This window comes from Orussus abietinus, unplaced genomic scaffold (assembly GCF_000612105.2).
Source record: "Orussus abietinus isolate OABI.00-Male unplaced genomic scaffold, Oabi_2.0 scaffold43, whole genome shotgun sequence".
Taxonomy (NCBI): Eukaryota; Metazoa; Arthropoda; class Insecta; order Hymenoptera; family Orussidae; genus Orussus; species Orussus abietinus.
In genome coordinates this window covers 17,285-127,328 of record NW_019394351.1, presented here as the reverse complement: position 1 = coordinate 127,328, position 110,044 = coordinate 17,285, and the positions used below count along the sequence as shown (strand labels likewise).

The 110,044-nt window shown below is 42.0% G+C and overlaps 4 protein-coding genes across 9 annotated transcripts; 2 read left to right on the top strand and 2 right to left on the bottom strand.

Annotated features, from left to right (window-relative positions):
• The first annotated feature begins 10,911 nt into the window (after positions 1 to 10,911).
• Positions 10,912 to 49,996, top strand: LOC105703777 (protein Skeletor, isoforms B/C). Its single transcript, XM_012432427.2, has 11 exons — positions 10,912 to 11,075; positions 12,360 to 12,546; positions 28,821 to 29,046; positions 30,188 to 30,299; positions 42,050 to 42,288; positions 42,744 to 42,924; positions 44,586 to 44,955; positions 45,583 to 45,903; positions 46,655 to 46,778; positions 47,260 to 47,554; positions 48,042 to 49,996. The coding sequence occupies exons 2-11, from the start codon at positions 12,477 to 12,479 to the stop codon at positions 48,189 to 48,191; spliced, it is 2,088 nt and encodes a 695-aa protein (XP_012287850.1). The 5' UTR covers positions 10,912 to 11,075; positions 12,360 to 12,476; the 3' UTR covers positions 48,192 to 49,996.
• Positions 49,997 to 55,678: 5,682 nt separating this feature from the next.
• LOC105703748 (nuclear pore complex protein Nup107) lies at positions 55,679 to 59,637 on the bottom strand. Of its 2 annotated transcripts, none has more exons than XM_012432377.2 (8): positions 59,503 to 59,637; positions 59,095 to 59,380; positions 58,544 to 59,019; positions 58,270 to 58,477; positions 57,244 to 58,097; positions 56,777 to 57,094; positions 56,440 to 56,691; positions 55,679 to 56,005 (listed from the first exon to the last, which is right to left on the bottom strand). In XM_012432377.2, exons 1-8 carry the CDS (start codon positions 59,581 to 59,583, stop codon positions 55,904 to 55,906), a joined length of 2,577 nt encoding a protein of 858 aa, XP_012287800.1. In that variant the 5' UTR covers positions 59,584 to 59,637; the 3' UTR covers positions 55,679 to 55,903. The 2 variants fall into 2 exon arrangements, with proteins under 2 accessions (XP_012287800.1, XP_012287801.1); XM_012432378.2 differs by having other exon boundaries at positions 59,499 to 59,546.
• Positions 59,638 to 59,961: 324 nt separating this feature from the next.
• LOC105703644 (galactoside 2-alpha-L-fucosyltransferase 3) lies at positions 59,962 to 74,432 on the top strand. 5 transcript variants are annotated; one of them, XM_012432156.1, is made up of 5 exons: positions 59,962 to 60,081; positions 60,153 to 60,275; positions 60,371 to 60,470; positions 60,800 to 61,401; positions 61,480 to 63,485. In XM_012432156.1, exons 4-5 carry the CDS (start codon positions 60,938 to 60,940, stop codon positions 62,018 to 62,020), a joined length of 1,005 nt encoding a protein of 334 aa, XP_012287579.1. In that variant the 5' UTR covers positions 59,962 to 60,081; positions 60,153 to 60,275; positions 60,371 to 60,470; positions 60,800 to 60,937; the 3' UTR covers positions 62,021 to 63,485. The 5 variants fall into 5 exon arrangements, with proteins under 5 accessions (XP_012287579.1, XP_012287580.1, XP_012287583.1 ...); XM_012432157.1 differs by having other exon boundaries at positions 59,975 to 60,081; positions 60,181 to 60,275; XM_012432160.1 differs by lacking the exon at positions 59,962 to 60,081 and adding an exon at positions 74,197 to 74,432 and having other exon boundaries at positions 60,095 to 60,275; positions 61,480 to 61,813.
• A 69-nt stretch (positions 74,433 to 74,501) lies between these two features.
• Positions 74,502 to 94,620, bottom strand: LOC105703570. Its single transcript, XM_023431946.1, has 7 exons — positions 92,728 to 94,620; positions 90,458 to 90,537; positions 88,342 to 88,576; positions 79,793 to 79,910; positions 79,197 to 79,344; positions 78,328 to 78,487; positions 74,502 to 77,622 (listed from the first exon to the last, which is right to left on the bottom strand). Exons 1-7 carry the CDS (start codon positions 93,181 to 93,183, stop codon positions 75,658 to 75,660), a joined length of 3,162 nt encoding a protein of 1,053 aa, XP_023287714.1. The 5' UTR covers positions 93,184 to 94,620; the 3' UTR covers positions 74,502 to 75,657.
• Positions 94,621 to 110,044: the final 15,424 nt, after the last annotated feature.

Here is a 110,044-nt window from a genome sequence, read left to right as displayed (position 1 = left end):
GGCGAGCTGGCCGGCGCGGGCGGCGCGCATGCGCAGACCAGCTCGCCCGCAAGGCCGCTCCGGCATTCAAAATAAACCCTCGGACGGGGCTGAAGGATTCGTCGAAGTGCATCCTCTGGTCGGCGGGTACGTGCGAGATTAACCGAGCCGACTATCGACTACCTATCGGGGGGGATCCAGTGACTCGTCTCGTGCGCTGCGCACTCTGCGCATCTCGCGCATCCCTGTGCGCTCGCGGGGCCCGGGCGCACCGGGGCGAAATTCGATTAAAGTTCTCGCGCATGGCCGGACGGGAAATTCCATTTTCTCGGATTTTCCGGGAGGCGGTCGGCTGGATGGTTACACGACGCGCGACAGTAGCGCGACGGTAGCGCAACGGCGCGACGGGAGCGCAGCGGCGGCGCAACGACAGCGCAGCGGCAGCGCAGTCGCCGGCGAGACGCGGCGCGGCACGCATCGGGTCTCTCTTTCTAGGTTATACCCCCAGGAGAGGAGGTTATACCCGGATTGCCGCGTGGGACGGCGAGCCGTATTAACGCTCCGAGGGAGAGAGAGGGACTGATAGGGGGAACTGGAGAGGGGGGTGAGATAGCTGCCTAGTGTTTAGATGTTCCTACACGTAGATACGTAATACACACCGTAATTAACACACCGGCGAAATCGCCTTCGAGCTTTAAGGTTAAGTGAAATTCCCCTCAAATCAGTCGATTCTAATCAGACACGATTTTTTTAAGGGCATTGGATCGAACCGCCAGAAAATTCGACACTTTACTAGTGAGCATCTAGGAATTATCCTGACCGCTTGAAATTTGGATTTTTCAAAGATATTTTCTCAACTTAGTCCGGACCAGAACCAAAATGGCGACGAGCTCTCTCATACTTCGATCGATATAGAATTATCGAAGGCTCTGATGTGAGAAACGAAATGGTTAGGATAATTTTAAGAGAATTTAGAACACTCTGGTAATCGAGGTACTCGCATTTGTATGGGATAATTGAAAAAAAGTGACTTATGCCCTGCTTGGCTGAAAGGATGGTAATATGGCGCCTCGGAATGAAAATTTAATTTACACGGAAATCACAGATGGCGCAGGGGTCACTCTGCAGTCAATTAGGGCCTCGGAAAGCACGAATCCAGAGGATTTCTGGGGGTTTACTGCGATCTCTATAATTATTCTAGGAAAACGACAGGTGGAGTACGCCATTTAGTACAATACCCAATATAATTCGACACGGCTCTCGATGTAAATACAAACGTCGACAACGTAGGTTTTTGGAAGAATCTTTTTTACCGATGTCGATCAAATTCTTTGACGTGTTTTGTCTCAGCTTAAGGGCGATAAAAAGTCGGGAGACAAAGATCTATGCTTTCAACGGACAAATGCGAAGCAAATTTCGTCTCCTAAAAGCTCCGACAATCTTTACGAGCCATAACGCGTACCCGAGAAAGATAAAGTGCGTAACCACGCATTCGCGGTTAACAGTAGCCTACAGTATATACCATCCGTTTACTTGGCATGATTTACTTCCATTTGAAGATTGCACCGAGAAGAAGATCCACCTCTGAGAGAGCAAGAGGAGATTTAAGGCGATGTGAAAGTGGCGTCGAAGAGGTTTTGTTTATAAAACTTTACGAAATATGAGAGCTCGACGCCACTTTGGTTCTGGTCTGGGCAAGGTAGACAATTTTTCTTTTCTTGCCAAACATCCTCATTCTGAACGTGTCAGGAATAGTTCTTAGATGATCACGAGTCACGTGTCAAAGTTTCGGACGGTTAGGTCCGATACCTTGAAAAGAGGAAAAAAGAAAAAGTAAAAAGTGGCTTATTCGAATCGACTGAATTGAGGGGGCTTTCGCTTCACCTTAAGGCGGGTGGATCAATTATGTCCACGTCGATGCCTCGACGGTGTCCAAGTCGAAAACCTAGTTCTGGCGATTCCGGCCATTTTGACGACCTCGATATAGATGTGACATAATCTCCTCTCGCCTCGGCCCGAACACGTTCTTGGTGTTTGCCGACGTTCTCTCGCACTTCCCTCGGCTTCCTCGTTTATTCGCCGCCATTTTTTCCTTCTTCCTTTTTTTTTTTCCCCCGAGGAAATCGCAGTTGGATCGATCCAGCTGCCGCGGATGGCGGGGAGTCGATCGGCTCGGCTATTTCTGCACTTATCGCGTACCTCCAATTTTTAAAGGGATCACTCTTAGATGGAATATAGTACGCGTAACAAGTTGCAATTCATTCCTGCCAGACGATCTGTACAGATTTAATTGATACGTTGATGATAAGGTGATAACGATAAATCGTAACGATAGGGCTGCATAACGTTTTGATATACATATACATACCAAAAAGTGAAAATATTTATAAAACTTTTCTCCAAACTGGGTGCACCAAATTATCTAAAACATTATTAAAAACATTTGATGAAGGTGATAACGATAAATCCTAATGATTGGGCTGCATAAGGTTTTGATACATATATATACATANTTTTTGTTACATATATATAACACTTTTATATCACCTTAAAGAATCGAATCGGAATCCAACATCCCTAGCGCATGTTCCCACCCCCTGGCGGCGACCTGGTGAACGAGGCTCCCGGCATTCCTGGGGGATTCTTTCCCAAGTCCCTTGGGAAGAATTCTCCAAGTACTCGCGTGTACATACCTTCCCGCACCTATTCTAACCTGTCCGGATTCCGGAAGGGGGTGGACAGGCTCCTGGAGGTCCGAACGGGAGGCGCCACCTCGTCGTCGAGGAGTCGAACCATCTGGCTACACGACTGGGGCGTGCTGGGCCAATTCTGGAGCAACTGGTTGATTTATCGGCGCTTTCGCCCAGTGAAAACTACGACCCGCCGCGGCCGAATTAGATTGCGGTGCGTGCGCAAATTGGTTTATTCAAATGTCGCGGGCTTCTTTGTCGCGCCTTAAACCACTCGAGGCGTACCTCCCTTAGCGCTTTTTTTAGAGACCCTCGACTTCGTGAGGCGATTGCGAAGGTCTTTTCCACTGTCTTTTGTCTTTTATTTTATCAGCCAGGTTACCTTATTTCTTTCTCATCTCATTGCCGAGGAGATTATCTAATTACTTGCTGAAGATGTAAGGGGAGTCTTGTGTTTACTGCCCTTTAAGGTGATGTGAAATGCGTCGAGAGATTTCATCGACGTCGGTAAAAAGAATTCTTCCGAATACCTACGTCAGCGACGTTTGCATTTCTGTCGGCAGCTTTTTTTAATTATATTTGGCACTCTACTAAATATGTCGTTTCCGTAGAATAATTATTAAGAAATAGAAGGAAAACTCGGGAAATTTTATGAATTTCTGGTTTTTTGACGCCCTTATTGACTCGCAGAGGGCCACCTCGCGCCATCTGTGATTTTTTCGTCAACTAAATTCTCTCTTCGGGACCTCGTGTTAACTTTTCTATCCTGGAGTTCCTGAGGAATTTCATCCTCTTCCGAAGGTCTTCTTAAACGTCTCTCTCGAATGAGATGGACAAATTACTAATCGATTTGTGCTTTTTAGCCCTTTGGCTACTAAGAGCGCCTAAAGGCGTCCGACGTTTGGTCCAATATCGCCTGCACGGTCAGAGGAATTTCGCCCGTATGTCGAAATGGATCCGCGTTCAAAGGGTTAATAAAAAGTGTCTTATTAAAATCAACTGATTTAACGGGTCGTTTCACTTCACCTTAAGGTTATGAGAAAGTGGCATAAAAAAAATCTCGTTTACGTAATTTTTGAAAATAGCTGAAATTAACTGTAATTTTCCTAGATCATATTTTTATCTTCCCAATTATTCAACCGTAAATGTAAAAATATATCCTGGACCGCAATCGCAGATCTCTGCTCCTCCACCTGTATCACCTGTATCCAGGAAATCATTTACCCTCTTCGCTTATCTCCGCTTATCTCTCGGGGGTGCATGAATCTCTTTTCGAAGGGGTTGATCCGACACCGAGAGGGGCTATACAGCTTCCGGAAAGGCGAATTCGAATCCTTAGCTCACCAGGAACGCGTAGCTTTCGTCTGCTCCGCGTTGATAAGCACCGAGTCCTGCCCGATCGGATCGTTCGGCTTTTATTCGACGATGGAGGACCGCGATCCCCTTTCGATCCCCTTTCGATCCCCTTTTGATCCCTCCCCGAGTTTATACAGTCGAGGGGAATCGAAGAATACAAACACGTCCCTCGTCCCCCTCGGGTGGGTGGGTGGGTGGTGGGTAAGAGCGATTTTCGAAGCAGTTTTCCACCCTCTTTTCTCGGGATTTTCTGTTTCCGCGGAAAAATCCAGGAAAATTATCGACACTACTTTCTTTATATCTCTAGTATCCTCAATTAATTACTTCCATTACTTCCAAGAGCAGAGAGTAGGAAAGGGTATAGATGGATTTTAATTTATCCACCTCGATTAAATTTCTTAGCGCCTTTCATATCAGCTTAAAAATGTCCGATTTCCCGACCGATGGTTATCGATTTCCCGGCGAGTCCTGGTGGCTCGATGGGGACCATTAGACGCAAGGTTTCGGGTTCGGCCTTTAAATCGAAGCCGACTTCTTCCGGAGGTGCAGAAACGCAGCCCCGGGGGTTGAAGTTCCCCCACTGACGCATAGGGTCGAAATGAATTTGCCGTTTACCCTGGCGTTTCCCTCCTCAGACCTCGCAATAGCCGGCGGGCTGCTCGCTGGCTTTTTATCCAGGAATATACCGGCTGCCGAATAACTCCGATTTCAATCGATCCCTCGGCAAGCGTCTTACGATTATCTGGACCGCGGCGCAGATATATATATATTTTTTTTTTCTTCGATTTGTCTTGACATTTTCCATCCAAAAGTGGAGAACCCGAAAGTTATGTATACTTTTGAAAATCAAATTTGTAGGGATATGTTTGATTTTTTTTGCTTCGTTCATATTTTGATAATGTCGTAGGATGAGGTAAATGGATCGAGGGATGAGTTTGGATTCGCTGGCTTTTTATCCAGGAATTTACCGGCTGCCGAATAACTGCGATTTCAATCGATCCCTCGGCAAGCGTCTTACGATTATCCGGACCGCGACGCGATATTTTTATTATTTTTTTTTCTTCGATTTGTATTGATATTTTCCATCGAAAAGTGGAGAACCCGAAAGCTATGTATACTTTTGAAAATCAATTTTGTAGGGATATGTTTGATTTTTTTTGCTTCGTTCATATTTTGATAATGTCGTAGGATGAGGTAAATGGATCGAGGGATGAGTTTGGATTTTCCAAGTGACCTTGAATATTTTGGAATAAAAAAGGGGATCGATAATCGATCGGCGCGGCCACTTTCGCCGATCCTCCGACTTCACTTTCTCTGTCGTTCGTCAATCGAGCTTCCTCGGGTAGCACGTCGCTCTCAGGGACGAGGGAAGAATGTGAGGTTAGGTCGGCCTGTGACCTCCTTTCTGACATCTGCAACCTCCTTTGCAGCTTGCGCTGCAAATTCACTTATAACCTCTGAAACCTGCTTTGCAGCCGCCCTAGGAACTTTTTGCAGCCCTTTTCCAATTTTCCTTAAAGTCTCCTTTCTAGTCCACCTTGCAACTCCTTTGTAATCTTCTTTGTTACCTTCCTTGTTATCTCCATTGTAACGGGTCTTGGATCTTCTCTTGGGATCTTCCCTGAAACCTGATTCTCAATTTTCCTGGTAATTTCCTTTTCAAGTTTAGTCTCAACATCCGTTGTAACCTCTTTTGCAACTTTGATTGTCATCTGCTTGCAACCTTGTCGCAATTTCTCTTCTAATCTGACCTAGAGACTTTTGAACATTTTTTTGTCAACTTTCAATGTCAGCCTGTCTTACGATTCCGATTTCAAGATTACTTTCAACGTTCCTTGCAACATTTCTTCCAACTTCTGTTTCTCAAATCTGTTTTGCAACTTCACTGCACATTTGCTTCCGAACTCCCTCGTAACTTCAGCTCCAATTGGAGCTGAACCAGCATTTCAAAATGACGTTCAATTCCTTTGCAACATCTTTTCTAACCCTCCTTGCAACATCTCTTCTACCCTTCGATTCCAATCAACATTCCAACATGAAGTTTAAAATTCCCTCCGACCTACCCTGCAACTTCAGTTCCAATTGGAGCTAAACCACCTTTTCAAAATGACGTTCAATTCCTTTGCAACATCTTTTCTAACCCTCCTTGCAACATCTCTTCTACCCTTCGATTCCAATCAACATTCCAACATGAAGTTTAAAATTCCCTCCGACCTCCCCCGCAACTTCAGCTCTAATTGGAGCTGAACTACCATTTCAAAATGACGTTCAATTCCTTTGCAACATCTTTTCCAACCCTCCTAGCAACATCTCTTCTACCCTTCGATTCCAATCAACATTCCAACATGAAGTTCAAAATTCCCTCCGACCTACCCTGCAACTTCAGCACCAATTGGAGCTAAACCACCTTTTCAAAATGACATTTAATTCCCTCGCAACATTTTTTCCACCCTTCCCTGCAACTTCCCATGTAACCTTCCTCTGAACTTCGATTCCAATCAGCTCCTCAACTACAAGTGCAAAATTCCTCCCGACCTCCCCCGCGCCGCTTCAGCTCCAATCTCCCTTGCAACCACCATTTGAAATTCCCTTTCAACTTCCTCGCAGCCTCTCCTGCAACTTCCTCTCCAATCTGACGCGAAACCCCATTGCAAATTCCCTTCCAGCCTCCCTTGCAAGTTGGCTGGTAACCTCCGTTGCAACCCGGTGCCGTGAAGGTAGACCCGCGCACCTCGGGGGCTATGTCCCACTTCCGCGGCGGGCGCGACGGAGAGAGAGACTAAGAAAGACCGCGAGTTGGATAAGGACGGAAAAAACTCGCCGGCCGAGAGAGCGAGCGAGACCGGTGAGACCGAGAGAGAGAAAACCGAATCAATAAACCTACGATCTCCCGGTACACCCGCCGCTCTGCCCTGCACCTACTTACGTAACTAGGCGAGTCGCGATGCCGCTCTCGTCCGCGATACTTCTCCCGTGCTCTTATCCCTAAATCAAATTAAAATAATATCAATTGACCCTAAATTAGCCATAAGGTGATATGAAAGGATCAATCTACACGTATCTAAGCGCCATTACTGATAACAAAGGGTCGATTGATATTATTTTTATTTTATTTACAGGCAGGGAAGAAAATGGAAAAAGTAGTCAGGTCGGAAGCAACATTAAGTTGATATAAAATTATCTACACGTATCAAAGCGACGTTAGTGATAATAAATTGTCGTTACTTCTTCCTTGTATTTTAATAAAATAAAAGTAATATCAATTGACCCTTCATTAACAATACGCTGATTTTTTAAATCAATTACGTAATAAAATTGACGGTCGTTTACTCAAACGTTAAAAAAAAAAAATAATAAATAATTGTACCTGCACCCCGACAGGTGCGCGTTATCTTAATGATGGGGGGCTTCATCCCCCTCAATTTTTTCCTATGGGGGAGGGGACAATACCGTCTGCTCTGAATTTCGATCGAGGGGGAAGAATCCATTGTCCTTCCCCGGATTTTTCCTTACACCCTTCGTTATCCTTATCGCGTTCCTTCTACGCGCTCGACCGAGTGCTGCACCCGATGTTCTCTTCCTTTTCTTTTTTTTTCTCCACATTTTTCATTTTGATATACTTCACCCCTCGTGACTCTTTCTGGTCATCGATGGTTGTCACGTGGAAAAAGGAGTCACGTGTTGGTTTTCAATTGTGAAGGACGTGGGTCTTATCAGAGCCTTGATACGATATTTTCTAAGGGATTAGAAGATTAATACACTGTTGTAAAAATTAGAATATTTTTTTTCATTTGTAACAGTGTGCACGGAAAAATTGCGCTTCTGCTTTTAACCTCCTAAATGTGTCTCTAAACGGCACCGAAATTCGCGATTGCGATAAAAACTCGTCCACGAGGGAGAAAGATTCTCGACGAATCTCGAAACTCGAATCTCGACGTCGAGACGAAACGCGCAGGAACGCAAACGGTTCCGCATAGGACAAAAGTCTCTCCCGACTCGGCTTTTTAATTGCGCTTCTCTCCTTTCTCGTCCCTCCTTTTATTCCGCACTGTATTTCTATCTGCCTCTCTCTCGCTCCTCAGTAGAGTCGCAGCGAGAGCGAGAGAGAAGAAGCGAGACAGCGCCCTCTACTTTTCCCGGGCGTCTTCGAATTTCTCGAGCACCCACGATCCGACACCCTTGGAATGTTTAAGAAGCTTTCCAACGGGGCTCCGAAGGGACATCTCCCTCTCTTTTCCACCTTCTCTCTTTTTTCTACCCTGTAAAATTCTCCTCCCATCTCTCTCCGACGACCGCGCGTCCGCGCGTCTGAGTTGCTCCACCTCGGCTAAAGGAAGTCTCGTTTCTCCTCTCCTATGGTGTTCAGCTGGTATTTTCTTCTTGTCCGCTCTTTATCTTCCGTGAGTCTACCCATCTCTGCCGGCTTGACTAATTTCGTGATCAGATGGGGCCAGGAGAAAGAGAAATATATGCGAGACGGTGAAGGGGTTCGGAGGTGTCATGGCGGCCGGAGAGTTTCAAGTGAAGCGAGTTGATTCGATTTACTTTGAGGACACTGGTGAGTTTTTTCGTCGTTTGCGAGATGTCCGTTCCTTGTAGGGTCAGCTTTTCTTTTTTTTTCAAATTTACGGGAGCGCGAGCTTGAACGAGCTTCAAAGGTGTCGCTATGTCTGGGAAATTTGAAGCGGAACCAGACACATTATCGATTTTTTTTGGAATTTCATTCTATCGACGTCGATTAAATTTCTCAGCGCCTTTCATATCGTCTTCACCCCCACTAATTTCAAATAAATTCGAAAAAAGAATAGTATCGAAATAGTAGTACAGATGAATTTCATTTTATCGACGTTGATTAAGGCTCATTAATTTCAAATAAATTCGGAAAAAAGTTAGAAGCGAAATAGTAATACGAATGAGTTTTATTTTATCGACGCCGATTAAGCCTCACTAATTTCAAATAAATTCGAAAAAAAGAATAGTATCGAAATAGTAGTACAGATGAAATTCATTTTATCAACGTCGATTAAATTTCTCAGCGCCTTTCATAATCATCTTCACCCTTACTAATTTCAAATAAATTCGAAAAAAAGTATAGAATCGAAATAGTAATACAAATGAATTTTATTTTATCGACGTCGATTAAGCCTCACTAATTTCAAATAAATTCGGAAAAAAGTAAGAAGCGAAATAGTAGCGAGGTGAAAAACAATCATGGCGGGCGGGGAAGTCGAACCGAGCCTTACATTCGATTTTCTTTGGAAAAGACGAGCTTCCGACTGGAATATGGAACTCGTCGTCGTTGCCGGTCACGTAACGCCGTTACCGCAGCTCGTACTTCCGCCATCCCGGGAATTTCTCACCGAAGCGAACGTTCGAAATAATTAAATCGGTACGCAGGAAGAAGAGGGTACCGAAGTATCTATTCGAAGAGGGGAATAAGTATTGAAAATACGGGATATACCGAGGAGATGGGACGCCGCTTCGAACCGGAAAAGCAAATAACGTCGTTGGAAATAACTGCTGGGAGGAAGTCTTAAATCTTAGGAGTATTGAAGATACAGAGAGAGTTGTACTACAATCGATGGTACAATATAGCGACTATATGCGGAATAAATTGAGTGTACTACGTATCATTTAATATATGAGATAGAATATACGAGGTCGATAAATTGAAATTCATCAATACACTTTTTGGTGGATCCTAAAATAGTACCATAAGCTGACGCGTTACCGACATTTATATTTATTTCTAAGTCTTTTACAGTCCACGTTGAGAATGATACGAATTTAAGCGTTCCCATGCCATTTCGGTAAAGTAATGATGAAGAGATCGACGTAAAACTTAACGTAAAAAAAAAAAAAAACGGGGATTCAATATTCTAACGACTGTTTAGGACCGACGTCGCCATCTGTGAGGTTTAGCTGGAACTAAATTTCTGCTCTAAAAAATACGTGTTAGCCCCGACAAGCCAGCACTCTCTTGCAATACTAGTTTAAAGTATTTTTCTATATCGTTCTATATCATCATTTTCGCTTCCAAGCCTCCGAGAAGCGTAAAACATCGAAAACGTGCCCGGGCGCCGCCATGTTGGTTTTACTCCATGATAAATAACCAAAGTTTTGGTTTTATATATGTATATATATAAAGGCTGACTCTTTCGTATCCACATTGTCAAAATCACCGATATCCGTTAAGTATATAGAAAACATAAGACAATCATTAGTACGACGAGAAGTCATTTTCGAGTCGCATTTCCACAACAGTTGGTACAGAAAACGAAAAAAAAAAGAAAAACAGCCTCCCGACTTTCCCGACAACCTAATACTTTGCGCAACAAGGGTCGTCGCAATTTTCCGGAGTTACTCCATTCACGTCGACGGTGGAGGCCTCTCTAGAAGCCCTGTAGAACCTACACCCCTCTCCCCGAAAATAACGAGGTCCGTACGTAACCTAAAGCAGAGGTACCGCGGAAGAAAATCGCATTACGCGAAACGCGACTCGCGGATTTCACCTGGATCCTACCTGGTCCCGTTAATGCGGGTCGCAAGGAGGTTCGCACTCCCCCTCGCCCCCCTGCCGCCGGCCCACCCTCCCCCTGCCGAGAGCCGCTCGCAATTCGCTTACGCGACGCCGGGAGTATGCGGGTAGTCGGTTTCCCGGGAGGGGATTGGCGGGGCCGGAGGGGTGGGGTGGGGTGGGGAGCAGCCGCAAGCTCGAAAGTTCGGAAAAACCCGGGGAGGGGGTCACCTAGGCGCGGGCGCCGCGGGGCCAGGGGGGAAACGGTCTGCGCAAGCTCGTACCCTCCCTCGCGCCGATAGGGGCGGAGCTTACGACTCCGCCAATGCATGTCGCAAGCTGGAGCTTCAGTCCTTTCAGGGCCGAACCGGCGCGCCGTGGTTCGCGCCGTGGTCCGCCGCGTACTGAGGGACCCGACCCGATCCGACCCGACCCGACCTCTCCCCAGGGCCGGCTGGGAAAATGAGACTCAAGTCGGACACCCTCCGCGGATTGGACGAGGAAATTCGAAAGATCGGGTGAAGAATCTGACGGTGAGAGAATTTCGGCCCGTGGGGATGGGTCCTGCTTGCGTACTTCGGCATGGGGTGTGGGAATGGTTTTTGAGTTCATGGAATGTATGGGGGGGGATGTAATCGCCAATGTCGGTTCTGGGAGGGGGGTTGGAATTTTACACACACTCGTTTTTGTTATTTCGACAAGAGAACGGTTACTTCACCTATTCTAATTCTAGTAGTAGTTGGAATATCTCTTCGAGGAAATACGAACTGTGCATCACTCGTTCGGTTCAACAGGGACGAGAGTTTTTCTTTTGGCTGTTGCAGGGAATTTATTTGATTATTTGGCAAGCTTGTTTCTGTTGAGAAAGCTCGCTAATTGTTATGTTGACGATTTGATGTGGTTGAAGATATTTTTCCTGGTGGGATTATTCCTGCGGGAAGAATAAGACTATCGGGATTGATGTCCTTTGCTGAAGGTGCAGATGACTCTTTTCTCGGGGCACGGTCGAGATTGTAAACATCGCAGGGTCACCTTAAGGTCCCCCGATCGCTCCGGCTCAGTCGTTCGGTGACCGGCAAGCCGTGCGGGCGAGTGCTCCAGTCGTCGAGTGTCTGTGTCGAGGCAAGTTAAGTAGTGTTAACTCTGCGGTCATATTTTCTGTAAGCACCATAAGGTGATATGAAAAAGGGTCTTACTATGTACGTCGAGACGTGAAAATGTTTACAAAACATTTCTCCAAGCTGCGGGATAATATTTCCTCGAATGGGAGCATAGAGATATTTCGTTGATTCAAAGAACTCGAGGGAAATAAACTCGAATGAATTAGATGCAACATTAATTCGGAATTATAACAATTTATTTGAGTTAAATAATTATCCTCTGTATTAGGAAAATATTTCTTTGGTTCCATTACACTTTTTTCCCCCTCAGGGTAGACGTAACCATTAGAGAGCTTTCATTAGGAAAAATGCTTCCTAAAGTAGCGAAAGAATTTCTTCGTAACAGCCGAAAGCTTATTTTCGTCCCTGCTAGAACAAATGAACGAAATAGGATTTGTTGTCGTTGAAAAAGATCATTGCAACCGTGAATGGAACTTGCGTTGACCCGGTAAAATTATTGACGCTCTCCTCCCCGGTATAACAGAAGGGTCGCTGGACAATTGTTTTGCCGGCCCATATTCGGGGGTTCACGTTTGTAGAAGTAAAATTTCTCGCTGTGGCTGTGAATTCTTTTCAGCTCGATGGGTCGCAAAAAATACCGATCGGAAGTTCCTGGATCGATGAAAGGCGGCTCATGGAAGTCATTTTCGGTTCCAGGTCGAATGTAAGTGCGCGCGTTGTCGGAGTGCGTGAGTGCGTGAGGATACACCGAGCCAACCGGCCTCGAGGAGCACCGGGAACCCGCGGACAGTGTCCCCGAGAAGAAGTTAGATCATGGAGGCGTCCGGGCCGAGGATCGTCGCTTGGGGGCTGATCTTGTGCGTCTTGGTCGTCCCGCCATTCGGTGAGTTCCACTTTGAGTTCTCCTTTCGCTATCTTCTTTCGCTCTTTCACAGATGGAATACCATCCCTCACATATACCCTTAAAATGAAGTGAAACCCCCTTAAATCAGTCGATTCGAATACAACACTTTTTTATAAGGGTATTGGACCAAACTGTCTGAAACTGACACGTGACTCGTGATCCTCTAAGAAATGTCCTGACACATTGAAAATTTGTATTTTCAACGAAAATCAAACTATGCAGCTTCTTAAAAAAAATCGTTTTTTTTTTGGTAAGGAGATTTAGTTGAAATCATATAAGCAGAAAATATCAATGCTGTAATTTTGATCATAATAAGCACCTTTTATCGCGAGAAAAATGGTTACATGCGGTTGCTGCCGTTCCGCCATTTTGTTTCTCTTCCGAGGAGAGTATTAAATTGAAATCTTATTTACAGAAGGTATGAATACTCTAATTTGGATTTTTCAATGTAGCTTTTATCGCAAAAAGTGGTTATTTTCAGACCGCCGTTTCGATTGTTTTGAAATTTAAACTACAAATTTGAAATCAGCGACTCAAGGAACCTTAAATTCGTCATAGTTTGACAAATTTCTACCTTTTGTGATTTTTCGCTAGGATTTTTGGATTCTAGCCCACTGTAGTCACTTTCTCCGGGGTTTTTGCGAGAGTCTGGTGCACCGTCCGACTCCTGATGAGGGCGCCGTTATTGCTGGCGCCCTCGTCGCCGGGAATGCGAATCATTTTGGGACGTCGGACGTATTTTATCACTAGGGAGGTTTACAACGTGCGAGCTCAGGGCTTCTCGCTAAGATCGATCGTTATTGCCGCGAGTTTCCTCGGTCCGCGGCCATATTTTCCCGCCCGTCGGCGGGTGTGCCGGGCTGTTTCGAAACTTGGAACCGATTAGAATGTAAATGCCGGCCCTGGCGAGCCGCGTCGCGACCGGAATGACTTTCCGAGAGCGCGCCTCGCCTCGGGGATTGCGTAATGGCCGCGGCTCGCGTGGCCTGCTTTTTCCCTCGAACTTTCACTCGCCGACTCGCTGTCGGGCCTCGTGAGGATTCGCGCTTTCGCGATTCAAATCGGACCCCGAGGCCTGGGAACGCTTAAGGTGATGTGAAACCCCCCCTCAAATCAGTCGATTCGAATACATTTTTAGTTTTTTAAGGGCATTGGACCAAACTGTCCGAAACTTCGTGACACGTGATCATTCAAGAATTGTCCTGACATATTCGAAATTTGGATTTTTCAAAATAATTATTTAATTTAGTTCAGAATCAAAATGGCGTCGAGCTCCCATATTTCGATCGATATACAATTATTGAAGGCTCTGATATGTGCCCATAATTATGAAAGTGGTCTAAGTCAAAATAAAAAAAAAATGAGTTTATCAGTTATTTCACGCCATATTATTTCGAACGAAATTAATTCAATGTAATTTCGAAACAAAAAATATATGACTTAGACCACTTTCATAATTATGGGCACATATGAGGAACGAAAGGGTCAGGACAATTTAACGACAATTCAGAAGAATCTTGTAATCGAGAGACTCCACTCAAATTAGTCGATTCGAGTACATTTTTAGTTTTTTAAGGGCATTGGACCAAACTGTCCGAAACTTCGACTCGTGATCATCTTAGAATTGTCCTGACATATTCGAAATTTGGATTTTTCAAAATAATTATTTAATTTAACCTAGGACCAAAATGGCGTCGAGCTCTCATATTTCGATCGATATACAATTATTGAAGGCTCTGATATGAGAAACGAAGGAAAGATATGAGAAACGAACGTTTAAGGTTAAGTGAAACCCCCCTCAAATCAGTCGATTTGAATAAATTTCTTTTTTTTAAGGGCATTGGACCAAACTATCCGAAACTTTGAACACGTGACTCGTGATCATTCAAGAATTGTCCTGACACATTCGAAATTTGGATTTTTCAAAGTAATTATTTAATTTAGTTCAGAATCAAAATGGCGTCGAGCTCTCATATTTCGATCGATATACAATTATTGAAGACTCTGTTATGAGAAACAAAAGGGTCAGGACAATTTAAATACATTTATATTTTTTTAAGATGATAATGATAATTATCTTGTGAGTGAAAGTGCCAAATCGCCCCTTGACACGCCTGACTTTGGATGGTGGTTTCACTCCCTTAAAGTGTTTAATGGCAGATAAAAAAAAATACGTGTCGCTTAGTTTTTAGTCTACTATGACATATTGTAAAAGAAATGAAATCGGAGAGATCGATCTGGGATACCTTCCTTTAAGAGAAGACACGGGTGGAGATGGACGTCGGGAAGACCTTCGAGGACCGGCGGTGGGGAGCCGGGGGGATTTGAGGAATTAGTCGGCTTCGAGCGCGGAACATTGTTTCTGGAGATATCCTCCTGTTCAAATTGCGAACGTTTAGCGGCTTATCCGGATTACCGGTTCGCTCCCTCGGCGTGGCCGCCACCGGCAAGAGGGTGGAAGTTGTGCGCGAAAACGTTGGGGCGAGCCGAGCTTCCTTTTCCCGGAGGATACTGCGCGCAGGTCCTGCGGGATAATCCGCCTCGGGGACCGCGCCGAGTCGTGGAACCAGAAAGGCTCCACGACGACTGCACCGAAATAAAGAAATTCAGCGAACCAAGAAAATTGTAGATTTTCGTAGACACGTGATTTTAAGTGACAATATCATTTTTAGAATAGATGCACTTGTATTATGCCAAATAAATAGTACAATTTGGCAGCGATATCTGATTTGAGTATTAAACATATTCGCGACCGGCACATTTTTTTCCGCTTCAAATACTGAGTACCGGCGAAAATAATAAAATAATGAAATTTTGCAACTGGTTGCCGCAAATTTGTATCGTGTATCGTTATGGACGTGATTCACGTCAGCGGCAACCAGGAATAGAATTCGAGAAGACGTGAATTCACGTCGCGAATGTGTTAATAAAATGAAAGTACTAACATATTTGGCAAAAATAGTCGATTCATATTTCTTACTAAAATAAAACGAAAAACGTTCTGAATTAATTTTGCAATCCTAGAAAGAAACAAGAATGTATCTGGCGAAGTCTTTTTTATAACTTTAACGTTATTAAAAAAACCAGCTACCTCGGCAAACTGTAAACAGGGGGTCAATTTTCGGAACTTTAATTTTTTTTTTCTTCTTTTTTTTTTTTAAATCAGAGAAGCCAGATCTATTAACGACAATTATCAGGATTCGAGTGATGAGTAATCACTGCTCGTGATTTGAGGAAAATGTCTCTGTTATGATGATAGGAGGGATTCTGGACGGAATCCTTCCGAGAAGACTGAACGCGTGGATTCTCTTATTCGAAAGGTTGGCTTCGTCAAGGTTGGCCATCCTCGTTCTCAGACAGAATAAGAGAGGGGAAGAGAGAAAGAGAGAGACGCAGAGGGGAGCAGTCTTTCGGCCCAGGGACGTCGATTTAGCCTTCGGAACTTTAACCGGTCCTTTTTTAGCAGGATTCGCTATTCCACTCCATCCTTTAACAAAGGGGAACCGGAACTTAAGGTGTTATTATAGTCACATGTCACATGTATTTGACAAAAAGTCAAAGTATATAACTTTTCTCCAAACTGGGTGCACCGAATAATGTTAAACTTTAACACGCGATTGTGGAGGTCCTTATGAAGGTCCTGAGACTCGCGAAATTTCATATTTCGAACGAAAGAAAATGTAGTTACCTCGGATAAGAAAAAAGAGACATTTTTAATCATTATTTGAAATCAGTTTCAGAGTAAATTTTGTTGTTTTCCGTCGTACTCTAGATTTTTCTGGCTCCGTCTAAATCGCAGGAAATTTCTGCTCAAGTTCGCCTTCTTCTCTTTTCCTTGTCTCTTATCACTCTTTGCGATGCACGGAAACGATATCGAGAGCAACCTCAGACCGCACGTCTCCGGGTGCACTGATAACGTCAAAATTAACCTCTTCCTGCGGGATGACGCATATTCGTTTCAGACCTCAGATTTCATTCGATAAAATCTCATTTCACTGAAAAATACAACGCATGCAATACGAAACAAATACAAGAAACCTGATTTCTAGAATTTTGAAGTTTATCCCACAATTAGTATCTTTTTTCTTCACTCTCATATCATTCCTTGTATGTATCTTATATCATTCCTCTCTCGATCCCGTTCGATCTCGATCAATCCGATTCGATATGATCAAATTTCACGAACAAATACAACAGCTGCTCAAAACAAATAATTGGATGTACGATTTCTCGAATTTGGAAATCTGTCGCAGAATCAATGTCTTCTTATTGCGCTCATATGCCGTTCGCTTTCGCCGACATCATTCGATACTATTCGCTACCATTCGATACCATTCGATACCATTCGATACCATTCGATACCATTCGATACCATTCGAGCGAGCGCCCGGTAATCCGAGGCTCGAAACGATCGACGCGGACGCGCTCGTCGAACCGGAAGTAATCCCCGATCGAAGGGAGATATTGGGGAAAAAAAGGAAAAAAAAGAAAAATGCGAAACTACCGGCATACAAGTACATCGATATCCGTACGTGCATTAACCGACAAGGACAGACGTATCGATGTGCACAGACCTACGCGCCTCTATATTTCCGCTCGCAATCCGCGCACTTGACGTTAGCCCGCCGTTTCGAAAAGCCGTTTCGAAAGGCCGTTTCGAGGAAAAGTTTCGCCAACTCCCGCTTGTTCGCCGGGAAAAGAGGAAATGCCTGGAAAAATGTCCCGTCGACTCGAGGAAAATGTCTGACCAAAGCGGGCACTAATCTACTGCGACTAAGGTGATATGCAAATGTGATATACACATAAGGAAAACGTCAAAGTAGTGATAACAACTTATCTCCAAACTGAGTGCACCGAAGAAAGCGATGCTCGCGAATGTTCAATTTTTTATTAAAAAAAAATGTGATCTTGGCTCTAGTCTAGGGTAAATCGAAGAAGTGTTTTTTTTTTTAAATGACATTTTACGAGGATCGCGTTCTTAAAACGTTTTTAAGGCCGTTGGGGTTTTGCGGCTGTTTCGAGAGCCATCCGCACCCCCCCTGTCCGATTCCCCTCCTTCGAATCCCCTGATGGGGGTGTCCTTGCCGGAAGGAGCCCCTCTCCTGGCCTTCCTTTCCTTGGCTCGTCGTTAAACGATGCTCCTTGACCTCCTCCTCCTCCTCCCTTTTTCCTCCCATCTTGAAGCTGCATCGGCTCGATTGCACCTGACCGGCCTTGGCAGGTGCATCGAGACCTCGAATGCACCAAATTGCTCCCTTTTCTCCTCCTCAATTTCCTCAGGTTTTCCCCCGCTTCTACCCGCGGTCGTGTATGGTTGCTGATAACAAGGGGATGGTCTATCTCTCATGCGCACCTTATCACTGGTCATACCATATGCAGATACGTTAAGGATACTCATTCTTTGATCGCTGATAATCGCTGATAATCGCTTTGATGCTGATAACAAGGGGATGATCTATCTCTCGTGCGCACCTTATCACTGAAGTCATATCATATGCAGATACATTAAGGATACTCATTCTTTGATCGCTGATAATCGCTTTGATGCTGATAACAAGGGGATGGTCTATCTCTCGTGCGCACCTTATCACTGAAGTCATACGATATGTAGATACGTTAAGGATACTCATTCTTTAATCGCTGATAATCGCTGATAATCGCTTTGATGCTGATAACAAGGGGATGATCTATCTCTCGTGCGTACCTTATAAGTCATACGATATGCAGATACATTAAGGATACTCATTCTTTGATCGCTGATAATCGCTTTGATGCTGATAACAAGGGGATGATCTATCTCTCGTACGCACCTTATCACTGAAGTCATACCATATACAAATACGTTAAGGATACTCATTCTTTGATCGAACACCACCTAACGTTCCGTAAATAATTATGAATGTCTTTTCTCTCTCGTTTCTTCTTCACTATAAATGCGCTCGTTATCGGTACAATCCCCCATACATCTATATCTCTGGAGAAATAATAAGATTAATTGTTAAATGATAAACGGAATTAAAATCCAGATACTTGAGATGACCCGAAGTTACCAATTATGCAAAAATGAACGACCGTTTAAAATTCTGTAATGGGAAACGTAACTTGGGACGACTCGAATTCGAGAAAAAAAAAAAAAATATATGGATTGATTAGCGGTTATCACAGGAGGGGTGGCACCTGCGCCCCCCTGGGCCAACCGGGATAATCGAAAGAGACGTCGCGATAATGACGGGTCCCGGCCCATACTTCATATCCGGTGCGTACGTTCGTACACGTTCGTACACCCTCTCGGTACCATGTGCCGGGGTACTCCGAATAATTGGCGGCGCGCATTTAATGCGGCCGAGCACTTGCGTACTTGTTGCTCCGGTATCGCCAGATGCGCGATTCCCGGTGGACCTCGGACGAAATGTGCGGACCTCGCCACCTCCCTCGATGTACTTTGCGGTGCACCCTTAATCGGTCGATCCACCCTTAAGGGGGTCCTGAAACGCGGCATTGGTTTCGCGAGGGATGAAGAACTTTTCTATCAAGAGAACTTCTTTGATCCTTTTATGACGCTCCTCCACTCGTTTTTTAATTCGAGTGCCTTTGAGTAGCTTTTTCGAATTTTTAGGTTATGTCGTTTCTCTTTTTCAACTTCTCGTTAAACGTCGCTTTATATCCGTGAATGTTTATGGGGAATGTCAGAATAATTTCTTTGATCCTTTTATGGCGCTCCTCCACTCGTTTTTTAATTCGAGTGCCTTTGAATATCTTTTTCGAATTTTTAGTCAGTTTTTTAATGTCAGAATAATTTCTTTGATCCCTTTATGGCGCTCCTCCACTCGTTTTTTTTAATTCGAGTGCCTTTGAGTAGCTTTTTCGAATTTTTAGGTTATGTCGTTCTTCTTTTTCAACTTCTGGTTAAACGCCACTTTCCTCCAAACTGAATATTTCTTGAAAATATCAGTTCTTTATAGTATTAAATTTATCATACTTCTTTTCTCATCTGCCTGCTATTTCATGTACTTAATTTTGCAGTAACGTCGATTGTACAATAATTAATCACCGGAGCTTCTCTTGGCTCTACTTGAATATTCTGATTCAGCCTTTTCCTCGTTCACGCGGTTTCTTTTCGCTTCTTTTCACTTCTGTCGGGTGCTTTGACTTTTCGGGCTTTTCCGACAGGAGCTTTTAGATTTCGGATTTTTCGTTTTTTTCCGTCCTTCTGGCTCTTTCAATCCTCTTGGACCCTCCTGTCCTTTGACTTTTCCTTCCGCTTCTTTCTATTTTCTTGGTTTTCGACACCTTTTTCGGCGTTCACGAGTGATTTTCTATGGGTACGAGTTTAAGGGCTCGGATAAAGATCGGAAGGGGCTCCTCCTTTCCCGGATGCTCGGAAAGAAAGGGAGACCGGATTGTCGGATAAAGGACTGGGGGCTCAAAGGGAAGCTCTGTATCAGGGAAACAATTTAACTAATGGAAGGGTATTGGCGCTAGACTCTGCAGTTGAAGTCGGCCGATTGTACAATCTAAGCCCTGTCTTACCTCCTCTTCGGCATATCTTGCGTCTCCAATTCGTACGATAGGAAAAAAGTCATTGATCTAAAGGAAGATTTCCGTGAATAGTACCAGAGAAAGATCCCGTTCATTTCACTCGAATAAACTGAAATAAGTTATCGCAATGCCGAAGAAACGTTGCTTCCAATTGTGCCCATAATTATGAAAGTGGTCTAAGTCATATATTTTTTTGTTTCGTAATTACATTGAATTAATTTCGTTTGAAATAATATGGCGTGAAATAACTGATAAACTCATTTTTTTTTTAAATTTTGACTTAGACCACTTTCATAATTATGGGCACAATTTATTCCACCTTATCTAGGTCTAATAATTATTCTTTGATTTATGAAAATATTTCTTCGATGTTATTCAAAGATTATGGTTCAGTGACATTTTTTCATTTTTTTTTTTTCTTTCTTTCTCTAAACCCTGTCTTACGTCCTCTTCGACATATCTTGCCTTTCCGATTCGTACGATAAGGAAAAAGTCATCCATCCAAAAAATAATTATTTCCTGAAATTGAGATTGCTAACATTTTCCCTGTATTCATTATTATTCACCATCAAACAATCGATAAATTTCCAGTAAGAACAATTCTTTTACTCGCACTATAAGAATGACAAATGAGGAATTACTTTTCAATTAAAGATAATTATTATATACAAGATTAGCGCGAAACATATTGATGTTAAGGTAGGTCGCGGATTTTTCCGCGTGTGCGCCGCCTTCGAACGTTTTCACCGGGCCATGGAAAATAGGGGAAAATCGGGAAAAAATGGGTAAAAAAGAGGATAAAAAAAAACACGCGGTAGTTTGGCCGACTTTCCTGCGCTATCGAGCCCATCGCCCCTTATCGATCAATCGCAATCGGCGACCTAATGTATCAGGTGGACACGCGTCGTTATCGTCGGTGTTTTTTACGGCCCCTCTCCGTGTCGTACGTCACCTTCCGTCGACGCGTGCACGCACCCCCGGATCATCATCCCCCTGTTCCTCCTTTCGACGAGCATGGTTTCCCATGAAATTCGCGTTATGCAGGAGCGTGTCTATCCTATGGGGTCCCGTGGCCGTGTTCCAATCGATATGCGAGGACACCCCCTCGGGGAGACATTCATATCGCAGTGGAACTCAAACTACCCCTGGGTTATCCGGGATTCGTCGGCATTGCTTCCGCCGATGTCCTCCCCGCGGTTCCCAGGGTAAACATCCCCGGGTTATCGATACCCATCTCCCCTGGGACCGCTTCCCGGGGATATCTTCCTGCTCCTCTTCCTCTCCTACGACGCCGTCTCAACGGGACGAATTTAAAGGAGTACTCCCTGGAACGAGGAAACGTTTCTTGGTACCCACCCCCAACAGTACCGAAGAAATGCTTCGGTAAAAAGACACGAAAGGCGCTGAGAAATTAAATCCACGGGGGGAGAATGAAATTCATCGGCACCCTTTGAACACACAACTAGGAACATAAGCTGGCGCGTCACGTTACCGACATTTATATTTATCGTCCTTTACAGTCTATGTTGAGAATTTAGAAAAATTTTGAAAATTAGAACAGCATCCCCAACCCAATGCTCACCATACCACAGTTACTCAAAATGTGTACACCCACCCTATATCACCTCCCAAAAAAACAGCATCCCCCATGCAAATGCTCACCATAAGTGCCCAACCTCCTAAAAATGACCGAAAATTAGAACAGCATCCCCAATCCAATGCTTACCATACCACAGTTACTCAAAATGTGTACACCCACCCTATATCACCTCCCAACCACCCCCAAAAAAAAACAGCATCCCCCATGCAAATGTTCACCATAAGTGCCCAACCTCCTAAAAATGACCGAAAATTAGAACAGCATCCCCAACCCGATGCTCCCCGTACCACAATTACTCAAAACGTGTACACCCACCCTTCATCACCTCCCAACCACCCCCAAAAAATGGAGTCCACCCATCCGACAGAAGCGGCTCAAAAGCCTAAAAATACTCAGTGGTCACTTTCCACGTTTTTCGACGTCCCGGCGTCGTCTCCCTCCTTCGGGAGTCCATTTGGAGTCCCTGTTTAAAGCGATCCCCCCCCCCCCCGGGGGGGTGTTTCCACCCCCTGGTGACGAGTGGTCCTTCGATACGCCCGGGTTATTTCGAAAGTGCGTGTGCGAGCACCTATGCACGCGTGCGGACCGCCCGGCCTGGCGGGGGTGAGTGGGCGGTGGGTGGTGGGTGGTGGGTGGGTGGCGGCTCGGCGGGCGCCGGGGGGTGGTTTAACGGGGGAGTGAGGTCTTAATGCATTTGGCGAGGTAGCTATGGTACGCATCACCAGGCACCCTTTCCGCAAGCTCAGCATTCCCTCTCTCTCTCTCTCTCCCTGTCTCTCCCTCTCGCCACCCCCCTCCACCCTCGAGCCCTCTTGTTCTCTCAATATATCTCCCTCTCCCTCGCTCTCCCGGCCTCCCTCGAGAATATAATGGCTCTAAAACGAAGCGCCCGACCCCCTCGGCTTTAATCTCTTAACGGGCAAATGACAAAAAATATCATTCATATTCTTCCAAGGAGTCGGACCGGGCATGGCCGTCGTCTGGCCGGATCAATTAAGAGATTGCCTCGTTTCCACCCTAGATCGATCCAACTATCGGAACGATCGAGAGGGAAAACTCGATACGACCTTACGGCGATTGACGCTCTTTTGGGGAAACTAATTGTCTTGATGATCGGTTTTGTTCTACTAATGAGATGCTTATGCGAGACGCGGACAATTCACTGGTCTAGATCAAGTCGAGAGGGAAAACCCTAAACTACCTCCGGTCGTTCCTTTCTATGTCACGAGGAGGAGGAATTGAAGAATTGATCCTTGAAGAAGGGTCCTTGATCCAGTAGTCAGGGACGTTGATCTAGGGCGATTCCATCCGTAGGCGATGTTTTGCCTGAAATGGAAACGCGGAATGGTTAACGGGTTAAGGTCGACTGGTGAATTCTGGTGAATTAATCCTAGGTAGTAATTCTCGATACCTGGTTAATTGGTTACTGGGTAGGGGAGGCCTCCGAAAATCGATATCCAGGTGCGATTGTTCCACGTCGTGGGTCTTTCGAATTTCTCGTTTTGACATTTGAATTTGGCGCCCTCGTTTGAATACCAAAAAAATCGAAATCTCGATGCTGTCGATCCCGCGACAAACCAGTCATCTCCAAAAACGACGGCCGCGTAAAATGGCGACGTTTCTGTTACTTTCAAATTTGCCGTCTCCATTTTCGAATTTGGCGCCCTTGTCCTAGTATTAAAAATGTCGAAATTTCAATATTTTCACTCCCGCGATAAACCAATCATCTCCAAAAATGACGGACGCGTCAAACGGCGACATTTCCGTCACTTTCAAATTTGCCGTCTCCACTTTCGAATTTGGCGCCCTTGTCCTAGTATAAAAAATATCGAATTTCCATATTCTCACTCCCGCGACAAAGCAATCATCTCCAAAAACGACTGCCGCGTCAAAAGGCGGCGTTTCCGCCACTTTCGAATTTCGCGCCCGCGGCCGTCCTCCGCAAAATCGATGTCTCGAGACTCTCGATCTCGCGGCGAATCCTGGCGGGCCATATCTTGATTAAAATCACTGCCAGCCCATCCAGATCCCTTTCTTCACCCTTCCTGGGGTTCCTTCTTCCGGCGGCACCCCCTCTCCTCTCCGCCGAGCCGCTCGACGATGAATCCGGTTAGTCTCGTTAACGTCTAAGCCACCCCTTCGCTCTCTCTCTCTCTCTCCTGCTTCCGCCCCGCGCCCCGGCACCCCCGGCATCGTCCCTTCCAATTTGGCAAAGACAATGGAGCGAGACGGTAAACGCCAGCTCGCCCGGAGCCGTTCGCGCCCCGCGACTCGCTTTCCCGAAGGAACACCTCGGCACGGGGGAAATTAGGAGAGGGGTGGAAAATTCGCGCGGGGGCGAGATTTCACGATAATGGCGGATCGAGGAAACTTTCCGGGAAATATTTCATTTTCGTCGATGGGTGTTTTTTTTTCCGCTGTAGCCGATTGGAAAAGCCGAAAAGGCGAGTGGGAAATTTCATGGTAATGGCGGGTCGAGGAAATTTTCCGGGAAATATTTCATTTTCGTCGATGGGAAAAGCCGAAAAGGCGAGTGGGAAATTTCACACTAATGCCGGATCGAGGAAATTTACCGGGAAATATTTCCTTTTCACCGTTTCAGGTTTTCTGGAAAGTTTGGCAATATCGCGAGGGGAGCGTGAAATTTCACGATAATGGCGGGTCGAGGAAATTTTCCGGGAAATATTTCATTTTCGTCGATGGGTGTTTTTTTTTTTCCACGGTAGTCGATGGGAAAAGCCGAAAAGGCGAGTGGGAAATTTCACACTAATGCCGGATCGAGGAAATTTACCGGGAAATATTTCCTTTTCACCGTTTCAGGTTTTCTGAAAAGTTAGGCAATATCGCGAGGGGAGCATGAAATTTCATGGTAATGGCGGGTCTAGGGAACTTTCTGGGGAATATTAAATTTTTAAAAGATCTGTTCCCAGGCTGCATGTTTTTTTGCTAAGGAGTAAATTCATGTAGACGCGTAGAATTCCAGGAGGATGCTTCTGCGCCGGGATAAGATCCGGCGCGTCGATGGCGCATCCCGCGGGACTCGTGCGCATCCCCCGGAGACTTGTTTGCCAGGGTCAAATGTTGACCGAGCCTCCCCGGGCCGCTCCTGGACCATATCCCGCTTTCGAGGGACCCTCTCGAGGTCCTCTGTCGATCGCCGCCTGAATCGCTCTCCTCCTCTCAGGGGTTCCCGAAAAAGGAACTCCGTGATCCGGGATGTCGGGAACTCTCGATCGAGCGACTACTCCTTGGGCGAGAAGGGGCTCCCTAGGGTTCGAAGGAATCCCGAAGGAGGATCGAAACATTGAGGGAATAGACCGCTTCTATCCCGAGTAGAATTGATCTCGAATAGAATTGATCTCGAGTAGAGTTGATCTCGAGTAGAATTGATCTAGAGTAGAGTTGATCTCGAGTAGAGTTGATCTCGAGTAGTAGATCTTGAGTAGAAATGATTCCGAGTAGAGATGATCCTGAATAGAAATGATTCCGGGTAGGAATGTTCCTAAACAGAAATGATCCGGAGTAGAAATGGCCCTAAACAAAAATGATCCCGAGTAGAAATGTTCATAAACAGAAATGATCCGGAGTAGAAACGACTCTAAACAAAAATGATCCCGAGTAGAAACGATCATAAACAGAAATAATCCGGAATAAAAATGATCTCGAGTAGTAATTACCCAGAGTAAAAATGCTCACAAGTGGAAATGATTCCTGGTAGAAATGATCCCAAGTAGAAATAATCCCGAGTAGAAATGTTCATAAACAGAAGTTATACGGAGTAGAAACGGCCCTAAATAAAAATGACCATGAGTAGAAACGATCCTAAACAGAAATAATCCCAAGTAGAAACGATCCTAAACAGAAATGATCCCGAGTAGTAATAAACCTGAGTAGAAATGATCCGGAGTAAAAATGATCCCAAGTAGAAATGATAATAGATTAGAAACGATCCTAAACAGAAATGATGGCAGTAAAACTAATCCCAAGTAGAAACAATCCTAAACAAAAATGATTCCGAGTAGTAATAATCCCGAGTAGAAATGATCCAGAGTAAAAATGATCCCAGGTGGAAATAATAATAAATTAGAAACGGTCCTAAATAGAAATGATCCCACTAAAACTAATCCCGAGTAGAAATGATCCGGAGTAAAAATGATCCCAAGTAGAAATGATAATAGATTAGAAACGATCCTAAAATGGCAGTAAAACTAATCCCAAGTAGAAACAATCCTAAACAAAAATGATTCCACTAAAACTAATCCCGAGTAGAAATGATCCGGAGTAAAAATGATCCCAAGTAGAAATGATAATAGATTAGAAACGATCCTAAACAGAAATGATCCCAGTAAAAATGATCCCAAGTAGAAATAATAACAGGGCTCTGATGGGTCCTCTATGAAAACCCGTAGATACGTCTGGATTTGGATCCTTCAGCCTCCGAAATCGCCCCAGTGATTAGGGAAGCTTCAGCCAGGTCGTTTGATAAATACCGGGATTCGTCCTGAAATCCAATCCGCATAATAACTCTAGGAAGGTTTATCGAAAACCTCGGGGTAGGGGGTCGAACCCCATATACCCTCCTATTCTCTGTCCCCTGATTTAAGAGATAACGACCGCCTATCAATCGTAACGACACCACATCGATCTAGATACGATGACGCTTTTCGTCGGTTTTCGCCTAAGTGAAGTCTACACGCGATATATTTCGTCGTGCCCTTTTGGTCTTTCCGACTCTGGCTGGTTTTAATGGATCCTAACCTATTCTCGTTGACTATTCCTGGTGATCCTAACCTATTCTCGTTGACTATTCCTGGTTTTAATGGATTCTAACCTATTCTCGATGGCTATTCCTGGTTTTAATGGATCCTAACCTATTCTCGTTGACTATTCCTGGTTTTAACGGATCCTAACCTATTCTCGTTGACTATTCCTGGTTTTAACGGATCCTAACCTATTCTCGTTGACTATTCCTGGTTTTAATGGATCCTAACCTATTCTCGTTGACTATTCCCGGTTTTAATGGATCCTAACCTATTCTCGTTGACTATTCCTGGTTTTAACGAATTCTAACCTATTCTCGTTGACTATTCCTAGTTTTAATAGTTACTAGCGACTCCTCGCGAGGTAACCCCTTGGAGGAGGCGAAACTAGGTAAATCTAATTAGTTACTAAAATCGTAGAAAAATAGGTATAAACAAATTTTCTTAAAATTGAAATATCATGGGTACCAGGACCTTCCTAACAGCCTCCGTGTTCACATAGTCAAGTCTGAGAGAATTTGGTAGACCCATTTCGTATAAAAGTATCACAAAGCGATACCTCTTTGACGCCACGTTCACATCACCTTAACAGGGCGACTCCTCGGGAGGTAACCCCTTGGAGGAGGCGCGAGGGTGGTCGACTAATTCGTCCCGGTGATTACCGATCCATTAGCGTGGCAGCCGACAAATAGCAGGCTACAATCCAATAACCATCGTGGCCCGTAATAAAAGGGAAGACGGTTTAGGCACCAGTCGGGGGTAGTTTAGCGCGGGGCTCGCGAGGGGGCGCGACGCGTCCCCTCCCACCCTCCCCCTGATAGCGATCATTGCATTCATTGTCACATGACTATAATACCCTGCCGGCGAGTCGGGGGACACCCCGACGTGGCCGAGGCAGGGGAGGAACCGGGAACCGACTAAATGGAACGGGAGCGGAATGGAATCGCGAGGGGTGGACTAAAAGCTCGATCTATGCGCTCTAGATAAAGACCAGAGCTGGATTAATTACCGTCGCGACGCGCCCCCTCCGATCGAATTTATCCACCATCGGCGTTAAGTAGAGATAAGTTTTTCCCACCCCTTCCGCTTTCCTCCGGAAATTTCGACGGCGGTCCTTCGGCCCCTGTGTTTTACGACTCCTTCGGCCCAGCCAAATGAAATTCATGCAAATCGGGACACGTCCCGATCCCACCCCCGGCCGGCTTTTGTGTCGGCGCGGCGATGCGTTCCTCTCGGCACGTCGGAGGGTTCCTGGACCCCGGCCGAGAATCTCCCCGTCGGCTCTGTTTCCGGACCTAGTACTGTCTCGGTGGTGGGTTCTGTACGTGTATCAAGGGTTTCTGAACCTGATGCTTTTGACACCTTTGGTGACGTTGGGTTCCTTTCGCTGATGTTGGGTTTAGGGCATCTCTGTTTGGGTGGAGTTGGACAGTTTTGGGCTGATCTTTCTCTTGCGTTCAATGATATTTAGACATAGTATCTGTCGGCTCTGTTTCTGGACCTAATACTGTCTGGGTTCTTTATGTGTATCAAGGGTTTCTGAACCTGATGCTTTTGACACCTTTGGTGGCATTGGGTTCCTTTCGCTGATGTTAGGTTTAGGGCACGGAGAGAAATCTCTAGGTGGAGTTGGATAGTTTTGGTTTCAATCATATTTAGACAAAGTACCTGTCGACTCTGTTTCTGGACCTAATACTGTCTGGGTTCTTTATGTGTATCAAGGGTTTCTGAACCTGATGTTTTTGACACCTTTGGTGACGTTGGGTTCCTTTCGCTGATGTTGGGTTTAGGGCCCGGAGAGAAATCGCTGTTAGGGTGGAGTTGGACAGTTTTGGTTTCAATGATATTTAGACAAAGTACCTGTCGGCTCTGTTTCTGGACCTAGTACTGTCTGGGTGGTAGGTTCTGTATGTACATCAAGGGTTTCTAAACCTGATGCTTCTGAGACCTTTGGTGGCATTGGGTTCCTTTCGCTGATGTTGGGTTTAGGGCCCGGAGAGAAATTTCTGTTTGGGTGGAGTTGGACAGTTTTGGGCTGATCCTTCTCTTGGTTTCAATGATATTTAATTAAAGTACTGTTCAATAGTATCTACTAATCTCTATCACTGGTACTACTACTAGTACTCTATCACAGTATCGCTAATCAAAGCTCTGTTTCCGGACGTAACGCAACTTGGATGTGGGTTTTTCTACGTATATCTCACTTTCTGTACATGCATTCTGATACCTTTTGGATGAATTTCCCATCTCGAGAAACGCGTTTCTTGCGTGAATTTTTTGCTCCGTATGCCGGAAACGAACTCAACCGCCTTTTCTACCCAAGAAGCAGCTTCTTATGCTTTTTATTCTTTCAGGATATGCTAGGAACGGACCGAATTACTATGGCAAGAAGATCGGGAACCTGACAGTGTTCGGCCATGGGATCAAGGGGATGGTTTTCGCCGTAGACGACTCGACGATCTTCATCAAGGGCTTCAGCTACGACGGGACCGGACCGGACGCCTACTTCTGGGCCGGGAACTCCACGATGCCGAGTCCCGAGGGATTCATCGTTCCCTATCCTGAGGACTATCCAGGAAGGCAAGTAGTTTCCGGCACACCTGTATAGAGAAATAAATTTAAAAAGGCGCCGTATCGATTTACCCTCGTGCAGAAATCTAGATTCGCGCTCAGCCCCTAGAAGGAGGCCCAGGGGAAAGTAATAAAGTGCCACGATTCCCGAGTTCCTGTCAGAATTGGAAAGTAATTCGGTTTTTATTAACTGCACCCCCCCGGTCAAAATCCTGCCCCGAGCCCTTTGAGTTTCGTTTCATCCCCTGGATACCGACCGGCTCCCCTTTCATCCCCTGGATGCTCCCTAACCTCGCACTTCTATCTCCTGCCCTGTTGGAGAACGACGGACTGGTCGGCAATATTTACCAACGACGGGGGAAATTATTTACCCTGATACATTGATTTATTAAAAAAAATATATATATGGGAAATCTTCGTATAGATAGATATTAATGACCACCATTAAAAAGAAAAGGAAAATGTGCGTCGCGGGACAGACACGACCGAAGTAATACTTCAGCAATTAATTTGCATATTACGTAAAGATATTATTTATTGATGTTTATTGATATTATTTATTGAATGTTTACAACTTTCTGTCAGGTTATTTATGCATAAATTCGTATTTATTTATTTTTTTTATACTAAACATCCGTGGCTGGAACTTTACTCCCCAAGCCCCTTCAAGTTTCATTTCATCCCTTCAATACAGCCCAGTCTCTTTCATCCCTTCAAAGTTGGAGATCGCACTTATACTTCTACTTTACTGATGGGGAAGGACGGTCTAGTATCGGGAGAGAATTATTAAACCATAAAAATCGAGTTGCTACGGCTTAGAATATAAAATATGCATGTATCTCGATAGGACGACCTCTACTCTAAAATATCATTTCTATAATCCTTTCATCTTCCAATTTTACAATGTAGCGCCAAACTTGAAAATATGTATAAATCTTACACTGCGCGAAAATATCACTTTTTGCATTAAAAGAAATTCACCATTTAGATTGCCGCCTATAATTAATTTCCTGTAGAACGTATATTTCGTAGTTCACTATTTATCACATTTCTTTCTTATTTTACCTGGAGGGAAATTTTATTTGCGCTCGGAGAAAAAAAAATATATAGATATATAAATGAGAGGAACTAACTCGAATATTTATTTCAGGGAACCGCCGATTTTGGAGGATTACAACAACACCGATATAATCCTGAAGCTTCCTCAGGGAATCAGAATTCGAGACATCAAGTACCTCGGCGTGTGGTGTCGAAGATTCACCGTGAGTGTTTCAAAAATTTACTTATCAGTGTTTCGCGTCTATATATATATATTTGGCGCGAAACTCTACCGAGTTTGAATTGAAAGATTGTCATATTTATTTTAACACATTCGCGAGTATTCGCGCAATTTCATTATTTTATTATTTTCGCCGGTACTCAGTATTTGAAACGGAAACAAATTTGCCGGTTGCGAATGTGTTAACAGTGCACCTTAAGGGGATGTGAAAGTCGCATCCGAAAGCTCAAACGTTCATAAAACTCAAATCGTTTCATACTTTAAAACGTAAATACGAAGACCCTAAGGTAGGTCCTGAAACTCGCGAAATTTCAATTTTTTATAAACTATTTTTACAATACCTATAAAGAAATTTGAAAAGAATTGAAATTTCATAAGTTTCAGGACCTTCCTTGTAGTCTTCCAGTTCACGTTGTAAAGTTTCAAACTATTCGGTAAATCGAGTTGGGAGAAAAGTTTAATAAAGAAAACCTCTTCGACGCCCCTGTCACATCACCTTAAGGGGATGTGAAACTGGCATCCGAAAGCTCAAACGTTCATAAAACTCAAATCGTTTCATACTTTAAAACGTGAATACAGAGACCCTAAGGTAGGTCCTGAAGCTCGCGAAATTTCAATTTTTTATAAACTATTTTTACAATACCTATACAAAAATTTGAAAAGAATTGAAATTTCATGAGTTTCAGGACCTTCCTTGTAGTCTCCCAGTTCACGTTGTAAAGTTTCAAACTATTCGGTAAATCGAGTTGGGAGAAAAGTTTAATAAAGAAAACCTCTTGGACGCCACTTTCACATCACCTTAAATTCATTAGTCGCACGTGAAAACCTCCTGTCCGGTCTCGAGTCGTTTCGTTCTTTTTTTTTTCTGTTTTTTTTTTTTTCCTGTCGAGGGGGAAGATCTCCCGTTTCGGGGCATCGAGATAAGTTAATTCCCGAGGAGGGCCAAGGGCGGCCCTATCGGGTCGCATTGGCGAGCAATGGCGCGTGCGAGATGGATACCGAAGCCGCCAAGGCAGGGTCGACGAACGTGCCCGAAAAGGGAGGAGAGGGTGCAGCTTTTGCTCTTATATCGGGAGGGCTTTAATATCGAAGTCCGAGGGGTGCTCCCGCACCGTGACAACCCTCCATCGGACACGCTCCGTCGCCGCAAAACGCGCCGCCCGTCCTCTCCCACACTGTTAAAAAAAAAAAGATTCTGTGAATTTTATAACACTTTTGATGGAAGTTTCATTCAGACGCGGTATACTAATTTAAGGGGATGTGAAAGTGGCATCGAAGGGTTTTTTTTTATGAAACATTTCTCCCAATTCGGATTTACCGAATGGTTTGAAACTTTACAACGTGAATAGGGAGACTGTAAGGAAGGTCCTGAAACTCATGAAATTTCAATTCTTTTCAAATTTGTTTATAGGTATTTTGAAGATAGTTTATAAAAAATGAAATCTCGCGAGTTTCGGGACCTACCTTAGGGTCTCCATATTCACGTTTTAAAGTATGAAACGATTGAGCTTTCGGATGCCATTTTCACATCCCCTTAAGGTGATATGAGTGTGACGTCGAAGATGTTTTGTTTATAAAACATTTCTCCCAATTCGGATTTACCGAATGGTTTGAAACTTTACAACGTGAATAGGGAGACTATAAGGAAGGTCCTGAAACTCATGAAATTTCAATTCTTCGCAAATTTGTTTATAGGTATTTTAAAAATAGTTTATAAGAAATGAAATCCCGCGAGTTTCAGGATTTACCTTAGGGTCTTCATATTCACGTTTTGAAGTATGAAACGATTTGAGACACCCAGTTCGTAGAAAAGTTTTATGAACGATTGAGCTTTCGTATGCCACTTTGACATCCCCTCAAGGCGAAATGAAGCTCTCCTCAATCAGTCGATTCGAGAAAGACAAATTCTTTAAGGATATGACTGTCAAACATTGACTCCCTAACCAATCTAATCTCCACAACCGAAACCTCCATTACCCATTTGTTCCCCCGAAAATGTATGAATTTCCGGAAATGCCGGAAATGACATATATGGTAAAAAAAAAAAAAATAATTAACCTTAAATTCGGCATCGAAACCTGCCGGAGTATTTACACATTACAGTGGTCCATAATAAATGTAAAAGCCCATAAAAGGGTGATAAAACCGTAACGAGTCCGCCGCCCTTTCATAGGGCCATATAAAGACAGTAGATACGCGTTATCGCCGCGATTAGAGTGACACCGGCCATTAAAGCGTGTTAAAAGCGGGAAAGTCGGGGAAAGTCGGGAAAGCGAGTCCCGTCGAGCCCCGGGAGTCCTCAATGGACGGAACCTCGAGTGTCCCGAGGGTGAATCCGGGGGTAGATCGGGGGTGCAAATCCGAGCCGAATCGGCAATCCATCGAGCGGCAGGATCTCCTTCGAGGGGGGTCCTCCCACCACCCACCACCCCCCGGAACAAGGGCTGGCGAGCCCTGACAATACGTCCTCCCGCCAAACCCCGGGGTAGGGACGATTGACGGACAGCTCCTGTCTACTCGATACCAGCCAAGATCCGCACCCCCCGGATACACGTCATCCACGTCATCTCCGGAGCCCCTCGACAACCCTAAGAAATCTCTCCTGCAATCTGCCTCGTTTTATGATTTATCTATTTATTTTTTTTCTCTAATCATAATACTGGATGGTCCTTTGCTCTTACAAGCTTTCTTCTCTATTTTTTTACTATCATCTCTCGAGCGCATATCAGCATGCTTTAGGATTTTCATTATTACTTTCTTTAACCCTTCGAACACGGATCCATTTCGACATACGGGCGAAAGTCGCCTGACCGTGCGGGCGATATTCGACCAAACGTCGCGTGCCTTTAGGCGCTCTTAGTAGCCAAAAGGTTAACGTTGTCAGACGCAGTTTGGCACCTCTACTTCAGACTAGAAGTCAGGCCATTCATTCGCAAGATTCCTGTCATTTGATACAATTTCTCTTTTTATTTCTTCTGGAAATATCATGTTTTTTTCCCAAATGTATTTTCTTCACCCAACTGTTTGACGGGGTTTTTTTCTCTCCTAGCGAGGTTTCGACGACTTCTGCGAACGGCGGGTCTGTCGTAAAGAGTAAAAGCGAGCGGGCGTTAAGATCGACCGATAAGGTGTCGTTGTCGGTCGTTAAGTGTCGCTTTTGTGAGCCGCCCCCCAACGGATGGCTGACCCGTGCGTCGCCGTTACTACTGAAACGCGCATCTCTTTTTTTTAGGGCAGCGATCGCAAACGTCGACCTGACGAGATCCTGGCGAGGTTCCTGTTAAGTTCCTGTTAGGTTACAGGAGGTTGAATTTTTAATAAGGTCCTTCCTACATCCCCAGGNGGACTCCCCAGCAAGATTCCAGGAACGTCTTGCTCTGAAATCCCTGAAACGACTTTTATACGGTGTCGTTGGATGGCGGCTCATTCGGCGATCTTAACGACCAGCACGAGTCGTATAACGCCTGCGTTGGATTTTCTCATGGCCCCCGGGGATGATCGGCCAGGAAGCGAGCTGTTTCTCTTTAACGCCCCCGACACGAGCCGGGGGACGTTAAAGGGGGTGACATCCTCCAGGACGAGCCGCCAGGGTGCATTTGCATCTGAATTCCGGCCCTCTTCCGGGGTTAATTAAACGCCTCATGGTTTTCGAGGGTGGGACTGCTCCTGGCACCGAGTGGACCCCGTCCCTGTCTTCCATGGGGGGCGGCGACCGTAACTCGCGAGACCCCCCATGGGGTTCCCGGCTGGTCCCTGGGAGGTCTACCAAAATCTAATTCGGTTAACGTCTTCACTGAATCTAACCTACCGGAACAGGAACTTCAATAATGATACTCTGGGAATCTACAAGCTTACAAAAATTTCAATCGATACGATACCTATTGGCAAGTTCCCATTTAACATTCCACGTGGTCAATTACACCATCTGCACGGTTCCACTTACCTCGTTATCTTCACCCATGTCGATGTAGTAATTCTAACCAAGTTATTATATTTTCTTTCCCCTGCATAACTGACCCGCCAGACACTAGCGTATCGGACTGCGTTCAATATTGACCGTGAAGTGAGCGCAGCCCTTAAAAGCCTCGTGATTTTTGCCTGTCGATGGCGACCCTTAATCGCGGGAGACAACCGGGGGGGAGAGGAGAAGAGAGGACCCCCTCGCGCGGACGGTCAATAGATATCCGGGAAGAAATCGGGGCGGCTCGCTTGCCGCGGTGATTCCGCTACAATCGGCGAATAATGTCGGATCTCGGGGGCGGGGCGGGGCGGGTCGGGGGGAGGGCGAAGGGGAGAAGGGGGACTGGGGCCGCGATCAGGTATCGGGCGCGGGCGAGGGAGCGGCGCATGCGCGCCGCGACGGCGGTCGATGCTTGCCCGGGGCCGGCGCGCGCGCGACTGAGGCTTTAAAGCGCGGCTGCCGCCATTTTGAGGACGCGCCGGTCCCCGATCGCCCGAGCTCAGTGGCCCGGAAATGCCCCGCGCCGCGCCGCCATCTTGGCTCGCGGCCGCCATCTTGGAAGCTCCCGGCCGACGGCTTCCGACTTAGGGCGCTATATTCCGGAGACTGGACCGGAGATGGGGTGGCGGTCTACCTGGGAGTTTGGTGGAGAGGTGAGAGGGCGTCTCTATAAGGGATTTCTTGGGTGGAGAGGAATCTTTTGATGACTTGTAAGCGGAATGAAAAAATTGGGGGATTTGGTGGAGCCAAGATGGCGGCGCATGTGGGGTCGCGATGTGGTGGGAAGGGACTAGGGGGGGTTTGGAGGTTTGAATGAATATTGGGGCGGTTTATGTGGAATGGGGGGAGAGAGAGGTCGGAGGACGTCTCTACCAGGGATTTCTTGGTAGAAATGAATTTTTGGATGATTTGTAGACGGGAAAAATACGGAGCTTTGGTAGAGGCAAGATGGCGGCGTCTGGGGTGTCGCGACGTGAAGGGAAGTCGGTGTTAGTTTCTTAACGATTATTTTGAAGGTTAGGAGGAAGATCGGGTGGCATAATACATGGTACTGGGGTACAGAGATGGAAGAGCGACTTCTGCGAGGGATTTCTTCGGTAGAGAGGAACCGCCGAACAGCCGCGAGCGGGAAAGAAATACGGACATGGAGAAATCAAGATGGCGGCGCCCAAGAAACCTAGAGATTACTTAGATAAGAGGGCAGCCTTTCTTTTTCATTTTCTCAGCGCGAAGGAATCTCTCGACACCTTCGATCACGAGGAAAATGTGCGACCTGACGAGACCAAGACGGGGACGAGAAAACTTTTGATCATGAAGTAGCATAAGGAGACATATCGCTAATAGTAAGTTCCACAGAAAGTCACCCCGAAATCGGAACCCAGGATCTCATATTTTCCCTGATCCAGCGACGCGAGCGCCGCTTGCGGAAAATCAGGGAACTCCAATCCTACGCGACCGAAACATTTCCTATCGACGTAAATTCCCCAAAATGCTTTAAATTCTGTAATTAAGGCACGCAGACTGGAACGACAATCCGATATACAAAACGTGACATTATCAACGCGATGAAAAGACTAGCGGACCCGCTACCAGACGATAATTATTAATTGCAGAATTCCATCGAGGAGGCGCTCTCGACACTAGATCGGAAAAAAAAAATCTGAGGATCTTGGACCCCTAAAGTAGGAATGGTTTCAATATATGGCATTGGATCTCTTTATACTAGTTATATATAGTACGCGATTGCGATTTTCGAGTTGGCTCCAGGGGAAAGCGGACCTCGACGCCTATTGGCCGCCTACCGGCGCCGCGGGAAAGTCCCCCGGGTACCCGCCGCCCACCTCGCAGTCGCCCTTCCGCCGCCGGCCGGGAAAGTTTGGCCGAGCGCGGCGCCGCGGGGGGGTAGGGGGTACCCTCACAGGGGGGAGGGCCGGCGCTCGTTAGAGCGTCTTTCGAGCGACTTCGACTCGCCAAATCGCTCGCCCTACTCGCCAATCTTCCCTCCAACCCCTCCCCCTTTTGTGGCCGCGGGGGATATTTATCCGAAGGGATGGAGATTCGCGCAGGCGGGATTATTAGAGTTCCTAGGGTGTCCGGGAGGGGGACTCTCGTTTCCGCGATTTCCCAGATTTGCCTCGAATTCGGCCTTCCGATTTTATCGCTCTGACTACGTTCTTTCAGGTTTGTCCGCCTCGAGTTTTCGACTTTTTGATTTTCCCCTTTCAGTTTGCGAGTTTCAACTTCGTGTTTTTATTTACGCAATCACACCTTGCGATTACGTCCTTTCGATGGTGATTCTGGGTGCCTTGTTTTACGTTTAGGCTTTCATTTTTATCGTTTCTCCTCTGGGGGTGTGTCAAGACGCAATCTGGTGGAAATATCGCCATCTTGGATTTTGTTCTTGCGCCATTGGCGGTGGATTGGCATCTTTAATTATGTGGATCGCTGTTTTTTTTTTTTTTTTAATTTAACAATACTTTCGTACTTCCATCTTCTTAGATTGGATTTTAATTATTCAAGGTCGGTCCCATTTTAATCATTAAACCCTTCATTTTCACGTTTTCAGTTCCTTCCTCCCTTGACCGTCCACCTTCTTTACTCCAGCTTTATAATTCCACTTCTCATTAGTTATTCCACTTTTAACCTCCATCCTTCCACTTTGAATTTCCCACAATTTCCCACCTTTGTCCTCCCACCTTCGACCTCTCTTTATCTTTGGACTCTCATCGGTCCATCTTCAACCTCTCACATTTATCCTCCCACCTTCTTCCTTTCACCTTCAATCTCCCAGATTTATCCTCCTACCTTCATCCTTCCACCTTCGTCCTTCCGCTCGGTCTCGCCTCGACTCATCCTCAGCCTTAAGGGAGGACGAAAGGTGCGCTTCGAGCGGGGGTCTCTAAAGGTGCTCGAAGCCCGGATAATTAGACGGGCGTTCTACGTATTTAACGGGAGCTTAGCCCCAGGGAGCGGAAAGTTTCGCCGGGGAGAAAAGTTCCATTAAATCTGGCACGCGAGGGAGGAGGCTCGTTTAATTTATTACCTACTTAAAGTCGACCGCCACCCGAAGGAAGGATATATCCGCCATAGAATCCCTTCAAACTCCCCCCCGATATACCAATTGTCCGTTTCAACGGCCCTGTCGGATCTTTTTTATCGCAGCTTTAAAGTGAAGTAAAACACGTCGAGAAGTTTGATCTACGTCAAATGCCCAAAAAACCAATTTCATAATTTCGCCCTATCCAACCCTTCAGGGGTGAAGAGGGATAAAATGTGTTTTTACAAATTTCATAACGTATATTAAGATATTGGCTTGCATCTTATCTTAAAAGAAGTTAACGTACAAATTCCCAAAAATCAATTTCATAATTTCGCCCTAACCAACCCTTCAGGGGTGAAGAGGGATAAAATGTGTTTTTACAAATTTCATAACGTATATTAAGATATTGGCTTGCATCTTATCTTAAAAGAAGTAAACGTACAAATGCCCAAAAATCAATTTCATAATTTCAATCTTACCACCCCTTCAGGAGGTGATAAGGGTGAAAATGTGTTTTGACAAATTTCGTAATATCTTTCGAGCCTGCTGAGATATATCGGCTTGAATTTTACCTAAAAAGAAATGTACACACAAATGCCTAAAAACCAATTTCAAGATTTCACCCTAACCACCTCTTCTGGGGGTGAAAAGGGGTGAAATCTGTTGTTCTAAATTTCTAATAGCACATATCGCGAGCACAGTCACGATGGGGGATGCTAATATTCATGACTTTTACTTAAAAAAAAAATGTACACACAAATGTCTAAAAACCAATTTCAAGATTTCGCCCTAACCACCCCTTCGGGGGGTGAAAAGGGGTGAAATGTATTGTTCCAAATTTCTAATAGCACATATCGCGAGCAAAGTCGCAATGGGACATGTTAGCATTTCATATTTTAGACAGTTTTGGGGGGTACATGAGCAAAGGGGTGGTCGGCGAAAGACAGGCGAAAGTTGGCCGTAATAACGCGGCCCGCTCCTGCGAATGGCCGAGAGGGGATCCGCCATAACGAGGCTCGATGTCTCAATTTCCTAAACGACGCTCGTCTCTTGACGGGCTGCGAGGGGCTGGATATATACGAGGGGCCTTGATACGAGGGGCGATACGGTTCCGATAACGCGAAGGACGATAACCAGACTGCATATCTCGAGCGCGCATCGACTTCTTCCCCTTCTTATCGAACCCGCGAAAAGACGTCGCACCCCTCTGGAAATAAGAAATTGAAAACTAAATTAACACCGACCATAGAAACACTACCATAAATAAAATTAAGGGTATATTGTATGATATTAATTATTAATTTAATAAAGAGGAACGTGGGAAATTTACTTCAAATGATAATCGCGGATAGGGTGGATGATACTATTTATTAATGATATGATATTAATTATTAATTCAATAAAGAGGAACATGAGGTTAATAATTCATTTACATTCATAAGTAGAGATAGGAATTTAAAAATCGGATGATCACGGTCGATTTTATTATTAATAGAACTTGGAGAGAATTATTCAATAATTTATATCAATCTCGCCGTCACGTAATTATTCATTGATATTCATCTCGTTATCGGATAAGTGAATTCGGGGATAGGGGGGGGAACTTTCACCCCACGTCGCCAAAATTCTCGATCGCATCTCAGATCCCCATGGTGTTCCAGGGGGTTTATTTGATCGACTATCGACTTGTCTCATCCCCTGGGAATGATAGGGTGGGACGCAGGGGGGCGGAGGGGGAGAGTTTACGATTACTTCGACCTGATATCCGGAAATTGGAAGCTGGGGATTAATAAACGAAGGAATGCACACTCCGAGTTTCACCGAACGGGACGCAGACTTAAACGGATTTGTAGTGGAGGAGCTTTAAAAAAGCTTCGCCGGGGTGGCCGGATGGGAAAAGGGTTGATTTACGTCAGCGGAAGTTCCGGGGATTTTTGCACATTTCATTTATTTCCCTTAAAATGGAAATATTATAGAGGGGGGGACGAAGGCGTGAATATCTTGAAAATCCATTGGGTGGAATTTAGAAAAAAAGGTGAAGTCTTATCGCGACCATTATTCTCACCCCCAAGTGATTTTTATAATAATACCGAGGGAACTCATGAAGGGGTTGGTTATTTTTGAGTCTCATTAAGCAATATCTTGAAAATTCATTGGCCGTAACTATACAAAAAAAAAAAGAGAGAGAAAAAAATTCTTGATTAGTGTCCGTGGGGTGAGAAATATTCTCTCTCACCCCTACAGTGTCTTCTTGAAAGATCGGAAATTTTGCGAAAGGGTCGTTATTTCGTCGTTTTTCAGGCGATGCTTTGGGATTATTTATTGCGTGGGGATTTGAAAAAGAAGCCTCGTGGCCGCTAGGCAGAAGGGGTTGATTAACATACGTGGCCGTTTTTATCACCCCTCAATGTTTTTTCGTTCTAAAGGTTGAAACAATCGAGGAACTCGAAGGGGTAAATTCCCGAAAGGGGTGGAAGTCATTTCGGAGCCCTTGGACCGTCTTTCGAGATTTCAGGGCGCTTATCACTTATCGCGTAAAACGCCCGTATAATGGCTCCGGGGCAAATCCAAAGCCGGATTTACGAGATAAACAGTCTATTAGGGGTGCGCTGCATCCCCTCAGAGACTTCCAAGCCGTAACGACCAGATCAAAGGTATCGAATCGGCGGTGGACCCTTCGTCGTTACCGCAGTTCGGATTACTGGTCCTATCACGGAAAATCATTCCCCATATGTCACCGATAGGGAAAAGAAACACCCTAAACCCCGGCGGAAACCAATCAACGCGCTACTTGTCGAGAGCGGATTTTCCCTTCATGGTGGCCGTAAATGTAAAGTAGTGTTACGAATTTATTCATCCCAAAAAGTGATTTTTTTATTTTATTAACAAGAAAAGGCAGTACTGTTGCATCAAGTGTATCAAGAAGTATTGTATTAGACGTAGAATAATTTATTATTTATTTATAGTGACTCGTCCATATGTCACCGATAGGGAAAAGAAACACCCTAAACCCCGGCGGAAACCAATCAACGCGCTACTCGTCGAGAGCGGATTTTCCCTTCATGGTGGCCGTAAATGTAAAGTAGTGTTACGAATTTATTCATCCCGAAAAGTGATTTTTTTATTTTATTAACAAGAAAAGGCAGTACTGTTGCATCAAGTGTATCCAGAAGTGTTGTATTAGACGTAGAATAATTTATTATTTATTTATAGTGACTCGTCGAGGGTGAATTTTCCCTTCACGTTAGCCGTAAATGTGTATTAACACGTATTTGTTCAGGATAAAAGTGACTTTTAACACATTCGCGGTTGCTGCAAACTTAAATCGTGTATCGTCATGGACGTGATTCACGTCAGCGGTGATCAGGGATAGAATTTAAAACGACGTGAATTCACGTCAGCGGCAACCAGGAATAGAACTTGAAAAGACGTGAATTCACGTCAGAGGTCGCGAATGTGTTAACGCGTATTCGTTCAGGATGAAAAGTCACTTTCAGGACGGTCCCGTCGACTTGGAAATTTTCATCCCCCGCCGTCTTAATCCGAACTCGGCAAAAAGTCACGCTAATTTCCGCGTTAATAATCGGGGAGTCGGAGAAGTTTGCGATCCGCGGCGACCATTAATCCCATTACGTTTAGGGGCTCGTCAATCATAGCCACCCTCGGCGGAAACGCGTCCGACGAGGGGAGGACGACATCCGACGAGGGAATTTGTAACTCGACTCCCGAGGGCGCGGGATACGAACGAGCTTCCCGTAAAATCGGCAAATCGCCGGATCGGTATCCCCGATCGCCCACGGGGTATGCGCGTCAAAGATGACCGCTTCAACCCTGGCATTATCCCATGAACGTGGGAAGTACAAACCCCGCCATGAAGTAGTGTAAAGAAACAACGCTAATAGTCTGGGGGTCTATTACGTAAAGCAGATTGGGCGAGAATGTGAAAAGTGAGTAGCTCACGGTATCACGGAGCGTTATCGGTGGTGAAAATGCGAGACCATTCATATGAACTGGCTCGGCGGAAATTTTTAAGCGAAATGATTAAGCATACAAGAAAGGTGATAATTTTAAGCGAAATGATGAAGCATTCAAGAAAGGCGATAATTTTTTAGCATAATGATGAAGCATACAAGAAAGGCGATAATTTTAAACGAAATGATTAAGCATACAAGAAAGGCAACAATTTTTAAGGGAAATGATGAAGCATACAAGAAAGGCGATAATTTTGCGATAATTTTTTAGTATAATGATGAAGCATACAAGAGAGGCAATAATTTTTAAGCGAAATGATGAAGCATACAAGAAAGGCGATAATTTTTTAGCATAATGATGAAGCGTACAAGAAAGGCAATAATTTTTAAGCGTAATGATGAAGCATACAAGAAAGACGATAATTTTTAAGCGAAATAATTAGGCATACAAGAAAGGCAATAATTTTTAATTGCAAAATTTCATCAAGGAAGTGCTCTCGGCACTAGATAAAAAAAATCTGAAAATCTTAAAGCAATAATCATGGGGACGATTTCAGTACTTGGCGTTGAATCTCCTTATGCCCTCGGTGGCGTCTCGCGACAAGTACGCATGGCGCGGTTCCTTATTACTGGACATTGTGATATTTTCACGTTAATGTGTTTGGCTCGAAACTCTGTCTCTTGATAGAATCTTATGAACACCGGGATAGTCATTTTGTTATTCTTCAGAATGGCTTTTTAATAGTGGTTTTTCTTTCCAGGTCGATTTCGGACACATCAGGATACCCCAGGACCTAGAGATCCCCAAGCCAAGGGTCCTGTCGGAGTTCTCCAGGTTAGCACACGGACTCAGGAGTGGAAATATCAGCATTTTGGACAGCAAGACCTTCTACATCCCGAATTTGCATTACGACGGAGCAGGTCCGGACGCCTACTTCTGGGTGGGGAACGGTTCGGAACCGAACACCTTCGGCACTAAAGTTCCCAACGAGGTCGGCAGGTAACATCAATAAACGAAGGAAATATTATTAAGGGTACTAGAAACCCAGCTGATTACTCAAACGACACGATAGCGTCTCAGACAAGTTCATGAGCCTCGATCGAGCGCTGGGTCTCTTTACTGTAACTATGGCTCAAGGGAACATTGATTTCTCTTTAAGCGAGCAATGTTACCATTGAGGTAATCTAAAAATGGCCTACCAGGCACCAAATTATTTACAGTACTTCTGTAACTTTACCACGTGGATATAATCCCCTTAAAATATATAATTTCTCGAGGAAAATTCCTTTATCTACCTCAGACTAGAACCAAGACGGCGTCGTCGATACATATTTTCGACGTCTTTCTCTTTAACCGACGTCGAGTAAATTACTCGGCGCATTGATATCACCTTAATGATACCATTATCAAACTGTTAAATCAATTGTTTATTAATCAAACCTTCTTTTTCCCAGTCTCGAGCCATTAAGGGGCTATCTAGGCGAGGACATCGAAATCGTTTTGCCAGGAAATCTGACTGTCTATGACATCGAGTGGCTGGCCGTTTGGTGTGTGCAATATAAGCACAATTTCGGACACGTTTTGATCCCGAAGGACCTGGACGTACCCCCGGCTTTGGGACAAACCAAGATCACGGTAAACCGAGACGAATTGATCCGAAAACGACAAAACGGAGGACTCGCGACCTCTAGGATTCGTTTGAAACCATTCTCGGATCGTAAAAAACTCTTCTTCAGGTTATATCGACCCCTCGCTTGGGGGTGGTTCGATGGGGTCCTCGGGTTTTAGTTTAAAAAAAGCTCCCTTGGGAAATTTTCATCTACACTGAGGATAAGGAATTCATTGAACCAAAGAGGCCGTGTGAACCTGGAATCCAGTTTGAGGCACAAACAAAATGAACAGGCTTATTGGCATGTTTCTGCGATGAGTTTTGTTTGTGCCATTTTTTTTAAATTTTTTTCTTCGCTAAAAACAAAGACCAGATGACTTTCTGGATTTATTTCCGACGTCGATCTCACGCGAATACTCAAATTTTAAGGATTATTGCGATTTACTGCGCTCTGTCTTTAAAGAGATTTTCTATGCATAGGGTTTTAGTATTTTATAGGCGGTGGTTCTTATCATTTAAATATTCATATAAAAATTGAATTAAGACTGAGACACTTTGCTCTTATCTCGGAATAGCCGCCCTGGTGGTACAATCCTGTAAGTAGTAGAACTCGAGATTGCTCCTTGTAAAACGGACTAAAGTAAGATCATTCGACTTTCCGAATTAACATTTGAGATTTTCCATTTACTACAGCCCTTAAATGATTTTATAATCATTCTACGAGCCGTCGAATTATTTTACATTCCCATTGACAGTTAGACCAGTGACGAGGTACAAATTGTTAATAGTTTAATTGAACGATCCTACAATTAGCAACACCTATGATAGACCGTTCTACCATTTACAAAAAAAACAAAGGAACGTTTAATTTAAACATTATTTTCATATCGCCGTTTCATTAACACCGCATTCATTCCAATCGCATGAAATCATCGGAAGTTCATATTTAATGCATCGACCGAATTATAAGTGCTCTTAAAAACATAATACTCCTTGATTAATAATTATTAATAGAATTGTTATTCATACCACTTTGATCGCAAATTAACCCCGCTCGTCATTTCGTTAATAAAAATGTCCAATGAATTTGCATGTACGTCTCGATATCCATTTTTTGTTCATCACTTCCCATATCCAGCCTTTTTATCTCCATTCATTTATCTTACTTTCCATTTCTCACCCCACGGTAAGTTGATATCTAGATGTTACTTTTAATCTCTTATCAGCGAGGCAAAAAAATTCTTGCAGGTTCCACCATAGAGTATAGTTGTCACATGGATAGTCAAATATCATGGGTAACGCGTGTATTCACAGTAAAAAAAATTAATTTCTGCCAAGCGCCACAGATGGCGCCATCGGTCAATTAGAGTATCAAAAATCATGAACCCGCGGGATTTCGACAGATTTACATCGATCACTTTATCATTACTTTACCGAAATGACATATGGAAAGCTTCAATTCGTATAATTCTCAACGTAGATAGTAAAAGTGAAAAACATAAATGTCGGTAACGCGACGTGCCAGGTTACGTTACCACTTGAGTATTTAAAATGGTGTTACCAGGAAAAAGGGCACAGGTGACATTTAATTTATCAACGTTGTTTATATTTCTCTGCGCCTTTCATGTCATCTTATGTGATAATAAGTATGCAATATTGTTTATTAATTCGAGAATGACATTTTCAGACGAGCAGTACTCCGGCTCCCCACATGAGGCACGAGCTCAGCAACTGCAGGGAGCTTCTTCAGGGTCGAGTGCAGGTGCAATGGGAGCTGATGGGTGACAAAGTGCAGATTCGACTGGCCGGAAGAATTAGAGATGATCAGTACATCTCTTTCGGGCTTTCCGGGAGGCAAGGAAAAGCTGAAATGCTCGGCGGGGACGTCGTCGTCGTAGGATACGACGGGAAGACGGGAAAGTTCATCGTCGACGACTACTACATGTCGGATTACGCCCAATGCGATGGAAAAAAGGGCGTCTGTCCTGATGAGAGGATCGGTGGGGTAAACGACGCCGAATTCATCCACGGGGAGAGAACTAATGGAGTGACGATTGGTAATTAAATTACTTAATTACAGTCCTACCGACACAAAGTAGCGGGATTTAGATTTTATCCAGTATTAATTATTTTTATTTTATTTATCAAATCTAGGGGATATAGTGTAAAAATTAAACGATTATCCACCCACGGATTTTCTACTTTCTACGTTAAATATACATTAATAAGGAATGTCGATTCTACGCGTTAAGTATATGAAAATACTTTCACGAACGATTGCAAGAGAATGCAGGCTTGCCCCGTCGGTAACCTGTGGTCTCAGAGCAAAGATTTAGTTACAGCCAAACGTCACAGATGGCGACGTCGGTCCTAAACAGTTGTTAGAATAATGAATTCCCGGGATTTCGACAGTTTCACCTCAATCTCCTCATCCATTACTTTACCGAAATGACGTATGGAACGCTGCAGGTTGTATAATTCTTAACTTAGACTGTAAAAGACGTAAATGTAAATATAAATGTCGGTAACAGGACGCGCCAGCTTATGTTACCACTTGAGTATTCAAAATGACGTTACCGCCAAAAGGGGTACAGATGGATTTTAATTTATCTACCTGGATGAAATTTCTCAGCGCGTTTCATATCATCCTAAGGATTTCACCTGAAGGTGTATGTATTTTTCAGTGACCTACTCCAGGCCCCTGAACCCCAAGGACCCCATGAAGGACAAGCCCATCCCGGTATCAGAGGCAAGCGTTATCGCCGCCATAGGGCCCCTTAATTCGAGGGGCGAAGCCAATGCCCATCACAGCTTTGATAAGACCACCGAGGACATTCGCATAGACTTCGCATCGAGAAACGTCCATGAATGTACAAATTCCCTGTACAACGTCCCGGACATGTCCAGCATCCCTGCATGGCCCCCCGCCGAGATCATCGACGAGGACACCTTCAGTGCCAGGATCGGACCCACCGGGGGCAAGAGGGGGTACACCAGGATCACAGGTAATTATATCAATTCCGAGTTTTTATCTTGATCTTATCCCAATTGAAATATATCGTAAGAGGGGGCGATAAGACACAAAAAGATACCTCCTTATCTGGAAAACGTCGGTACAGTACAAACCGACATTTATCCATTTCTTCCCTACTAGCGCAAAATATTTCTCATACTTTCTACACATCTAACGAATATCCTACATGTTGTAAATATCTACCGGACATCTGAAACATTTGCTTTAGAATATTACTTTTATAATATCTGCATAACATTAGCTCCATATAATATCGTAACATTTTTCTTACACATGTATGAAGCATTTAGTGTCATGTCAATATTAGTTTTTTTTTTCATTCAATATTTGCTACAATAGTGAAATAATGGAGAGAAGATATTGCAAAAATGTCCGGTGTTTTTTTATAACAAACGAAGTGTCCGATAATAATCGTAAAGTGAAAAATGTATTTTCGTTATACGTTCATGATTTGTTAAAACTAAATATGTCGCAGAGAGTTTAAATAGGTATTTTAGATATCTTCAAATGAAATCTACGGGACATCTTGGAAAATCTGTCGCTTGAGATATTTAGAGAAGATTACGAGAAAATATTGATGAAATGTTTCATGCTACTAGGTTAGTTTCTTGTATTATGTGTTATCCTGTATATTTTTTGTGCTTTTTTTTCTCCTGCACAGGTGACTAGGAGTATCTTTAATTAAGTAACAACTGATAAATTGAAATGACGCTCGTTTCTAGGACAACCCTCCTGGGGAATCGCCTGGTATATCAACGACCTTCTGATCCCGGAGATAACAGTAGAGAGGGGCAGAACTTATACCTTCATCGTAGAGGGTGGAAACAATCCGACTCATCCAGCACGGTAAAGTGTATATTTCGCTTCACTCGATGCTAAGCACATACCCTGAGAGAGAGAAATCTAGTAAAATGAATTATTTTCTAACTAGTTTCATGGTTCAAAAAGGACTCAGATACTATTTACAGTACATTGTTAGAAAGGAAGGCGCGGCCCCTTAGCGCCCTCTACACCCTATACACCTCTGTAAAAATTGCAACTACTTTCAAGGGGCAAAATCTGCGTAACCGGTAAAACAGGGTACAATGCCCATACAATATTTAATTGCAACATTAAATAAAAATAATGAAAGACAATATTTGACTTGCCCTGATAGTATTATCAACTATTGTGAATAGTTCTGTTAGTCGTAACTCTTTTTCCATAAATTTATTCCTGCATGTCTCAGCGTCAGTTAGGGATGGAGTAGTATCTTACATGCGAAAGAGCGATCCGTATGATTAGCGAGAATTAATTCGTATGATGTGGAAAAATGGCTGCCCTCCAGGTACCATCCGTTCTACATTACTGACAGCCCTGAGGGAGGATACGGCCAGAAGTCTCAGACTCAGCAGATGCTGCAGAAAATCTACGCCGGGGTCGGCTACGATGCCGATGGATATCCATATCCCACGGCGGCGGGTCGTTATTGCGAGTGGACTCATAAAACCATCGACATGAGTGCCGATTCTGAGACTTTCGAGAGCTTCTTCGAGACTCTGAGGCTCGAATGCGACCAGGGCGAGCCTGCAAAACTCGTCTGGACGGTCGCACAAAACACTCCAGATCTGGTGTACTACCAGGTAACTAATGACATACTCAAGAATAAGTAGAACAGCCTACATTCTGGTTCTTTTAACAGGATCAGATTGTTAAGGTGAAGTGCACGTTGAGAAGTTTGGCCGACGTCGGTACAGAAAAGTCTTCTAAATACCTACGTTGCCGGCCTTCGTATTTATATTGACAGCTGTGTCAAATTATATTGAGTATTTTACTAAATGGCGTGCTCCATGTGTCGTTTACGTACAATAATTATAAAGAAATCCAAGTAAAACTCCAGAAATCCCCTGTATTCATTGTTTCTGGGGCCCTATTGGCTGCAGAGGGACCCCCTGCGCCATCTGTGATTTCCATGCCAACTAAATTTTCTCTCCGAGACCTGGTATTACCATCGTTTTAGCACAGAAGCGCATAAGACACTTTTCTTTACTGACGTCGGCCAAATCTCTCAAAGTGTTTCACCTTCCCCTTGCTCTATATCTGGGCGCTGATATCAATATTTCTTTTCAGTGTTACACGCACAATAATTTAGGTTGGAAAATCAACGTGGTGGAGGCTGGTTACCGACCGAGAAGAGACGGAAGTCACGCTTCTAGTATCGGGCCATTCCTGGTGACAATAATCGCATCGGCCCTCTGCAGTTTATCGTTCCTCAGATGAATTGCGGCTTAATTGCATTTTGACGTCCAAAACGGTGCACGTGGATCCGAATGCATCCAAATCGTGGACGCACGATAAGCGTCGAGATATCTATACGAAGAAATCGGAAGGAGAACCGTGATCGACTCAAATGATACAAGGTTGTAAGAAAGTATTTAACGCGTAAGGATTTAATTCTATGTAAAGATTAGCGAGATATTTTTAAGACTTATCAGATTCCACATTTCATATTATATATATATATATACACACATATATATATATATGTTGATACATACGTATGCAATTATATAAACATTTATATAAATTTGTATATGTATGTATTTACGCATCGCGTATATATGCAGTACGCGCGTCAAATTAATGATCGAGATATAAGACAATAAAATAGATAATCGGTAAAAATCGACGCACGAGGACGGGATGGATAACTGAAAGTGCGATAAGATTAGAGATTATTATTTATAACGTTGATTAATAATTTCATACCGTTAATAGGTCTTAAAAAAAAAAACATCCGAGTCTTTTCACGCCTTTTTCAGGAAGAAAGTAATTCGTCTTTGATATTGTTGCACGGAGGATTAATATTTGGTTAAATCAATGCAATGTTTTTCTCGCTTCAACCATAGAACATGGTTATTAAGTGAAGCAATAATTAATTAATTTTACGTGATCAACCAAAAGTCATTGATCACATAAATTATTAAACTAATTAGGGACATTTACAGAAAATGTCCAGCTCATTGACCAAGGTACTTTCTATAATTAACAAAACGATTCAACCAAAGCCCCTTAGTCGTTCTAAGCAAACTAATTTGGTTAAACAAAAGAAAAAATCATTTCTGAAGACCCATTTTCGTGCGTCGAGTCTTATCACGATAGGGGACGATAAGGGAGGAGGACATCCTCCAGACAATAATACAGGAAGAAAGGCGGAATTCTTTGGGACTCGAGTAGGAGAGATTCTTGAGGCCCTATTTAGGAAACGAAACGTGCAAACGTGCTCAACGTGTTAAACGCGAGAAAGCCGGAAGCGACAATATTAGAAAGTATTTACCGCCGCTCTTATCGGGGACGCGATAAGCGGCAGGCGCTCGTCTATGTAAATTTTGCACAAAGTTATAGTTGAATTTACATAACTTTAACGTCGCGTAGCTCCTAAGGATATACATACGCATATACATATATACACACACATATATATATATATATGTTTATAAATGCTGTCTGTTTGACAATAATCTTTACGGTAGTCGAGGCGAGGAAGGGCGTAACGTGGTGAGGTGATAAGTAATCAAGGGCTGATAAAACACCCGAGTCGAAATTATGGATCTCATATGAACCCTTTCATAATTTCTTTCCTCGACAGACATTTTAGGCTCTTTTCCCACATGGAGATACATTGAAAAATATATGTGAAAATATATTTTTATGTATAAAAAGTATATATATACGGATATAGATAACGTTTGACCGTTATTGATATTGTAATGAATCGTATTTATATATATATATTGGCAGTAAACAAATTGTTTTTCCAGCCAAGGCTCTTGATCAAACACTTGAATGGACCTCAACTGTACAAAAAATCGGACCTAAACGTATATTTGAGGCTCTAATGAGACTGATTTCATTAACATCTCAATTCTCGCCCTTTAAGGTGATAAAAAAGTGTCACATATGCATACCAAAAATATGAAAATATTTATCAAATTTGGAACTTAATCGGGAGATTATGGAGCCGTGAAATTTCATTTTTCGAAAAAAAATAAAAAATAAAAAACTTGTATTTATCTTGGACAAGAATCAAAGAAAGACATTTTCTTGTCGAAAAATGAAACTTCACGAGCATCGCGTCCTTATTTAGGGCCTCCGTAATCGCGGGTTAAAGTTTCCGATAATTCGGTGCAGTTTGGAGAAAATTTTTTATTAATCTTTTGATGTTTCATATACTTAGGATGACCCTTTCATGTCGCCTTAAGGCTTATATGAGACTTACATGAGATAAATCTTTTCGACTCGGGTATGAAACGAGAGACGTAGTCGTGACACTCTGAGGGAACTTTACAAACTTTCGCCCTACATATATATATATATTTAAATGTATATGAGAACTCGCTGCATGCGCATGTATATATACCTACGTTAAGAGTGGACCTTCCTGAAACGGAATGAAAGTATAAAATGTGCCTTGGGTGCAGTTACATTAAACTTCTCAATTGAATCAATTAGGATTCCACTCGGACAGGAGATGCCCTGGAGGAATTAGGAACTGGCCCCTTGGACGTTGTGAGTCTTTGAAAGGACATTTCGAGGTACCTCGAAACCTCCTTACACCCTTAAGGTGATATTAAAGAGCCATTCCACATACATAAAACGTGAAAATATTAATTTTTATCCAAACTGAGTACACCGAATCCTTCGAAACTTCAGCAAGTGATTATGGAGGCCCTAAGGAAGAACGCGATTCTCGTGAAATTTCATTTTTCGAAAAAAAATAAAAATTTGTATCTATCTTGGACAAGAACCAAAGAAAAACATTTTGTTCTCGAGAAATGAAATTTCACGAGCATCGCGTTTTTTTCTTAGGGCCTCCATAATCTCGTGATGAAGTTTCAAAACTTGCTCGTGAAATTTCATTAAAAGAAAAAGAAAAGTATGCTCTTGGTTTTAGTCTGGAATAGATAAAATATACAAAACTAGGCCGGACAATACCGAAGTTAACAATTGGCAATTCATAAAAATCCAGAATTGACCACCGAGGGATATGAACTTTTGAGATGGCCAATTGAGATAAACATGTAAAATCAGTTTATGAAGACTTATGTATATTGGATTGGTCTCGATGATAAAAATCGTGGGGAGATATTTGACATAAAGATAAAGCATAAAGTCGAGATCGCAACGTGCAAGGGGTTCGACGAAGCGCAACCAAGAAATCAGCAAAATACATAATCAGCCTAGTAATTAGCCGGGATATCTAGCGTAAAGCAGAACGTTGATAACAGCTTCTAAAATGCCGGGGTGTCCTCAAAATTCAATCCCAGGAACGATCCAAAAACAAAAGAAAGGAAAAAACAAGCGAGAGAGAAAAGAGAGAGATTCTCGACTTAAAGCGCTCGCCACAAGAAGACCAGTCTGTAAGATATTCCCGAGGAAGAGAGATATTTCTAGCTACCAAATCTCAAAATATATCGGTGAGACTATCGACAAATAATTTCAATATCTTCGAGTGAAATCTACGAGACATCTTGATAGAAAATCTGTCCCTTGGGATATTTAACAAAAATTAGAAACAAATGTTTAGGAATTATTTTGTGCTGACAAGGAATGTTATTTTTTCGCTCAATGTACTATTCGAATTAATTGTGCGACAATAATGATCGTAAGTGGGCTGTAATGGCTGATCAAAGGAACGGAGACAATACTCTACGGCAATTCGAGACAATAAGAGGTTTCTTCTCGCCCTGTTTTTTTTTCTTTTTTTTTCCTCTCTCTCTCTTTCTCTCGAAATACGTGTACACGATCTTAGACAATATACGATGAGAAATCTAGCTTGTAAGCGGATATGAAACTCCTACTTCTGTGAGCATGACAATAATGATTACGACCTGCCGGGTCTGATGTCGACTGAGCTGCTTCGCAAAAATCACGACAAAATGCAATATACAAAAACGCATTGTCAAAAGCCTTACCTAAAGATTCATTTACTTGCAAGAATGATTAGCAACTCGACCTCGGGGTCGTAAAACTAAATTTAAGTGTTTCCAATTCGCGTTAATCCACATCCTGCCAAGTAATACAATATATTATTAACTGCATTGTTGAAAAAAAAAAGATATATATATATATAGCAACCTTGTAATTACAATTTCGTTGGAGGCATTATGGAATTTTTTAACGTATCTTCAAATGCGATAAATCTGTTGGAAATGTAGTACGTAAGTGTAGTAACTTCCTTGGAAAATTTCTAATAAATTTACGCCGTTTATTTTACCACAGCCTTGGGTGCTGAAAGTGTATGAAATTTATGAAACTTTTTGTTAACTAGCGGGGGGCAATTTGCCGAAATTTCATTTCTGATTTTTGCGAGGCAACGCGAACTCGGCCCGGAATCGTTAGCTCTTAAGAAGCAATTGCATAGCCTAGGCTATAAGGAAAGTAATTCTTTTTTGCTATATCACGTAAATAATTATATATAAAACTTGTACTCCAATTAGAGAGCTCAGAGAACCCCGGACTACTTGTGTGCATGCATTAAACGTGGCTACGAGCCTGTCTTCGCGATGTCAGACATTTAACATTTAAACATTTACAATTATCATTCATCCGCAGTTAACAAAAGTTGAAAGAACGATTTGAAAAATGCAGGCCGCCTTTTCATTTTCCAATTTTCAGCCAATTCTTCTGCCACCTTAAATACAACGTTTTGAAGCAAAGGTCTTCTTTTCTAAAAAAAAAATTAAAAAATTATATGAACATAATTTTTTATTCATTCATCAGCCAAAATTTCACGAGGACGCGAGTGAAAAATAGATGAAAAAAAATCAAAACCAATCCCTCGTCTGACACCGCAAGACAGGCTTCCATCATCGATGTGTCCTGATAACATAATCAGTTATCATTCGTTGCTGTCCAAACCCGGGTTTCCGGTGATTAACGGATTTCCACACTTTTTTGATACCAAGGATCGATGTCGCCCTTCATTTCGAAGCTTATTGTATAGATTAACCATTGTTTCCCTGTGCTTCGCGACTGGGAGACAAAAAGAAAAAAAAAATAAGAAAGATCTTTGAGGAAAACCCTTTTCGAGATTGCGGCGACCCGCTAGGTCGATGAGGTACTTTACTTAGACAATAATTACTGGCCCTTAGACAATAATCATCGGCGTATGAGAGACGTATAAGTAATCGTAAGTCGTAAATTTAAACGTAGTCGTGTTATAATTTTTCCCAGAATTTTCGGGCCTGCGGGAAGAAAAGAATAAGTGTATCGAGAGCTACGAAAGAAGCTCCACTTCGTCGGCGAGTTTTCCAAGCTTGCTTTATCCTTCTATCTTTTTCATTTTCAATCCTTTTTCTTCGTTTGGAATTTTTAACATAGGGTAGAGAAGTGTTAAAAATGATGGAGGAGATAAGAAAAATCGTACACGGCGATTATCTCGACGTTGACTTCTGAAGCCCATGAATAGGCCCATCGTAGATTAACGCCGAAGAACAATTTGTTTACTGGCTATTGTTACTCCGTTTCAAGGATATATTATAAAGTAAGGTCGGCGCCTTGCTCGGCAGTGCTGGTAATAATTTTACAGATTTTTCTCCGATTTTTTACGTCAATGATTACAAAACTCGACTGAGTTCCGCGCCAAATACATTTGCGCGCGCCCTGGTTTATTTACGCGGATAGCGTCTCGACGAAACGGATTGTTAACGACAAAGGCGCTTTATATTAACGTTGTGACATTTTTAAGCCGTAAACAAATAGTTCTTCAAGCCAAGGTTCTCGTTCTTAGAGATACGTCTAGTTAGAGTGTAATTAGTTCTGAAACAAGCATTCCAAAGGCTTATCAGACTCTCGAAAGAAATATCCCTTTGGAAAGATATATCAAAGAGATCTCGCAATAGTGTCGAGAAACATTGTCAACCATTTTTTCGTTCCCGAGGGTTTACGTGTTAAGCTAGGTCAGGTTAAAAGAGAACCGGAAAACAATAGAAAATATGAAAAATCGTAACGAAATACGACCGAGCAATCGACGAGATTTGATCGTATCAGGCGAGATCTCCGCTCTGCTCGCTTCCTAAATAAATATCAATAGACTACGTATAATTAGACTCTACTACTTAATAAGGGAGATAACGAACTTAAGAGAGCCGGCATATCAATTAATAAGAAAATATATGTATAAAAGAAAGACACTTCGGAAAGGAGATCTTGTGATACGATCGACGGGTACGACCAAGCGAGTGAATATCTAGATCTCGACTTTTTAAACGATATCAATTGACATACTTCGCTCTACTTGCTTGTTAATTAAACATCGATGGAGTACGTATGCATAGGCTCGTCTAATTGCGAGGTATCGACGTTAAATCAAGAAAAGAGAAAAAAAAGTACATCATTGAAGTAAAGAGACCTCGGCTAGTCGACGACATGCACTTGTCGCAGGACTCGACGGAGCTCCCAGTGTAATAATTAAATGTACGAATCGAGATTTGTCACCCTATTTCAGTACTTCTTGGTGGGCGATGTACGTGTACTTAGGTCCTTCTAATTAATCCAGGAGATACGATATCAGAGTTAGAAGCTAGCGTTTCGATTGGGGTAACGGAAGAAGATTGATATCACGGGTTACAGAAAAGAGATCTCGCTGCGATACGGCCCATGCTGTGCATGGATTAGCAATAGTTAATAACAAATTAAGAATGAACGCCCTGCGAGCGTGTTACAAGCTGACGGAAAGAAACCAAAGCTCGCGTCGTATCTCCGTTCGTCTGTTTTAAATATAAACGTGAAAAAAAGCACACACACACACACACACACAAGAAGTTCAGTAAATACTTCGCTTATTTGACTCTTGATTATAAGAAAGGCGTTGGTCGGGTGTTAATTTTCATTATATAGTCTATGTAAAAGGTCGGTATAATTTCAACTTGTAGCATGCGTGTCTCTCAAGACGTTGCAAGCCGCGAAGGAATCCAGAAAAAAAAAAATAAACGTTTCTCAGTGAGGAGTCGCTTTAAATCGCTAAGTGATAACTGAAGCTTCCCTTCGTGATACCGTAAATTGAGTAAAGTGTTACTAGAATCGTGAGAGAAACACGACAAGAGTGTCCGATGAGCCTGACATTTAGTTTCGGTGTGAGTAGCAGCTTGTAACGAGTCAATTCTGTTAACATTATCATCCAAGTCGCTGTAAAAACGCTTGTGAGATACACGCGTGGTACAATCACTGCGCAGGTAGTCCTTATCACTTAGAGACATTAAAGAAACGTATGCAAGGGTGTATGTACTTGGCGCGAGACTCTACCGAGTATCTCTACGCGCCATTACCGACGATCATTAGTTCTCGTTGCCATATCACCCGACACCTGCGCAGTGCTTAACACGTTATCATAGAGTTCACAGCTTAACCGGTCAGCTGTAACTTCTGGTAAATAATGGGAAAAGTAATTAAGCATCTAAGTAATTACGAGGTATAGGTATGGCCAGAGAAATCGGCGCCGACGTCGGGTTATCCTCGGTAGCCGAGGATCGCGCGACTCCTGGCGATAAACAAACTATAACGATAAACTAAGAAAGCCATTCCCAACATCGAGGAGACCAAACGCGCACACTTAAGCATTAACGAGAACAAAAATTAGCGCACAATTACGAGAGGGGTCGCGCGAGTCGCGGTGGCCAAATTCCACGGCGTCGACGTCGACCTGCGCAAAAGGTACATTATGATTATGGATTATTGAACATTGTATCAAATTTTATATTCACTTCTTGTGGTTGACAATAAACTGGTTTTATAAAAAAGGGGCCACCGCAAGGCTTGGCGATTTATCTACAGCGACTTATCGTCGGTCGTTCGCTCAATGTCTGCATTCGTGACGTGACCGAGACATTTTTTTTAATCGGCACTCGGTATGAATAGAAATTTAAATTATGGAGTCCTTTGTACACCGCTTGCGAGAACTACCTTAATGTTTATCGTACACTGTTTCGGTTTCACTTGGAATAACCCCATGGATCCTTTTTTTGATCCATCAGGACGAGGGACGACTCGCAGATCTTTCGAAGCACTTCACGCATTCGTTCCTTGGAAAAGACCTGCGAAGGAAATGTGCAGTGTATTTATTAAAACTAACTATTCAGAATTAATTACGGGGGTTAGATGGTTAGGAAACGCGGCTTTAAGGTGAAATGAAACTCCCCTCAAATCAGTCGACTTGAATGAGGCACTTTTTTTAAGGGTATTGGACCGAATTTGGACGATATACAATTTTTGAAGGCTCTGATATGAGATATGAGAAACGAAAGTGTCGGGACAATTGTACTTTTTCTTTATAATTATTGTACGTAAACGACATATGGAGTATGCCATTTAGCACAATACCCAATATGATTCGACACAGCTGTTAATATAAATACGAATGTTGGCAACGTAGGTATTTAGAAGAATCTCTTTTACCGACGTCGACCAAATGCCTTAACGTGTTTCATTTCACCTTAATGGTCTCGATATAGCAGACAAAACTGCATACTTTGTAGAGCTGATACTGCTCCGAAGCGAGAGTGTCAGCGAGCTGAATGCACTCGAAATGCTCGTTCATCTCCGACATCACGGAATGCAGCAAAAGCGTAACTTTCGGTATACACAATTCTCGCAGCTTCGCCATCTGATGTCTCCTCAACTGTTCCTCAGGTGTCAACGGTTCGTCGCTGCCATGATCGGAATCCACCAACCATCCGCCGTCAGGAAACAGCAAAACGTTAAACAGGAACTGCTTGACTGTCTAAAAAGTGAAAGAAATCCACTAACAACCCCGCCTAAGAAGTTATCACTTATCATCATTTGATCCTTTTAATTTTATTCCCCACTTTCGTATGGTGTTGCATGGTGCACTTCCACCGATCCATCTCTGCGTTGTACTGTGCTTTCTTGTGATCGTAGGCCACCTTTTCAGTGAAGGTGGCATAGGAAGGAAGCTCATCCAAAGGCGCCGGTCGACCATGATGGAAGTGTCCGAACCATTCGGAGAAGTCCTCTTGGGCATCGAGGTAAGCTTTGTAACAAAGGTACTCCTTTATCGAGTCACCAGCCTTCTTTGGTAAATTACTTGTCACTGTCAGGTTCGCCAGAGTGCCCTCCAAGGAAGGATACTCTGTCACAATTGCTTCGATGTAGCTGACTGGGATCTAGCGAAGGGCAATCAAAGAAGGAAAAGTAAGCAAACGTTAACTTCACCTGCGTACCCACTTTCTTTGCACAAAAATTCCAATTTCATTGGCAACATTGATACCTGTTATCCAAATCATGTAAAAAAAATTAACAACCGATTACGTACCTTATTAAAGGCTTTCCTGGCAGCGTCGAGTTTCTCCTTGCTCAGGAAATACCTTATCAGTGCATTGGCCTGCCAAAGAGCCTCCTCCCTTTGTGTTGGGTAAAAGGTGAGCCAATCCAGAGCATTGATTTTCTCTAAATCACTATCAGTTATCGAGCCTTTCAAGTCAGCAGGCTCCAGATCGGTGTCTTTCTTCCTAATATTCTCAACCACCAATTTTGTGATGGCTTCGACATTCAAATTAGCCTCCTCCGCTGCAGAGAGACACTTTTGACACTGCTCATATTCTTTGATTTGCTCCAGATAAGAAGCATAATTTGTCACCTGGTCCTCCAGAGGCAGAGTTGTTGTATAAAAGGCAACAAGAATGGGATCGCCCATTTCTATGAGCACTCGAACATACGCTAATAACACTTTATCGCCGATTTTGTATTTAGCACCTTTACCGATCTGCCTTAAAAATAGAACCAGGTGAGCCAGAAATCTTAAAAACTGAGACGTGCAAGTGCCACTATCCACCATCTTCTCGATCTCGTCCATGAGTTGTGGGATCTGATCGAGAATCAAATGCTTTTGAATCAGGTGGTCCGGCTTATTGGCTTGAAAACGGATCACATCATTCTTCGATGCTTGTAACTCTGTGAAGATCTGTTCCAGAGACATTTCATTCTTCCAGTATTCCTCGGGCATAGAAGGATACTTTATCGGCATGAAACCTCGGATTTCAGATTCCACTGCGATGTCTAAAACTGCTTTGACGTAAGACCACAGACCGTCCTGCCAGGATAGAGCTACATCGAGAAGTTGTTTTACGTTGCCACAAAGACTGGAATATATTGCTCGGTAATACTGGCCTATAGAAAGGAAAAAACTTGGCATGATTCGATAACTAATTAACAAAACAAATGTTGACACGAAGTATCACTGTAGGCTTATAATTATCTCATGCATTATCTTAGATTGTTCAGGAAATTATTGCTGTTTTTACTATGTGACACTTTGTATGATAAAGGATATATGACTTACCTACTCGTTTATCCTGAGAAATGTCCCAAGCACACAATTTCCAAAGGCTTCTATTTTTATTACCCTCGGCTGGTAATTTGTTGTCTTTAACATTGCTATTATAATTTGGATCGTGGTAAGGTATCCAACCCAGTAAACAAGCGGCTCTCCAGGGTTGTCCACAATGTACGGCTAGTGCTTGTGCTTTCTCAAAACGTCCACTACGAATCTGACGTAACCCGACTTTTAAAATACAAGCCAATGCCATTCAGTAATTGTAATTATCAAATCTTACCTCTACAAACATTCTTCTCTCAAGTCTTGCATCGTCCTCTTTGTCCAAGTCATGTAAGGGCTTACCCTCCCGTATCGGTGCATCAGGATCCAACGACGTCACCATAGGCCTCGAAGAAGGAAATGCAATGCCAACACGTTTGTTACGCAATTCATGCAAAGTATTTTCCCAAGCAACGGTCTCGTCTGTGAAGCGCTCAATTGATGGCAATCTATCGGCCTGATCCGATGCATTCTTTTCTAACCAGTCAACTATCAACTGGTATTCCCTCACTGCGCTTTGAGTCCTATACAAATGTTCTATTACATCTTTTTCAGATATGTAATTATTTCCATCTAAATTAGGCTGAGCTTGAAACTCAGAGGACTGCAGACGATTTTGGTACAGACAGTAAACAAGTCTCCAAGTATTGCGCTCGTTTTCTAAGTTTATTTCTTCATCCGATATGTCTGCACTCTCCACCTTTGATTGCATACCTGCAATAAAACGATACGATCTTTGATTTTCTAACGCAAGAATTGATGTTTCTAGGAGTTGTTTAATAACTTTACCTCTGATCATTTCTAAGACATCGGTACAATGCTGAATGAAATCGGCAACGGTCTCGAAGACCTGCAACTGGGACGTGTGGGCTTGCAAAGTTTCAAGAAATTCATTGTACAATTTAACGTTAGCTTCGCGCCAAGGAGCGTTCGCTTTGAGAATAGTGCCTGTCGCAGCGCTGTCATCCATCATGCTTCTAAGACTCATGTCGTTCTTCTGTGAAGAAGCCATAATATCTCGCATCTCATGCGGTGCCATTGTTATGGAAGAATCAAATGATGCATTTATCCCAAACTATAAAAACACAAAAGTAAATACAATTCACAATGTTTTGGTTGCTGCAATGCAAGTTTCTAACGGTATCGTTACATAATTGAATGACGCGTATTAAAATATTATGTGTGATAAATACAGACTATCGAACTTCTCCGAGGTTTCTCGAACTGCATCTTCATCTTTGGATAATCTAATGTTTCTGTAAAATCGTAAGTACTCATCTTAACGTGTATTTTCCCGGCACAGTAAGACGTTAGGTTAGCTTTTTGACCGCCCAATTTAAACACCGCTGTCGAATCGTTTTATCCGGCTGATCGCGAGATGGCGACACTAGGTACGCTCATTTCTAGTATATGCTAATCTTATGACAATCAACTAGGCGGGAGGGGACGAGTCAAGAGCCTGTATACGTTTCTCATATAACTGTCTTCATACACTCGTATTAGTACGTATCAGCAGAGATGAGCGGGCCTGCTCAGATTAGAGATAAGTTGAGATGTATTGGCCTTTATGTCTCTATTCAAAATGGAGAAGTTACCAGAATTTCCACTAGAAACGGGACACCAGTAAATGCACGAACGAGTCCTTAAACTGTTCCCAGGAAATTTACCCTGTGCTTCCCACTAGTCTTTTCATCCCCCGTGGTGAAGCGCGTGACGTCATGCAATTTCACGTGACGTCACGTAATAATTTTCTTGGCGAATTGGGGTGTGAGAAGGGTACGTTCTATAGAGTGATCCAGAAAATCGTTTGAAACGGTTTAGAACAATTTAGAACAACCTGTTCGTAGGTGAATCAATTATTTCGGGATTTTCCAGGCGCAACTGTTCGAATCACTGCTCGAAGCGACTTTAACAAGATGACGTTCTCGTTGGAATGTATATTACGTTTCTTGAGTCATCTTTAATATACGGTAATTGTGGAAAGTGATCTTACTTATTTAAACGTCATTAAAGAAAACGGTTAATGTTTAACAGAGACAGTTAAATGGTATATTCTATTTATAAGGGCAAACAGCGAAGCAGGGTGATGGGGGATAAGCAACGGGAAGAACGTTTTGATGCTGTGCTGCGGAGGGATGCATATGAAAGCGACGATAAATGTCTAGGTAGGAATTCCTTGTTAATTTGTGTCTCTTAAGCAGAAGACGCAAGTAGGTGTAAAACATTCTTTGCCCATTCGTCACTGCTTATTCACATTGTAGGTCCTCCACTGTTGCATGCATAACATACGATGTAATCGAATAGCGTCATTGAGTGAAATGCAGAAAGTCATTCTTACCACCTCAGTAAATAGGAGCAATTTGCTTCGCTTCTCGAAATCAAACTATGAATCGGCAATTTAGGGATCGGCTGGACATATGCACATTTAGTTCATTATCGTTACTTTGTTGATTATTGATTTATTCATTTTATTAACGATTTTATGATTGCAAAGATGTATACTGGAAAGCAAGGGATACGGCACGCCTATAGATCCGAAATGCCAGACTAGCGCGGCGGATGATGGAGATAATAGGTAGAGAGCAGTAGAGAAGAAAGTAGAGAAAGAACGTAGGCCGGAGTAAGTGAGAGAATGAGTCACACTCAACAGCATGTGCTCGCGAGCGCCATAGTTCTCTCTCTGATCGTCGTCTTCGGCATCCACGTCTTCCTGTTTCCCATGTACACGTCCAGCCCACCAGCAAGGCGTACCAAGATATCCACCTACGAGCAGGTCCTGTGTCATGCAAGTTTTAAGAACGTAAGGATTCCTGCCGATCGAAGGAATCCTTGCCCGAAGGATGGGATAGTCTCCGTCGTACAAGGTGGCAGGTTGGGAAATCAAATTTGGGAGTACGCTTCGGTCTGGGCCACGGCAAGAAGAACTGGCTTGGAACCTTTTATGCCCCGATGCATTCTTAGAACTCTGGAGGAATACTTTGACAATTTGAGCATTCCACCATTGAGCTACATTGGCTGGTGCACTCTGGACGTAGGGCAGATCGTCAACTCGCTGAACCACTGGAACAGCACGGAACAGAATATTATAATTCCCAGGTATGTCACGAAGCTAAATTTTTAATTGATTCGATTTTTCTTTGAATTATTAAAAATATTGTTTAACTGGATTCACAGACACGCGACTTACTGGTCTTTGATACTTGTCTGGCTGGACGATGTTCGCAAGGAATTCACCTTCAAATCATCTTTAAAGTCCTCTGCAGAGTCGTTGTTGAAGAAAGTGGCTTTGCAGTTTAACGTGACTGATCCAATCTACGTAGGCATCCATGTGAGACGCACAGATTACGTGGACTATCTCTGGCAGAAGCTGAAAGTTCGCCCAGCTCCGGTGAACTACTACCTGGCAGCCATGAATTACTTCGAAGGAAAGTATGCGAATGTTATCTTCGTGCTAGCCAGTGATAACATCGCTTGGTGCAAGTATCACCTCCACGACAAGGGATACAAAGTAAGCTTTATATCAGACGTAGATGGTAAAGGTGCTGGCAAAGATCTGGCAGTTTTATCATCCTGCAATCACAGCATCATCGATTATGGTACCTATGGATCTTTCGCAGCACTTTTGGCTGCGGGAGAGACCATAGTTTACAATGTAACCGCCTATTTTTCCACTTCGATCGCAGAGGTTTTGCCTAACTGGAAAATAATGAGCTAAAAGAGTGGTCGTAACGTCTTTCTAAAATGCTAATGTCTAAAACTCTTGTTAACTTATTAATTATTAATATTTTCTGCCTCGTCTTTCTCTAGAAAGGATCTGAGCAAGTTTCTTCGCGAGTCAAATTTCAACTTGAAGTTTATACAGAATGATTAATTAATCATTTACTTTATAAAGGGTATAAATTTAAGCTCGACAATGATTTATACTAAAGAGTGGAATTATAAAAAAATGATACCTAAAGTTTAGATTTCAAGGACGGAATGAAGACTATACGTAATGGAAAGGTTTTTAAAATACTAACAATTTGTTTATTAACGGTTTTCCGTACTGTGGAGATTTTTATGTAAGATATGCACTAACAAACTGTGGTCGGACTTTTTATGAATCACGTTATTGATATAAATGAGGTGATTAAGATCTTAAGAGGAAACCAGGCCAGAACAAGTTTTCCAGTGTCTTCTTCACGATTTTTAAAAGCATTTACACTGAAACGATAATTAAATATGAAATTCTATTTTACCGCCTTATTCATGCGTCATTACCGCGTTCTCTCATTAATGTACTTGATTATATCACCAAGGTCATTTTTCGTCATTCCAATGATGTAAGACTGAATCGAAGCTCTTCTATTTTTTGTCTATTAAACTAAGAGTCTAATTTATTTAAAATTAGACCTTAGTTGTAATTGACATATGTAAATGCACGGTCTAATAGAATCTACAAGAATCTATTTATAAATTGTTTTATACGGAAATGATACAAACATTTATTTGGGCTGTTTTTTAATTGTTCACTGTGATGAAATGAAATGAGTTTTTAAACACTCTTGTGAATATGAACTGAAATTTTAGATGGAATTTAAGTATGAAATGAAAACTTGCTCAGCTCCGATGCTGGATTAAGAGAGCGAAGTAAAGAATCTTTCGTCAGAGTCCCAGAATTGGATTATATTTTGTATTTATTATATACTCTATGTCTTATTTCCTAAATTGAATTCAAATCTCGGGAATGTGAGGAAAAATATGTTCAACATAATGATCATGTACGTTTATTAGGATTCCCAAATCAGTTCTGAACTTCATCGGAATCTGATTTGACAATGATTTTTAATCAGTCAGTCATCATTCTTTTCTATTAAAACCAGATATAGAGGTCTTTTTATTATAACTTAGGTACAATACACGGAGAAAAAGTTGCAGCTAATAATTGTATCCTATTTTAGAAGAGTGATAATCATTTCGACGTTAACGCGAATCGTAAAAAATGGTTACGAAAGTACTATTGCGTCTATGAGATTATTTATTAATATTTCTTTATTTCTATGTAGATGTTTATTAATATCTCGATTATTGCACATATTCAATTCTAATTATTCGATTGAAGGAGAATTTAAGGATACATTTTTTAATCTGCATTAAGTTTTTATTTTTAATATAATATATTTATATTAAGTGGATGTGAAAATGACGTCGAAAAGGTTTTGTTTATAAAACTTTTCTTCAAACTGGGTTGACCGAATCGTTTCAAACTCTACAATGTGAATATTAAGAGTATAAGAAAGGTTCCGACACTCCTGAATTTTTTAAAAATTTGTTCACAGGTATTTTAAAAATGTTGTATAAGAAATGAAATTTCATGAGTGTCAGGACCTTCTTCATAACCTCCATATCCACGTTGTAAAATTTGAAACGATTCGGTACACCCAGTTCATAGAAAAGTTTCATGAAGGATTGATTTTTAGGATGCCACTTTCACATCGCCTTAAAGATTAAAATTTTTTTTATGCAACGGTGATAAAGAAAGGCTATACTTTGTTCGCTGCAGTGACAATCATTCTTCTCCGTGTATACATCCATAGATAAAGCCTTTTCCTCCGGGTGTAGAGGACAGGAAGGCCTCGTAGCTGGTTCCTTAGTGGGACCGATGGCACCTCCTCAGGGTCATGTACAGTGGCGCACATAAATGCCTTCCCAACAGACAATATGATTTTAAGGCGATATGAAAGTGTCGTTCTGTACATATAAAACGTCAAAATATTTACAAAATATTTCTACAAAAAGTTTTATAAACATTTTCACGCTTTGATGTATGCAGAATGACCCTTTCATATCACCTTAAGGGGATGTGAAAGTGGCATCTGGAGAGTGAATCGTTCATGACACTTTTCTATGAACTGGGTATACCGAATCGATTCAAACTTTACAATATAAATATGGAGGCTGAAAGGAAGGTCCCGACACTCGTGAAATTCCGTTTCTTATACAAGATTTATAAAATTCCTGTAAACAAATGAAATTTCAGGAGTTTCAGGACCTTCCTTGTACCCTCCATATTTATATTGTAAAGTTTGAATCGTTTCGGTACACCCAATTTGGGGAAAAGTTTCATGAGAACCCTTTGACGCCACTGTCACATCGCCTTAAAGTACAATGGGAATGCATTCATGATCGTTATTGTACACAGGTACAATAGCATCATTGTAGAAATTTAAACAGGAAAGCGATTTCATCCTGTCTCTAAAACAAGTACATAAAACTAAGAGTGTGTATGTAACGGGTTTGTTTTCTATACAAAGTGATATAACTCGCCTTGGCGAATCATTTAAGGTGTTACGAAAGGGTCATTCTACATATATATATAATATGTATTGTTTGTATCAAAACGTCGAAATATTGATGAAACTCTTCTCCAAACTGGGTGCACCGAATCATTTGAAACTGTAACACGTAATTATTAAGGTCTTAAAACTCGCAAAATTTCATTTCCCGAAATAGAAATTGTTTATTTACCTTGTAGAAGGACCGGAAAACATTTATATCTCGAGAAATGAAATTTCGTGAGTTTCGAAACCTTCGTTAGGACATCCAGTTAGCGTTTCAAATTATTCCGTGCAGTTTGGAGAAATATTTTATCAATATTTTTACATTTTTATGTATATAGAATGACTCTTTAATATCACCTTAAGTCCTTCGATGAAGTATAGGTCATCGTGATAATAATTAAATTTAAAAGCAACAATTAACAACAATGTGTTCACGTTTTGTACGAGGTGTGTGAATTCGCCCAGCAGAGGTAAAGAGATATTTTGGTGGAATTTAAGCCACGTGAGATAATGGCACATAAATGAGGTATTAAAATAAAATGAAGTAAATAAAAAAGAGTTTTATATTAGTCGAACATTGTAACATTCATAAGTGTCATTCGGTGATGACCTGTACCTCTTCGGGGGACTTTGAAGAAATTCTCTCTAAAAATGGAGTTATAAAAAAAAGTGAGGTTTATTATAAAGGAGCATTGCGATAATCACTATTTCTTAATTAAGCACGAATGACGAAAGGATGGAAGCATAGACTACCCATGATTCTAGCAAGCCTATTGTCATTTTGCATTGATTTCTACAAGCAGTGTAACTATTCGATGTGCTTAAACATTAAGGGAGTGTGAAAGTGGCATCTAAAAGGTTCATGAAACTTTTCTACGAACTGGATGTACCGAATCATTTCAAAATTTATAGCATGAACATGGAGGTTATAAGGAAGGTCCCGGCACTCATGAAATTTCATTTTTTATACAACAATTTAGAAGATATCTTTAAACAAATTTTGAAAAAATTGAAATTTTATGGGCGTCAAGACCTTCCTTTTATAGCCTCCATGTTCACATCGTCAAGTTGTGAAACGACTCAGTACACCCAGTTCGAAGAAAAGTTTCATAAAGGAGACCTCTTTAACGCCACTTTCAAATCGCCCTAAAAGTATAGATATAGACCTCGTTTAATGATAACACTTTTCCACGCTAATTCATATCACCTCCCTCGTTAATATTGTATTCCTCGCACTTCACATACATTCGTGTAACCTTCCGTAAACATTGCGGTTTACTTTTAAGTTCTATAACTCAGCATGTTGAAATCCACGTTGACTTTCCTTGTCAATGGATTTCTAGAGTACCGAAGAGACCCTCAAGCGAAAGTAGAACAGCATCTTGCCAAAAGTTCACAATGAAACATGGACCACGTCTCTATTTAATATTAAAGACAGATATTTATTTTTTCCACGACTGTAAGAAAGATTAAAATTAATCGGGAAGGGTGTCTCGATGGGTTCGATGCTTTGCTCCGAACCAAAGCACGACCTGCGAGTATCAGTACCAAAAATCTTCACGAGAATGATTAGTGGCCTCTAAACGTTCGGTTATGTTGAAAGTCTACCTAGACAATGTAGAATTGGAACATGTATTTGTTGGTAGCTTGAGCGATTCGAGAAGTGTGGGGGCTCATTTCTATTGACGGTGTTAATACTACCCATTTTTCAAACAGGTACAGGAAAGAAAACATTTAATGGGATTGGTTAATAACACGCTTAAACTGTATTTACAGTTTGTGTTTAATTCTTTTTTTTCTACCTGTCAGGAAAATAGGTATTTTGAGTCTGTCAATGGACATGAAAACCTTTAAATCGACTCTAGAATTAGATGAAATATACAAGAAATGTTTATGTCGCATGGAGTCATTCGACATAAGAGACATAAAGTGCGTAGCTTAGTGTCCGTAGAAAGTTGGAAAGAAACTCGTATAAAAAGCTCTATTAATCTGTGACTCTTTCAACGTACAATGATTTCATCTGTGATTCTATTTCTTGTCGTGCCAAAATTCGTATTATATACTACGAAATTCTATCTATACACGTATATTGTACAATATATACACATATATATTTACAAAGTCAAGTGGCGGGTGGATTTCATTTAGCCGAAGCACCAAAATCGAGCAGGACTGAGTTCCTCGCCAAATATATACGTAAACTCTTCGCAAAAAAGGAGGGAGAAAAAAAAAGAGCGTTTCGGACAAGCTAGCTTCCACTGGGCGTTTCAAATCTGATGATCTCGTGACCTGATGTTTGTAGGTTAGGAACAAGATGTAGATCACTCGGTAAGAAGACTCGAATGGAATAGAACACAAAATTGCACAGTTTCAACGTAGTGATGATGTTTCTTTTCCATTTAATGTCGTTTTCTACTATTTCAAAGCTACATGTTCCTTAAGAACAAAAAATATACATGCATTAAATTGCCTCGAATCCTTTCCACGGGATCGATTCTCTATCTTTGGCAAGAGTGCCCATTTTTCACATTGTCATCTCACGTGAGTTCATTCACTGGATTCTCCAAGCAAAGACGTGAAAGAAATTGGTCCGACATCTCGAAGTTTCTGATCGAATAGTCTCACGCGAAGCATCTCACATTTTGACCATAGTGAAAATGACGGAATGCTCACTTTTGGAATTATCACTGGATTCGAGTTACGGAATCGACCCCCTCGAACATAAATTTGGAATTGAAATCTTAATTTGATCAAATCCCACATTGTGTATCCGAAAGATTGATAGGGATTGGATTTTGCTTATTTTCTTGTATCGCCAGTGATAAGGGACAAAGAAAATAATCAAGTATTCACTGTAATTAAAATGTTTCTTTCCCTAATATTCCAGTCTTCTTATCAGGCAGCTGTTAGTGCAATATTTACTGCGTATGTACATCTATGTTGTACTAAACACACTTCTACTAGGTTGATGCATAAGTAATGGCCTCTTTTTACACGTTACGTTACGTGTTAAAAATGCCATTACTTATGCATCAGCCTAATACTTTATGCAACTCCAGTGCATCCGTGCCTGTTGCTCGGAAATTTCTGAGAAGACTCACTGGAGGACTTTGTGATACTGTGTTTTTATACGTACGATACAATAATTCCAGAAGGACAAGTCTCGGTGTGGTCGACAATGATAATACGTGGTGTGATCGACAATGATAAAATACGTAGACTTATTATTAGCTATTCTCCAGGTACCGATGCACTTTGTTGCGCACGTTCTCTGTGATAAACTTGTCTACCCCTTAGCAAAAATTATTGTATCTGTTTTGCAACATTTGTCGTATGTCCAGAATATAAGTATTTGATGTCGTATCGAATTTGATATCTCTCCCCTCTCCATAATTAGACTGTAAGATTTACTTGGACTTTAATCATTTATTTTGGAAGTTTCTGTTCTAACTCGTCTAACTTATCAAGTTAAACAACTACAGAGTCAATTTCGCAGGAATCAAAGCAAGAAACATTTAAATTGTCGCGAGTACTTAAATTTGCCTAGAAAATAAATAATTCCTTCTAAAAGAATAATATACATCGTTGGATTCAAAGAATAGAGGATTTGTGGCGGGTTCACATTTTGTATCATTCTTTTATTGGCTATAAATGTGTTCGAATCGAATCAATGAGTATTGTCCGAGTCGAGCCAGCAAATTCCCAAAGTGACAAACCACGCGGTACAATATTTATCCTCCCCTCCGTAGCATTTAATTGTAACAACCCTGCGTCCTGAGTTCGCAAGCACGCTGCGTGCTTTAAGTGCATCTAAATGGACGCCTATGTACAAAAAAGAACTTGGAAAAAGAGGTTTGCAGCACCACGGATTCCACGTTTCAGGTGGCAACGATCAGTTTTCCAGGAATTTCCTATGAAGAAACTCCTCGAAAATCGTCTTTAGAGCAGGGCTGCCGTTTTTGTTTCATTAATCATGTTTTACTACACAATTTCAGTAATGATAGTAATCTTCTCGCCGACAACCCTGCTGAGTTACCTGATTCGACACCCATCTAGGAGCTTTCTGGACCAGTTGTATCAATTCCACTTAACGTTTATATTGTTCATAACTTAAAAGAAATGTACCAAGTCGCTGAAAGTATGAAATAAAAATAGCGTAATTTAACCCTTTACGCCATCTCAACATCATATCCGTACTTGAATTTATACAATTTTATATAACATCCAGAGATTAATGCTTATAGATTTTAGGTTATATTAGTATTTTTTTAGCTTGAAAACTAGAAACTGGATTACAGTGGGTTAAAATTAAATTTGGTTTAAATGTGCATTTATTACTTTAACCAGATTTCATTGAAATAATCCAGTGCGATCACTGTTATCGAGATGTACAGTCTCGATAGAGTTTCGCGCCAAATACACACCTGCATCTTAAATAAAAATCATGGGTAAATGTATTTTCATACATCTAAGCACGTTTTATCAAGCATTTTCTTTATAAATAGAGATTAATTGCTACGAAGTAGATATGTAGGAAGTAACGTCGTAAATTTAAGTGGAAGTGGAGCAACTGGTCCGTCATCGCCTAACATTATGGCAATAAAGTGTACTTGAGCATTAACTGACGCTTTCTCGGTTTTACTCCCACACTCGCACTCTCAATCGCAACACACAAATGCACCCATTCGTACAGACATCGCAGATGCACTTATTTGCAATATATATCTAAACACACGAAGGAAAGTACACAGAGCAGTCTCTCAAGAGCGAGGTGTCCCATCACTTCGAAAAAAAACATTGTCAAAGTAACATTAGACCATAAAACCATGAAGTAGTATAAGGAGACATAACCTCAATAGTCCGATCCACAGAAATTAACTCCAAACCCGGGACCCAGGATCTCAGATTGTCGCTGATCTAACGACGCGAGCACCACTTGCGGAAAACGAGGGAAACTCCAATCCCACTTGATCAAAACATTTCCTACTACCGTAAATAACCTAAAATGCTTTTAATTTTGCAATTAAGGTACGCAAAGCGAAGCGATAATCCGCGGATGATATACAGAATGTGACGTTTTTAACGCAATAAAGACTAGCGGACCTGCTAGTAAATGATAATTATTAATTGCCAAATTTCATCAAGGCGCTCTCAGTACTAGAGTCGGAAAAAATCTGAAGATCTTCGAACACTAAAGTGGGTGTATCTCCTTATACTACTTAGTGCATAAAACGATTTACACATTGCAGTAGGCAATTTTTGGAACATTTTTGTCATCTACTTCTAGCTTGGCAAGGTGAAAGGCCTCCGAAGCATGAATTTATTACAAAACATTTCGTCGAACTAGATGCAACGAATTCTTTAAAACATTTCCTCATGAATATGAAGGCCTTAAAGGTCTTAACCATGAAATAGCCATTTCGAATTTCCAATTAGTATATAGTAAGCCACAATTTCTGGGGGCCTTACGATTAACTAGACTGCGAATACAATAGAAAAAGTAATCCTCTTCATGCGTGACGTGCTTATACTCAAAACAGTTAAACAGGCTACTGATTAGTGATACGTATCAATGTCGACTAATTAGCGTCTCGGTGAGATCGCATTTGATTACTGGTGTGTGCACACATACATTATGTCTTCGCAGCTACGTAAAACGCTCTCATTTTTTTTTTTATCATTCCGTACGTGCTTTAAAGTGATATGAAAGTGGCATATGATCCCTCAGATGGCATTTTCATATCCATTCATGGCAATTTCATACCACATCGGAGGATCGCTTCATAACAATAAACTATTCTACAACACGCATTTAGCGCCTTTAAAACGAATTCGTAAACTCTATACACGGAGTTGTAATAATAAATTGTGCTCTCCTCCATCTCGTTCTCGTCCGCGCAAAGGACAAAAATTAGGGAACGAGTTTAAGGGGATGTCAAAGTGGCATCGGAAAGCTCAATCTTTCATGAAACTTCACTCTTTCATGATTTTTCCTACGAACCGGATCACACTTTACAACATGAACATGGAGGCTATAAGGAAGGTCGAGACACTCGTGAAATTTCATTTTTTATAAATAATTTTGAAAGTACCTATAAATAAATTTTGTAAAAATTGAAATTCTATGGGCGTCAGGACCTTCCTTATACTCTCAACATTCACATTGTACAGTTTGAAACAATTCGGTACTCCCAGTTAGGAGAAAAATTTCATAAATGAGACCTCTGACGTCACTTCACGTCACCTTTAAGGGGTTATATGCAGTCATAGACGAAATTAAAGAATTGTTTCTCATGCGACTGCTAAACGAACGAAGTTAATAATTGTACTATGAAGTTACGCTCTGTTTTCGATTAAAGAAAATGCATTTCAGTTATGAAGAAAAATTTTGGAAATTTCGCCTATGACAACTGGATATAACCTCTTAAGTCACTAAATAGAAAGACGAGTTAAAAGAGGAAGGTCTGGCACGTCATGATTCATCATCGAGAGCCCAGCACGAGTTTCGGAACATTATAACACTCGGACATTCATCGCTATAAACAGTCATCATCTAGTGATCCTTATTCCCGGTTTCAGGTCCTGTGACCTGGGTTCTCTAGGATCTCGCCATTTGGACCTTAAGTGTACCACTCGGAACAACTTTTCACGTATCACAAGAGAAAGAGAGACCTCTCCGTCACATCGAGCACAACCAGCTATTTTCTCGTGGCCATTCGTGTCCACCACAAGGCTATAAAAAGAGCATAGGATATCACCAAGCAGGATGACAACAATGGCCAGCGAAATGAAATTTTCTCCCGTTATCAGTCCATTGACTCGGTCCTACTTGGCCATCATTAACATCACGTCGATACTAATAATAAATAGTCCTAGGTTAATTACTAGTTATCCAGAGTCATTGCGATTTTTCCTGTTAATGATTTGTCGCTTCATTTTTAAATGACGTTCATAAACGAGACCCTTCAGTCGCCATTATCACCTTAAGGTGATACGAAAGTAAAGTGAGGCCCTGACAACGGTGGAATTTAATTTTTTTCATAATTTGTTTGTAAGCACTTCTACCCCTTTTGTTTAAAAAGTGGAATATCACGAGTGTCAAGACCTTCCTTAGGACCGTTACATTCGTGTGGGAAAATTTTAAACAATTCCGTACACCCAGTTTGCAGAAAAGTTTAATGAACGATTATGCCACTTTCATGCCGCCTTAAAGTAATATATGACATGGGCAAAAAAGGAGAGACGACTCTGTTTGAAAAGCGAAGCATAATCTTAACCAGCAAAACCCGCAATGACCTTCTAGACAATCTGATGAGTCAATGGACCGAACGAGACCCAGGCCTTAAGGCGCCCAATCTCTGCTACGATAATACATTATCAGATCTCCTTATCTCTAACTTCTCCATGTACAATTATTTATTTATAATCAAATGGCGATCGCTCCTTTGGCCGCCCCGGTAAAAGTATTGAACAGGAAACGATAAGACGCAGATAACCGCGTGATAGGCTACAACTGATAGTTTAAGGCGAGACGAAAGTGGCGTCCGAGAAATCTCTTTTATGCAACTTTTCTCCGAACTGGACATACCAAATCGTCTCAAACTTTACCACATAAATATAGAGGCCCTAAGGAACGTTTTGACACCCGTGAGATTTCATTTTTTTTTCAATTTGTTTATAGGCATTAAAAAAATTTATTATAAAATATGAAATTTCATGGTCGTTAGGACCTTCCTTATAGCCTGCATATTCACGTTGTAAAGTTTGAAGCGATTCGATACACCCAGTTTGGAGAAAAGTTGGATAAATGATTGACTTCTCAGATGTCACTTTCGCATCCCCTTAATAGGACGACCTCATCCTTTGTCTAAGTCCTTAAAAATCGGAAGAGTTCACAGAAATGTCTATCTTTAGCCTTATTTATACGGCCTCGTTATTACCAGCACTGGCAAAAATCCCTAGGAAGTCGATTTACATTTTTTCCTCTCTTGTTAATACACATGGTCTCGATAAATTGTTATAACAGCGCCGTATAAACAATGCATACAACTGGCTGTGTAATAAAAAATTCAGGAATTGATCCTGCCATGCGCGAGACCGTGATTAGCGTTGCACAGCTCTGTTATTAATTCCTAATCGTATAAAATTAATAACCAACTAGAAGTCCGGTATAACACGATGCGAGATTTTAATCTTGAGGCTGCTTGGAAGTTATTGCGATAGCACGTGTGTTCATAATTAATAAATAAACTATGTAAGCTGCGCCATCGTTTCGCTGTATGACAGCTTTGTATGTGTGCCTATAAATATAAACAATCTAGCAGGAAAATTGTCCTTATAAATTTCTCGACTTATTTGTGGATAATAATTCACTGCTGATATATTCGCAAACGAGATTACAATTAAATGATATGAAAGCTCTAAAATATGTCGCTTCGCAAATTGTCTCGCTTTAATCGCGCATAATGAAATGTAATTATCAGTTGCGAGCTAAGGAAAACTCAATTACTTAAGTCCAAAAAATGTTCCTACTTAGATTACCATTACAATTTTGGCGAATTAATTGTAGACAATAATCGACAGTGAATAAATCATAATTAAACGATGAGAAAACATCTGTTAAAGAGAGCATTGCTGTAATTCTATGAGTATGGTCATACACGCAATTTCAGATCCTTTTTTATAAAGTTTCCCGCATTTGCATTTGCAAAGTGAGTGACAAAACCGCCTTGAAAATATCATTGCCCTTCTCCGCGTTATAACAGACCCTTGCTGTACGCATCCCTGATAACTGATAACACAGCAGCGCATTTTCTGCTAACAATGATAACAGATACAATTTCTTCACGTTTATACCGAGAATTACGCAGTATCCAGATACTAGTTCATCCATTTTATCCAATCGTGGAACAAGCAATGGTTAACCAAGTTAAATAATAAAGCTACCGCCATCTGGGCACATTTATTAGAAGTTTAGCTTCTAATAACTGATAATCCAGCAATACTATCCAGCACATCTCCCCATAGTAGAACAAGCAATGTTTAACAAAGTTAAATAATGAAGCTGCGGTCATTTGGGCACATTTATTACAAGTTTAGCTTCTAATAACTGATAATCCAGCAACACTATCCAGCACATCTCCCCATAGTGGAATAAGCAATGGTTAACCAAGTTAAATAATGAAGCTACCGCCATCTGGGCACATTTATTAGAAGTTTAGCTCATGATAACTGATAATCCAGCAACACTATCCAGCACATCTCCCCATAGTAGAACAAGCAATGGTTAACCAAGTTAAATAATGAAGCTGCCGCCATCTGGGCACATTTATTAGAAGTTTAGCTCATGATAACTGATAACCCAGCAACACTATCCAGCACATCTCCCCATAGTGGAACAAGCAATGGTTAAGTTAACCAAGTTAAATAATGAAGCTGCCGCCATCTGGGCACACTTATTAGAAGTTTACTCCTGATAACTGATAACCCAGCAACGCAGAAGTAATTTCTTCGCGTTTATATCGAGAATTCCGTAGTATCCAGATACTAATTCATCTATTTTATCCAACAGTGGAACGAGCGACGTATCGCGTTAAATAATGAAGCTGCGGCTATCTGGGCACATTTATTGGGTGTTTGGCCGGCGAGATAGTCCAAGTGGTCGACGCTGCTGACCATGGCCCATCAGGATGGTCACCTTGATCGAGGATCTCGCAGGTTTATGGGTGATGGACGTCGTAAAAACTCGGCTCGATTCGGAGACCACGGGCTTGGTCCTACTCCTTTATACGGTCAGCAATCCCCGAGTTTCATGGCACCTTCTTCTTACTCGGCTTTTTGCTGCGCGGCAAGGTGGCGAAGCTGGTTATCTGGGAACAAAGGATTTTGTTAAACAACTCGATCCGACCTGGCCTTATTGGGTCTCTATCTCTCTCTCGGCACGCCTCAAAGCACGGCAGAAGAAAAAAAAAAAAAGAAAGAAAAGGAACTCGCCGGAAAGGGATCATCCATGATTCCGCGGAACCCACACAAAGAAAAAAAACAATGTCACTAAACCAAAGAAATATTTTAATGATGCCGAGAATAAATCGACTATAATATGATTGTCAGAATTCCGGATAAACGTTGCGTCCGATTTATTCGAGTTTAATTACGTTAAATAATTATTCTTTGAATTGACAGAGTATTTCCTTGGTTCATGACACTTCTCTTTCCTCCGTGCAGAAATAATCTCTAAGCGTGTTGAAAATCTGGAACACCTCCGTACGATTAACAATGTTCCTGCAAATTGGCCCCGCAAGTGCGCATAAACATCTCAATCGCAAACAAATTGTTATTATAAAATACAATTCCGTGTTAGTATAGAAAGTTCAGCGCAGGATCTGTTTACAATGAAAGGGTAGAAGCGGATCATCCAGCACTCGAGAAAATATTTCCGTACGGTCTCCGATCGATCCTAATTGATCTTCTGGTCTTCCTAGATCGACATCTCGATCTTTTAGCGACTCTTCATCTTTCATTTGCATATCTCGTGACATCTTCATTCATAAAGATCTTCCATTAACGGGCGTAGCGATCGGGATTGTCTTCGAAATCTAAAATCGATCCTTTTCGTGTTGTCTTTCATAATTATTTATCATGATTATGCGATGTAAACATGAAGTATATGTACATGTTTAGAGTAAAGAGACGCAGCGTTAATGAACTCGAGATGCTAAGATCGTTTAAAATAAACTTCGCAATTATACATAAGTAATTACAAGAGTATGCGACAGAATCCGTGCAATAATGTAGATGCACTTTACACGTGTTTAACATTCTGCGAGGATTGGTTCCCAAAATTCATCTCGATGCCGAAGAGCGACTACGGCGTATAAAAACAGTTTTTGACATAAATCTACATACATCCTTGCTTCGTTAATGCATCATGAATAATGTTTACAATGCAATGTTGAGGTTCTTCAACAATGCCTACTGAAGATATCTATCTACGTTGGATCGGGAAGAGGCTGAAGAACATCTCACGAGAGTCCTAGAGGTCGAAAAAAGTTTTTCTGGCACTCCGAGTCGGCGACCTCGACATCTGTCTGATCTGCATTTTGCTTTTCCCACTTTTTCCTCTCCCCTCGGCGAGCATCTTTTCATACTCCGCTCTTTCATACACAGTTTTATCCAGTTCTTCGCTCTTCGAGTCGTCCGAAGTAGTCGCTTCAGGGTCGATGCACTCGGCTCTAAGGTCGACATAAGTCTCAGAATCTGCATCGACCATGGCAGCCTTCAAAAGGACATTCTGGACGTCGTCGACCTTCTTCAGGAACTTGCTTCCAGGTTCCGCTAGCTTGCTGGAAGCTGGAGACCCAGTACTGGGCGACCTGGACCTAGAAGAACCCCCTTCGAAAGGATTAAGGTCCTCGTCCTTGGTGGAACTTTTCTGCTCCTTGTGGAAGGCGTTGTGGAATATGTTCTTCGGGATGGTCAGCAGCTTCGAGAAGCCTTCCTTGCCTCGGGATTTCCTGCTTTTCCTGTTACTGGACCCTGAAGAGTCGGCCAGGAAGACCTCTTTCGAGGTGTCCTCGGCTCCAAAGGTCTTCACGGTCCCGGTTTTGATGATCAGGGTGGCTTTCACAGCCTTCTCCGGCTCGACCTCTTCAGGGTCGTCGTGACTTTCTACGTCAGGCGCTTTTGGAGCTGGTCTTTTGTTATACCTCCCAGCTCTTCCAGCACTGTCCGAGTTGCTGCGCGATACTCCTGGACTGATCTCCAGGGTCGACACGTTCCCATGACTCCTTGAAGAGCTGAAGAAACCCCCTTCGACCTCCTGCGAAGAAAAAGGGTTCTCCCCCTCGCTGGAAATCTTCTCGGCGCTCCCCTTTTTCCCGACCACTTCCAACGTCTCCTGGGAGGAAACTATACTTGCCATAGTCTTGTGAGCGGTCTCCAACAGATGTTTCAGCTCATCGAACCTATTTTGACAAATCTCATCTGTGATCCTTCCAGCACTGACCTTGGGCTCCGGATTTGCAGCCATCCTCTCTTCAGGGTTCCCAAAATCCACGGAGCCTTCACCTTCACGAACTTTTTCCTGCTCCAGGAAATTCTCCGCAAGTTCAATTTTACCTTCACCCATCACATCCTCTTCAGCCTGGACATAAGCATCCTCTTCACCCTTCCCTTCGTCGATATTAATACTATTAGCCCCATTATCATCTAAATCTTGATCTAGGTGTCGCCCTTCCATCTGAAGTGTCTCTTCAATGTTAGTTCCTTGACATGCAAGTACTCCAGCGACAAATCCCGAATCCGCCCCAGCTTCCTGGTGATCTAAAACTTCCCCAGAAAGAATCTTATCACCGGCCGGCTCCTTATCAACTCCCCTCCCTGCAGCTAGCTCTTCGTCCTCCATCTTCGGCTTCTCTTCAAGGTCCACTTTCTCGTACGGGATTTCCTCGACGACGAACTGCAAGTTAGACTCCCCTTCCTGAAGTGCGTCTTCGTAACATCTTAAATCTTTGCATGCAACATCCTCAGTCGGATTAAAACACGGATTACCCCTGGGGTCTGGGAGCCGGTCGCAGGGGGTGGAGGTGCTTCCTGGAGTTTCTGCATTTTCTGGATTCTCACCACTCCTCGACCTCGACCTCGAGTTCCCCGCACCTGTTGGCTCTTCAGGGATCAAACCTCGACCTTGAAGAGGATGCTGGTTCTGTTGATGATCACAGCTGATGAGCGGCTCCAGGGAAGCTGGCCTCTCCTCTTGACCCCCTGTTTCTTGGATCTTCGACCCTGGGGCCTCGAAATCCGCTTCAGGGTCGGGGATAAAGCTCGAAGTGCTCTCTCTAAGTCCGTACCTGGATAAAGTCTCGGGGTCCAGGACTTGGGAGAGCCTCGAGATCAGGTCGAGGGCCTGATCAGCGCTCACTAAGTGCTCGATACCCGAAAGCGGGATCCGATCGAGAGGCGGGACTTCGACGATATACCCCACGTCCTCCTCCACGTCCTTTGAATCCCGGAAATCAGGAATGGAACCGGTAAATCGGGGGAAAAGATAACAGGCTGAAGGGCGACTTCACGGGGGTCGAAGGCTAAGGGTTCTTTACTCTCTTCAGGTATCAGAGCACTTACATAGATTCTTTTTTTTCTTACCTTTAATCGAGGTAAATAAAACGAAAAGAAAAGTAAGGGAAATTTCATTTTTTTTTGTTAATGCCATTTCGACCCCCGGTAGAAGACAAGGGAAATCGCTACCTGTGTAACGTGCAACACATTCAATCTAATGGATCATAAATAATGTCCACCTTATAAGAAATGAAATTTCCCATTAACATATAAATAGGTCTTCTCGTAGTTAAACAGCAAGAAAAATTGCCATCCATTGCACTGCTTGATCATCCCATATTTATATATACATGATGCAATTTTCTGAACGAATCCTCGCGGCCGCCATTTTGGAACCGCTTAAGGTGGACAAAAAAACCGTAGGCTTAGTTTTCACGGAATACTTAATGCACGAACTAAATACGTGGTTTTATCAACCTCCCAGTGTAAACATAGTTGTACCGAGGAGGTACGATACGAATCTCTGACTTTGCAAACGATGTTACACGCCATCCAGGTAGTTAATAAAAGGGCAATGGAGGGTCTGCAGGGTCTAGGTAAAAAAAAAAAAATTCGTCACTTTTTGGGGTATGTCGGGGGTACCAACCTCTGGCGTCTTCTTCGTAGTAGAGCGTGGCTTGGTGCGCGTCCTGGCGCCGACGCTCGACGTCCTGACGAGGCTTTCAGCTTGTGACGTCCCTCGATGCGTCTGCAAAGCTTCACCGCTGCTGTAGCCGCTGGATATGTCGTCCGATGACCTAATGTTACTGTAATAAAGAATAAAAAATAAATAAATACCTAAGCCTGAATTGTTACGTCTTATTCCATTGACCCTGTTTAAAAAAAACAATGCGTGCGTCGCCGGACACACGACCTAAGTAGCAATTTGACCTTCAGCAAGTAAAGACGGAGCTTCTATTCCCAAATTGAAAGGTCCAGCTTCGCAACTTATCGGGTTTATTTCCTTTTCACTTTCACTTACATTACTTTCCATTGCATATGTATATACAGCCTGATATATTCACCAATATGCACGCGAAAGTCGATGCAAAATAGTACTCAGCACTCTCTAATATACACACTCGCGCACTACGGAAGAAGACTAATACAGGTTCGCTCGGGTCGGTGTGGGTAGCGGTATGTCGCCGCGTTGCTATGACGACGCCCACCCGCCCGCCCGCCATATCCTATTATATACGCGCCGTACGGGATAGATGACGTCACAGGCTTGGAATGCGGGAAAGAGAGAGGGGATACATTCCAATGCCTAACGTTTTTTCGTTACGTTTCATCTTTTCCAGGATTTTACTTCGAAAAATGGCCGCCACGAGCGTTGGTGATAAAACCCCGTTTTATTTCAATTGAAATGTCGGTAAAAAAATATTATAATGACTCACTAACACTGACGAAAACGTTCATAGGGAATTATGTCAAAATGATCACATGATGAGAGGAGGTCAGAATGGAAAATCTCACCTTAAGCTAGTAATTGGCTCCCTAGGCCTTGGTTGCCTCACGTCGACGTCTACTTCTGAAAAGTACATCTCGACCCGGTTGCTGCTCGACTGAGTTCTCCGGGGACTGTACCCCCTTCTGCCCACGTTTTCCCTTCGACGAGGTTCCACTGGAAAATTGCGAAATTAGATGAAAAACATTCCTCAACATTTCCCTCTTGCTTAAGGCGATGTCAAAGAGGTCTCGTTTATGAAACATTTCTCCGAACTGGGGGCACCGAATCGTTTCAAACCCTACAACCCTAATGCGAAGGCTATAAGGAAGGTCTCTTCGCCCATGAAATTTCATTATTTATACAAAATGTTAAAAATATCTAAGAAAATGTTTATACAACTGAAATTCGGAGCACCCGGTTTGGAGGAAAATCTTATTTCATTCTAAGTTCTTTCGTATCACCTTAGCCAATATTATATACGTAGAATGATTCTAAAAACATCCGCTAGGAGAATTACTTTGCCAGGGGGCGGGAAAATTTAAATGAAATTCATATCTAGAGTTGAGAGGTGAAACAACCGAAGTGCACAAATTGTATGCATCATTGTGGAATTACAACGAACCTTGCAAGTCCGTCTCGTCTCGCGAATTGGACATGTTTCTATTCTCGTCTTCCTTTTCGCCGGTTAAATCGCTCAGACTGTAGCTCTTCCTAAGCTGCTGGACCAATCCGCCTCCGCCCTGAAATCCGCAAAGGTCGATTATAAATCCGCGCATATCCGCCCAGCCCGACAGCATCCTTGCAAGCCAAGTGAGATAAAAACAAAAGAGTGAGGAGAAAAAAAAACGCTTACCAAACAAAAACGTGTTAATTGTGTTATCTCGCCGTCACCAGTGCGCATCTACATTCCTAACAGTCGCTCTAATCCCTCATTAGGAATTCCTTTGCAGAATAATTCCCGAGTCTCAGTTTCGTGCCGCTTCTCTCTCCCTCCCTCTCTCTCCGACTTATACAAGAAACAAACCATGAAGCAGTATAAGGAGACATAACCTCAATGGTCGGTTCCACGGAAAGTGGCCCCAAAATCGGGACCCAGGATCTCAGAATTTCGCCGATCTTAACGACGCTAGCGCCACTCGCGGAAAATGAGGGAACTCCAATCTACGTCACCAAAGCATTTCCTACCGACGTGAATGACCTAAAATGCTTTTAATTTTACAATTAAGGTACGCAAGAGCGAAAGGACGATCCGCGGATTTTAATCATGTGCCTAAATAATAACAATTGTATTTCCTTTGTAGATTGACGCGATTACGGTTAATTTTTCTCGATGAACCAATGCAGCGTGAATAAATTTAGCGGGCGAGGTGCATTAAAGAGTTTGTACTCGAGACGATATTAATAATTAATAATTAATTATTAAATGTAACAGAGAAGCGGAAGCGACGCCGGGATAGGAGGAGGATAGATGGTAACTTTTGGTGCGCATCCAGCAAAAAGCGAAGAAGTTTTTTGGCGACAATTCGGTACTTGTACCCGGAAGTACATACATTACGAACAAGTACATGTACACGTTAACAAGGCTGGGCAAAGTTTCGGTACTTCCTGGCCGCCAAAAATCTCCCCGAATGAGTGCTCCTCGGCTTCTGGGCTATTTAAAATGCGTTTATTTGATAGTGCTGATAAGGCGACGAGAAATCCTCGCAAGTTGGGCATCTTTGGGACGTGGGTATAAAAACTCCTTAAAAGCTAGGTCCGCATTCGAGACCATTAATGTAACGATTAATTGAATCGACATGTACCACACGCTTTCACAAAAGAAAAAAAAAAAAAGAAATTCAGACCCTTCATATTCCCAAAACGCGCATCTATTTTTTTTAACAATTTTCTAGTTCTAGTCTAAGCTAAATAAAGTTTCATAAATATTTTCCATTTTCATATGTAGAACGACCTTTTTGCATCCCCCTTAACAGTGGAAACAGAGACTGAAATTTAATATAAATTTATTATAAAAATTAATTATTCCCAGCTTTTGGACCTATCCCATGACATCATTTTTTTTGTTAAACTCGCACCGTTTATTTCACCGTTTACACATGGAAATTAATTAATACATCTTTCAGGCTAAGATATGATAAGGATGTAAAAGCGTGTGTACATTACAGTGTTCGAAGGCACTCTACGGTACACGATTTCCTACAATTCTAATTCCGGGGACCCTGGTCTCCGTGATAAGAGCAGTCTTGTAATTTCATTGGTTCGCTTCCGTTAAAGTATATGGTACATACACGCACACACACACACACATTCTGGTATACTCAATGGGTAGATATAGAAAAATCGGGGTGGTCGTAAGAAAGGAAAAAAAATAAATAAAAATAAAGACCAACCACTATACCACTTAAATTCTACATTCCGTTACGCATAATTTGACTCGCGATAATATTAAGGTGATATGGAAGGGACATTATGTATACATGAAACGTGAAAATATTTATAAAACATTTCTCCAAACTGGGTGCACCGAATCATTTGGAACTTTAACACGTGATTAAATAGGCCTTAAAGAAGAATGCAATGCTCATGAAATTTCACTTTTTATAAAGAAATTTTTTTTTATTTAGCGTAGACTAGAACCAGGATCACACTTTTTTATGAAAAATGAAATTCCACGAGCATCGGGTTCTTCCTTAGGGCCTTCATAATCACGTGTTAATGTTTCAAATGATTCGGTGCACCCAGTTTGGAGAAAAGCTTTATATTTCGACGGTTTGTTACATAGAATGACCCTTTCACATCGCCTTAATTAGGTAAAACATAACACTCGTTACAGCTACGAGAAGAAAAACACGCATTAATTTATCATAGACAATCGATAATCATAAGTCTTATCAGTATCCGCGTTGAGACAGAACATCCGGTATCTCTGCGGAAATTTAAATCTAATACACAATACAATTTTTGTTTAAATACTATATTCCTTATTATCGAAACACTCCTTAAGGGGATGTGAAAGTGGCATCCGAAAGCTCAATTGTTTATGACTCTTTTCTCCAAATTGAGAGTACCAAATCGTTTCAAACTTTACAACGTGAACATGGAGGCCATAAAGAAGGTCCTATCAGTTATGAAAATTGATTTTTTATTTAAAATTTTGAAAATGTATACAAACCAATTTTTTAAAAATGCAAATCTTATCGGTGTCAAGACCTTCCTTATGGCCTCCGCATTCACAATGTCAAGTTTGAAAGAATTCGGTACACCCAGTTCGGAGAAAAGTGTCATAAGCGAGACCTCTTCGACGCGACTTTCGCACCGCCTTAAAATTAGATACAAAACCGACTTAATATTTCCGTAAATGTGGATAGATGTCGATCTGCGCGTCTCACCGGAATATTAAATATTTGGCGCGAGACTCTACCGAGTTTCTTAATATAAAATGATGTTCGTCATTCCCGCCAAGCGTACAATTAATCGTCGACATTAGATATCGATTAATAATGACTACGTGTAGAAAGGATGGAATTATTCCGGCTTGTGTATGTATATCACACTTCAAATGATTAATACGAAAAAGAAAACGGTATCTTGAGGCATCTAACATGGAAGATATATCAAGCCGGAATAATAATCCAATAAGAATAATTGTTTATGTGATGTCTCTCAAGATGGGTCGTGCGTTTCGATCGCCATCGCGAGCGTTTCGCGTCCTTTTTTCTTTTTTTTTTCCGCGTATATTTTCGACCGCCGCGTTTTTTTTAAACGCCTTCTCCCCCAGGGAAAATGCAAATCAGTCGATTGTATATTTTTTTTAGCCTTTTTCTAGTTTTATAAATAAAATTCAGGGCGTACTTTCTAAGCTGAGTTCAAGATGGATTTGTTGCACGAGGACATTAAGGCGATATGAAAGTTGTATATATGGGATCAGGTGAATTATGAAAGTTTTCATCGAATCGTTTGACATTTCATCACGTGAATGTGGAGGCTCCACGAAAGGCCTTGCACCCAGAAAAATTTCATTTTTTTTCTACGAAATTTTGTAAAAATTGTTAATTAAATATATCACCTTAAGGTGACATGAAAGTGCCATCCGAGGACGTAATTATTTATGAATTTTTTTTCTCTGAACTGAGTGTACCGAATTGTTTCCAGCTTGACCATGTGACACCTTTAAAATGTCATTTTTATATAATGTTTAGAAACAAATTTTAAAAAATTAACCTTCATGGGTGTCAAGATTTTTTATAGGACCTCAATATTCTCAGGGTAAGTTTCTAACGATTAGGTACATTCAATCCAGAGACAAATTTCATAAACAAGACCATTTGAACGTCACTTTTGCATTACATTTCGTGCAACAATACGATCGTGATTTCTGTCCATCGGATGAAAAAAAAATTAAAAAAAAAAGAAAAACAGCGATCGATCGGTCAACTGTCTCGAGATATATCGGTAACTTACACACAAGAAAAGGATAAGATCGCGATCTGGTGACGTCGCTTTCTAAAAAAATCACACGTTTGCCCGTTTCGAGAGACAGGTATGCCGATAACAGGTGGATCGAAAAGAGACGAAGAGAGGATAGGAGAGATAACCTTAAAAAACAAAGTCCAAGTTAAATAATTCTTTGCGATTGGTCTCATCCATTAAGGCTTTCCTCAACTGTTTCCGAAACCCCCTTGGCTCTCTCTTCCTCCTCGTTGATTTCAGGATTTTGTATTTTATAAATTCCCTAGATGGCATATTAATCGAGGGATTAAGTTAACTTTGGGACTCTCCTGCCGATTTTCTCCGATTTGGATCCCTATCTTTGTCTTTGAGAGCTGTAATTCAGTCTAGGTACTTGCTTTCTCAATATTGGAACCTGAAGCATGTAGTGCTTAAGATGGCTCGAGATTGAATCTTAACCTTAAAAGAATAGGGATAAATTAAGCTGTTTCTAAAACCTGCTAGTGGAAATTCCCTTTCGATACACTTGATAGATGTAATGTACCGTTTGCATCGATAAATCTGTTTTAGGATTGAAGAATCGAAGATTTGAGCAGCGCGCCAGCGCCGACAACGCTTCTGGCGGTGACAGAGGAAACTATCCGGCCATTGTCGAAAATCCCTGGTAAATATTAACGACATGGCTTGAGATGTGATTTATGCAATAACCTGCGTCCCTTGAAACGGAGTTCCTAGCCAGGGAATCCCGGCCAGAGACGATTGAGCTGCCATCTGGTTTAGAACAAGGAATCTTCCCAAAACGTACAATATCCTTTTACATCTCCTTGAGAAACCTACTTTAGAGCCTATAAGATTTTTCTATAAACCGTCGCACATTGTTTGTATTTTACAATTTCACGCCAAAGACTTTTTGCGAGGAACAATGTTCTACTAATAGTGGAACCCGAGATGGAACAGTGACGCACTTCGAAGCGAGCGTTAGCTGCCCCTAACGCGCCAGTGGCGACCCTCAACGTCGGAACTTCCAACTTCCTCGCGAAAAGTTATTCTCGATTCGACAACGTCAATAATCGCATACATCTCTATAAAAAAAAAAAAACCCGGTTTCGAAAATTTTCCAGACATTTGTACAAATCATCGCTCATTGCTTATATTTTACAATTTCATGCCAAATACTTCCTTAAGAGGAATGTATTTACTAATAGTGGAACTCGCGATGGAAGAGGTGCGCACTTCTAAGACGAGCGTTAGCTGTCCCTAACGCGCCTCTAAGCTCTGAACCTCCCCTTGAAACTTCATTCTCAATCCGCAAACCCCTAAAACAATACTCCAGGCATAAAACAGTCCTCAAGAAAACAATCAAAACTCCCCCTCGACGGACAAAACCAGCAAGTCCCGACTGCCTAACCTCAAAAATCCTCTAATTTGAGGTTGCCGAGGTCGCGACAGCTCGACTCGCATTTAAATTAACTCCCCAAAACATTCTCCGATCATCCCCGACAAAATCTACTCGACAGTAGGATCGTCGCTAAACTCGGGGTCGAAGTTCTTCACAACGGCCTTCCTGTTCTTGACCCTAGTCCTCCGTCCGTCCTTTTTGGCCTTCTGTGGTTTCTCGTCGGGGACCTTGAAATTCTGGTCATTCTCCTGGACGCCCTCGGGACTCTCCTCGTCCTCATCAGTGGAGAGGTCGGCCAGGAGAGCAGACCTCGCGTCCGCTTCGTCTCGCGTCTCCGCGTCGACTGACCAGGTCTCGCTCCTAGTGCGCCTTTTATAGTCCTGCGGGGTCGCCTTGGGCTGCGCCTGCGCATCCGGGCTGTCGGTCCCAGGTGGCGTCTCGGTCTCCCGTGACGCACTGCGGTTGGCTAAGCTAGAAATCGCCGAGTCTGATTGGCTGGCGGGGAGGGCAGTGAGGGTGATCGGGACTGCACTCGGGAGGTTCTGCCGTCGGGCGAAGTCGGGTGACGTCGGGCGGCCTCGCGCGTACGCCGGGTCACGTGACCCGCGACGGTGGCGCTCGGGGCCACGCGCGGCGGATGAGAGAGCGAGCGAGAGCGATGCGGGCGAGCGGGTGAGTGAGCGAGATGGGGTTAGGTCGCCGCCGGCGGAGTTTTCAGGCGGGTCCACAATCGGAGGTCCAGGATCGTGTGCGGCCAGTTGGCGATCGGCGCGGGAGGTGGAAATAAATAAACGTAAAATGAATTAGTTCGGTTGCGTGCGGCTGCCTTAGGCGGTGCGTGGCCCGCGGGGGTGAGCTTGGAAGGTTAGGTTAGGTGCACGGGAGCCACGGGATTTTGGCCTAACTTTAGCAGCAGGTCTGCTCTAAGCGGGCGGAGGTTCATTTCAGAATTACAACAATAAGCACTTAACCAAGTAACGGATCTCACGGGGGAACAAACGTAAGTTCGCAAACTAGATGTCTGGCCAGGGTCGGGTAAGTAACATAACCATTACTAGGTATTTTACTTTACATATTCCATACCTGATGTAAATTACATGAATATATTACATTAATGTGGCACTTTGTTTCTACAGCACCTGTTCCTGATACGCTTAAGGTGAAGTGAAACACGCCGAGGAACTTGATCGACATCGGTGAAAAAGGTTCTTCTAAATACCTACGTTGCCGACCTTCGTTTTTATATCGACAGTTGTCTCGAACTATATTCAGTATTGTACTAAATGGCATACTCTATGTGTCGTTATCGCACAATAATTGTAAAGAAATCGATGTAAAACTCCAGAAACCCCCTGGATTCGTGGTTCCCGAGGCCCTAATGGACTGCAGAGGGACACCCTGCGCCATCTGTGATTTTCATGTCAACTAAATTTTCACTCCGAGACCTCATTACCATCGTTTTAGCATAACAGCGAAAAAGACACTTTTTTTGCCTTTATCCCGTTCAAATGCGAGTTTCTTCGATTACCAGTGTTCTAAATTGTCGTACAATTGTACTGATACTTTCGTTTCTCATATCAGACCCTTCAATAATTGGATATCGATCGAAATATGAGAGCTCGACGTCATTTGTTTCCTGGTCTGCGCTAAGTAAAAAAATTCTTTCTAAAAGTCCAAATTTTAAAAGTGTCGGGATAATTCCTAGGTGCTGACGAGTCATGTGCTAAACTTTCCCTAAAAGGTACCCTTAAAAGAAAAAAGTTTCTTATTCGAATCAACTGATTTGAGTGGGAGGTTTCACTTCACCTTAAAATTCAACATTTTCCATGGAATGTTAAGCCTGGATCTTTTTAATGGTTTGCTCCGACTTGTCATTCCTTATTCCCTTTTTTTTTTTTTAAGATTTCCGTTACATGATTAAATTTATACTCATTCTGAAACGCTCCTGGTCTGACAGATATCTGATGAATGTCTGGCATGTTTGTGTGGACATGCTCAAAATGTACACCGTTTAAATGTAATATCGTAATTTTATGACGTTTTCGGCGGAAGCTTTGTCATGTTCTCAAAAAAAAAAAAAAACGTGTAATATGCATTACAAATCTCGGAGATATGTGTAATGCTACTAATGTGCAATTTTGTAAGCTGGTAACATGTACGATTATCTGTTTATATTAAATTTATATTAAATTTGTAGTACCTTATATGTGGATAATTTTACCTACCTACAAACATACCACCTTAAAAGCGTATGGATTTCATGAATATTATTAACGGTGTAAGTGCAAACAAAATGTGCGGAGGAAATAAATGAATATAAAAGACGTAGAGAACTAAATAGCGTAACTGAATTGAAAATATTAAAAAAAATAATAATAACGTTTACACATTTCATTACTCTAAGGTGGAAGGTCAGATGTTGAACATGTTTCATTATTGACAAACCCTAATAACAAGATTTTTCATTTCCTGCAGTATATATATAAATATATAGTATGATTTGAGATTTTGCATGAAAAATTACCGCAGGACAATTTCTTAACTACCATCGAGTTGAAGAAAAATGAACGAACGATTATGAAATTAGTCCGAGACTTCTACCTTGAGGTAATCGCAAATGATACCCTGCAGATCCAAAGCCAGAATCCAACAGAAATCTGCAAATTTGCACTAAGCAGCAGACGTTACTACTAAAGCATTATATATATAAAAAAAAAGATTCATGAAATACATTAAGTCGAATGTTGAACATGAAATGCTAATGCTACAGCTGCAATTCATAAATGACATTCAGAAGTGGTGAAGATCTATTTAATTAGAGATCCGTACGCAGAGTTTGACTAAGACTCGAAATCTCCGTCTTTGCAGTTGAGGGAGGTCAGGCATTAAACGGAAATTTAATTTGACAACTTCCTGCAAAAAGACTCCCTTCCAGCGTGCCTAGTCCAATTGATAGTTTCGTAGGAAATCTAATTACTTCCTGCTGTATTATACATTCGTTAAGGGTATTCATGACTGTCCATTGACTTTCAAGACAGGACGAAGAAACAGTGGCGACATCTTTTTTATCTATCACGGCCCTGAAATAAATCCCTAGGCCCGATTCTCACCTTAATTCACAATCAATTGACGTTTAACATTTTCAATTACAGTTAGCAATTCCGGGAAAGAAAAAAAAAATTATTTATCCAACCTGACACGTCGGATTAAGCTTTGCAGATAAATATTTATAATTGAAATCCCGCATAATTTAAATCGCATTTGTAAACTGACTGTCATTATGAATTGCAGCCTGCGTGTACGTGCCATGCCGAGAAAATTACCTTGATCGCCGTCTGCATCAGCACCGTGGTGGCATAATTGACACCCTTGGTGCCCAGGTGTAACACCGCAGTGTACCCCTGTTCGGTAGCACGTGTAAGGGCTTCGTCAATTTCCGCTTCTCTGCGCACCAAGGCCGGATGTACGAATCTCCGATAAAGGATGCTGGAGCCTTTCGTCGCAGGACTCAGAAGCCAGAGCACCAGGATGATCTTGATCTCATAGTAGAACGGGAACCTGGACGGAAAAAAAGAGACATTTAACCCTTGAACACGGAGCCATTTCGACATATGGGCGAAATTCCTCTGACCGTGCAGGGAATATTGGACCAAACGTCGGGCGCCTTTAGGCGCTCTTAGTAGCCAAAAGGTTAAATAATATATTTCTCTGGTTAAATGGATTTTCATTTTCGCAGTGTAGAGGAAAACCTCCGTTAAATCTCGATTACAAGGTGTTTCTATTTTTGTATCGCATTGAAGTCGCCGTTAACCCGTTGAGCACGGAGCCGTTTTGACACATGGGCGAAATTCCTCTGACCGTGCAGGGAATATTGGACCAAACGTCGGGCGCCTTTAGGCGCTCTTAGTAACCAAAGGGTTAAATCGTTTATTTAAGGTGATATGAAAGTGTGGTATATACATAACAGAAAGTGAAAATATTGATAAAACTGATCTCCAAGCTGGGTGCATCGAATCATTCTTCACCACGTGGTTATGAAAGCCCTAAGGAAGAACGCGATGCTCGTGAAATTTCATTATTCAAGAAAAATTCTTTTTTATTTGACCTGAACTAGAACCAAGATCACATTTTTTTTTTTGTGAAAAATTAAATTTCACGAGCAGTTACTTCCTTAAGGTCGTTCATGATTACGTGCTGAAGTTTCAATCATATCACCTTAAGGAGGGAATGACATCCCCACAGATGAGCCCCAAAGAAGACATTTTTGACTGGTCTTTCTAATTAAAAAGAAATCCGCACTGTCTCATTTCTTTTTTCAAAGAAACCATGATCTCGATCAACCCTGGTCGGATATCATCTTCCGTGGGTAGCAACCTGCTTCCACGATGCAGCTTCTCCCGGCCAATGGAGAATTCCTAAAGTCTAATTTCGGGCGACATAGATACGAGGCTTGGGTTCACTCTTGAGGATTCTCCCGGACCGCGAAACCGTCTCTCCCTTTCTCTCCCTCTCTCCGTATCTCTCTCCATCTTCCTGGCAGACCCCTCGAGGAAGACTTCCGTGCCAGAAAGCCCCGGCACCCGGGTGCTCGGATTACACCAAAAAGGAAGCATCTCGCGTTATTTATGGTCCCTCCGCAAACTTTCACCCTGCCTTCCTACGGAGAATCCTCGGCTTCGGCCGAATGCTCCCCGAGGAAGGCATCCGGGACGGAAATAGGATTCGGACAAAGAAAAGTGCACAAAGAAACGATCGCCGACCGCCCAAATGACCCAAACGCGATCCCTTTTCAAAAGGCCCCTCTTGAGATAAATACTCCTCCCTTCATATTTCAATTATTAATGACGCGCGATAAACGTGTATTTAAAGAAAAAAAAAATATAGAAAAAATAATTCCCTTTGATCTTGCGAGTCAGGGCATTTTTTTACTCATTTTTTAGGGCAATCTCGATATTAATTTCATCGATTTATCTATGAACTTCGTGATAGTAAAAAATACTATTCCCTTCATATTTCAATTATTAATGACACGCGATATGCGTGTATGTTGGAGTTCCTTGCCAGCAAATATCTCATTACATAATTATACGCAAATAAAATGTATAAAATTTAACAGAGAATTGTAATTGCTAATAAATACACAAAAAATAGTGCCTTTGTGTCTTCGGTCTTATCATTTCAATGAATCATCATCTTCCTATATTGATACTCTGAGGAAACTTGATTTATTGGATAGATGCTCACCACTCAGAAAGTTTCGACCTCCTTGCCAGCAAATCTCTTTACATAATTACACGCAACACGACAAAAGGATATTGCAACATTTAATAACGTGTACCGAGGCGGGACGTTGGTCAATGGCACTATATGTGGACCGAAAAGGGAGGACGTTGAAAGAAAAAAATAAATAAAGATGGCGAAAAAGCCTTGAATCCTTACCAAAAACTGAAGAAGACGTCCGTGAAGGTCTCCGCCGAGGAGAAGAGTGCAAATACGATCCAGTACATCATCCATTTTACCTGGAAATTAAAAATCAAATTACATCGACTCAGCCGACCGAAAAGCCAATTGAAGGTAACAAAATGGCATTCGTCACCTTCAAAATCACGATCGGTCTAATACAACGTTAATAAAATATCCCAATCTTGTAACATTTTTACGGAAGTTCTATTAACGTCATATTTCAATTTTACATTTTATTTATATATTTCATTTGGCAAGTACACATATCATAGAAAAGAAGAAGTAACCACAGTTTGCGTAATAACTAATATACTTGACAGGTAAAATAATTAATTCAGAATCATGGTGTAGAAATTAAGGTGATATGAAAGTCAAAATATTTATAAAACATTTCTCCAAACTGGGTGCACCCAATTATTTAAAACTTTAACACGTGATTATGGAGGCTCTAAGAAGAACGCGCTGCCCGTGAAATTTCATTTTTCGAAAAAAAAAAAAAAAGAAACAACAGAAAATCATTTTTTGGTTCTTGTCCGAGATAAGTAGAAAATTATATCTTGAAAAAAGGAAATTTCACGAGCAGCGGGTTATTCCTAAGGGCCTCCATAATCACGTTTCAAAGTTTCAGATAATTCGATTCACCCAGTTTGAAAAAAAGTTTTATAAATATCTTGACTTTTTCATACGTACATACACCACACATTCATATCACCTTAAATGACCCTTAATTTATNCTCATCGAGGTACTTCAAGGGTGCATCATACACCAGCCTTCAATTCCTCGAACATGATCCTCTCTAAACCACTCCGAGCAAGAAAAACACTGATAAGATTCCTCCTGGTATTACTTAAGACATATATATTACGTACATATATATCCAAGACGTATATAAGATGTATAAGACGTAGTTAAACGCACTCTTGGCGGTGTTTTTTTATTTTTACGGAGTTTTCAGCTTCTTCAAGTTTGCTTTTAATGGCTACAAGATCTCCCTTGACTTGTTCCTCATTTTAGGCACCTAAAATCTGCCAGCTGATCATCAACAAATTCTTGTTGACCACCTCTTTTGTAAAATGTTCATAATACTGAACCTTCTTTAACCTCTCTGTTAAAATCTGCCTTTAATATCATTATTTCTCATTTTAGGTACCTGAAGAGCACTCTCGCTAACAACCTTTTCCAAGGACGTTTCCACCTCAAAAAAGTCCCTCCTCAACCTTGTTCTTCCATTCAGGTACCAGCACTTATTCAGGTACCAACACTTATTCAGGTACCAGCACTTATCCAGGTACCAGCAATTCTTCAGGCACCGAATCTCCAATTCACTTCCGCCATCTTTCTTTCCCCTTTACTCCCAAATTCCCTAAATTTCCCCAGCACCTTAAAAAGATCCCCCCTCAACTTCTTCCTCGATTCGGGTACCAAACTTCAGGTACTCAGTTTCCGACACACTCTTCAACCGCTCACTCAGTATGTCCAGCCGCCCCAGGTTACTCGGATTAATGATTAAAAGCCCTTTCACTCTTCATTTCAGGTACTCGAAAAAGTGCTTCGGGAACCTGAGGGCGAAACTCACGACCACGAAGAGCTCGTTCCCGGCCATCCAGCTTCCAGGCGCAAACTAAAGAGCTTTCCTTGGCGAGGGGTCCACTCTCGTGACCGGCTTTGGGAACTATTTTCGCACTCGTTAACGCGCGCACGCCCTGGGACGCCCCGGGACTAGTGATAGGGTTAAGATGATTTAAGGTGATATGAAAGGGTCACTCTATATATATGAAATGTTAAAATAGTTATGAAACTTTTCTGCAAACTGGATACACGCACGCCCTGGGTAGTCCCTAGACTGGTGATAGGGTTAAGATGATTTAACCCTTGAACCACGGAGCCATTTCGACATAAGGGCGAAATTCCCCTGACCGTGCAGGCAATATTGGACCAAACGTCGGACGCCTTTAGGCGCTCTTAGTAGCCAAAAGGTTAAATCGTTTGTATAAGGTGATATGAATGGGTCACTCTATATATATGAAATGTTAAAATAGTTAAATTTTCCATTCCGCGTGAATAAATTCGCCTCTCTTCAGGTACTCACGTATTCCTTGACGTTCTTCGTCCTGTATATATATAATAAAACGTACTTCGTCCATAATGTATAAAATAAAAAGATAAAATAAGAGCGTAATGAAAAAAAAATAAATAAAAATTTTCCATTCCCAGTGAATAAATTCGCCTCTCTTCAGGTACTCACGTATTCCTTGACGTTCTTCGTCCTAATGGCCTTGTAGGAGGCATAGGCGGGGTAGAGGGTGCCAAAGACCAATCTGAAAATCGGATAGATGAGGAGATAAGTGAGCGACCTCGGCATCAGGATCGCCAGGGTCAAGGCCACGATCCCAAGATTGGCCAAGGTCAGTTTGATAGGCAGCCTCTCGAGAGTATCCCGTGCCCAGGTCATCGACTTCCGGTTAAAGATCCGCGAAACGCCCATCCGCCTGGCCATAGCGTCGACTTCCGGATGGCGACCTCGACGTCGGTCACCGAGGTCGACCTCGTTGTCGAGGTCGCAGACGTCGACCATCGACGGACACTCGCTCGTGGAGTCGGTCATCGTCGGGTCCTCGGGGGGCCCTCTTCGACGAGGAGGAGGGAGGGGACTCCGGGGGTGGACCACCGAGGTCGATGACTTAAGGTCGGACAGAGGCATTAGAGGTCTCGTATTGAGAACTTTGGATCTTTCGATCAAAATCGATCCGTGAATTCGCAACTCGACGACACATTAAAGGTCCCACTGCCTTTGAAGGTGATTTGGGGTTTTAATATTTGAAATCGAGGTCGAGGTCAACTCATCGATTCGCAACTCGACGACGCGTTAAAAGTCCCACTGCTTTTGGAGGTGGTTTGGGGTTTAAATATTTTGACAGAGGTCGAGGTCGAGCTCTAGGACGAGGTCGAGGTCATCAGGTTAATTCGCAACTCGACGACGCATTAAAAGTCCAGTTGCCGTTGGAGGTGATTTGCCGCTTAAATAATTTGGTCGAGGTCGAGGTCGAGGTCGTCACGTAACTCGTAATTCGATGATGCATCGGGAATTGCCTTGATCTAAAGATCTAAACATTAAGGTAGTCCCGATTTCAAGGCTAAAATTAAGGTCATCAAATAGCCTCGAAATATGTCGATTATTAAATCCAGATATAAAATCATTAGACGTATTATCAATTCAGAAATAATTTCTAGGGTATGGGAGGTCGAGGTCGATGCCTGACTTAAAGGGAAAGATAAATCGAGGTCGCAATTTAGGATCAGAATACCGAGCTTCGATTGAAGGGAGAGAATTCGATCGACCCCTTTTTGTCTTCGAGGTCGCACTAATTTGTTCATTAAATATTACGGATTTATGCGATTAACTTGAGGTCAGGAAAATGCCTCGGGAGTGTATTTTCATTACGGGTATGTAAATGCAGGAGATATACTAATTAAAGTGCCGACAAGTTAGAGTCTTAATGAAGCCTTGCCAGGTTCGGACTAATGAGTTAATTCGCCAGGACGAGGTCACCAGCTGACCTTCGCTAATTAGAAAATTAATTGATCCTTTATGACTCTTCGTCATTCGTTAAACCACTGATGGGGCGAAAGTAACGAGAAATATCGCTCGAGTGCCCCATTTCTTTTTTCCGCTCCTTTTGCGTTATTCTTAATTTTCAGTTCCCTGATTCGTAATTTTTTGCGTTTTTTCTTTTATCTCCAGGAGGCTCTGTAACCCTGAAGAGGTGCTTTGGTTGCGACGCAGCTTGGCTAAAATTGGAGTTCGATGAATCAGAGTCAGTGCCTTGGATCAGCTGATACGTGAGTTCAAAAGTCAAGCGTTGGAAAAACTGTAAGACAATGTAAAGAAAAGAAAAAGAAAGTAAAGTGGCGATGTTCTCTTTTTCGCCCTATTGTCAGAAGCATTCGCGTTCTTCATGAGTTATCAGTCGTTGAACCTCTTCGGCCATCTTCTTCGAGGTCGTCGACCCTGAAGAGCCATTTTTTTCGTAAAGATGGTTACCTCTCAGTGGTTTTATCGGGAAGACTCAAGGTTAATAATCACGATTCGTTATTAATTCTCAGCCCGGAAGAGTTCAATCTTCTGCTGCTAATTACCTCATCGAGGTACTTCAAGGGTGCATCATACACCAGCCTTCAATTCCTCGAACATGATCCTCTCTAAACCACTCCGAGCAAGAAAAACACTGATAAGATTCCTCCTGGTATTACTTAAGACATATATATTACGTACATATATATCCAAGACGTATATAAGATGTATAAGACGTAGTTAAACGCACTCTTGGCGGTGTTTTTTTATTTTTACGGAGTTTTCAGCTTCTTCAAGTTTGCTTTTAATGGCTACAAGATCTCCCTTGACTTGTTCCTCATTTTAGGCACCTAAAATCTGCCAGCTGATCATCAACAAATTCTTGTTGACCACCTCTTTTGTAAAATGTTCATAATACTGAACCTTCTTTAACCTCTCTGTTAAAATCTGCCTTTAATATCATTATTTCTCATTTTAGGTACCTGAAGAGCACTCTCGCTAACAACCTTTTCCAAGGACGTTTCCACCTCAAAAAAGTCCCTCCTCAACCTTGTTCTTCCATTCAGGTACCAGCACTTATTCAGGTACCAACACTTATTCAGGTACCAGCACTTATCCAGGTACCAGCAATTCTTCAGGCACCGAATCTCCAATTCACTTCCGCCATCTTTCTTTCCCCTTTACTCCCAAATTCCCTAAATTTCCCCAGCACCTTAAAAAGATCCCCCCTCAACTTCTTCCTCGATTCGGGTACCAAACTTCAGGTACTCAGTTTCCGACACACTCTTCAACCGCTCACTCAGTATGTCCAGCCGCCCCAGGTTACTCGGATTAATGATTAAAAGCCCTTTCACTCTTCATTTCAGGTACTCGAAAAAGTGCTTCGGGAACCTGAGGGCGAAACTCACGACCACGAAGAGCTCGTTCCCGGCCATCCAGCTTCCAGGCGCAAACTAAAGAGCTTTCCTTGGCGAGGGGTCCACTCTCGTGACCGGCTTTGGGAACTATTTTCGCACTCGTTAACGCGCGCACGCCCTGGGACGCCCCGGGACTAGTGATAGGGTTAAGATGATTTAAGGTGATATGAAAGGGTCACTCTATATATATGAAATGTTAAAATAGTTATGAAACTTTTCTGCAAACTGGATACACGCACGCCCTGGGTAGTCCCTAGACTGGTGATAGGGTTAAGATGATTTAACCCTTGAACCACGGAGCCATTTCGACATAAGGGCGAAATTCCCCTGACCGTGCAGGCAATATTGGACCAAACGTCGGACGCCTTTAGGCGCTCTTAGTAGCCAAAAGGTTAAATCGTTTGTATAAGGTGATATGAATGGGTCACTCTATATATATGAAACGTTAAAATAGTTACTATTATATATATTTTTTTTTTTTTTGGAAAAATGAAACCACGGGCACCACGTTTTTCCTTAGGGCCTCCATAATCACGTGTTGAAGTGACTGATTCGATGCACCCAGTTCGTAGAAAAGTATAATAATTAAATTACAAAAGTAAAAATTTAATAAAAGTTTAATAAACATTTTCACGTTTGATGTGTATAGAATGACCCTTTCATATCACCTCAACTCGAAATTAAATTGAAATAACCGACCCGTGGCATCACTACGGTGGATCCCGAAGATAATTTAAAAAAAAATGAAAAATGACTTTCCGGGCAAATTGAGACTCTCGAGGAACAATGTCGAGTCTTCGGTTGCATCGCAAGGACTGATCGAATGGAACGACCGATCCAGTTTTTGCTCACTCGCGTCCGGCTCTGCAGAGTAATTCGACCATTATTCTCATTGCCGAGTGTAATTGCGCAATCGTCCCTTTGTCCCCGAGGCTCGACATTGACATTGAATCTGCTCGCCGGATAAAAATTATTTTCGGACGTGCCTGGACCACGCCATGTTGGCTCTATCTAGTCCATGATAAGAAAATCAAATTTTGATCAAAAATGAAATTTTGATAGAAAATGAAATTTCATGAGTTTCAGGACCTACCCTAGGGCCTCCATATTCACGTGGTAAAATTTGAAACGATTCGGTACCACCCAGTTCATAGAAAAGTTTCATGAACAATTGAACTTACGGATGCCACTTTCACGTCCTCTTAAATTAAAAATGGAGAAAAATAAGAAAAGTCGGGATTTTCTAGGCGTCTCTTTTGAGAGTTGGAGATTCAAAGGAAAACGAAGTTCTCGAGAACACACAGGACGTCCTCGAAAACAGTCTCGGGAGTATTGTTTAAATTTCCGAGATATTTTTAGCAGCTTATAAGATGCGCCATTGAGCGAGGAAATGGCGAGGGAACTTATTACGAGTTCCTAAATTTAAGGCGCAAAATATCGCGTCTTGCTTCGTTTAGCAATTATTCTTTACGAGTACTATTTGCGGATAAAAAGAAAATGTTGAAATAAGCCCTGCTCTCTGCCGGTGCAAAAATAGAAACCGGTTGATTTAATGTCTGCTTCCTTTTAATTTAAAGCACTCGAGGTCGCTTTTTCTTTTTTTTTCCCCCCGAAGATTACACTTCGAGTAAGCTGATAAAAACATGTCGAAGATGTACGAGTTGAAGCAATCGCTCTTTTCGAAAATCATTTCGCCAGACTTTGTACCTAAAATTAGCGTCGACATAGCGAGAGGGGTCGATACGCCGGAAATGGGTCCGTCTTTTACCAGGAAGTGTAAATAAACAATTGTTCCAACATTTGAAACATCGTCTCGATTGCGGAATGCCATTAACCTCGTGAAGATAAATTAATATAAAAATATTAAGAGCGAATATTTTCATTTTTAAAGAGCAATTACAGGGTCCTTATCATACACCAGCCTTCAATTCCTCGAACATGATCCTCTCTAAACTACTAACGTCATATTTCAATTTTACATTTTATTTATATATTTCATTTGGCAAGTACACATATCATAGAAAAGAAGAAGTAACCACAGTTTGCGTAATAANCGTTCGAAGAAATATTTCTCAGGTTAAATAAATTTCCTTTTCCTCGTTATAATCTCCTCTTTGTTTCCGGTTGACGTGGATCACAAAGGATTTCGCAAAAGCTCGGTCGACGTACTCGAGGAGGCGTTCCTCACGGAAACGAAGTCCAGTCACCAACTCGGAATGCGCCTCTCGTATAAATTATTAACAGTCTACGTTAATCAGAATCTGGACCCGTTCCAAAATCCCGGGGACACTCGACATCAATCCTTGGATTCGCTTCGCCGATAGAGGACCCTCTAATTGGCATCGATCGACTTCCGGTCGCGAAACCTGGTCGTTAGGGTCAGAAATTTATGGTAATTTTAACTGGGCATCATTAGCGCCGATCGCCGATCAAATGGACCTCGGTCATTTTAAGTTGAAATAGAAAACGCGCAATCGGTGCCAGGATCAAAGGGGACTAATTATAAAACCGATTGTCGTTAGGAATAATTAATATCCATCCGAGTGTCCTATTCTGGGAAGTGGGTGAAGGCGAACACTCGCCGTTTGTTCCCGACATTTCTAATCATTTTAATGATTACGAATTTTTACGATTCTACCAATTTTTCCGACGCCCTCCTCTTCGCGCAGGCGTTATGAAAATGATCCGAAAATTATTACAGATAATTTTCGGACTTATTAGAATGAATATTTCGGAAATATACAGAAATATTCATTCTAATAAATTTATCAATTTTTTCAGGGCATTTGTTTTTACGCAGATGGATCCGAAAATAGTTAGGAATAATTTCTTCACTTATTATATGATTTCAGGGAGTGAATATTAACAAATACTCTCCGTTTATTTACTGATTATTGATTATTTCCTAGCAGTGCATAAAACGTTCCGTATTGTAAGACGAAATGAGTGAAGTCAAACATTTCCTATTATCTAACATGGAAGCCTTAAAAGTGTCTAACCATTTTCTCCGTTAACCCTTTGAACACAGAGCCATTTCGACATAAGGGCGAAATTCCTCTGACCGTGCAGGCAATATTGGACCAAACGTCGGGCGCCTTTAGGCGCTCTTAATAGACAAAGGGTTAAAAAATCTTCAGGATCATTTGATAATGAATAAAAAAAAATCAATTAAGCCGACACTTGCAATTTTCACATGGAATTAAAACATTGATACAGTCCAAAATCTTTCATTTATGATATGACCAAAAACGTGTGTTTACACATTATTGTATATTTGAAGAATTGGAAAAAATTTTCGCAAAACCGGTCAGACCTTAATCGGAAGAAAATTGACGTCGAGTTAAGGAGGCAATTTCATGGTGGAAATTGCATCGTGAAAATCGTCGGAGAAATCATGGGAAAACGCGGAATCCAATGTGTGGAGGGAGAGAGAGAGAGGACGTAAAAAACGCATCGGAAGATCCGATCGAGGTGAAATAAGTGCCTATCACGTGGGATCACGTAATCGGATGTCGAAACATCAGCTGTTATCGAACCGATGTCAAATCGATTCGGGTCGAGTTAGAAAATCCAGGAAGCAGGGGAGGAATTACGTTTTTATCAAAGATATGACGTTAACATAATCTCTGAACACCTCGACTGAATGAACAAAATCGCTTTCTACCCTGAGAAGAAGAAAAAAAAAAGTACCATCGACCCAAAGAAATATTTTGTTAACCCTTTGAGGACGGAGCTCTTTCGACATATGGGCGAAATTCGTGAACACGTGCAGGCAATATTGGACCAAACGTCCGACGCATATACGCGCCGGTAGTCCGCAAAGGGTTTTAATTCGAGGAATAATTAGGATAATCTAAAACATAAAAATAATTCTTTGACTCGAATGAAACTGGAATAAGTTGGATCTTTCTTCGGGATAGTGAGAAAATAAATGCGAGAAGGACAAACGATACAGAAAAGTGCACTTTATTCGTATTCAATTGTTATTTAAATTGCATGTTAAACGTTCTACGATGTTACAATTATTCTTCCTGACTTCGTTTGAATCGATTTATTACGTCGATAACAGTCTACATGCATATCCTATAATATACTGCAATGTTTATAATAGAGTTGAGTATACTGGACATTCAACGTCAATACAATTAGGATTCCATTAACAATATAAGAACAGTTTATAAACGCTGTTGCATTAAGAGTAGAGTGTGAAATCAACTGCGTGTAAACCGTTAAACATTTCGAGGAAGGCATAAACAGTTTGGAAATAATCCACAAAGCCTTGATATCTATATCGAGTGCCAAAGGGAAGGGGAATGCTAAAATTGTTTAAAAATACGAGTTCAAGGCTCCGGGGAAACTCCAAACTGCGACTTTTAAAAACATTAAACAAACAGCACGAGTTTACATAGTTTTTCAAATTCTAACAATAGCACGATTTAGATCCCTTTTCAAACATAATTGGGTAAACTAAAACTGATAATAATAACACATATCAGAAATTGTTTCACGAGGAAAATTAAACACTAAAACTTGCACGACAAATTCGAATCACGGTAATAAATTCCCGCGACGATGGAAAAGCGCATATTTTCCCACCCTCGAAAAAACCTGTAAAAAGCCTCGCTGAATTGTTTTCCAACATTTATTTGCAACAATGTAATGCCTCTCCCCAACATAATATTATTCCCAGGGACGAAGATCGAACCAGAGAAAAAAATGTCACTGTACCGAAGAAACAATTTGTCAATTCAAAGAATAATTATTTGAATAAAATAAACTGGAATAAATTGGACGCAACATTTTCCTCGGAATTGATTTCAGTTCATTTCAGACAAATTTCTTTAAATTGTCAAAATATCTTCTCGGTACTATTCAAAGAAATATTTCTTTGCTTCAACGAATTCTTTATCTAAGTGCGTGGGTTAAAAAAAAAAATAAAGATTCCCTTTAAAAAAGTTTCATTTTGTACAAGCGATGTTCAGGTTAAAGTGGATTTCTTTTAAGGTTAGAAAAGTTGCGCTTGTCCTCCAGGGCCTCATTTTTTTTTCTCATTATTACGGCTCGGCACTTTGACTAGAGTTAAGTTCAATGAAAATACTTTTTCTAAGTGCGTGGGTTAAAAAAAAAATGAAGATTCCCTTTTAAAGTTTCATTTTGTACAAGTGATGTTCAGGTTAAAGTGGATTTTTTTTAAGGTTAGAAAAATTGCACTTGTCCTCCAGGGCCTCCTCTTTTTTTTTTCTCTCATTATTACGGCTCGGGACTTCGACTAGAGTCCTTAAAAGGGGACTTCATCAAGATTGGTTACATTCCAAGGGAACGAGAGCGTACAGTTTCTGCCCCGTGTACTTTATAATTAAATTTGTCTCTTCTGGCAGCAACGAGTCGAAAGCTACAGACCTGTAGCCTCGCCGTAGGAAGATAAATAGGAACTCTCGACAGGATATGTCCTTACCGTGATAAAGCTTAAATGAAATTCATTCCACTTCCGTCCAAATATCCGCATTGTGCGAGTCTAAGTGGATTAAAAGAGAACCAGGATATATTCCTTCTCTAAGCTAATGCACGCCACTTAGTAAAATAAATTCCCGTTTGCTCATTAAATATCCTTGGAGCCTTGTCAAAATTAATGTCCTTTATCTTTGAATTTTGCAGATTTCAAATCACCTTGAAAATGATATTAATTGCGCCAAGATTTCATTTTGAGGCTACGGAAAGGATCCTTTCAAGAATATCCTTTATCTTTGAATTTTTGCAGGTTTCAAGCAGGCTTAAAAATTATATTAATTACCCCAAGGTTTAATACACCTCTCGTTTAATTTCAAGACCTCGAAAAAGGGTCCTTCAAGGATATCATTCGCCTTATCTTTGAATTTTGCAGATTTCAAGCAGGCTTAAAAATGATATCAATTGCCCCAAGGTTCAATACACCTCTCGTTTAATTTCAAGGCCTGGAAAAAGGATCCTTCCAAGGATGTCCCTCGCTACTCGGTATCGGTAAGTTCGCACCGAGCTCCATAATTAAGGATAATTTCCCTTACTCCTCCGAGATATGGCCTTTCGAACATTTGCGCCATTATGGCTGCTTGTCTTTCAGAGAGACTTACGCAACCGTGCATCTAATTAAACAACGGCTCACCTCGAGCAGGATTCTAAATGCGTTTTAACAGGACGGGAATCATGCCGCGGAGGTCAGGCACCATTAGCGTAATTGCGGCACCATCTCGAGTCTTAGGGGGTCTCACGGTGCAACCTCTAATGCAACGCCCTAAGCGAGCAAATCCATTCCCACCGTCCAGGATTTCGTCGTTCTCGATTTCCCGGATTAAGTCAATTTTTACAGCATAAGCAAAAATTAAGGGCTAAACGACCTTACGTAAAGTCATGTTTCGTTCATATTTTGGCATATTTTTTCAAAGGATGCGCAGAAATTAAGGACTAAGCGACCTCATGTAAAGTCATGTTTCGTTCATATTTTGGCATATTTTTTCAAAGGATGCGCAGAAATTAAGGACTAAGCGACCTCATGTAAAGCCATGTTTCGTTCATATTTTGGCATATTTTTTCAAAGGATGCGCAGAAATTAAGGACTAAGCGACCTTACGTAAAGTCATATTCCGTTCATATTTTGGCATATTTTTTCAAAGGATGCGCAGAAATTAAGGACTAAGCGACCTTACGTAAAGTCATGTTTCGTTCATATTTTGGCATATTTTTTCAAAGCTTGCGCAGAAATTAAAGACTAAGCGACCTTACGTAAAGTCATGTTTCGTTCATATTTTGGCATACTTTGACAGATCTCTATTATTAAAATTGAATCGATAAGATCCACCCCCAACAATAAAAAGTTTTTCACATCTTAAATCGAACTTAAATTCATCAATGCACGGACATTTTTCTAACTTAGGGAAAAATAAATCCTGTCTCTAAGGAAATTTACAATAAATTTGGAATAAACACTTTGTTACATTTTGCCCGGTTTACAGCGAAATGACTCTAATTAAAGGCAGTCGTTTATTATTTATCCCGAAGTCGAGGAATTCCAGGATAACCTGGGCTCGATCTTGAGTGGCGAAGGAAGTGACATTACGGACACAGTATTGACAACTGTCACTCGTTTGAAAACTGGAGCATGGAAATTCCTCGAATAGTAGGTTATAGTAGGCACAACTACCAGTGGCCTTCTGTGATTTGGTGGAGTGAAGCAAGTCATCCTGAAAGTCCTCTTATCCTTTCCAAAATCCTTTTAAATGTTTATACCCTCTCCAGCTCCTCGGATTTTCTTTCTCAAAATGAAAGACCCTTCTTGTTTACTTTATTATTTATTTATACCGTTTCCGTTCCCTTAATTTAACTCCCCCTTCTGAATTATTATATAATTATCCCTTTTCGCGTCTCTTCCCCTCTATGCAAGTCACTTAAGTGTTCAGTAAACTCTGAACAAAAATTTTATTGTTCTCTTTGAGATTTCAGGACGCCAGATAATTTTTAACAATTTCGCTATTATCTCCTAACATTTTGGATAATTTTTAAGAGGCTTCGCGGGAATTTCAGGAAAATTGGAATTTCTGAATCGAGAGTCAGGCTTCCCTCTGTGACCCTATGGGTCACTTTGCAAGACAAATCGATTGTTAAATAAATTCTAAACAGAATTCTTCCGCCCTTTTCGAGGTTTCAGGGCGTCAGGTAATTTTTAACAATTTCACTTTTTAAATTCCAACGTATTGACACCTTTTTTACACCTCTATCCACTTTTTGCAAGTCAAATCGAGGGTTAAATAAATCCTAAGCAGAATTCTTCCGCCCTTTTCGCGGTCTCAGGGCGCCAGGTAATTTTTAACAAATTCACTGTTTAACTCCAAACATTTTGGATAATTTTTAAGAGGCTTCCCGGGAATTTCAGGAAAATTGGAATTTCTGAATCGAGAGTGGGGCTTCCCTCTGCGACCCTATGGGAAGACGTAGAATGCAATTTCTGGCCCGTCGACGATCTGGAGCGGCGCGATGACACGTTGTTGGCCCCAATTGTGATCGTTTGAGCAGTTCTTCGAGCTGATTGGTCCCCTTTGGTCGTAACAGCGAGCCAGATTGGAAAACCGGAGCTTTACTTCGGACAGGTACGATGACCTCTCCAGAGTGGAGCGTTCCTCTCGATGACCTAAAAGTCAGTGACGAGGAAACGTTCGATTGGATGAGAATGACGAGCGAGGGTGCCTCTCCTATTCCATAAAGACTTAACAATTGCGACAACAAATCTCACATGCTCGGACAAACGTGAAGATATGAAGCATTCGATCAATGCAATCCACGGGAGTTAAATAATCAGCCCTTTTTAGTGAATTTCACTCCCTCGATTTTATGCCAGTTTCTTTAACTCCACCCAAAGAAATAATTCCCTCGAAAGTAGCAATTTTTATCGTCACCGTGCTAATGTCCAATTTTGCAGCAGAACAAAGACACGAAAATTGGCGAAATTTACCCAACGTCCTTTGGCAAACTTTTTGTCAAATTTGTAAAATCGTCGTTTAGACAACTTTTTTTACAGTCACTTTATTCTTCACTCTACTCTGCTTTTATGCTTTTCGATTTTTGGCCAGGATTTTGGGATTCTAGCCCATCGTGCGTCCTGGGGATATTCTGGTTACTTGCCAATCCTAGCGTACTATTATTGCCTAGATGCGAATCGGCTGAATGACTTCGAAACCGGTCAAGGCTCCCCCTCGTACAGAGGACGGAATAAACCCAAAGTAAAAGAAAAAAAATAAATAAATAAACAAAAAATCCGCGTTGAAAAATGGTATAAAACCATTAGCCGTAATCGTATGTACATCTAACTAACCGTTACCTTTTCATTACCACGAATACATATTTAATAAAATTCTTCATCGTGTCTTCGTAACATTTGGGTAATTCAATTTCTTAACTATATTTACGGACGTTTTTCATATTATTATTATTATTATTATTTTCCAATTAAAAACATGAAATTTCCTAAGTGTCAAGATCTCCCTTGGGTTCTCCGAATCGGAAAAATCGAGGAAAAAAAAAGTAAGTGGAATTAAAACCGCGCCCAATGATCGAAAGGAACCCTCACTCGATATCGAAAATAATGGGGGAAAAAAAAAGAAGAATTGTCCCACCCGAAAGTTTGCGTCACCTACCGGCAGAGGGCAGCAGCGCCGACGGCGCGTTCCGACCCAGCGACGCAGCTCGCCCGACCAGAGAGGAGAGAAAGAGCGCCCTCTTGGCGCGCCACGTGGGAGAACTTCCTCCGGCGGTCTCTTCTCTCCGGAGACTCGTGATCAGCTGCGGCGTCGCGGAGAGACTCGGCCCGATCTTGAGTCCCGCGGCTGCAAGGCGTCGACTCACCGAGCCTCGTGATCCGCCCCCCGGGGATTATTTTCGGAACGGTTCGCCGAGGGTTTAAGGAACGCCCGGGAGGGGTATTGGGTTTCCCCGGGGAGGAAGGCGAACCGGAGCTTCGAACTTTCCGGGGGTTCCTCGACTCCGGGGGGATCAATCAAGGAGGGCGGCTGATTGGGTTATGGCCAAGGGTGATTAGGAATAGGTGCGAGCAGGTGCGAAGAGGTTTGGATTGGTACGCGTGGATGTTCGTTGGATTTAATTGGTTAATAGGTTCGAATAGGTTCGAATAGGTTCAATCGGTTCCGAACAGGTTCGACCGAGTCCAAAGACTATGACGAGTTCTGAATGGTCGCCAGAACTCGGTGAACAACTTGAACCGGTCCCACTCGGTGTCAACGAAGATACATTTGGTTGTCAGTTCCTTGGAACCGTTCCAAACAGGTCCGAGACCCTTGTGTCAATTTATGAACATTCGCGAGACGACTTTGTAGGTCTCCAACAATCATTTTTCTAACCCAAGCACTTCGGGCGAAACGGTTCCGAACTGTCTTAAACAGTCCTGAACAGTTCTAAACGGTGCTGAACAGTCCTGAACAGTTCTAAACAGTCTTGAACAGTTCTAAACAGTCCTGAACAGTCCTGAACAGTTCTAAACAGTCCTGAACAGTTCTAAACAGTCCTGAACAGTCCTAAACAGTCCTGAACAGTTCTAAACAGCGCTGAACAGTCTTAAAGAATTTCTGAACACTTTGCGTCCGTCTATCGCTTCTCCCTCGATAAATGGTCTCGGTTCCACCGGAATCGCGTATTTCTCTGCGCGCCGATTGGTGCGCGCGGTACCTCCACTTTCCGTTGGATCCGTCGACTTCGGCGCCGCGTCGCACCGTTTCGCCAGCGTCGCGACGCTCAGACTAGAGCGGGCCACTTCTGCGCCCGGGTTTATATTTAAACGGGAATAGCGACGTCGACCACGCATCGTCATTCCGAGGAAAGAAAAGTCGAATGAAGCGTTCCCTCCCGTTGTTCCAAAGAATTTTTCTCTCGTCCCCATTCTTGGCGCGCTTTTTGAAAATGTCTCACGAATGAGCGACAGATTTTCATTAATGGCAAATTGCATTAATGACAAATTTCACTATTGACAAATATTATTAATGACAAATTTCATTAGTGACAAAAATCCCAAGCTTTCGTCTAGAATTAAAATTAAACAAGACCACGTGGAGTCAAAACGTGTCACGAATAATGTGGGCGAATTTCCAAGCAACACGTCGCCTTAATATGAATTTCATAAATGAGAAAAATCTCAATCTTTTGCCTGGAATTAAAATTAAACAATAGCATGTTGAGTCGAGATGTGTCAGGAATAATGTGCGCGAATTTCCAAACAACACATTTCACACAACAACGAATTTCATCAATGACAAAAATCTCAATCTTTCGCCTGGAATTAAAATTAACCCTTTGGCTACTAAGAGCGCCTAAAGGCGCCCGACGTTCGGTCCATTATTGCCTGCACGGTCAAACGAATTTCGTCCATATGTCGAAACTTCTCAAAGGGTAAAACAATAACACGTGGAGTCGAGATGTGTCATGCCCGATGCTCGCGGACTACTGAGCGACGCCGTATAACGTCGTTGAGAAATCCGCGCTATAAAAGAACCCGATAAACGGTTAGGTCGGACCCGTCAGCAAACCACGGACCACCCACGCGCGATTCGCCTCTGGACTTTCTTGAACGACAACCAGCGCGTGTCTTGCGCGAAAGGTCCAATTCCGAGAGAAATCCGGAGGTTCTACGTGGGCGTTGGAAAGAGAGAAAAAAGACTAGACAAAGTGCCGATCCCCGGCCGAAAGACACATCTCTAGGAATTCTCTTACAACGACCAAACCAAATAATCGTCAATGTAAATTCCGATTGTCCGTCAACAAAAAGAAACCCCCCCCCCCCCAAACTAAATCAAAATCATTCCTTACAAAAGTATCGCAAAAATAAATTCTTACTTCTAAGAATTTCCCTCAAATTGATTGTGCCCACAATTATGAAAGTGGTCTAAGTCATATATTTTTTGTTTCGAAATTACATTGAATTAATTTCGTTTGAAATAATATGGCGTGAAATAACTGATAAATTAATTTTTTTTTTTAATTTTGACTTAGACCACTTTCATAATTATGGGCACAATTGTCATAATTCGAAATAAATGTCGCGTCCAAAATTATCCGAGTATAATCGTTCTTCAAATTGTCGGAAATATTTCTTAGGTATTACTCGGCAATATTTCTGAAATATTTTGATCGATGACGTTTATCCTATCAGTGTAGGAAATTCCGAATTATTTACAGGAAATTAACCCACGTATGATAAGAAAAAAAGAAAAAAGTATCCCAAGGTGGTTATTTCTCTTTGATCTATTTTCTCCCGGTCCCGAAAAAACAGACAGCCCCATTTAATGGTCCTAATGAGAAGGGGTGAAACAACCCTTTACGAGGGTTGGCAAGGGTTTAATACAACCCACGTGTCGCATAGACCTCGATTGGTTCACGTCAGAAAAGCCGATCCCTTATCAGGGGTCGAATAGGACCGGGTACCGATAACGAGAGGGTAAATCGTTACACGTCCTTGCTTTCCAACCCTTCCTTTCCACCCCGTAGTCAGCTTCTAATCGATCCAACGACTTGCGGCCCTTGGCTACCAACATATCCCTTTGTCCTGCATTTAATCGCTGCATAAATTACTGCAGGAACACGGCACGAAAAAAATAAATTTGATAAACTTGACATTTCGTTTTTTCTTTTAATTTCAGCTGCTGCTTCTTCGGTTGATTATAGTAGATATAGTAGATATAATAAATACATTTCTTTTAGCAAAAATTAATTAGATAAACGTTTAATTTTTACACTTACCTAGGTTTACGTGTATAAAACGATCTCCACTACTCTGTGTTTATTGAGTAGGGTATAAGAGACGTCAATAAAAAAACAAATGTCGGTAACGCGCCACCTTGTATTGCCATTCGAGTACCCAAAATGGCGACGCTGAGAAAAGGGTAACTGCGTCGATTAAATTTCTCGGCGGTTTTCGTATCGCCTTAAGGTGATATGAAAGTCAGCCTATATATGTGTATATATGTATCTGAGAGGTCAAATCGTTGGTGAAAGTATTCTCCGAATTGAGGGTACCGATTCGTTTCAAATTTTACCACGGTAATATGGAGGCCCTAAAGTAGGTCCTGGGATTCATGAAATTAAATTTTTGCAACAAAAATTTATTTACTTATCATGGACTTACTTACCGAAATGACATACGTAACGCTTCATTTCGCATAATTCTGAACGTAGACTGTAAAAGACGTAAATGTAAATATAAATTTCGGTAACGGGACGCGCCAATTTATGTCCCCACTTGAGAATTCAAAATGGCGTTACCACCAAAAAGGGTATAGATGAATTTAATTTCATCGACGTCGATTAAATTTCTCAGCGCCTTTCATGTCATTTTAAAGGTGAGTATCAGTGGGAGAGCTCGATGCCCGAGAAGCCGCGAAGACGGGAAGCCCACGCCTAAGACTAACACGTGTTTTTAGAGAAAAGTTTAGCAGCATCTAAATAATAAAATTAGTTGCACCTAAATAATAAAATTAATTGCATCTAAATAATAAAATTAGTTGCATATAATAATTGTCAACGTAGAATGTAAAGGACTTCAACATAAATATAAATTTCGGTAACAGGACGCGCCAGCTTATGTCCCCACTTGAGAATTCAAAATGGCGTTACCACCAAAAAGGGTATAGACGAATTTAATTTCATCGACGTCGATTAAATTTCTGAGCCCCTTTCATATCATCAAAGGTGAGTATCAGTGGGAGAGCTCGATGCCCGAGGAGCCGCGAAGACGGGAAGCCCACGCCAAGGCGCGTTCTCGTTTTCAGAATAGACGCGCAACAACGTGGAAAGCCAGTTGGGCAAGATTGAATGTAAAAATAGCCAAGTGAGAACTATAAATATTACTCCTCGGGAAAGTGACGTGGGTAGTAGGTGGCGCTTCTAAAATTGCATTATAAATAAGAGGAGTGACAGTGGAAAAGGTTGCGTAAATTTCGGGCTCACTTTCGAAAATGCCAAGCGATCATAGGCTTCGGTAATTCCCGTTCAGATCTTATCCTAACTCGTCCCGAACGTTATAATTTCAGAATAAAAAATAAATCTTGTTAATCCGAAGAATAATGATTTGATTGGAATAAATTGGAATAAATAGGATGCAACGTTTCTTCGGAATTGTCCCAATTTATTTGAATTAATTCAATTGGTACTATTAGCAATGTTTATCACTAGAACCACCAAGACGGGTCGAAATGACTCGTTTCCAATGGCTCATGCAATTAAAAAAAAAAAATCTGCCGGTCGTTCTAGTGTTAAGGAAATATTTCTTTGGCTCAATTGACTTTTGTTTTTCTTTTTTCTTTCTCTCACTCAGGGTATAATGTCAAGAGCCGCTTCTCCGAAGCATCTCTTTTCCCCAAGGCGACATCACATGACAATCCGATCAATCGACGTCGATTATCGCCCTATCGCGTCCTCTCCACTTGTAATCTATAAAAGAATGCTCCTCGGCCTGATAAATCATTTCAGCAGACCGATTCAATACAAGTCGCATTAAAGGCCAGTCAAGGTTCGTTCAAATCCGCTTCTAAGAATCAATTCTTCATCCCCGGTTAATAATAAATAAGATACACCGAGAGAAAGAAAAAAAAAAAGTCCATTAAACCAAAGGTAAATATTTCCTCAAACGGTACCAAAGAAATATCTTGTCAATTCAACGGATAACCATTTCACTCAAATAAACTCGAGCAAATTGTATGCAATGTATCCTGGGAAATTATGACGATTTATTTATTAAGCAATATTCAAAGAGATATTTCTTCGGTTGAATGGCACTTTTTATTCCCAGGTGTGCGGGTCCTTTCTACAAAAGTCCTATTTCATCCAAATGATATCATAACTAATATAAAAAAAAAAAACTAATATAATCATAAGTCGAAGAAATCATTTTTTTTTTTTTCTCTAATCGGAAGCACTTTTTTCTCCTTCCTATTTCCTTGTCGGCCGTTGTTCGGGCAATTTCTATTATTTTTCCCAGTTATATTCGCCACTGAGAGGCTGGGGACGGAAAATAGGTATTCTCAGGTGAGAAGGCCTTGTGTTTA

What these genes read in the sequence shown, in the direction of transcription:
- LOC105703777 (XM_012432427.2), top strand. Translation starts at nt 12,477, where the DNA reads ATGGAGGCGTCCGGGCCGAGGATCGTCGCTTGGGGGCTGATCTTGTGC. An exon ending in TGTGGTGTCGAAGATTCACC is followed by an intron (nt 30,300 to 42,049) that starts GTGAGTGTTTCA and finishes TTTTCTTTCCAG; the next exon opens with GTCGATTTCGGACACATCAG. An exon ending in GTTCCCAACGAGGTCGGCAG is followed by an intron (nt 42,289 to 42,743) that starts GTAACATCAATA and finishes TCTTTTTCCCAG; the next exon opens with TCTCGAGCCATTAAGGGGCT.
- LOC105703748 (XM_012432377.2), bottom strand. Translation starts at nt 59,583, where the DNA reads ATGAGTACTTACGATTTTACAGAAACATTAGATTATCCAAAGATGAAG. An exon ending in CCAGGAAAGCCTTTAATAAG is followed by an intron (nt 57,095 to 57,243) that starts GTACGTAATCGG and finishes GCCCTTCGCTAG; the next exon opens with ATCCCAGTCAGCTACATCGA. An exon ending in AGCAGTATCAGCTCTACAAA is followed by an intron (nt 56,006 to 56,439) that starts GTATGCAGTTTT and finishes TTTCCTTCGCAG; the next exon opens with GTCTTTTCCAAGGAACGAAT.
- LOC105703644 (XM_012432156.1), top strand. Translation starts at nt 60,938, where the DNA reads ATGAGTCACACTCAACAGCATGTGCTCGCGAGCGCCATAGTTCTCTCT. An exon ending in CAGAATATTATAATTCCCAG is followed by an intron (nt 61,402 to 61,479) that starts GTATGTCACGAA and finishes CTGGATTCACAG; the next exon opens with ACACGCGACTTACTGGTCTT.
- LOC105703570 (XM_023431946.1), bottom strand. Translation starts at nt 93,183, where the DNA reads ATGCCTCTGTCCGACCTTAAGTCATCGACCTCGGTGGTCCACCCCCGG. An exon ending in TGATGCAGACGGCGATCAAG is followed by an intron (nt 79,911 to 88,341) that starts GTAATTTTCTCG and finishes TGCGGATTTCAG; the next exon opens with GGCGGAGGCGGATTGGTCCA. An exon ending in CTACGAAGAAGACGCCAGAG is followed by an intron (nt 77,623 to 78,327) that starts GTTGGTACCCCC and finishes CGGGATTCAAAG; the next exon opens with GACGTGGAGGAGGACGTGGG.